This window comes from Lethenteron reissneri, chromosome 64 (assembly GCF_015708825.2).
Source record: "Lethenteron reissneri isolate LAM-NWPU_2019-01 chromosome 64, ASM1570882v1, whole genome shotgun sequence".
Classification (NCBI taxonomy): Eukaryota; Metazoa; Chordata; class Hyperoartia; order Petromyzontiformes; family Petromyzontidae; genus Lethenteron; species Lethenteron reissneri.
In genome coordinates this window covers 4538111-4679496 of record NC_083842.1, presented here as the reverse complement: position 1 = coordinate 4679496, position 141386 = coordinate 4538111, and the positions used below count along the sequence as shown (strand labels likewise).

The window sequence follows — 141386 nt, the reverse complement described above, 5'->3', positions numbered from 1 at the left end:
TCCGGGAACCCTGGCACCAGCGGGGCACAACCGGAGCGCCACGTCACAACCACGACACCAAGCGCCGGGGGATGCCCTTGCCCCAGCGGTCTACGAAGGCTACACGGGGGACCTTCGTCTTAGTGTCCGTGTGTGCGCGCTCGATCACCTTGCCGGTGCAGACGCAGCGCGTCCATGAGACGGGACGCCCGGAGCTGGGTGCGCAGGTGCGGGATGTCGCACGGCACCACCACGTCCTGTGCAGCAGAGCGCACGGGGTCACAACGCGCCCCACGCCAGCACCCCTCGCCCCCCGCGCCAGCCCACTCACGTGCCCGCTCACGTGCGTGCGTGCGTGCCCACACACCTGTGTGGCGGTGGCGTCGACGCTCGCCGACGGGGAGAGGCACAGGATGAAGTGGGAGCGCGCGCGGCGCAGCGTCTCCACCAGCGCTTCCTGCATGGACACGCGGACGCACGGACGCACGCGCCAGCAGAGATCACCAGACGAAAGACGCACGCACGCCCACGCAACGCGAACACCGCGTACGCGGTGCGGACGGGGGTCGGAGTTCGACGATCGTTCGAGAGGGCTCCATGCCGATGAAGACGACGACGTTCCGGCGAAGGTTGCGGTCGGTGTTGAGACTGCCCTTGTTAATCATAATAATAATACTACGACGTGTCGTCTGCTTCCACTCACAGCCGACATTAATTCGCAAGAGGAGGCCATTGGCCAGTTACACGTGACCAATATTATCCATAATCGCGGTTGTTGGGATAGATTTCGTAAATGTAAATGTGTCGTTAAACCCGCCACCCACCACTCAAAACAGCCAATTAGTAAGGTATCGAATTTCCATGTTTCATTTATGTGACAAACCTTACGAATTGGCTGTCTTGGGTGGTGGTGGCAAGTTTAACTCAAAAACCTCCATTAGGCCATTGGTGTGCAGCTGTCACGGTCCAAATTTGCCAAATTTGAAACTATTACACTGCAAACGACTCAAGTGGGATCAACAACAATAACAACAACAACCGCCATCCACCACCACGGCGCCTGTGCCAGGCCAGGTGCACTTTGAGGTCACGTGAAGCGTCGAAGGCTCGGGGCTGGCAGGAGGTCACGGGGGACAGACCCAGGTGGTGCCATGGGTTCACTGAGATGACTGGCAGATGAACACAGCCAACCATTAAAGCCAAACACACACACGTGGTGTTATTGACAAACGTGTAGTCTGTGCACACAGCTGTACCCCCCCCCCTACTGTGCCAACTCACGCGCACGGTAGCAACATGACGCTTCTCCTTCGGTACCGCCGCAGCCTGCACGCACGGCGGTGCGGTGCGCCACTCACCACCTGCAGCTTGACCTGGATGGGCGCCGATTTCTTGCGGGCGGCGCCGGGCCCCGTGCTGAACGCCTTGCGGACGCTGGTGGCGCGGCGCAACGCAGGCTGCGAGGCGCCGCCGAGGCCGGCGACGGAGCCCGACAGCACGGCCCCACCGGTGCGTCCGCCCAGGAGCACGCCGACGCTTTTCCTGCGCGCGCCGAGACGCGACACAACAATGGCGTCGTCTCCCGGCGTGGTGTGTGCGTGAAGTTGCGGACCTAGCAGGGCACTAAGTGCCGCGAGGACACCGTGGCTAACGGCGGTTGTTGTTGTGGTGGTGGTGGTGCGGTGCGTCACCTCGACGTGTGGGCGAGGAGGCTGCCTGCCCTCTGGCCGCACTGGCTGGCAGCGCGTGATTGGCTGATCCATCCCCTCGTGTCGTACGTGACCAGGTGAGCCCCGTCCGCGTGGGCCAGAGACACGAGCAGGGGGTGACCGGGCACCCGCCTCGCACACCCCCCTGTACACACACACACACAGCCAGCTATATACACACCCGCCTGTACACACACACAGCCAGCTATACACACACACCCGCCTGTACACACACACACCCGCCTGTACACACACACACAGCTATACACACACACAGCCAGCTATATACACACACACCCACCTGTACACACACACACACAGCCAGCTATATACACACACACACCCACCTGTACACACACACCCGCCTGTACACACACACACACACAGCCAGCTATATACACACACCCGCCTGTACACACACACACAGCACAGCCAGCTATACACAAAGACAAATAAATAAAGATCCCCCGTGTAGCCTTTGACAGACTGTTGGGGCAAGTGCTGTTAAGCGAGCACCTATGAAGGCCGGAACTGCACACAAGGGAGTGGGTGGCCAACACCACGCCCGGCCGCCTTTGTCTCTCTGGTGGCGATATGTACGCACCATACCAAGTACTAATTTGAGGCTGAGTCGTCTTAGGGGAGGCCCAGGACCGGTTCAGATAATCATCACCGGTGTTTGCCGTGAGCGGGAATCGAACTCAGGCCGCCAGGTTCGTAGCGCAGCGCGCTGATCACTACACACAAACACACACCCGCCTGTACACACACACAGAGCCAGCACGCACACACTATACACACGCACACCGAGTATGCACCCCTATGATAGTGAATCACCGCTATCGTCCTCACCTCTTTTCTCGCTGCCGAAGTTGGTGAAGAACCTCTCCATCATGGCGGCCTCGTCAGACGAGGTGTTCATCATCGCCTCCTCGTCCAGCAGCCACAGCAGCCCCTTGGCTTCCTCTGCCCGGCCTCCTCCACCCCCTCCTCCTCGTGCCTGCACAGCAAAAAAAAACCACGCACACACCATCACCACCACCACCACGTGTACACACCATCACGCACACACACCATCACCACCACCACCACGCGCACACACCATCACCACCACCACGTGTACACACCACCACCACGCGTACACACCGTCACCACCATCACCACCACCACCACTACTACGCGTACACCATCACCACCATCACCATCACCACCACCACGCACACACACCACCACCACGTGTACACACCATCATCACCACCACGTGTACACACCATCATCACCACGCGCACACCCCATCACCACCACGCGCACACACCACCACCACCACAAGCAGACACCATCACCACCACGCGCACACACCATCACCACCACGCGCACACACCATCACCACCAGTACCACCGCCGCATGTACACTCCATAACCACCACTGCGTGTACACACCATCCCCAACTCCACCATAGCCACCACCGCCGCGTGTACACTCCACCACCGTGTCTACACACTACTACCACGCACACCACACACAGCAACAGCACGCACCAGCACACGCACACCGTGCACACCGTACCTGCGTCTGGCTAGCCGGCTGGTCAATGGCAGCGATCACTGCTGGCGCAGACAAGTCCAGGTCCTCCATAGACACCTCCACACCCTCCTGTAACACACCACACACCGCAACTCCGCGTTACACTGACACACTCATCGCTGTCGCCGTATTCTCCGGGTTTCTGAGACCCTCCGGGGGGGTTAGACGCACCTCAAGGTTTGAGATGCACAGAGTTACCGGATTGCCACACGCGTCCCTTTAAAACACGGAGGGGATAAACTGCATTCGTTAAGATCGAAAACATCTTCATCTATAGAGAACCGCCTTAACCTACAGAGCTTGGACAGTTGTTGTGAAGCGCCGGCTCACCGCGTCGCCGCCGCTGCTGCTGCCGCTGCCTTTCCCGCGCCTCCGGGTCGTTCGGTCTCTCACTCGGAGAGCGAGCCAACGCCGCATGGCGGCGCTAGCGGCGGCGCAGCGTGAAAGACTTGGAACCGAACGAGCCGTACTGCACGTGCGTGCGGTGCGTGCGGAGCGTGCGGTGCGTGCGGTGCGGAGCGCTTGTTCTCACCTGCCGGTAGGTGCGGACCTGCGAGTCCACGGTGCGCTCGCGAAACAGCTCAAGCAGCCGCTCCTGCAGGTAGTTGACGCACAGCTCCTGGAAGGTGGCGGCCCGAGGCGCCAGCCGCGCCGCTTCCGCCGCGTGATTGGCGTGTCCCGGGGGGGCGCCGGCGGGGCCGGCGGACGAGCCGCCGGGCGTGGAAGGCGTCTGCCACCCCGGGGCGTCGACGAGCATCAAGGAGGACACGGTGTTCTGGGGGGCGCATCGCAGCGACCTGCGGGGGGCGCCACACGCTTTTGTAGCTCCGTCCACCGAGCACCACCCCCACTCCCATGCACGGCCGCGATGGGCGCGAAGAGATCTAACGATTTGTAGCTTTCGTGACTGCAGGGATTCATATTCTTGGCTCTTTCGGTGAAGTCACGTAGAAGGAAAATAATAAAATAATAAAAATAACACAAGGAGTGACTAATCCCATATCTGCATTTGTCATCAATATGCTAAACGCCTTTGTCAAGGCGCTCTCCTCCTCCCACCCAGCTTAAAATACGCTGCCAAGCTTAGCGGTGGTCATTAGGACGCTGTCTTTCCGACAGCTCTGTTGCTTCACCTGAGAACGGCTGCTTGAGTTGTGGCCGAAATTTATTTTACTATGTTTTATTTTTATTAAGTTATTATTTCTCTTCTACGTGACTTTACCGAAAAAACCAAGAATATGAGAACTAACGAGATGAGCCCGTCCTCAGCTGGTAGTCGACGGAGCGAACGAGGTCAGTGGAAGGAATTCCAGGGAGAAGTCGGCTTTGACATCTCAAGTGGAGCCCGACCTTCTTAGCTGAAGCCCGGCCCTGTGGTATAGTCTATTAATTTGAATGCGGCCCAACATTTATTCCTCTTTTTCCACTTGCACATGCGAGCCGTGCTGGGTCCGTGCCGAGCCAGCACGACGAGGTATCTTAACTTAACGGGCTTAAGTAGATGAAGGAGGCAAGTGGAGGAGGATAGGAGGGGGCCGTGGTGGGGGGGGGGGAGAGAGAATGGCCGTGTAGGCCGACTGACCGGTTGATGATGTTCACGACGATGTTGAAGAGCTCTCCGTAGAGGGCAGACGCAAGCCCGGCCACGCAGTCCTGCGGGGGCAGCCTCACCCCTACGCAACACGCACCGCGTAGCACAAAGACGACCCCCCCCCGTGTAGCCATCAACAGAGCGTTGGGGATAGTGAGCATCTATGAAGGCCCTGCATGGCGCGCGAGGGTGTGTGGGGTGGACAGCAGCCTGCCCCGGACAACAACGCTGATGTTGACACACTGCACTAGGCACTCATTTAAGGCTAACGTATGTACGTATGTTTAACTTCTTTCGCACCGCACGCGGCCAACCGTGCTCACCGGAGGTGCGGGAAAAGGACGAAACAAACTTAACACAACAAGCAGTTCTAAAGAAATGAGTCTTTAATCTAGATGACGATTTAGAAATGGCAAAGCTCCAGTTGGCTTCCTAATATCGGAAGGAAGAGCGTTCCAGACGGCCGCAGAAGCGCATCCGCAAAGCGCGCGAACGTGGGTGTGAACAGCGACGCGGGCGTCTAACGCGTGTAAGCGTACGCGCCGAGACGGTGCGGTCTGTGCGGTGTGAGGTTCTTGTTGGACGTGGTGTGTGCGGAGTGTGTGTAGACTGTGCGCGCGTGTGAGCAGTGTGGAGTGTGCATACGTGTTGGTCTGTTTTTTAAGTCGTGGACATGCTGTGTGCGTGTGTGTGTATTAAAGCGTGTTTTTGCACAGGTGCTGTGTGTACTGTAAATATCACTGTCGGCGTGCGCTGCAGGCTGCGTGTGCCGTGTGTGCCGTAAGACGGGGGTGTACCGCTGTGATCGAAGACGGCCTCCGTAAGCTGGTCAACTGCGCAGCCCAGAGCTGCAGCAGCACGGTGAGCGGACTCCGAGCTCGAGAACGCAGCCTCTGCACGCACAAAACGCAGCACACACACACACACCATGTGGCGCACACACAGACACCATGCGGCACACACACACACACCATGTGGCGCACACACAGACACCGTGCGGCACGCACACACACACCATGTGGCGCACGCACACACACACCATGTGGCGCACGCACGCACACACCATGCGGCACGCACACACAGACACCGTGCACGGCTGAGGGTGTGCGAGGTGAGGCGAGGCGAGGCCGAGGTGAGGCGGCGCACCGCTGAGGGTGTGCGAGGCGCCCAGGTGGTAGATGGTCGCCAGGACACGCCACACTCCGTTCTGCTCCTCGGCCGAGAAACCCAGCAGCTTCATGGCGGTGACGAGGCGCGACAGCTGCAGAGACAGCCTCGTCCGCTCGTCCTGCGCACCGCCACAACCGCCGCACCTCCGATTAGCGCGCGTTTGACATCGTACGGTGCGTGAAGAAGTTCAACACGCGCACGCATGCACGCGACGGCTCAATCACAACGACCCGCTTCAACGCTACCGCCCCAACCGCGCGGCAAAACGCGGTGGGGGGTGCTTCCCACTCCCGTGGGAGGGTGGCGCCGTGGTAACCCCACGTGCCTCGCAGCAAGGAGGGCCTGGGTTCAACGACCTCGGACTCGGAAGCCGTTCTGCACCTTGCTACCCGCTGTTGTCACCGGCCTCTCTGGTTTTCCCACCAGAGCTAAAACACACGCGCGGCTGCCACAGCCGTTTGGTTATCCTGGGTAAATAAGTAATTCTGAGGTGTTGGGGGGGCGGGAGGGCGGGGGTACCTTGTGTGGGGGATTGATGCCAAACGCGTGGTCTTCGCTCAGCGTGTGCAGGCTCAGCTCTGACCTGCAACACGCCATGACACGCACGCACACGGCACAGAGACAAAGGTCACCCGCAGCGCCTTGAACAGACCCCGTTGAGGGCGGGCGAGTGCTGTTGGCGAGTAACACCGACGCAGGCCGGCAAGGCACGTGAAGGGGGAAGGTGGCCGGTGCCACGCCCGGCCGCCTTTGTCTCTCCAGTGCTGATGTTCACACACCACCGCACTAGGTACTCGTTGAAGGCCGAGTCGACCTCGGGGAGGGCCGCTGTTTATTGGCCGTGAGCGGGAATTGAACTCGGGTCGCCGGGTTTCGTAGTGCAGCTCGCAAACCGCTACACTACCACTCACCATAGCATGCACACAAAGACACAGATCCCTCGTATATCCAGACTGGTGGGGCAAGTGCTGTTAGAGAGCTCCTATTAAGGCCGGCACAGTCAGTACACAAGAGGGTGATGCGGCCAGCACCATGCCCAGATGCCAGTCTCCACACCTAACCAGATTCTCATTTTGGGTCGAGTTGACCTAGATGAGGCCCAGGACAGGTTCAAATTCCATTTTCCAAACAGCGCTCACGCACAGTACTCACACACAGTACTCACTCACAGCACTCACTCACACACAGTACACACTCACACACAGTACTCACTCACACACAGTACACACTCACACACAGTACTCACTCACACACAGTACACACTCACACACAGTACACACTCACACACAGTACTCACTCACACACAGTACACACTCACACACAGTACTCACTCACACACAGTACTCACTCACACACAGTACACACTCACACACAGTGCTCACTCACACACAGTGCTCACTCACACACAGTGCTCACTCACACACAGTACACACTCACACACAGTACACACTCACACACAGTACACACTCACACACAGTACTCACTCACACACAGTACACACTCACACACAGTACTCACTCACACACAGTACACACTCACACACAGTACACACTCACACACAGTACACACTCACACACAGTACTCACTCACACACAGTACTCACTCACACACAGTGCTCACTCACACACAGTGCTCACTCACACACAGTACACACTCACACACAGTACACACTCACACACAGTACACACTCACACACAGTACTCACTCACACACAGTACTCACTCACACACAGTGCTCACACACAGTACTCACTCACACACAGTACACTCACACACAGTACACTCACTCACACACAGTACACTCACACACAGTACACTCACACACACACAGTGCTCACTCACACACAGTGCTCACTCACACACAGTACACACTCACACACAGTACACACTCACACACAGTACACACTCACACACAGTACTCACTCACACACAGTACACACTCACACACAGTACTCACTCACACACAGTACTCACTCACACACAGTACTCACTCACACACAGTACACACTCACACACAGTACTCACACACAGTACTCACACACAGTACACACTCACACACAGTACACACTCACACACAGTACTCACTCACACACAGTACTCACTCACACACAGTACTCACACACAGTACTCACTCACACACAGTACTCACTCACACACAGTACTCACTCACACACAGTACTCACTCACACACAGTGCTCACTCACACACAGTACACACTCACACACAGTGCTCACTCACACACAGTACACACTCACACACAGTACACACTCACACACAGTACTCACTCACACACAGTACACACTCACACACAGTACTCACTCACACACAGTACACACTCACACACAGTACACACTCACACACAGTACACACTCACACACAGTACTCACTCACACACAGTACACACTCACACACAGTACTCACACACAGTACACACTCACACACAGTACTCACACACAGTACTCACTCACACACAGTACTCACTCACGCACAGTGCTCATACGCACACAGTGCACACTCACTCACAGTACACACTCACTCACTCACACACAGTACTCACTCACACACAGTACTCACTCACACACAGTACTCACTCACACACAGTGCTCACTCACGCACAGTACTCACTCACACACAGTACACACTCACACACAGTACTCACTCACACACAGTACACACTCACACACAGTACACACTCACACACAGTACTCACTCACACACAGTACACACTCACACACAGTACTCACTCACACACAGTACTCACTCACACACAGTACACACTCACACACAGTACTCACTCACACACAGTACTCACTCACACACAGTACTCACTCACACACAGTACTCACTCACACACAGTACACACTCACACACAGTACACGCTCACACACAGTACTCACACACAGTGCTCACTCACACACAGTACTCACACACAGTACACACTCACACACAGTACACGCTCACACACAGTACTCACACACAGTACACACTCACACACAGTACACACTCACACACAGTACTCACTCACACACAGTACACACTCACACACAGTACTCGCTCACACACAGTACTCGCTCACACACAGTACACGCTCACACACAGTACACACTCACACACAGTACACACTCACACACAGTACACACTCACACACAGTACTCACACACAGTACTCACTCACACACAGTACTCACTCACACACAGTACACACTCACACACAGTACACGCTCACACACAGTACTCACACACAGTGCTCACTCACACACAGTACTCACTCACACACAGTACACACTCACACACAGTACACACTCACACACAGTACACACTCACACACAGTACTCACTCACACACAGTACTCACTCACACACAGTACACACTCACACACAGTACACACTCACACACAGTACACACTCACACACAGTACTCACTCACACACAGCACTCACTCACACACAGTACACGCTCACACACAGTACACGCTCACACACAGTGCGCACTCACACACAGTACACGCTCACACACAGTACACACTCACACACAGTACACGCTCACACACAGTACACACTCACACACACTCACACAGTACACGCTCACACACAGTGCGCACTCACACAGTACACGCTCACACACAGTGCGCACTCACACACAGTACACGCTCACACACAGTACACACTCACACACAGTACACGCTCACACACAGTGCGCACTCACACACAGTACTCACTCACACACAGTACACACAGTGCGCACTCACACACAGTACACACTAACACACTCACACACAGTACACACTCACACACAGTACACACTAACACACTCACACACAGTACACACTCACACACAGTACACACAGTACACACTCACACACAGTACACGCTCACACACAGTACACGCTCACACACACTCACACACAGTACACGCTCACACACACACAGTACACGCTCACACACAGTGCGCACTCACACACAGCGTATGAACGCAGCAGCTAAAACTAGACCAACAGCAGTGGGAAGGCCCAGCTCCCATCATGCCTTGCGTGCATGTCACGTGACCACCACATTGCATGTATGTGCATCCCAACCCGCACTTCCAACGGTTTCTCATCGATTCCATTTCTAATTTTCTGGATTTGAATGAAACAACACCGGCCCAAGTCGTGCCGGCGCACGAGTGCGAGCGAGCGTGAACGAGCGCGAACGAGCGCGAACGAGCGCGAACGAGCGCGAACGAGCGTGAACGAGCGTGAACGAGCGCGAACGAGCGTGAACGAGCGTGAACGAGTGTGAACGAGTGCGAACGAGCGTGAACGAGTGCGAGCGAGCGTGAACGAGCGTGAACGAGTGTGAACGAGCGTGAACGAGTGTGAACGAGTGCGAGCGAGTGTGAACAAGTGTGAACGAGTGCGAGCGAGCGTGAACGAGTGTGAACGAGTGCGAGCGAGCGTGAACGAGTGTGAACGAGCGTGAACGAGTGCGAACGAGTGTGAACGAGCGTGAACGAGTGTGAACGAGCGTGAACGAGTGCGAGCGAGCGTGAACGAGCGTGAACGAGTGTGAACGAGCGTGAACGAGTGTGAACGAGCGCGAACGAGTGTCAACGAGTGTGAACGAGCGTGAACGAGCGCGAACGAGCGTGAACGAGCGTGAACGAGTGTGAACGAGCGTGAACGAGCGTGAACGAGTGTGAACGAGCGTGAACGAGTGTGAACGAGCGTGAACGAGCGTGAACGATTGTGAACGAGCGTGAACGAGCGTGAACGAGCGTGAACGAGTGTGAACGAGCGTGAACGAGTGTGAACGAGCGCGAACGAGTGTGAACGAGCGTGAACGAGTGCGAACGAGCGTGAACGAGTGCGAGCGAGCGTGAACGAGCGTGAACGAGTGTGAACGAGCGTGAACGAGTGCGAACGAGCGCGAACGAGTGTGAACGAGTGCGAACGAGCGTGAACGAGTGTGAGCGAGCGTGAACGAGCGTGAACGAGTGTGAACGAGCGCGAACGAGTGTGAACGAGCGCGAACGAGCGTGAACGAGCGCGAACGAGTGCGAACGAGCGTGAACGAGCGTGAACGAGCGCGAACGAGTGCGAACGAGTGTGAACGAGCGCGAACGAGTGCGAACGAGTGCGAACGAGCGCGAACGAGCGCGAACGAGCGTGAACGAGCGCGAACGAATGCGAACGAGTGTGAACGAGTGCGAACGAGTGTGAACGAGTGTGAACGAGTGCGAACGAGTGCGAACGAGCGTGATCGAGCGTGAACGAGTGTGAACGAGTGCGAACGAGTGCGAACGAGCGTGAACGAGCGTGCGCCCACCGCAGTGCCGAGTCAGCGCCGGCCAGCAACTGGTGGAACACGTTGAAGGTTTCCTCTCCCGCGGGCCACCGCGTGACGCGTGACCGCTCCAGCAGCATGGCCTGTGCGGGCGACACGCGGAACAACGCACGGCGTGGAGAGACGCGCGGCGCACAGCGCACGACACCGCGACAACAACAACCGCAATTCGCCACTAAGCTGCGCTTGTGCCAGGGCAAGGGGCCACTTTCAGGTCCCGTGAAGTGGCGACGCATCACGGCGGTATTGGCTAAACCGACAGAGATGGCTGGCTGATGGACCCCAAGCACAACCCCACTGCCTGACCACAAAGACAAAGGATCCCCTGTGTAGCCTTTCACAGAATGTTGGGGCAAGTGCTGTTGGCGAGGACTGAACACGCCGGCACGGCACACGAAGGTGCGAGTGGCTGGCACCACACCCTAGCCGCCTTTGTCTTTATAGTGCCGACGTTTATACACAGAGCTAGAGGAGGCACCAGGACCTGTCAAGACATTCGCCACTTTTATCGGTCGTGAAGGGAAATCGGACTCGGGTCACTGGCTTCGTAGCGCAGCGCGCTAACCACTCCCCAAACGCACACATGTGGTGCGTGCGTGCACATGCGGTGCGTGGATGCACACGCGGTGCGTGCGTGCACACGCGACCCGTCTGTGAGACCTGGATGCTTGCGCTGGCCAGGGCGCCCGTAGCGTCGAAGTCCAAGGAGAGGATGTTGCAGTGGCGTGACGAGTTGGGGCTGCCGCTGACAGCCGCGTGGCCAAAGCTCTCCAGCAGCGTGAAGGCCGCCTGCAGACGCTCCGCTGCACTCACACACAGAGAGAGACACGTGGAGACACACAGACATAAACACACAACAACCGCCATTCACCACTAAGTGGCGGTGACGTCACCACGGCACTTGTGCCAGGCCATGTGCACCTTGAGGCCACGTGAAGTGTCGAACGCCCGCCGGCAGGAGGTCAAGGGCAGACCCAGGTGCCATGAGCCGACTGACTGAGATGACTGGCTGACGCACCACCTGTGCCCCCTACCGTGCCAACTATACAAAGACAAAGATCCCCCGTATAGCCTTTACAGACTGTAGGGGCAAGTGCTGTTAGCGAGCACCTATGAAGGCCGGAACGGTACACGAGGGGGTGGGTGGCCAGCACCACGCCCGACCGCCTTTGTCTCCCCAGTGGCGATGTTTACACACCGCACCAGGTACTCATTTAAGGCTGAGTCGACCTAGGGGAGGCCCAGGACCGGTTCAGATAATCGTTACTGGTGTTGGCCGTGAGCGGGAATCAAACCCGGGTCGCCAGGTTCACAGCGCGGCGCACTACCGCTACACCACCGCTCCCCTCCACACACACCCAGACACACACATCCAGACACATGCACGCACGCACCCCCAACGCATGGCGGCCGGCGCCCCCACCTGTGATGCTGCTGTGGCCGCTGGCCAGCACGATGGTGCAGAGCGCCGCGTGCTGCAGCGCCGTCGTCTTGCCCGACCCCACCGGCCCCATGCAGACGATGGACTGGTCCCGGCGCGAGGCCAGCATGGTGCGGTAGGCGGACCGTACCACCGCAAAGAGGTGCGGCGGGGGGTCCTCGCTGCCCAGGCTGCGGAACAGGTGCATGACCTACACCGTGGGGTTGAGCGGCAGGGGGGGCGAGGGGTGGGGAGGGGGTCGGGGGGTCACAGAGGCAGTGGATTAGACGGCCGTAGGCCCCGCTAACAGCACCGCCGTCGCCAACGCACGCCGAGGGGTGCGAGCGGCCACGCGGAGTGTGGGTGAGTGTGGGTGAGTGTGGGATGAGTGTGGGGTGAGTATGGGTGAGTGTATAGTGAGTATGGGTGAGTAGTTTGTTTCGGTCACCCTTGTAAAAGAGCTGTTAAGCTCAATGGCCCTCATCTGTCCTCAATAAAGCCTGAGTCTGAGTCACTGTGGGTGTTGGTGAAGTGAGGTGTGTGTGGATGATGTGTGTTCTGTGTGTGCGTGTCCTGTGAGGTGTGTTTGTGTCCGGTGGGGTGTGTGTGTGTATATTAGGGTGTGTGTGTGTGTGTATCCGGTGGGGTGTGTGTGTGTGTGTATATCCGGTGGGGTTGTTTAAGTGTTCCGGGCGAAGCAGGGCTCCAAGCTCACCTTGTCGGAGTAGGTGTGCGTGAGGGAGCCCGGGTGCACGCACACCAGATGCTCGCCGGCGCGCGTGTGGAGGAGGCCGTTGCCATGGCGCTGCCGCAGCGTGTGCAGCACCGAGCTCTCGTTGAGGAAATGGAGGCCCGACACGTCCTGAGCGTGGTCCCAGTTCTCCGGCGACGCCTGCATCACCGCGACAACCACAATAGTTTCCACGCAGCCACAACAACAACAACCGCCATTCGCCACTAAGTATTCGCGGTGACGTTCTCCACGACGCTTGTGCCAGGCACAAACACACACACACAGTCGCACACAGCCACAGCCGTCACACAGTAACAAAGCCATAATCGTTACAAACACACGGCGAGAGCCACGCGAACACACGCACCATCACAGCAGCTGCACGGTCCACGTTGCTCCTGTAATCCCATGTTCCCGTGTCCCCACGTCCCCATGCTTCCCAAGTGTCCCGGTGCTCCTATGTTCGCATGTCCCACTGCCTACCACCCCGTGTCACCGTGTCCCCTTAATATGGCGACGCTAGGAAGCCGCGTCATTGCCGCCCCCCGTGTGTGTGCCCGTCACCTTCTCCAGATCATCTTCGTCCACCTCCACGGTGCAGCCGTCGTGATCGAGACGCACGCGGACCCGGCCCTCGCCCGCAGGGCCCAGCATGCGCGCTGCTCAAGCGCACGCAGCAAAAAGAAAAATACAAAGATCCCCCGTGTAGCCTGTGACGGACTGTTGGGACAAGTGCTGTTAGCGAGCACCTATGAAGGCCGGCACGGCACACGAGGGGGTGAGTGGACAACACCACGCCCGGCCGCCTTGTCTCCTGAGTGGTGATGTTTACACACAACACCAGGTACTTATTTGAGGCCGAGTCAACCTAGGGGAGGCCCAGAACTGGTTCAGTTAATCGTCACCGGTGTTGGCCGTGAACTCGGGTCACCGGGTCGGTAGTGTGTATGTGTATATGTCATATACACACACACACGCACAGCCAAAGGACCCCCGAATAGCATTTAACGGACCTCTGGGACAAAGTTCTTGTTACAGAGCATCCACGAATGCCAGGAAGACTCACCCAGTGTGAAGCCTTGCTGATGAACAACCCAGACGCGGTCCCCTCCCCCAGAGGCGGGCTCCCCCCCAGCCTGCGCGCACACACACACACACGGCCACCGACACGCGTCAACGTACACACAACAACGTACACACAACAACGTACACACAACAAAGACCCCTCCCCGTGTAGCCTTTTTCAGGCTGTTGGGGCAAGTGCTGTTAGCAAGCACCTATGAAAGCCGGCACGGTGCACGTGGGGGTGGTGTGGCCAGAACCACACCTGGCCGCCTTTGTCTCCCCAGTGCTGATGTTTTACACCGCACCGGGTACTCAATTTAGGCTGAGGCTCGCCCTAGGCCGAGGCCCAGGACTGGATCAGACATTCGCGACCGATAGAGCGGGGATCACTCTCGGGCCTGCGGTTTCGTAGCGCAGTGTGCAGACCACTGCACCACCGCTCCCCCCTATTAAAAAACACACACACGCACATGCACGTACGCACGGATATGCATGCATGCATGCACGCACGGACACACGGAAATCTTGACGGTGAAATGGCAGCGACATCATTACACGCCTTCACACACACACACTTACAAGCCAGGAAGTGACGCGCGCACACACGGCAGAGAGCCGACAGAAGCCCGTCTGCGCAGCCTCCGTGTTATGAGAGGGAGTGCAGGAAAGAGATGGGGAGGCAAGAGGGAGAGAGAGGAAGCGATTTCAAAGCACTGCTTGCGGTCCGTGCGGGGCGTGTTTTTTCCACCCGCAGCCCCGGGGGGAACTCGGTCGCGGTAGGAGCCAGGCTACGTCCGCTCGCGCTCGTCAAGCAGAGATGACAACCAGTGGCCGATCGGCTTCAGCGCTTGATAGATTTGTGCCCGAGATAGGAGGTGTTAAAATGCCAAGCGCTGCAGTTTGACTTACAGGCACCACCGTGTGATCTTTACACATGCAGGTTTTAGCAGCCGATATTATTCTTATTATTACAGACGGATTTTTGGGTCGGGCCACACAATGGTCCGGGTAAATTTGTGTCGTTATCAACCCTGCACCACCCGACACACAGCCAAACAAATTGTCTGAAGTTGCGCAAACAAGAGTTTAACGACGCGCCAATTGTTACCGTTTCGGCTGACTCACCGGCGAGTTGACGAAAAAATGCTCACAACCAAATTAAGCTAGCGTTACTGTGAACACAAACAGGAAGTGAATTAGTGAAGCAGAACAAGGATGAATCCTGGCTAAGGAAAAACAGCCAGGGATTTTCGAAGGCTGGCCAGCAATGGGTTATGGGTGAGACCACACAACATCAAGCGTCCCATAATGCACCTGGCACTGGCTTCCTCGTGTGTGAGAGCTCACACACGCACACACACATGGAAGAGTGTGAGCTCACACACACACACACACACATGGAAGAGTGTGTGAACTCACACACACGCACAAGAGCACGTGAACTCGCACACACGCACAAGAGCACGTGAACTCGCACAGAGGAAAGCTTGCCAACTCGTACACACATGGGCAGCACCGTCCAACGCAGCACCACAGCCGCCCCCCCCGCACCCTCGCAGCGTTCACCTCGTCCGCCCTGCGAGCGCTGGCGCTGTCGGGGATGTCGAGGCAGCAGCGCGCGATCTCACACAGCTCCGGCGCCGGCTGCACGCGCAGCGTGATGAGGGTCCCGGCCGCGCGGATCACGGCCACCAGGTCCTCGCGCGACCGCCCCTCCACGCTCACCTCGTCGATCGCCAGCAGCCGATCCCCGGGCAGCAACGCCTGCCACGCGCCACCTGCAACCCCGGCGGTGGTGGCGGCGGTGGTGGCGGTGTTAGCTACCGATTCTTGATTCGTATTTTTGTTGTTGTCGTCACTATTCCCAAACGTTATCCCGGTTGGGCTACCGGCGTCGTGTCACCAAGTATTATCTCTCGGACATCTCGCAGAGATGGTAAGAACCTTCGTGCTGCAGAACAAATGGCGCACAGAAGCGGATATCGTACCTCTGAGATCCCTTCAAATGACACTGGTCCATACAGACACATGCAGCAGAGGGCAACACTTCACACTCGCTCTGCATGTCTTCAAAGATTATTTGGTGACAGTCAAACCGAGACCGTCAAATCACTGCACTTCGGTAACTGGTTTAATCACAGGTGGCCGAAACCTGGATTCAAACCCAGGATCTCGGCAGGGTTGGCTCAGCGTCTCTCCGACCTCTCCAGCCACCCGGCAGTTCCTGGCGAATCTGAACCGCAAGGGGCGAACGCAGGGCGAAGGTCGCGGCGAGGCCAGCGGTCACCTTCGGGGGCAGAGTTCGCCGTGGAAGCGGGGGCGGCCGGGTGCGCGGTGGTGGAGACGGGAGGGTCGCGCGCGCCGGGCTCGGCGTAGTGCACGGTGCTGCGCTCCCCGTTGGCCGCCACGAGGTACGCGCGCCGCAGCGAGAAGCCAAAGTCTCCTGCCGGGCGGCGGTGCAGGGTGATGTCCCGGGGAGGCAGCAGCGCCGGGGTAATGCGCACGTCCGGCACGGGCAGCGCCAGCTCCTTCTCCCGGCACGCGGGCACCGGAAAACTCACCTGCGAGGCGGACACACCATCGTCGCCCACCGTCACAGAACCGTCGGCCGCTGCCACTGCCCTCCAAAAGTGACGTCGCTATCGTTATTATTATTATTTTCAGAGATACGTTTGCCATTGGTACACATGTACACGATCTGAAATCCCTCAAAAATCAAATTGCCCTTTGGGGGGGGAGTGGAGGAGTTCCGGAAAGCAGTACCGTTGCGTGCGCTAGCGAACGTGTCACCTCCACTGGAGCGCTGGGCCGGGCCGCTCCATCTCCTGCTCTCGGCGCAGGAGTCGGGCCTTCCTTCCGAGCCGGCACCGGCTTCGTCGCCATCGGCGGGACGTCCGTCCTGGTCACCGCCCCCTGCGCGGCGTCGCCTGCGCCGCTAGCACCCGCCGCCGGGGGCGGCGCCGCGTCGGCCCGGGCTGCGTCGACCGAGTCCGGCCGCCGGAGGCTCGGCCGAGCTTTACCGATCGAGGGCTGAGCAGCGGCAGCCTCCTCCTTTCGAGTCCAAGATGCCCGCTTGGGCGCCAGCACGCCAAACACCGACGCTCTCTGCAGGACGTGGCTGGGGCAACAGTGGTGGTAGCAGTGATGGCGACAGTGGTAGGAACGGTGGTCGTGGCGGTGACGGTGGCGGTGACGGTCACAGTGATGGTGGCAGTGATGGTCATGATGGCGGCGATGGTAATAGTGATTGTGATAGCAGCGGTGGCTTGTGATGGTGATAGTGACGGGGATTATAATGATGGTGGGTTATCGTATAGATAGCAACGGGGCTTGTTGCAGTAGTAGGGATATAGTAATGCTAGTCAGGGCGGTTGTTGCTGTTGTTGTAGTGGTGGTGGTGCTTGTGGTGTGCATGGAAAGGTGGGACATGTACCTGCCAGATCCCTCGTTGGAATCCTCGAACCCCTGCAAGCGTGACGGGTGAACGGAGCAGAGGTGCGGAGAGCGGCGGAGATGGGGAAAGGCACAGCGATGACAAGAGGCGGCGGACGTCAAGGGCGGAAATAGTTGAACAAACGGCAACGAGTGAAAAAAATTCAAGCGGAAACGAAAATTCACGGGCGCGACGATATTTCACACCAACAAACAATACGACGGCCGTGGACACATTTGGCTGCCGCTATAAATGTCCACATGATTAGCCACTTCGAAAAAGAGTTATCGTAAAATAAAATAGTTTAGTTTATTGTCATATCGCAGCACCGCCGCATCGTGGCAACTCTCGCAGGCGCCGAGCCCCTCCTGGACCATCTGTGAAGAAGAGCTTCATAGCTCATCGGATTCCTCCAGGATCAATAAATATTCAGATTCCGATCTCACCTTGGAATCGCGATTATTCTGCGGCGGCTGCTGCTGCGAGGAGATGGAGGACGACGACGAGGAGGTGGAGGAGGAGTTCTCCCCTCGGCGCGACGACCTCGTCAGATTAAAGAAGCCCCTCTTCAGTCCGGCTTCCTCAAGCCTGCGAGGTGGGGCAGGGAGCAGGCACGGCACGCAGACCGAGAAATAAACACGCAGCAGCAAGGCCGCCAACTCTCCGCGTGTGAAGCGAAGAGCCTCCCCCCTCCACAGATCTCATCCCGGCATGGACGTCCACGGCAAACTCTTCCAAGCCCTTTGGCAGCGGACGCGGTGTCGGTCGTCACGGCGTCGGTCGTCACGGCACCGCCCTCCCCGCGAAGGAGGGAGGGGGAGACCGGACGTCGATGCAGGCAACGGCAGTTTGGGCCACAACTTCCCCCGACACAATGACCACGCAAACTTGTCAAATGCGCAAGCGCGCACGCAAACACAAACACACACGTCCAAACACAAACTCAATCCCCGTAGCATGTGCCAACTGCTGGGGAAGGTCTCTCTCGTGGCAATGTTTACAGATCTCACCAGGTACTCTGTTGATGCCGAGTCGACTTCGGGGAGGCCCGGGACCGGTTCGGATCATCGCCACCGGCTCTTGGTGGCCGCGACCAGGAATTGAACTCGGCCGCCGGGTGCATAGCGCGGCGTTGCTAACCACTGGGCCACCGCGAACCTCACTTTTTTTTGCGTGTTTAGTTTGTCCTTCCCCACACATCCGATAAGCACGGTTGGCTACATACCGTGCGTATAGAGTTCAACACACACACATACAACAACAACCGCCATTCGTCACTAAGTGGCTTGTGCCAATCTATTCGCACGTTAAGGCCAGGTGAAGTGTCGACTGCCCGCTGGCAGGACACGGGACAGACCCAGCAGGTGCCATGGGTCGGCTGAGACGACTCATGGCACGACTGGCACCGCCTGTGCCCCCTACATACGCACTCGCGTGCGCACACGTACGCGCACGTGCGCGCACGTACGCTCGGCCTCACCTCTGCAGGTCCTGCTGGCTCATGGCAGGTGCTGCCGCCTGGGATTCTCCCCGCTTGCGCCGCTCCTTCTCTCCCTTCTCTCCCTTCTCCTTCTTGTCCTTGCGGAAGCTCGGAAACATCTTCGGCTCGTCCTAAGCTCCCGGGAACGCCGAAGCTGTCGTCTCTGAACGCGTCCTCGCCGAGTCTCGACTGGAATGCCGAGAGAGCAGCCAACGGGCGAGGCAGGGCAGGGCGGCCGCCGCGTCAGCTGATCCAGCAAAAACCTCGTCGGGTTACCATGACGACCGGGGGGCTCTCTCTCTCTCTCCTCCGCACGGAGCTGGAGACATGGGGGATACCATCACCGTCGCTATGGTCAACATCGTCACCAACACCATCACCGCCATAACACCTTCGTCAATATCAACACCATTACCATCAAGATAACTATAACCATCATCACCATAACACTCATCACATTGCCAAGTGAAATCGTAGGACATTACAGATCACGACCTTCATTATCACCATCCACTGACAAACCTCTCACCATGACCATCACTGCCACCACCATCAATCGTCAGTAACATCACCGCACAGTGCCACCTTGGATCACAATTGAAAGGTCGCGAGCCAATGGGGCGGTTGACTCATCCCATCATCCGTCCGGGGTCGATAAAACAAGTACCGATTTGTTTTTTTCAGGGGGGGAAATCAACAGTGGTTGTTGGCGAGACTCGCCCCTGCCGTAGGAGAATGCGGAATTTCCACCACTGGCCCAGGAGAGAAGCACCAGTGCCTCAATGGGCAGAAAATTACTTTGGTTTGACTTTTGTGGCGATGGCTCACGGGACGCCACGGGGGTTACTGGCGATCACGATGCCTCCTCCATCTGCGATGGAGCCGCCGCTGCTCAAAGATGTCTCTGCCAGAGCCCATCCCGCACGCGCCATGTGCAGCGGGACACGGGGGGATATGGGGATCGGCATGTGGGGGAGTGGCCCGGGAGCGGGAGGCATTGTGGGCTTCCGCATACCAGATGCCTAAACGCACGCCAGAATTCCGTCGGGGATTATACATGCCGGGTCATGCAGGGCCTACGGGAGCCTTGCCCGCCGGAGACGAGATCGCCTGACGTAACTGACGGGAGGGGAGCGGCGCTCACGACCTCATCGCTGAGGGAGGGCGGGCGGGCGGGCGGGCGGGACGACCTCTGTGGGGTCACAGAGTTGCGAGCACGCTCCTCTCCAAGTTTGCAGCGGGGTCGGGGATGGGGGGGGGGCTGTGAACAGCAGAGATTGACGAGGTGATGCCTTGCAAAGGGGAACCAGAGATGCGTGGGTTGCAGCAACAACAGCCAAGACCGAACGCTACATCCCTATCTAACCGGATCAAGATGCCGCCGCGGCTGAAACTGCTGGTGCCGGTTAGACAAACCGAGAGCTTGCCCTACTCGGAAAAAAACAGCTACTTGTACACACGGCCTCTCACGGACCAAACCAGACAACAACAGACCAAGCCCTCACGTTAAACATTAAAACCGCTTCTTGTTGTTGTGATCGATGGGTCGTCCGATTGGCACGGTTGGCTTCGTGCAGCGCAAATTGAAGTTCAACACAAACATCAGAAACGGGTCCCGCATTCGATTTTTACCCCCCCCCACCAAACCAATGAGCCAAAGGAGCCACCAGCCACCCCCAGAGTCCTCTCGCTAACCCCCACCAGCAGCCGCACAGCACCAGCCCGCCGCGCACTCGCCCTGACCCCCCAAACCACACGCCCTGACCCCCCAAACCACACGTCCGTGGCGCTTTGCGAGCCCTCTTCTCATTTTGCGTTTCGCTTTCAAGTTCTGCACCGTGCAAGCCGCACTCACAGCCCACTGCTAAGGAGTCAGACGCGGCGTGCGGTGCGCAGGAGTTGTATGGAGTGCGATGGGGGGGTTGGTGGGGGGGTGAGCATTGATGAACCTCTTTCGTGCCCGTACGTGGCTGATCGCAGCTGCGGGGTTAAGGACAACAAACGAAAAACGCACGCACACAACAAGAGCAGCTGCGTGTAGGGCGAGTGTAGCGAGGTGCGAGGGATGTGGGGTGTGCAGTGTGTGAGTGGTGAGTGTGGTGAGTGTGTGAGTGGTGAGTGTGTTAGTGTGGTGAGTGTGTTAGTGGTGAGTGTGTGAGTGGTGAGTGTGTTAGTGTGGTGAGTGTGTTAGTGGTGAGTGTGTGAGTACAGTGTGGTGAGTGTGTGGGTACAGTGTGGTGAGTGTGTGAGTGGTGAGTGTAATGAGTGTGTGAGTGGTGAGTGGTGAGTGTGGTGAGTGGTTAGTGTGTGAAGGTGAGAATAGTGTGGTGAGTGTGAGTACAGTGTGATGAGTGTGTGAGTGGTGAATGTGTTAGTGGTGAGTGGATGAGTGTGGTGAGTGTGTGAGTGGTGAGTGTGTGAGTGGTGAGTGTGTGAGTGTGGTGAGTGTGTGAGTAGTGTGTGAGTGGTGAGTGTGTTAGTGTGGTGAGTACAGTGTGGTGATTGTGAGAGTGGTGAGTGTGTGAGTGGTGAGTGTGGTGAGTGTGGTGAGTGTGTGAGTAGTGTGTGAGTGGTGAGTGTGTTAGTGTGGTGAGTACAGTGTGGTGAGTGTGTGAGTGGTGAGTGTGGTGAGTGTGGTGTGTGAGTAGTGTGTGAGTGGTGAGTGTGTTAGTGTGGTGAGTACAGTGTGGTGAGTGTGTGAGTGGTGAGTGTGGTGAGTGTAGGGGAATGTGGAATGTCGGCGATGGAGCGCGTGGGGGGGGAGTGGTGCCGAGCGAGGAGCGGCCAGGGGCGTGGATGAGGTCAGGAGGGAGGCTCAGGCCCGCGTCCCTCACTCCCGCGGGGCCGCAACTCTCCTCGGCCTCCCCCCCCCCCCACCTCTCTCTCTCTCTCGCGGCCCAGGGCCTTCCTCACGAGGCCCTCTCGTCGGAGGGCCGAGGTGGTGGCAGGGAGTGCCCCCCCCCCTCGTAGCCCCCCCCCCACCTCTGTAGCGCATCCATCCATGATGACGGTGACGGGGCGAAGGGGAGAGAGGGGGGAGCGGGCAGAGGGGGGGGTGCAGGGGGGGAGCAGAGGGGGGAGCAGAGGGGGGGGTGCAGGATTGCGAGCGGCAGAGGGGGGAGCAAGGGGAACTGGACATGCGGTTCAGGGGAGGGGGCGGTGAGGGGGCGGTGAGGGAGGGAGAAAGGGGAGGGAGGGAGGTGAGGGAGGGGAGGGGAGGGGGCGGTGAGGGGGGGAGGAAAGGGAGGGGGCGGTGAGGGGGCGGTGAGGGAGGGAGAAAGGGGAGGGGAGGGAGGTGAGGGAGGGGAGGGGAGGGGGCGGTGAGGGGGGGGAGGAGAGGGAGGGGGCGGTGAGGGAGGGAGAAAGGGGAGGGGAGGGAGGGAGGTGAGGGAGGGGAGGGGGCGGTGAGGGGGGGAGGAGAGGGAGGGGGCGGTGAGGGGGCGGTGAGGGAGGGAGAAGGGGAGGGGAGGGGAGGGAGGGAGGGAGGAGAGGGAGGGGGCGGTGAGGGGGCGGTGAGGGAGGGAGAAAGGGGAGGGGAGGGAGGTGAGGGAGGGGAGGGGGGCGGTGAGGGGGGGAGGAGAGGGAGGGGGCGGTGAGGGGGCGGTGAGGGAGGGAGAAAGGGGAGGGGAGGGGAGGGAGGGAGGTGAGGGAGGGGAGGGGAGGGGGCGGTGAGGGGGGGAGGAGAGGGAGGGGCGGTGAGGGAGGGAGAAAGGGGAGGGGAGGGGAGGGGAGGAGAGGGGAGGGAGGGGAGGTGAGGGAGGGGAGGGGGCGGTGAGGGGGGGAGGAGAGGGAGGGGAGGTGAGGGAGGGGAGGTGAGGGAGGGGAGGGGGGGAGAGGGAGGGGGGGAGAGGGAGGGGGGGAGAGGGAGGGAGGGAGGGGAGTGAGGGGAGGGGAGGTGAGGAGAGGAGAGTGAGGGGAGTGAGGGGAGGGGAGGTGAGGGAGGGGAGGGGAGGGAGGAGAGGTGAGGGAGGGGAGAGGAGGGGGGGGAGGGGAGGGGAGGGGGGGGAGGGGAGGGGAGGGGGGGGAGGTGAGGGGAGTGAGGGGAGGGGAGGTGAGGGAGGGGATGTGAGGGGAGTGAGGGGAGGTGAGGAAGGGGAGGGGAATGGGGGGGGTGGGTGAGGGGGGAGGGGAGGTGAGGGACGAATGAGCAACAGAATCGGATCGTGGCATCAGGGCGGATCAGAGAGGGATCGGGGGCCTTGAGAGATACCGGGTGGGAAAACGGAGGGATCAAGGAATCGGGACATGGGATCGGAGGGGGGCGGTATCAATGGGGAAGGATCAAGAGGGGATCAGGACCTAGGATCATGTTGGGGGGGTGATCAGGGGGAGGTGATCAGAGGGAATGGGGATCAAGGGGGTGGGGATCAAGGGTGGGTGGGGGATCAGGACCTGGGATCAAGGGGTGGGGATCAGGGGGGTGGGGGATCAGGGGGGTGGGGGATCAGGACCTGGGATCAGGGGGGTGGGGGATCAGGGGGGTGGGGGATCAGGGGGGAGGGGATCAGGGGGTGGGGGATCAGGACCTGGGATCAGGGGCTGGTTGTTGCTGCTCGCCGCCGCCGCCGCCGCCGCCTCCGCCGCTGTCTCCGAACGGAAGCGAGGCCCGGGGCCGAGGCCGCGACAACTTCCGCCACTCGAGGGGGGCGCGCGGATGGCCCCGCCCCGCCACGCCCCGCGTGACGTCATCGCTCGCGCATCCAATTCAAGGGACGACGGAACCGACTTTATGACGTCATCGGCGCGTAGCGGAGATCATGACGATGACGCAAGGGTACCGCCGTGACGTCATCGCGCCATAGACGGCGAATTCTTCAGTTTTCAGTTAATTTCGTTTTTCAGTTTTCATTTCATTTATTTTGTATAGCCCTGTGAGCCATTCTGCTCACGTGACGTGCACATTTTCGGGCGTGTGAGCAAATTAAACATTTTCCTGCTGTGGTTTTCCCACCTGATAATGATGGTGGTTTGTGTTGCAATCGAAACGTCGTGATTCATTTTATTTCACACCTACGTGACTTTACCGAAAGAACCAAAGAGTCGAGTGTAGAGGGTTTGATTTCCCGCTGCGTGACGTCGAAAGCGACGTGACGCGCGATGGCAACGCGCGTGACGTCACACGGTATTTGAAACCGGCACGCGCTGGCGGCCACGTGCTATCTTAAAAAAAAGGCTCACTGCCCGAAACGTCGCCTATTATAGTTTTCCTTTCAAGGCCAAGACTCGCCATTGGCCCACTAAGTGACGGTGACGTCACCACGGCGCCTGTGCCAGGCCAGGTGCACTTTGAGGCCACAGCGAAGCGTCGAAGGCTCGCTGCTGGCAAGAGGTCACGTAGGACAGACCCAGGTGGTACCATGGGTTGACTGAGATGACTGGCAGATGAACAGAGCTGTTACCCCCCTACTGTGCCAACCATTAAAGCCACAGACACACACACACACGTGGTGTATTGTTTGTGCGTCAGTGCCAACGCAGCAGCAGCATCAGAAACAGGGAAACTTCTCTTTGGTTATTTCGGTAAAGTCACGTGGGTATAAAATAAAATGAAGCACGACGTTTCGGGCACAACACAAGCGTCCGTCACCAGGTGGGAAAGCGTGGCCTGCTGCTGAGGCAGACTGTTGTAAAAGGTTTGAAATGGGTGTAGCTCAAGGGTTATAAAGAAGTGGCCGGGGCTAGTGATGTTAATGTGAGAAATTACCATGTAACTGTAAGATATGACCCTTGGGCTACACCCATTTCAAACCTTTTACTGGTAGTAACCTCCTGGTTACACCAGCCCACAGGGGATTATTGTATCCGTCCGTCGTGCAGGGAGGGGCTGGGATACAGTAAATTTAGCTGTGACGATCCCACCTGATGACGGAGACTTGTGTTGCCTCCGAAACGTCGTGAATTATTTTTTTTTATCATTTTTATTATTTATTTTTATTTTTACCTACGTGACTTTACCGAAAAAACCTAAGAGCTTGCCATAACGTCAGGGACCATGGCCAATTACAGCCAACGTCAGTTGACCGTGGACAATTAGACCCAAGCCGAAACATAACATATAAAAAAGAATGTTTAAAAATATTTTTACAAATATTTTTAATGATAGAATATAGTATTGTCATCAGTATGTTGATGCCACATTGGGAAGTGTGTTAAAATTGAGTTACAAGATTTGAGGATACAACGACAACAACAGACAGTGAGTTAAATAAAAGCGTGTCAAAAATAGTCATTGTGGGTTCCGACTCAAATGAGCATTGAGGCTTTACTGGTGCACATCCGTTTACAGTCCTTACAGAACAGGTGAAGGTAATTCCACATTCCTATGGCAGAGGCGGGGGGGGGGTTAATAGGACAAGCGCTTTTGACTTTCCAACAAAGCGGTACCTATTTTATCGACCGCAGAGGACGGTCACTGCATTGCGTGCTTTCGGATGCGCTTCTGCGGCCGTCTGGAACGCTCTCCTTTCTATATGAGAAAACCACTGAAGCTGTGAACTTTTCAATCAATATTGGAAACTCATTGCTTTAGAACTGCCTTTAGTCTTTAGTTTGTTGTCCTTCCCCCGCGCCTCCGATTAGCACGGTTGTCTACGTACGGTGGCGCAAAAGAAGCTCAACACGCGTACATACAAGCTTTGAACTCTCGAGATTCAACTTGGGGGGTCAGCCCACCTGGATGAATACGTGACGACGACACCGTTACGTGCTGGAGACGAAGTGTTTAATGAATGGCGTGCATCCAACCAAGCCGCGACGACACATTTACACGTGTGCTTTGCACACACAATGTGGGTTGGTAGGCACTGCCCCAAAACCCTGCCTGGCACGGAAATTAAAGTTGCATTACCATTGAACCCCCGCTGGTCCGCACGCCTGAACGATGGGTTTGCGTGCAAAATATATTCCAAAACTAGCTGACCATTGTCTAAATTACACTTATTTGTGATTGAGAGGTGATTTCTTTAAACAAAAGGAAGGAGCAGCAATAGGCTCTCCTTTGTATCCTGCTGTTGCGAATCTGTACATGGGAAACTTTGAATCAAGAGCAGATGCTTCAAGTATATTGAAACCATATTTTTTGTTTACTTGTGTGGATGACATTTTGTTTGTGTGGCCACATGGTAAAGATGCACTTAATGAATTGCTCAATCATCTCAATTCGCAAAACCCGGCCATCCAGTTCACCATGGAAATGGAGATGAATAACATGCTCCCATTCCTGGATATTTTGCTCGGACGCGGCCTAAATGGTAAAATAACAGACAGCGTTTACCGAAAGGGAACGCACACTGATGCCTATCTGAATGCAGATTCGCATCATCACCCCGCACAGAAATCCTCTCTCATCAAGACGCTCATACATCGGGCTAAACAGTGTCAGATGGTGAAAGTCTAAGGAGAGAGATGAAACATGTTAAAGAAGCACTACGAGGAAATGGCTAAAATAACGCTCAAATTAACAGAGCATTGGATGCTAAACCAAGATCGAACAGCAATACTGCTGAAAGCGATCACGTTATTAAAAAAAATACATCGGGCTAAACAGTGTCAGATGGTGAAAGTCTAAGGAGAGAGATGAAACATGTTAAAGAAGCACTACGAGGAAATGGCTAAAATAACGCTCAAATTAACAGAGCATTGGATGCCAAGATCGAACAGCAATACTGCTGAAAGCGATCACGTTATTAAAAAAAAAATACCAGAGACTGTGGGAGTAACTGACAAATTCGTTTTGGAAAAACCAAAAAAATCTAAGTAAGGTTTGGAACGCTACACTAAATAAATAAATAAACTTGTATCTTGTGTTAAAGCTTTCGTGACTGCAAGAATTAATATTCTTTGAGTCTTTCGGTAAAGTCATGTAGATAGGTAAAAAAAAAAACACTACGACGTTTTTAAAACCTATCTACGTAACTTTACTCAAAGACCCAAATAATATAGTATCTTGTGCTAAAGATGAATTGCCTAAGTTATCACCAGAAGATGTGTATCAGATTAATTGCGTATGTGGCAGATGCTATATTGGTCAGACAGGACGTACCATTAGCATAAGACTAAAAGAACAAAGAAATATTAAATACTCTCAAACACAACTGTCGGCATTTGCAGAATATACTTTCCAACAAGGACACTCAATTGATGTTGATACCGTTGAAGTGTTGTGTAAAACTAATTATTACTGGCCGAGACTAATTCTAGAATCCATTGAAATTGAGAGAAATACAAATAACTTTAACCGCTCTGACAACTGCAGGCTTAGTGCAGCCTGGAAGCGTTTTATTAAGCAATACATCTTACAACTGCACTCCTTATAGAGGAAACACATGTTAATTAACTGATTACTAATCTATTATATAATTGTAATACCCCCCTCCCTCCGCCTCTGATCTCTGCACCGGATGGGTTCAGTGATGACGTCGTCCTGCTGCTGCTGCTCCATTTAAGACCGGAAGCAGGTGGATTGCTTCACTATTCTGGCAAATCGCCCGATGATGCTGAATGTAATTACCAGCGAAAGGTATTGTACATGTTGTCGATTTACTCTCCAACACACCGGTTTGCTGAAGTAGTAACTAATTGGCGCGTTGTTTACGTGACAAACCTTCCTTGCTGTGTCGGGTGGTGGAGGGCTTACGACACATTTATACTTAAGCGATCTAACCCAAAAACCTTTATTATGCATGCAACCTTCTCGCGCGCAACTAAATCGATCAATCGCGCAGCTTGACAGCCTGATTGCTTCCAAACGAATCACACGGACTCTCGCCCGTGCCGTTCAGTGGCCGATCCAGCCTTCGTTTCCCCCCTCCCCACTCTCCATTGGTCGCGATTGCTCATTATGACAGCAGACGGCCATCAGCCCCCACCCCCGGCCCTCAACTCCCACAGTGGCCGTGCGTGTGCGGGTTTTGTTTCATTTACTGGGTCCCGCGTGGTGCTGTGGAGCGGTCGAGCAAATGCACTGCTCTATGTTACAAGCCGGCCACGCTGACAACAACAAAAAGTAGAACTTTAAAGTGGAAGCCATAATAAAGGGGTTTTTTTGGGGTTAGATCGCATAAATATGAATCTGTTAAACCCGCCACCACCCGTCACGTAGAACAGAACGTGGCCAATCCATTTCTAGTACAGCACACCGGTCTGTCGAAGAGCAAATCCACAACATTTACAATCTTGAGTAAGACGTTTCGCCAGTAATTACAACCAGCATCATCAGGCGGACAGCTTGATTGCTGTATAGGCACCGAAGTGGCATGTTCTGTATCCGTTTGTTCTTTCGGTAAAGTCACGTAGGTATAAAATAAAATTAATTAAATCACGACATTTCAATTGCAACACAAGCAATCATCATCAGGTGAGAAAACCACAGGGCCTGCAATCGCCCTCCCTCTACCCCACACCCCCACCCCCACCCCTCCCTCTCCCCCTTGCTCCTCCCCCTTCCTTGCCTATGTAATGTGAGGTTATATCCGGGTCGTTGACGGATTACAACTCGTCACGACGATTGGCTCTGCCGGTCCTGGTTCATAGCCAATGGGGGGAAGCCTAGGGGCGTGGCCCTGACGTAATGGAAAGGTGACAGCTGGTTGTAGAGGATTGGTTCTGCTGGCTTTAGCCACAGCCAATGGGGAGACGAGTCAGGGGCGTGGTCCCGGGAGCCTCTGGAATATTCCATAGAGACTAACCAGGATTGGTGGAAACGTACCACGTGACCCGGGTATTAAATAGGGGTGGAGACGGACGACACGTGGTCAGAACGGGAACGAACGGAGGAAAGGGGCCACGCGAGAGCGGGGCTCCGGGTTGCCACGTGGCAGTGCGTCTCTATCTATCCCTCTCACGCTGCCTGTCAGCAGCGTGAAGGAAAGCTGTAATACAAGTTGAATAAAATACCAGATTCCATAAGTCGCCTCAACGACCTTTATTACACCTATATAAGCTCTTAGCACGGCAACCAACTCTTCCACTTCAGCAAAAAAGCATTCTTGCTGTGGTTTTCCCACCTGATGATGGTTGCTTGTGTTGCAATCGAAACGTCGTGATTTAACTCATTTTATTTTCTACCTACGTGACTTTACCGAAAGAACTAACGAGTATGGATCCCTGCGGTCACGAAAACTTCAAATCTAGATTGGCACGTTCTGTTTATGTGACAAACCTTACTAATTGGCCGTGTCACATGGTGGCGGGTTTAACGACACATTTATTTTCGCGATCTAACCCAAAAAAAACTGCATTGTGGATGATTTTGGTCGTGAAAGCCTACTCCGTGTTAAAAGTAGAACTTAAAATGTTTCTATAAGAATTTTGCCTTCCAGTGAACAACGCGCTGCTTTCTGCAGGGAAATCCCTTTCAGCGGCGCAAACACTGCATTGTACTCTTACAGTATATTTCTTACAATCCCGTAACGCCGTAAAAAAACACAGCTTCTCACGTAACAATACAAGGCATCCCGTGCATCACACACGACGTATACTGCTTGTGATCCACCAATGTGGAGGCAGCAGCGAGGGTTGTGGATTACCGCACACACAGATGTTGTTGTTGTGAAACTCCCTTCTAACCGAGGGTGTTGGGGAGGTGCCATTCCGTGGCTCACCAGCAGAAGGCGGTACAGCAAAGTGTGGACGAATCTCCATCTGTTCCCATCTGTATGGGGATACAGCGTTGCCCCCTCGCCGCGCAAGGCATGCGCTTTTTCTCCAGGGGCTCCGGTTTCTTGCCATGCACTGTATAATAAACACATTCATTGGCTGCAAACATCTTAAAGACCCAATCAAGCATTGCTTTTCCTGAGACTGAGATCCTACGACTCAGCGTGGCTTTCCAGGATAAAAAAGAAAATAACAATATATATAAAACTGGGGGGGACTTTTCCTTTGATCGGTCATCGCACAAACACTTGACGTGTCCCAGGCCAAGCCTCCGATGCCTCCACGGCAGGCGGCGACGGTTCGGCTCCAGCGGCCACCCGTCGATGAACAGCGCGGTGTGCGAATGAACCTGAACCATCCCACGCGCGGTCACCGCTCCGCTCACAGTGGTGGAAGATCCCCCCGACGCCATTTGCAAGAAGTCGGGCTGCCATTGCCAAATTCGAAAATAACACCACACATTACACAATTGGCGATGAAACACACACACACAGCAACAACAGCAGCGATCATTGCCACCCCCGACTACCGGCAGCAGACCGATGCCCCAGTTCTCTGAGACTCATGTATCATGATATCTCTAGATCCCACCTGATTCAAACAAACCAAAATCAACTTGAACTTGACAACTCTTCGCGGAGGCAAAGGCCTGGGTGACAGGGGAGAACGTAGGTCTGGTGGTGGTGCTGATGGTGTTGATGATGATGATGACGCTGTACGTCTGTGGGAAGGTTACTTCGTGCCGATGCTGCAGGCCCAGGTGGTGTGGCCGCCATCCGGCGGTGGCGGTGATGACGATGCTGTACGTCTCACGGTGAGGACGTAGGTCTGGTGGTGAGGTCGCTTCGTGGCGATGCCACAGGCCCAACAATGAGGCCGCGCTCCGGCGGCGGCAGCGGTGACGATGATGATGACGCGGTACGTCTGGTGGTGAGGTTACTCCGTGGCGATGCTGCAAGCCCAGCGGTGAGGCCGCCCTCTGGCGGCGGTGACGATGGTGGTGATGACGACGATGACGCTGCAGGCCTGGTGGTGACGCTGCGGCTCACGGCAGCCAGGCTGCACATGCCGGGCTGTCTCACAGCTCCGTGGTGACGCTGAAGGCCTCGGCTGTGAGCACGGAGCTGAGCGTGTCGGTGGAGGCCGTGTCCTCGCGGGGACCGCCCAGCCCCGTGCCGGCACCCTTTTTGTTGTCGGCGGCGGCGGCGGCGGCGGCGGCGTCGCCCTCCTCCTCCGGCGGCGGTGGCGGCGGCGCCATCGCCTCGTCGCCGGCGCCCCCCGGCTTGCTCGCGATGAGGCTGACGGCGCAGTCCTCCGCCTGATCCCGCTTGCGGCTCTTCCGCGCGAACGTCACCAAGGATTGGAAGGACGAGCGCTTGCCGTTCGCGCCCCGACTCTGCTCCGCAATGTCCGACGCTTCCTCCGCGGGCGGCTCCTGTCGCCGACCAGCGGTACGGACGTGAGCGCGCGTGAGACTGTGAGCGTGACGATATCGCGCGTCTGCCGCTTGTTGCGGAGCTTCGCGGTTCAGGTCACGCGCACGTCCTGGTTAATACTATGGCGTGGGTGGGGGGGGTGTTATGTTTAATCACAGGTGGCATGCGCCGTCTGCTTCACGGTGGAAGGAATGATCCCGTGCCGGTGGTCCCCAGCCCCCCGGAATTTGAAAAATAACCCCCAAAGATTACTGGGTTGGAAATCCCACGGCAAGGCGGCCGCTGCCCTCGTACGCAGATCACAATCACACACAGCCACCACACACAGCCTGCCACACACAGCCTGCCACACACAGCCACCACACACAGCCACCACACAGCCACCCACACACAGCCACACACAGCCTGCCACACACAGCCACACACACACAGCCACACACACAGCCACACACACAGCCTGCCACACACAGCCTGCCACACACAGCCACACACACACAGCCACACACACAGCCACACACACACAGCCACACACACAGCCACCCACACACAGCCTGCCACACACAGCCACACACACAGCCTGCCACACACAGCCTGCCACACACAGCCTGCCACACACAGCCACCCACACACAGCCTGCCACACACAGCCACCACACACAGCCACCCACACACAGCCTCCCACACACAGCCACCACACACAGCCTGCCACACACAGCCTGCCACACACAGCCTGCCACACACAACCACCCACACACAGCCTGCCACACACAGCCACACGCACAGCCTGCCACACACAGCCACACACACAGCCTGCCACACACAGCCACACACACAGCCTGCCACACACAGCCACCACACACAGCCACCACACACACAGCCACCACACACAGCCACCCACACACAGCCACACACACACAGCCACACACAGCCTGCCACACACAGCCTGCCACACACAGCCTGCCACACACAGCCACACACACACAGCCACACACACACAGCCACCACACACAGCCACCCACACACAGCCACACACACACAGCCACACACACAGCCTGCCACACACAGCCACACACACATCCTGCTACACACAGCCACACACACACAGCCTGCCACACACAGCCTGCCACACACACAGCCTGCCACAAACAGCCACCACACACAGCCTGCCACACACAGCCACACACACACAGCCTGCCACACACAGCCTGCTACACACAGACACACACACATAGCCACACACACACAGCCACCCACACACAGCCAGCCACACACAGCCTGCCACACACAGCCTGCCACACACAGCCTTCCACACACAGCCACACACACACAGCCTGCCACACACAGCCACACACAGCCTGCCACACACAGCCACACACACAGCCACACACACACAGCCACACACACACACAGCCTGCCACACACAGCCACACACACAGCCTGCCACACACAGCCTGCCACACACAGCCACACACACACAGCCTGCCACACATAGCCACACACACACAGCTTGACACACAAAGCCACCACACACACAGCCTGCCACACACAGCCTTCCACACACAGCCACACACACACAGCTTGCCACACACAGCCACACACAGCCACACACAGCCTGCCACACACAGCCACACACACAGCCACACACACACAGCCACACACACACAGCCTGCCACACACAGCCACACACACAGCCTGCCACACACAGCCTGCCACACACAGCCACACACACACAGCCTGCCACACATAGCCACACACACACAGCTTGACACACAAAGCCACCACACACACAGCCACCACACACAGCCACACACACACAGCCACCCACACACAGCCAGCCACACACAGCCTGCCACACACAGCCTGCCACACACAGCCTTCCACACACAGCCACACACACACAGCCTGCCACACACAGCCACACACAGCCACACACACACAGCCTGTCACACACACAGCCACACACAGCCTGCCACACACAGCCTGCCACACACAGCCTGCCACACACAGCCTGCCACACACAGCCACACACAGCCACACACAGCCTGCCACACACAGCCCCTCCAACGCGGTGTCTCGGCACGGCGCGGGGGATCGTGTGCCCTTGGTGCTTTTCTAACGGTGCCTCACCGCTGCCGCTCCGGGCGCCGTTGCGTCTCCGTCCTGGTGGTTGACATCCTGACCACGGGCGCGCACCCAGACACAGAGATCGCACGCTTAGCAGACCGCCGGGGCGAGCGCCGTCAGCGAATAGCCCATGAAGGCTGCCGCGGATAAAACCCGAACTCGCTCGCCCTCACATTCTTGTCACGCGACCTCAAACTCCACTCGCTCACCCACTCGCTCGCGCATTCAACGACTCGCTCGCCGATCCATTCATTCACCCTTCTCCTTTCAGGAGGGTCTTCGCGGCATTGGGTTCCTGTTTAAATGTGTTTTCGGCCAATTCACGATCAACGTTTATTACACGGAACACCCGTAAGAAATTGCACGGGCGCTCGAGGGGGCAACGCTCTATCCCCGTACAGACGGAAACAGATGGCGATGAGTCCACGTGCCCTGCCTCCACAGTGCTGGATTACAGGCAGCTACGTCCAGCAGCAGCGTAGCCACCCCCCTGTGATGGGGGCAGGCTGTGGTTGGATCCGGCTCTAACTCCGATGAGCACGGGTTGGCTGCGTATGGTGCGAGAGAAGTTCGACACGCATACAACTACCCTGCTGAGCTGGTGATCTAGATAAGGCTGGGGAGCATTTGTGCGTGCAACCTGGACGCCGCGTAAGGATGTGCGCACGCGAGGCGACGAGCCGGGGGGACCTGCCCTGCCGTTATGGGGCTGTGGAAGACCCAACGCCGAAGATCCCTGCGGTATGATCGACCACGAAGCTCATGCTCTACCCTAAATCGCATCATCCACTGCACAAACCATGGCAGCAGCAGCAGCAGACGCGGATACCCGATGCACACATGGAAACTTAAAAACTCTGCGGCAGCGTGCCACCGCGGTCATCCAGAACAGAGCGTGCAACGTACATGACGACGCAACGCCCCGAGACCCACGAATACGGCGATGATGCATTACCCCGCTACGGCTCCCGCCGACGCGATTGTCTGGCTCAACCGCCTGATCTGCATCTACATCGCTCCCCCCCCGGCTCACCTGCGTGTCGGCCTGCAGCAGCAAGTCCGGGCCGAACTCGCCGTCCACCTGGACGTAGGTGTTGGGCCGCGGCGCGGGCCCTGCCCAGGCATTGTTGCCCTTCTCCCGCCCCATCCGTGGCATCTCGGCGCCGGACAGGTTGGCCGAGCCGCACTTCTGCCGATTGCGGCGGCGCACGTAGACGACGATGCAGACGATCGCCAGCAGCACGGCCATCACGATCACCACGACCTTCCACGTCTCCACCGTCGCCTGTGCCGTGACATGGACATGTGTCACTACGGAGCGTGGCGTGGGTTGCTGGCAGCGAAGGGGATCTGCAGTTGCAGCAGCCCTGTCTGTCAGCAGGTCACGTGACAAGTCAGAGAGAGGGATGTAGGGAAAAGTTGATGGGAGGATAAAAGGGCACCCCTAGCGAGTGGCATCCCGTCGTGCTGCTGGAAGTCTTCGTCCTACTCCTAGTGTCTCTGAGTCAGCCACTACACCTGCACCCAATCGCCTCGGTCACCTGCGGGGAGTGCGACGCTCCTCCGGCGGTGGCGGTGGCGGTGGTGGTCGCTGTCGGAGGAGGAGCGGCGGTGGCAGCGGGCGGAGGGACGGCGTGGGTCGTGGCTTCGGAGGAGGCCGCGCCCGCGGTTGTAATCGGGGCGGCCGTCGTTTGCTTGGCCGGGATCGGGGTGGCCGTGCCCGGCTCGGTTGCGGCTGTCGCTGCTGTGGTTTCATTGGCTATGGCCGGGGCAGCCAAGGTCCCACCACCGTTTGTAGCTGCAGATGTCACTGCTGGAGTGGTTGCTGTGGGAGCGGCTGTGGTTGTGGCGACTGTGGTTGACGCGACTGTGGTGGGGGCGACTGTGGTGGGGGCAACTTTGGTTGATGCGACTGTGGTGGGGGCGGCTGTGGTGGGGGCGACTGTGGTGGGGGCAACTTTGGTTGATGCAACTGTGGTTGGTGCGACTGTGGTTGATGCGACTGTGGTGGGGGCAACGTTGGTTGATGCCACTGTGGTGGGGGCGACTGCGGTTGGTGTTGCTACAATTGATGCGACTGTGGTGGGGGCAACTTGGTCCAGGATGGGCACAGGCAGCGACATTGTGGGCACTCGACTGCTGGGAATGGAGACCTGGAAAACAGGACAGGGAGCAACAGAAATGCTGACACGTCCGTCCACGAGCACAGGAGGCCTCCGGCCCTGCCATTAGTGATTATTGACAATGGTTCCAACAGAGCCACCCTCGTTACATTCGCTGACACTCACCGGCAGCTCCTAAGAACGTGCGGACACACGGCGCGATAGCGACGTCACTTGAGGACCGTGCCTGGGACACGTCTGTCGTGACCCTGCTGCGGTGTTCACTCAATCTGTCGGGGCCACGTGGAAGCTCCTGGACCTATAATACCCCCAGGACCTCGCACGCGCTCGGCATTTGTGCCCAACACTCGTTCGTTTTTGGGACGCGTGCCCTCGCCTGTCGTCACAGCCGGGAGGCTCCGGCCCTTCGGACATGTCGCCCGGCTAAGGCACGCTGGCGGTGATTGGAGGGGGGGGGGGGTGCATACCGAGGCCGTTACATAGACGCGTATGGTTGAGGCCCGATATTGGGCATCGTAAACTCGACGGCGGAGGACAGGCTTCTCCGGCGACGTGGGGACCGCTAGGCCTCCGGCCTAGGCCTGTTTTGACGACGAGGCGAAGGGTGACCCTTGACGTCCACATTTTCGCTAATTTGCAGAGGGGGGCCACTCTTGCCGATACGATATTATCAGTGTGAGGGCCGCCACACGTTTGAGACCACTGGGATTTGGTGGGACACGGTGGGGTGCGTCTGGGATTCGCGCGAGAGGCCACCAGAGGCCGCCAGTGGCCCGCGGGCCTTGCAATGAAGAACACTGCCCTAGACTGTGGTTTGTTTTATCGGATGAAGGTGTCGTCCTGTGACCCCCTCACAGAAAGAACAGTTTCTTCTCCGACTGCGTGCGGTTTCACCCGCAGTGACCCTCAAAGAAGGATGGACGCGTGACGACCCCCCCCCCCAACCCCGGCCAGGCGAGGGGGGCCACCCCAGTGGAGCGAGCCTCACCGGCACGGACGATGTCAAGGACGTCCCAGACGTGGACGCAAGGAGTGTGCAGATCACCACCACGTGGTACATGGCCATGGCAGCACCTGCACAGTACACGGGGGGGGGGGGGGTAAGCAACAGGCACAACAAACAAACTGTTTAACACGCAGGAGGCTGTCGCGACCAATATCATCCATAAGAGATTTTTTTGGGTTACATCGTGTAAATATATAAACGTGTCGTTAAATTCGCCAATTAGTAAGGTTTGTCACAGAAACAGAACGTGGCTATTTCGTCACTAGTACAGCACACCGGTGTGTTGGAGAGCCAAGCCACAACATTTACAAGTTTCGCCAGTAATTGCAACTAGCTGCATCAGGCGACAGCCAGATGAAACTAGCTGTAACTGTTGTGGATTTGCTCTCCAACACACCGGTGTGCTGTACCAGTAACGAAATGGCCACGTTCTGTTTACGTGACAAACCTTACTAATTGGCTGTGCCGGGTGGTGGCGGGCTTAACGACACATTTATATATTTACGTGATCTAACCCCAATAAAAATCCTGTATTTTGTAAGCGAACTATGACTTAAAGATGTTTTATTTCCCCACGTGGGGTCCCACTGAGCTCTTTAGCTGTGACGTGGCGATCAAAAATCAAGTTCAAGTCCATTTATTTATTTATTTCAAGTTCATTTATTAGGTATAGCCATGTGAGCCATTCGGCTCTTGAATCGGGTGCAACCGCAACAAACAAAAAACTAAAACATGAACAAAAAACATCTTAAAGTGAATCTGTGACTGAGTGCAAACAGAAAATCCAATAGATAAAACTTGAACACAAATGTCAGCCAAGACGCTGTTGGAATAGCCTTCCATTGCCTCTACCCATGTTACAACAACGTTGCATGCACCCTCAAGCATGAGTTATAACTGTGGTTTGGGCACTGTGGTCACCGGTGTCTTACAAATGGTGCTGCTACTCGCTAACGGCACTTGGCCCGACAGTCTGTTAAGGCTACACGGGGGATCTTTGTCTTGGTGGTGGAGCTGTGTGCGGTGTGGCTGTGTGCGGTGTGGCTGTGTGCGGTGTGGCTGTGTGCGGTGTGGCTGTGTGCGGGCTGCCTGTTGCGTGTGAGCGCGGTGCGAGCGCGTCACTCCGGAGGAAACGTCTGGAGCCCACGTCCCGTGTCCAAAGCCACAACTTCCAACTCGTGGGTTCCACTGAAGCCCCCCCACCACCACCACCCCCCCATCATCATCATCACTGTGGCTATGAGATGTTAACTACCTCGCCTGGTATACAGGAGGTCGTGGGTTCGATCTAGACCCTGACGCCTGCTGCTGCTGCTGTATATTTGGAGTTTGCGTCCCTCTCATCATCATGGTCTGGGACTGTTGTTATTGTCTTGGTGTGGTCAGGGACTGTTGTTGTTGTTGTCTTGGTGTGGTCTGGGACTGTTGTTGTTGTTTTGCTGCCTTGCCCCAAGCTCGCATTGAGTGTTGAAAGATCGGCAGGAAGTTGAGGCACTTGTGCAATTTGCACTTTTATATTTATTTTAATATAAAAAATAATATTACCCAGTGGCTTGTTTTACTTGCTTACCTTTTATTTACTTTGCACTCCCATCGGGTTTATTATTGCCACAATTATTGCATCACTTTTATGATTATATGTCATTGTAACCCGCTGACACCCCCCCCCCCCTTCTCCTGGACACGTGTGAACAAGAGCTTTATAGCTCATCGGATTCCTCCAGGACAAGATCGAGATTCTCATCGTGAACCACAGAAGGAGTGGAGTGTAGTGGCGGATCCACGAGGTGGGAGGGGGTGGGGGGAGAGGGTGGGAGGAGAGGGTGGGGGGTGGTGGGAGGGAGGGAGGTGGGGGGGAGGGACGGGGGGGAGGAACGTGGGGGGGGGAGGTGGGGGAAGATGGGGGGGAGGGAGATGGGGGGGTGGGGGGACGTGGGGGGGAGGGACGTGGGGGGAGGTGGGGGGAGGTGGGGGGGAGGGAGGTGGGGGGGAGGGACTCGGGGTAGGGACATGGGGGGGGAGGTGGGGGGTGGTGGGAGGGAGGGAGGTGGGGGAGGTGGGGGGGGGGAGGGACGGGGGGGAGGAACGTGGGGGGGGGAGGTGGGGGGAGGTGGGAGGGAGGGAGGTGGGGGGGAGGGACGGGGGGGAGGGACGTGGGGGGAAGTGGAGGGAGGGGTTGGGGGAGGTGGGGGGGAGAAGGGAGGTGGGGGGGGGAGGGACGGGGGGGAGGGACGTGGGGGGGGGAGGGACGTGGGGGGGAGGGAGGTGGGGGGAGTTGGGGGGGAGGGAGGTGGGGGGGTGGGGGGACGTGGGGGGGGAGGGACGTGGGGGGGGGGGCGTGGGGGGGGGGACGTGGGGGGGGGGGGGAGACGTGGGGGGGGAGGTGGGGGGCAGAGGGAAGATGTTGGGAGGCTGGGGGGGGGCATTGGGGCATAGACTCAGAATGTGTGTTTAGGCTGCAGGAGTGAATCTGGTGAGCTGTGAAGCTCTTTTGCACCGATGTCCAGTCCGGCCACGGGGTCGGCGGAGGTGCAACAGCAAACAACGTCAACAACAAATCGAGAAGAATGCAGGCAAGTGACTAAATATAAATGTACCAAAGAAAAAAACCGCATTCATTATAAATGTCCGATTTACAAAGGTTTGGGGCAAAGCAGCAAAACCAACAACATCAACAGATGCAGCCCACACCATCGTGGCAAATCGCTTGACACCCACCAACCCACCCACGTCCCCACTTGAGGCCACGACAATTTGTGTTTTTTTTCTCGATGTTCATTGATTGAGAGGGGTACCGGGGAACCCGACACGCGTATAAGGGAGGGTGGGTGAAACACGTGGATTTTTTTGTTGTCGTTTTTTGTTTCCTTTAAGGAAGGATCTTGAACCATTTCACGGAACGGACTCTGGACGTAGCGACGCGATGAACAGTCCGCGAGAAGACGAACGGCGCCAGCTGCGGAAACTCCGTGCGAATCGCGCGATGAGAAATCAAACAAAGAGAGAGAGTGGGAGGGAGAGGGGTGAGGTGAGCAGAGCGTGAAATCTTTCATTTAAAAAATGGGGGGAGGGTTTACATAAAGCAGAGCATTAAAAAAACAGAAATGATGAACGAAGCAAGGTGCCGACTACACCGAGAATCTTCTTGCTTCCTTTGATCAGAAAATAAAAAAAGAGAGAGACACGAATGTGGGCCTGAAACTTGGGGAGGCCGTCGTTCCAGGTCGCGCGGCAAAGAGGGGGGCACGGGTGGAGGAGTCGGCGAATGTTTTGAGTTTCCTGTGAGCGACGTGAACTCCTCGACGCGACTGGGAGGAGGATCTCACGCAAAACAAGTTCTGGAGTCGCCATCACGGAACAGGGCTAAGTTGAAGATGTCGTAGTTGGCAGGAGTTGGGCTTTCGCGACCAATATCATCCATAATAGAGGTGGGTTTTTGTTGGGTTAGATGTGTCGTCAAACCCGCCACCGCCCGACACGGTCAATTAGTAAACCATCTCCGCACAGATGGTTTCAGTGATTCGACTGCTGTACTTAACGTCCATCTCCTGGCTACATAGCAGCTACAGACCCCAAATCTCTGGCACCTAAAACTAAACTCAAAGATTTTTATTTTACCAGGTGAGGCCCACTGGGCCATCCTCTACAGCTCTTCTTCAGAAGCCACCTGGCTGCCACAAATGAGAGCCCAATGGCTTATCGACGTGTGGGAATGTATAGCAGGAGCCAAATACTCTCAACGCGTCATGTTGATTCTAAATGTGGAGGAGGACCCGGAGAGAGACACGCAAACTTCAAATATACAGCAGCAGGCGCCAGGGTCTGGATCGAACCCACAAACTCCTGCATACCAGGCGAGGAAGTTAACATCTCCAGGCCACCGTGATGATGATGAGAGAGACACGCAAACTCCACCTGCAGCAGCAGGCATTATCAGGGTCTGGATTGAACCCACGACCTCCTGCATACCAGGCGAGGTAGTTCACATCTGCTGGCCACCGTGGCGCGCTGGTAGCGTATTCGCCGCTCGCTAGAGAGGTGACATGGTTGAGACCTGGCAGGCCGCCCTGGTTAATACCGCGATGTGGGTGTATTCAACCTCGTCGCGACCACGTGGCGTCCGCTTCGCTCACAGCGGACGTTGAAGATTCCCCTCCCTCCCCCGCGACGTCGTTCGGGGAGACGAGGGTAGCGCCATCGTGTGCCTGGCGGTAACGGTCCGAATTTGTTTGCACAAATTTGAAATTCTCAAACCGCAAAGGAAGTCGCTTCTCAATCGGCATGACGCGCAGCAACGTCGCCACCACAACCCGCCGTAGCTGTGAAACCACTGCGATCCGTGTCTGCGAAACGCAGCGATAGCAGGAGCAGCAACAGCGTCAGCTCCTTCCGCCGCGACTGCTAAACGTGCCACGCCACGATTAGCATCACCACCACCACCAACCACCATTTACCCAGCGCCGGATGATCCTCGTAGGACAAGTAGCTACTAGTAGCTACTACTAGTAGCTACTAGTAGCTGCTACATGTGTGTAGTAGCTACGGGCCCCGCACTTTCAAGGGACCCGCGCTAAATGCTGCCAAGCTATCAATTCCGGTTCGGTGATTCTGCACTTGCTCTATTACTATAGTACTATACCGCCTTCAACTTTTACGAGCGAACCGGGTGTTTAAGGTTAGAGATTTGTCGTATTATCTGACTGTATGGCAAATGAAAAAATGCAATTACTTTACTGTGCAAGTAAAAAAAATATGTTTTAATATTTAAGCGTTTTTTTCTACATTTAGGGCCCCTTTATAACATAAAGCTGCAGGCCCCGCAGTAGCTTCATCGGGCACTGCCACCACCACCACCATCTCCACCACCACCACTATCACCACTATCACGATCATCACCACCACCACCATCTCCACTACCACCACTATCACGATCATCACCACCACCACCACCATCTCCAACATCACCACCATCACGATCATCACCACCACCACTATCACGATCATCACCACCACCATCACGATCATCACCACGACCACTATCACCATCACCACCACATCTCCACCATCACCACCATCACGATCATCACCACCACTATCACGATCATCACCACCACCACCGTCGTCAATTTTATGAAACGATTCTCGGCACGGGGCTGGTGTTTTGGCTCGGCGCGTTTGCAAACCGCGAACGTGAAGGTCGATCCCGATTAGCCTCTTTCCTCGCACGGCGTGGAGGCGTGAGGCTCCGTTCATTCATTTCTTGGGGAGCCAGGGGGGAGGGGAGGGTGGGGGTGGGGAGGGAGTGGAGGGAGTGGAGGGAGGGAGTGGAGGGAGTGGAGGGAGGGAGTGGAGGGAGTGGAGGGAGGGAGCGAGGGACGGAGTGGAGGGAGTGGAGGGAGGGAGCGAGGGACGGAGTGGAGGGAGTGGAGGGAGGAAGTGGAGGGAGGGAGTGGAGGGAGGGAGTGAGTGGAGGGAGTGGAGGGAGGGAGTGGAGGGAGTGGAGCGAGGGAGTGGAGGGAGTGGAGGAAGTGGAGGGAGTGAGTGGAGGGAGTGGAGGAAGTGGAGGGAGTGGAGGGAGTGGAGGGAGGGAGTGGAGGGAGTGGAGGGAGGGAGTGAGTGGAGGGAGTGGAGGGAGGGAGTGGAGGGAGTGGAGGGAGGGAGTGGAGGGAGTGGAGGGAGTGAGTGGAGGGAGTGGAGGGAGGGAGGGAGTGGAGGGAGTGGAGGGAGGGAGGGAGTGGAGGGAGTGGAGGGAGGGAGTGGAGGGAGTGGAGGGAGGGAGGGAGTGGAGGGAGTGGAGGGAGTGGAGGGAGGGAGTGGAGGGAGTGGAGGGAGGGAGTGGAGGGAGTGGAGGGAGGGAGGGAGTGGAGGGAGTGGAGGGAGGGAGTGGAGGGAGTGGAGGGAGGGAGTGAGTGGAGGGAGTGGAGGGAGGGAGTGAGTGGAGGGAGTGGAGGGAGGGAGTGAGTGGAGGGAGTGGAGGGAGGGAGTGGAGGGAGTGGAGGGAAGGAGTGGAGGGAGTGAGTGGAGGGAGGGAGTGGATGGAGTGGAGGGAGGGAGTGGAGGGAGTGGAGGGTGTAAACACGTGCGACGCCCAGCCAGGTGATTTCCATCGCTCCACACGCACGAAGTCGGCTTCCGACCTCAAATCTCGCCTGGTGGAAAATGCCGCGCGGCTCTATGGGTCCCCACATTGATCTCTATGGGTCTCTATGCATCTCTATGGGTCTCTATGTATCTCTATGGGTCTATATGCATCTCTATAGGTCTCTATGGGTCTCTATGCATCTCTATGGGTCTCTATGTATCTCTATGGATCTCTATGCATCTCTATGGGTCTCTATGCATCAGCTGAGTCGGGTTGCGCGCGTTCAAGAGGAGGGGGGCAGAAAGCGCTTCGATGTGGGGGGAAGGGGGGGGGGGTCCCCAGGGGAGGGTGGGTCCCCAAGGGGGGGGGGAAGTACCCAACGCCACCCACGCAAGGAGTTGCACCATCGACACAAACTCACGTGGAGAGTTTTGGAATCAGCCACCGGAGGCGAAGTGCCCAGACCCCAAGCACGGTGGGCTAGGAGATGTTAACTACCTCGCCTGGTGTGCAGGAGGTCGTGGATTCGATCCCAACACTGACGACGCCTGCTGCTGCTGCTGTATATGTGGAGACTCGCGTAGGCACATCGGGACACATCTAGACCCACAGAGATACAGCTGCAAAGAAGTGTCACTCTGACGATGCAACCCAACGTCGTGGGCCGTAGCTTTTCGTAATCCGTCAACGGTGAAGCAACGGCGACGCCGACTCTCTCCGTGTCTCTCTCTGTGCTGCTGCTACTGCAGCTGCTGCTGCTGCTACTGCAGCTGCTGCTGCTGCAGCTGCTGCTGCTGCAGCTACTGCTGCTGCAGCTACTACTGCTGCTGCTGCTGTTGCCATGATTGTGCACGAGGAGAAGGAGGGCGAACGAGGACAAGGAACGCGAAGGAGGCGAAGAAGAACGCGTCTCCTTACCTGTGCAGGAACGACACCGCGCAGGCGGGGAGGGGAGACGGGTCGTCTTCATGGCACACGGACAACGAGCGGGGCTCGTCTTCACTCCCCTCCTTCCTTGCGTCGTCCTTAGACTCGCTCGACAGCTCCCTCGCTCGATCGCTCGTTCGATTGATCGCCAAGAGGAGGAGCCGTCGCCGCCGCTGCCACGGAGGAAGGAGGTTCAGCGGTCTGGAGTCCTCCACTGGTCCCGCTCGGGACCCAAAAGGGCTCCAGGAAAACCACAACCACGCCCAGGCAGGCGCTCGCTAAAGGATCGATCCCCACCCCCCCTCTCCACCCTCGCCGTGTAGCCCATGAGAAACTCTTTTTTTCCTGGCCAACTTGGTCTCCCCAGTGCTGATATTCATGCAACGCATCAGGTGCTCATTTAAGGCTGAGTCGACCTGGGGGGGGCAGGATATTCGCCGCCGATGTTGGTGGCCGTGAGCCGGAATCGAACGCGGGTTGCCGGGGGTTCGTAGCGCATTGCGGCGCGAACCGCTGCGCCACCGCTCCCCGCGACTCACAACAACAACATTCGCCACGAAGTGTCGGTGACGTCACCACGACGCTTGTGCCAGGCCATGTGCACCTTGAGGCCACGTGAAACGCCCGCTGGCAGGAGGTCACGGGGCAGACCCAGCAGGTGCCACAGGTCGACTGACTGAGATGACCGAGATGACTGGCTGATGCACCACCTGTGCCCCCTACTGTGCCAACTTGCTGCGCTTTAGCCACCCGGCGCTCCGCTCGTTGTTGTGAGCGTCGCTCCTCCGTCCTCCGTTGTTGTTGGAGGGCGACTGCCTCCAACTGCCCAGTAGCGTCCTTCACGAGCCTCCTCCACAGAGGCCGATCTTGACACCACTGGTAACAGTCATCGGAAAGTCCACTCAGCTCCACGTCCTCCCGTACCACATCACTCCCTCGACTCACACACGCACACACCCTCCTTACTGTGGGAGTCTGACATTTGAGGACAGGACTCTGATAAAAACCATCGCTGGCGACCATCATTCAGGGAACCGACTCGCACACGGCGCATCGGCACCGGGCCGGCGATGGAAGAGGCGGCCGCCACTCGCGGGCAGCCTCAGCAGGCAACCAACAACAACAACAGCAACAGCAGAACTACGACAACAACAACAGCAGCAACAGCAGAACTACGACAACAACAACAACAGCAGAAGAAGAACAAGAAAGAACCACCACCAGGACCACCACAACGACGACACCCGCCGATTTCCCAACTCCCTTTCGCAACTGCACGAAGCGCTTAACCCGATTTGCACTTTCGCAAAATAAGAGGCGCGCGTCCGTGCGAGTGGGGGAGCGGTGGCGCAGCGGTTAGCACGCTGCACCCCCGATCCCGACGTCCCGAGTTCGATTCCCGCTCACGGCCACCGCAAACACCGGTGACGTTTATCTGAACCGATCCTGGGCCTCCCCCTGGGTCGACTCAAACCCGGTGGTGCCGTGGCAGCAAACATTGCCACGCGCGAGACGAAAGCGACACGGCGTGCCGTCGCTAACAGCACTTGCCCGACGGTCTATTAAGGCTACGATGGGGGGGGGGGCACCTTTGCCTTTGTGTCGACAGACGCGTGTGTTCCTGGAAGTGGCGACACGGGACGAGCTGCGTGGATTTCGGCGAAATTTGGCGGAGGAAAATCAAAGGGGGGAGGTTGAGACGCCACCGATCACAAACTGGGCAGTCACGGAGAGTTGGGATTGTCACTGGCGGTTGGGATTGACATGGACATCTGGGATTGTAACGGGCGGTTGGGATTGACGTGGTCATTTGGGATTGTAACGGATGGTTGGGATTGACGTGGACATTTGGGATTGTAACGGATGGTTGGGATTGACATGGACATCTGGGATTGTAACGGACGGTTGGGATTGACGTGGTCATTTGGGATTGTAACGGATGGTTGGGATTGACGTGGTCATTTGGGATTGTCACGGGCGGTTGGGATCGTCCCGACTGCCGAGACGCAACAGAACAGAACAGGGCCTGGACCGTCCCCACCGACCCCGACTCCTCCTCCCAAAGGGTCCTTCAAACCCCATCGCCCATCGAATTCCTGCCGTGGGGGGGTGGGGGGGGGGGGGCAGCTCCCCAAGGCGGCCTCTGCGGCTTGTGCCAGCCGCAAGGGTGCCCAGGTTCCAATCCGAATCAGGGGGCCCTGTCCGTCCGTCCAGGGGCCGAGCGACGGGAGGTCGCCAGCGGTTTGCCGCACGGACCGAGCGACCGAGCGACCGAGCGACCGAGCGACCGATCGACCGACCGAGCTCACCGCCGACCTCACCGCCGACCAACAGGCAACGTGGGGTTTGCGCGAGCGGGGAGCGGTGGCGCAGCGGTCATCCCTGGGCTCACGGCCAACGTCAGCGACGTGCATCTGAACTGGACCACGAACCTCCCTCTACATCGACTCGACCTTAAATGAGTACAGTACATGGCGCAGTAGCTGAAGAAGCAGCACCTGGTGCAGAGTAGAGACACTGGCGCTGGGGAGACAAAGGCGGCTGGGCGTGGTGCTGGCTACCCAAAAGATCCCCAGTCGAGCCTCAGCAGACTGTTGTGCAAGAGCAGTTCGCGCGAGTGCGTGTGAAACCTTGAGGCACAGTGCCCGAGCGCGCGTTGTGAAAGATGCCCGCGTGTGCGTGTGTGTGTGGGGAGCGGTGGTGCAGCAGTTAGCGTGCTGCGCTATGAACCCGGCGACACGAGTTCGTTTCCCATTCACGGCCAACACCCAGTGACGATTATCTCAACCGGTCCCGGGCCTCCCGTAGGTCGCAAATGAGTACCTGGTGCGGTGTGTAAACATTGCCACTAAGGAGACAAAGGCGGTCGGGCGTGGTGTTGGCCACCCACCCCCCCTCGTGTGCTGTACCGGCCCTTCATAGGTGCTCGCTAACAGCACTTGCCAACAGTCAAGGCGCCACGGGGGAACTCAGTTTTTTTTTGTGAGCGTGTGCTTGTGAAAGATGCCCGTGTGTGTGTGTGCATGTGCCTGCAGCTGTCAATCCCCGTTCCGCCTTTCAACCCAACCCAAAGCTTATCGCAAGCCAGCACGCGTTACCACACACACACAGAGTCAAGCCACACAATCCCCACCGTGGGAGGTGGGGTGGTGGTGGGAGCGCACTTTCGAGTGGGGACATTCAAACGAACGAAACCAAACTTGCAAAGTGTGGCAGGGCTCCACGGGCAGCTGCTTGCGCACGATGCGTTCTCCCGCCACGGGCGGGCAACGACCGCTCTCGTTCACCGCCCTCCCTCCGACTGGACAGCTCTGTGACAAAGGGAGCTTTATAGATCGTCGAATTCCTCCAGTATAAATGTTCAGATCCTTCCGATTATTATTTACGATGTCCACACGTTCACCTCGCCCAGAGTCTCATGTCCGTTTACTTGAGAGGGTAGATGGTGCGGAGGGGAAGGGGGGGTCATGATCGCAATGTCAAAGTCCAGATAATTACGGGGCCACAAAACGCCCAGAATCCCACGCGGTCCACGGAGCGGGCCCCGAATACCGCCTCCGGTGGGCCACCGAACTGTGTTCTATCCACCAGGCGAGGCCACCTCTTTTTCAGAAGCGGCCTTTTCTCGCGCCAATGATAGCTCAACAAAGAGGCTTATTATCATCATCAGGTAGAAATACGTAGCGGCACGCAAAATCCTCTGAAACGCGCGACGTTGTTCCTGAACGTGGAAGAGGTAAAAGCCGGAGGACCCGGAGAAAAAATCCTCGCGACCATGGGGAGAGAGAGACTCGAAAATTTGACGGGCCACTCACGATCCAGCTCCGCTCCATGGCAAACCGCCCCCTGCACTGGACAGCGACGCTGGCGAGACAGCAGAGGGAGGCGCGTGTGAACCTAGGCCGGTGGGTCGGCTAACTTTATTGAATGTTTTCCAGGAACAGAAACCGCGCAAAAAACACAACCCAACGAGAAACACGACGAAGTTTTCCCCCAAACCGTGGACCCATCATCCGCACAGAGGAGCTCGTGAGACGAGCGAGGGGCTTTGCTCGGTGGACGCTGGGAAATGCTGCCAGTGTCCACCACGGGGAGTGTCCACCACGGGCAGAGGGGAGCTTGGCGAACGCAACACGTCCGTTTGTTTATCGACGCGTTCACCATTTTATTTTCACAGACCGTTGGATGTTTGACATGGAACAGCCGTTTCAAACATTTCCCAAAAGGAAAAGTCTCCATGAAATGAAATGCCCCCCCTTCTTCGACGACTCATCTTACATTGATTTATTTGCTCGCCCTATTTTTCCCGAAACGTGGCCAACTATGTTTTCCTTTTAAGGCCGCGTACGCACGAACGCGTGCGCGCGCGTGCGGTTATTGACAAATGCGTTGTGTGCATTGTGCAGCATTGCCCGACGCACCAGCGGCACCACCCAATAACACTGGTCAACAAAAAAAAAAAAATTTCTGGCCTGGACTTTTGCAGCTGTTCTAGACTAATTTCAGGGTGCCGATTCCAAATCTGATCTCAGATTTGCTCTATCACATCTCATTTTTATGCTATCGTCATACCCCATTTTCATTGATTTTACCCGAAATTAACTCTGTCACTTATGATTGCAAGTTGTTGCGAGTCAGTGACTGCTTTAGTTTTAAAATATGGTGCTGTATTTTTAGGATAGTGTTTATAAAATCATTTTATGTAGATATCCACATTTATTTAATATTTTTCGTCTGCAGTTTTTATTGAAAATGCAATATTTGATATCTGAAAAACCTGATGTGATAGACAAAAACTGATGCCAGATTTGCAATCAGCACCCCAAAATTACCTTAAAACCGTTGGAATACCTTATGCCAGAAAAAGTGTGTTGACCAGTGTAATGTATAAATGTTTTTATTTACCTACAATGGTGTCCCCTGCCTCCCCCTTGCCATCAGGCACGTTTGTGATCTACGGATACAATTTTTTGTTGTAAATGTACCGCTTGCGCATGAGCCACCCTGGCTGACCACCGATAAGCCAGTTGATCGATGCGGCAGCAACCGCCGATGCTCACTTATGCGTTGTTCGGTGGAAGTTGCCGGGGGCCGTGCGGTCAAATCGCGCAATTCAGCCCATTCCGGCGAGCGGTGGAGTTTGCGGCGAGGCGTTTCTGACGCGTGGGGAGTCTTGTTGCTCCGTGCAGTTTCCGGGGAGCCCGTGGCAGATGGACCAAATTTGTGAGAATGTTAAAATTTGGGGGGGAATAAAGATAAAAAAAATCAGAACAGGAACAAGTATCAAGGCAGCTTCCACAACTTCCGAATCAACACCCCCCCGCTTTTTATTCTGGACCTTCCAGGATCTTGTCCTGGATGACGCTCGCCGCGGCTTCAAGCGAAACGTCCCACACATCCAAATCGCCGCTCGAATCCGGTCTACGAGAATCGGAGGCCTGTGCCGGGTGGCCCCCCCTGCCCCCCCTACCCCCCCCCCCCCCACCTCCGCCCACCTCCCCCCACTCCCGACACGCACGCGGCCTCACGGCTTCTTGGCCGCCTTGCGAGGCGCGCGCTGCAGCACGCTCCTGAGGCGGGCGTAGAGCCCCGTGGGCTGTCCGGACTCCTCCAGGTGGTGATTGAAATCCGTGATTCCCGCCGCAAACTTGGAGCTGTCCGGCACGCTGCGCTGCGCGTTCTTCACGCGCCACGGCACCGCCTCCGCCTCGTCGTCGTCGCTGCCCCCCCCGGCTCGAGCCTTCTCCTCCTCCGCCTCGTCGTCGTCGTCATCGGCGATGTCGAACACCATCCCCTCCATCTCCTCGTCGAGCGCGGGAGCTTTCGGCGGATCTCCGGCGGAGCTCGGCACGCCGCCGCCACCCTCGCCTCCCACCACCATCGGCGACGACTCCTCCGGCGTCTCCACCGGTGGCTCAGCCGACGGCTCAGCCGACGGCTCGGCCGACGGCTCGGCCGACGGTTCCCCCGTCGACGGCTCAGCCGACGGCTCTGCGTCCGCGGCCGAAGGCGAGCGTCCGCGTGGAGCTCGCCGACGTTCGGGACGGCCGCTCGGACCGCCCTCCCGCTCGACCTTGATCCGTGGACTTCTCCGCACACCCGCCGGCTCGTCGCGTTCCGCCGGGGCGGCCGGAGCGCTGGGAGCGGCGGGATGGATGCCGCCGGGCTCGGCGGTCCCCTCTGACTGCTCCAGCGCCGCCTGTATGAGGCGCTGCTGCTCCTCCAGGTCCTCCAGAGACAGCGCCTCCTCCTCCTCCTCCTGCTCCGGGGCGCCGGCCTCGACGCGCGAGCGCGCGCCTGCGAGGAGGCACGCACCGTCGCTCTCATCGCCGCTGCTCGGCACCGCCACGCGCCCACCAACAATCGCAACTGTCGATGCACGGAACTACGCGCAGACACCGCAGGCCCACGAGTGCTGTCCTCCCCACCACCGCCGCTCCCACCGAAAGTGATTTCCTGCTCAAACAATCACCGAGGAATCCGTGGCTCATCTTCCGTTCGAAACGGCTGGGGGGGGGGTAAATCTGCGAAGAACCAGCACGCCGCAAGAGGCGCGTGGGCGGCACCGCGCCCGGCCACCTTCGTCTCCCCGGCGCCAATACACACGCGCGTCCGCGTACGCGCGACGAGCGCCCAAAACCCACCTGGCGTGGCCGGCGAGGGGGGCGGCGTGTCCTTGGGCAGCGGGGGAGGCGTCACGTCGGGGGGCGGCGGCGGGGCCATGGGGGAACCGCCGTGGCCGCCCGTGCCGTGCGGCATGGGGGGCGTCGCCGGCGGGAGGGGGGCGCGGAACCCGGGAGAGGCCGGCAGCGGGGGCCACGCCGGCGCCTCGCGGGACGTCAGCTCTGCAAAGTCAACGACGACGTCAACGCCTTCGTGAGCGTCGCGAGTACCGATCCCAGCCGCCGCCGGCCGTCACCGCGTCGCACGACACACCGCCGCTTACCACACCGTGACCATAATCACCACACTATCAGCTTCATCTCCGCACCCCACACTAAAACTGCTCAGCACCGCACTGCCGCTTACCGCACTGCCGCTTACCGCACTATCAGCTTCAACAACCATCATCACCACACTGCCCCTTGCCACGTAATCAGCTTCATGACTGCACAACCGCTTTCGACACAATCACCATCACCCGCCACACCATCACCCGCCACACCAGCACCACCACCAGCACCACCAGCATCACCAGCACCACCAGCACCACTACCACCACCAGCATCACCAGCACCACCAGCACCACCAGCAGCACCAGCAGCACCAGCACCAGCAGCACCACCAGCACCAGCAGCAGCACCAGCACCACCAGCACCACCAGCACCACCCGCCACACCAGCACAACCAGCACCACCAGCACCACCAGCCCCACCACCACCACCAGCACCACCAGCACCACCAGCACCACCCGCCACACCAGCACAACCAGCACCACCAGCACCACCAGCACCACCAGCACCACCAGCACCACCCGCCACACCAGCACCACCAGCACCACCAGCACCAGCAGCACCACCACCAGCACCACCAGCACCACCACCACGAGGAGAAGGCGCAACACGTGCATCTCGTAATCCGGCAAGTCCTGCAGCAGCGGGATTCGGTACCGGAGTCCGTGTCCATGTCGCTGTTGTCGAAGGTGACGTCGTCGCTGGTGCGCGGGCGCGAGCGCTGTTTCTTCGTGGTGTGGGCGCCCTGTTCCGCTGGCGCTGTCCGCTTCATCTGCTGGAGGTGGGGGGGGGGGGGGACGACGACACGGAATGAGCGACGGATGAGCGGCGGTGGCGGCGGTTGCGGTGGGTTTGGCGATGGGTAAATGGTCGGGGTGTTTTCATTCGCTTTTGGCGATCGTGAGTTTTGGTCATGGGTCAAGTGTCCTTTGTTTAACGGTGGGATTACAGAACTCCGTTGAGAAGTGTGAAACACCACACGGCCCTCTCTTGCAGCTGTATCGAGATTTTAGCTCCACCATAATTTCTATCACTTTAAATAAAACAAAAACTACAAACGTTCATTCAATTTTGTTTTTACAATTTGAATAAACAAATGGCACAAGACCAAGGAGGCCAACGCTTGTGTCGTGAAACCCCCTCCCCCGCACCCCCCCCCCCCCAGCAGCTTCGTCGCAGCGCCTCCAGAAGGCAAACCCAAAAAGTCAGAACGAATCGACGACGACGAATCGCGTCACCGGAGGCCAAAACCGACGCGTTCATATCAACTGTGCGTTTGTGCCCGTGTGGGGAGCCGTAGCGCGACCAGTTAGCGCTCACGCTGCGCCACAAAGCCGGCGGCCCGAGTTCGATTCCCGCTCATGGCCAACACCAGTGATGATTATCTGAACCGGTCCTGGGCCTCCCCCTAGATCGACTCGGCCTCAAATGAGTACGCGGTGTGGAAACATCGCCACCGGGGAGAAAAAGGTTATCGGGCGTGGTGCTGGCCACCGACCCCCTCGTGTGCCGTGCCGGCCTTCATAGGTGCTCGCTCACACCACTTGCCCCTACAGTCTGAACAGGCTATATGGGGGGTCTTTGTGTGCGTGCATAGGGGAGGGTGTAGTGCGGCGGCGGTTAGTTCACAAAAGCGGCGAATATATCAACCGGTCCCAGCGCCTCCCCAGCGTTGAGTCAAGACTTCAAAACGAGGCACCTGCGGTGTGTGAAACATCACCCCCTGGAGAGACAAAGGCGACTTGGGCGTGCGTGGTGCCGGCCACACCATCCCCCCCCCCCCCCCCCCCCCGCTTCGTGTGCCATGCCGACCTTCGTAGGCGCTCGCTCACATCAACTTGACGCGACGGCCCAGGGTCGAGGGAATATTTAGTTTACCTTTGTGTGGGGGAGGAGTGTGTTGGGGGTGGGGGATGTGGGGGTGAATTCCCACCGCCGTTACCTTCTTGCTCGCCTCCTTCAAGCGGCGAATCATCGCCTCCTTCAACTGCTGCGGCTGCATGGGGCACGAATTGAACGTGCGCCAGTCCTGCACGCGGGGACACGGACGGCACGCACACGGACACGCGGGACGTTCGTGGTCTCCACGTGCTCACGGCGATGTGCCTCGTGTGTGTGTGCGCGCGCGCGATCACCGAACAGCACTTGCCCCAACGGTCTGTTAAGGCTATACGGGGGAGCTTTGTTTTGTATGCGAACACGTGGGGAGCGGTAGCGTAGCGGTTAACGCTACGAACCTGGCGAGCCGAATTATATTCCCGCTCAAGGCCAACACCAGTGACGATTATATGAACCGGTTCTGGGCCTCCCCTGGGTCGACTCAGCCTCAAATGAGTACCTGGTGTGGTGTGTCAAACATCACCACTCGGGAGACAAAGGCGGCCGGGCGTGGTGCCGGCCACCCACCCCCTCGTGTGCTGTGCCGGCCTTCATAGGTGCTCGCTAACAGCACTAGCCCAACAGTCTTAAGGCTACACGGGGGATCTTTGTCTCTTTGTTAGGGAGGAGCTGTGTGTGGTGAAGAGTATGTGTGTGTGTGTGGTGAGTGTGTGTGTGTGGTGAGTGTGTGTGATGAGTGTTTGTGTGTACAAATTCTGACACTGTTGACGGCTGGCGGTCCTTGTAGAAGAGCTCTTTAGCTCAACAGGTCTTACCAGTTGATGTTTACCCGTAGGTCCCGGTGTGTTTTTGTCCACGCGAGTGTGTATGCTCACGTCCAGCGTGTTTGCAGGCAGGGGCACGTTGAAGCCTGGGTAGGAGATCAGCTTCGTGGGGTTGAAGGCTTTCCGCTTCTGTTTCTCAATTTCCGCTTCCTCCGATTCGTCGATTTCTCCGTCGCTCAAGTCTGCACAAGGCACGGCGAGGGGCGACGCAGCGACTTACGCGACGGCGCTCGACAAGGTAGAGCGGTGGTGCAGCGGTCAGCGCCACGCCGCGCTACGAACCCGGCGACCCGCGTTCGATAATTCCCGCTCACGGCCAACACCGGTGACAATCATCCGAACAGGTCGTGGGGCTCCCTTAGGTCGACTCGGCCTCAAACGAGTACCGGGTGCGGTGTATGAACATCGCCACTGGGGTGACTTAAGGCGGCCGGGCGTAGTGCTGGCCACCCACCCCCTCGTGTGCCGTGCCGGCCTCCATAGGTGCAACTCGCTAACAGCGCTTGCCCCAACAGTCTGTTCAGGCTATACGGGGGATTTCACACGTAGGCTTTCGCGACCAATACTCTTCATGAGGTTTTTTTTTGCGTTAGATCGCGTATTTATAGAAATGTGTCGTTAAACCCACCACAGCCAACTAGTAAGGTTCGTCAAGTAAACAAAACGTGGCAATTCGTTACTAGTCCAGCACTACACCGGTGCGTTGGAGAGTGAATTGCAAAATGTTGCGGGTTTCCTCTCCAATGTAACTGTGTGCTGTACTAGTAACGCAGTGACCTAACCCCCTCTGGTGGATATACGAGGGATCTTTGTCTTTGTAAACGTCAGTAGTACGGGTGTCGGTGGCGGCGGTGGTGTCCTTGTGCCTGCGAGCATCGCGCCCCCACGTGCGATGTGGCAGGCGGTGGGGGCAGGTTTACCCCCGTGGATGGTGATGCCAGAGCCCTCCTGGCAGCTCTCGCGCAGCCAGCCCGGGGGGTAGTCCAGCTGGCGCATGCGGTAGATGTACGGGGGCAGCTGCCCAGGCGCCACCGCCAGGGCCAGACGGAGACCCTCACTTCACACGGGGCCACCCACGGACACGCAGACACCACAAAGACAAAGATCCTCCCTTCAGCATCGCCTTTGACAGACTGTTGGGGCAAGTGCTGCGAGTTGCGAGGGGGTGGGTGGCCAACGGCACATGCACAAAATACAAAGTGCTGTTAGCGAGCAGCAGCACCTATGAAGGCCGGCACTGTGGCACACGAGGGGGTGGGTGGCCAGCACCACGCCCGGCCGCCTTTGTCTCCCGAGTGACGATGTTTACACATCGCACCAGGTACTCATTTGAGGCCGAGTCGACCTAGGGGAGGCCCGGGACCGGTTCAGGTAATCGTCACCGGGTGTTGGCCATGAGCGGGAATCGAACCCGGGTGGCCAAGTTTATAGCGCAGCGTAGCGCTAACCGCTACACCACCGAGACACAGGCAGACACACACACACACCAGGGCTCGAACAGATCAGGACACACACAGGGGCAGACAGGCAGACACACACGACGGCTCACACAGACGGGCAGACGTGGGGCAGATGAGAGAGAGGCACTCTCAGGATCCAAATCAAGACAGTGGTGGTCACCTGATGACGCCGGGTTTGAAGTGCGCGAAACGCTCCTCCTGCTCGTTGTGATATCGCTGGGGATTCCTCGACTTCGGAGAATTGCTGAACGATTCGAACTGACGGCGCCGCAGATTTATCCCCGCCAAGTCTCGCTTCTGCAGACGCGCAGAGGGAAGCCAAGCGCACACGCAAAGACACAAAGTAGCATGTGGCGCGGTGTATAAAAACATCAAGCAAGGGGCATAAACCGACATCGTCACGCAAACTCCTCCGGTCATCCTTGCAGTGGCTTTTGGCGAACCGTTGAACAAACAAGGTCATCGCCTTGCACGCTTTCAGATGCGCGCAGAAGCCGTCTGGAACGCTCTTCACTCCGATATGAGGAATAGACTAGAGCATTGCACTTTTAAATCATCATCTAGATTTAAAGCTTTAGAACTGCTTTGTGCATTTGGTTGGTTGTCCTTCCCCCCGCATATCCTATTAGCGCGTACATAAAGGTGGCCTTACCCTCCTCCTTAAACTAATAACAAGTAAAAAAAACTCACGTTCTTCAAGAACAATGAGTGGCGTATCCAGAAGAATTACGTAATAGGCGATGTTTTGGGTAATGGGTCTACTTCATAGCACGCAGAGGCCCATGAAGAAGGGGTCGGAGAACTCCGGTTGATTAGAATCATCTTCCGGAAGACACTTCTCCGTCGCAGATAAATGACCACCCCAGAAGTGCCGACGACACTGCCAGCCGTTCATAAACCATCACCACCGGCAAGACATCTCTAACCAATCCAAAGCAGCGTCCACAATCTTGAAAGAATGAACAATTTTTTATTATTATACCAGGTAAAGCCCACTGATCAATGTAGCTCTTTTAATAAGTGAACTGTCAACAAATGATAGCTCAACGAAATGGCTGATTATGTGGACTGACACCCGCCAAATTCTCTAAACGCAAATTAATTCTAAACGGGTAGGGAAAAACTGGAGGACCCGGAGAAAAATCCACATGCCCACGGAGAGAGACACGCAAACTCCAAATATACAACAGGCGTCAGGGTCGGGATCGAACCCACGACCTCCTTGCATACCAGGCGAGGTAGTTAACATCTCCTAGCCACCGTGGCACCCTTGGAAGACGGTGGCTCCCCATAGCAAGACTATTCTTCCGACTATTAAATACCTTTTTTTTCTTTCAAAACGAACCCAGACTTTTGGGGGTATCCGTATCTCACTTTTCCAGAGTGTCGTAAAACAATCCGGAGAAAACCGTCAGGGGGACAACGAGAGTTCCCAAACGCACCTGGGGGCAGGTGCGCATGATGTGATCCTCAGAGCCGCAGTTAAAGCACATCCCCTTGGGCCTGCGGGGGCACAGGGCAGCAATTAGCAAGTGAGCACATGTGCAGTGGCCATTTGCATGCACGTGTGTGTGTGCAGGGAGCGGTAGTGAAGCGGTGAGGACGCTGCACTACGAACCCGGCGACCCGAGGTCGATTCCCGCTCATGGACAACACCGGTGACAATTATCTGAACCGGTCCTGGGCCTCCCCTAGGTCGACTCAGCCTCAAGCGAGTACCTGGCGATGCGGCGTGTAAACATCGCCATTGGGGAGACAAAGGCCTTCATAGGTGCTGCTCGCCAAAAGCACTCGCACCCGACAGTCTGTTAAGGCTGTACGGGGGATCTTTGTCTTTGTGCGACTTGTGTAACGTGTGTGCAGGACCGTCACCGTGCGATGAAACGGTCAGTGCCTGCTGGGCCAAGTCCTCATCACGTGACTTTCCCGAGAATGATAATGTACAGTGCGAAAGCAGTTCAATGTATGCACGTGCATACATAACCACGACAGTAGCGATGACAAGCAGAGGCAACGGATTGCCAGCGAGCGAGTGACGGGAATGAACACAAATGAGTGCCGAATCTTCAATCACCTTCACTGCCTTACTCTGAATCCTATCAAGTGCGGTGCGGTTGGAACTGGGTGCTTCACCCAGGCGCGTGTGTGCGTGCGTGCGAGCGTGGTGTGCATTGGTGAACACCGCCAGCGTCTGGCACTCACCTCTGAGGCTTTGCCTGCCCCTCGCTGATTTCGTTGGATAAGATTTGCTTGAAAATCGTCTGATACCTGCATATTCATGTGCGCACCACGTGTGTGTACACCACGTGCGTGCGTGAGTTTTGATGTTGATGTGGCAATGCGTCAGTGTGTGGGGAACCATAAAAAGAAACAAGTGTAACGATGACAAAATAAGTCTGATTGCTTGGTGCTGCTGCCGTTGAGTTGGAGTGGGTGTGCACACAAGCACGAATGACTACAAGCTCACGTTTGTCAAAGAACGCCGTGGCCTTCAAAATGAAAAGGTACAATCAGTGACATCTCAGGCAACGGCCCTTCGCAGCAAATTGGTAATTTCCTGCAGTTCCAACAGCCCTGAACCAGCGGTGCAAATTCCACAATACTTTGGCGGGGAGAGAGTCTACCCCTTATCAACTTCCCCACAAACGGTATAATAATTTTACCGAGCCCGCAGCATCTACAAGACACCACACCCTCACGATGACGTCAACGCGTTACGAGGCGGACCCCTTCCGTGCGTGAGAGTGTCCAAGCGGGCCATTCGGCACCAACCCGGTGTGAACCGAGTTTGACTCCCACTCACGGCCAATTTAAGTGATGAATACCTGAACCGGTCCTGGGCCTCCCCCCAAGTCAGCACTTGCCGCAGTGTCCTGCCTTCACAGATGCTACTCGCTCACAACACTTGACCCAGCAGTCTGGTAAAGAGATATTAGTGCGCGTGTGTGTGCGTGTGCGTGCGCACATACTGCGGGATGTTCCAGCCTTCCGTGATCGCGGGATTTCCACGCAGAAGCGGGCGGCCGATGCTGTCCAAGCAGAACGAGCGATAATAGCGCACGTTGCTCACCACCTGGCACACGGCGCATTGGGCACACGGCCACTCACGTCCGCGCGCAAAGTACGGTCGCAACACGAGGGTGGTGGTGTTGTTGTCGGCTCGATCCTCACGTGTGGGTCGATTGTGCATTTCACGTTTCGCGAAGCCTCCAGCGCAGCGGTGTCCCTTAAAGCCCAACGTTGTCTTGTAAATAACGGAGAGACCCCATTAAACCAGGAGAAAAGCTTCATGCAGGCGGGTAACTAAATGGAAAAGGCAGCAAAGGTGTGCTGCCGCTGCTCACACAGCAGGTGCTGGAATGTTTAAGGACTCCCCATCATGCCTTGCACGAAACACCATGTGACCACCACAGTGCACGTACACATTTCTCAGCCTTGTCAAGAACACCAGCTCAATGGAGCTGAACATGCACGTGGGCGTATTATTACAACAACTGCCAACTTACTTTTTTCTTTAATGTGGCCGTCCCTTCAGGCAGCAACAACATGGCCGCACATGCACTCTATCTAGTTGGTGGTCTAGAGAAGGCTGTGCTCGTGTGCCCGACCGCCCGACCGCCCGACCGCCCGCCCGCGCGCCCGCCCGCGTGCTCACCTTGATGCAGGCGTCTGCATCTTTCCCCTTGGTCCGATTCCCCAGGACCACGCTGGAGGGCTGGGAGAGAGGGCCCAGAGATCCGCATACACAGGCACAGATAAATCCACTCGCGATTAACGTAAACGATCTCTTCGGCGGCAATGAGATTATTGATTTTAGCAATTCATAAGAGATCGCTGGGTTAGGCGGCACAACGATTTGGCTAAATGTCTAACCTTAAGTTTGTCCACCAACCCACGTGGCCAAACAAATTAAATTGTCACGTGTGCAAGCGTTTAACAACGCATCAATTGTTATAGTTTCAACCAAATTTGGCACCAATTAGATACGCGGCACTCGGCTTGAAACTTCGGTGTCGAACTTCCTAAGGATAAGATCCACAAACTCCAGAAAGCTAGAATGACCATCTCACCTCACCCAACTTCTCATTGATTGCACGTGTGAGTATTAAAGGCATCGTGGCACATGCGGAAGCAGTGGCACTGGTACCACAAACACGGAGATGCCCCGTATCGCCTATAACAGACTGTTGGGACAAGTGCTGTTAGCGAGAACCTATGAAGGCCGACACGGCACAAGAGGGGGTGGATGGCCAGCACCACGCTCAGCCGCCTTTGTCTCCCGAATGGGTGCACCAGGTCCTCATTTTAGGCCGAGTCAATCTAGGGGAGTCCCAGGACCGGAGTTAAATTCCTGCTCACGGTGTTCGCCGTGAGCAGGAATCTAAATCGGGTTGCTGGGTTGGTACGGCGGCAGCACGCTAACCGCTACCCTACCGCGCTCCCCGCTGGTACCACACGCGCACCGAGACACAAACAACTCGTATTCCACAACGCCTAACCTGCGATGGAATGGGATCCCGCTCCCCTCCACTCTGATGCATCAGTTGCAGAAGGATCCCCTCCAGCTCAGCTTGGCAGTGCCTGAACACAGCCACCACCACCACACGAGAGAGAGAGAGCGCCCATCCATTAAAACGATCACCATCTCGCCAACCGCTCGACCCACCAACAAGTAGTTCAACATACGTACGTATCGGGAACTCCGCAATCGCCCTCTCACGAAGTCCTTAACACAATGCAGAGTTTGTGACGCCGTGCGGCAATGAGGTCACCACTCACGTGCTGCGCGCGCCGTCCATGTAGAGGACGTGCAGGAAAGGGCCATCCTTCACCGGATCTGGGATCAACAGATCGCTGGGAAAAACAAACGCACGCACGCATGCAGGCGACACACGTTACACACGCGCGCGTCAGTCACATCGCCACCAGCGGCCCTCGCCGGTCTTGCCGCGCGCAATTCGATCCTGAAGCGAGGTACCAGAGTGGCCCGAGTCCACGTCAGCTGCACCGCCAAACGACTCCATCTCTCGCGTCGGAACTAATTAACCGCAACATCTGACGTGTTCAACATAGGGCAACGTATTCTCCGGAAAGTCAGACACACCCAAACCTGCGTCCGGTTTCAATAAAGTTGTGGAAATCTGGTTGCACGCACGCACACACACTTATCGATTCATCAGATGCAACCCCGCCCCCCCCCCCCCCAACTTTCGCTTTAAAAATGCAGAGGGGAAAAGTGCATCTTAAACTCCAGAGAATACGGGAACGGATAAGAAGGTTGCACAAGTGAAGGTGCTTTCGTTTAAAAGGGTGAGAGCTCGACAGACCAGGATGAGGCTCATTGACAAGAGTGACCTTGCATCACCAACATTGCTAAATAACACAAATAAAAATCAGTTTTGTCCCGCGAGAATTTTAAAACTCTTAAGCATAAGTCGACCATCTTAGTGTAGTGGTGATACGCGCTGGGGTAGGGATCGTGTGCCAGCACGTAGTGGTTGGCTGTGTATGTGGTGACGCGCGCTGACGGTGAAGGATCAGGGGTCAGCGCGGGGTCGTGGGTTACGTGGTGCTGATTGGCTGTGTGCCGGTGACGCGCTGAGAGGGAGTGATCGGGTGGCAGCGCGGTGTGATTGGTTGAGTAGTGGTAACACGCGCTGGGGAAAACGGATCGTAGAGATAGCGCGTCGTCATTGGTTAACTAAGGAGCGATGCTCACGTCGACGTCCGCATCAGCTCCGTCTCCCGTGAGCAGGGGCTATAAAAGGGGATGCACACAGGCGTAAGGGCAGTATGTAACCAGCGAAGACTGAAGACGGAGACGAAGAGATAGGGCCCTGCGGTACCTAGTCCCGCTGTCCTAACGGGACCGGGACTCTGTGTAACCCAGAGGCGAATGCATTGTGTGTAGCCATAGGCATAGGGTCTACACGAGTCGAATGCATGGTGTGTAGCCAGAGGCATAGGGTCTACACGAGTCAAGTGAAGTATGTGTAGCCAGAGGCATAGGGTCTACACGAGTCAAGTGAAGTATGTGTAGCCAGAGGCATAGGGTCTACACGAGTCAAGTGAAGTGTGTGTAGCCAGAGGCATAGAGTCTACACGAGTTAAGTGGAGTGTATAGTAAGAAGGATAGAGACCACACGTTGTATTGTGACACGTCAAGATTTAATAAAAGTGTGTTACCCGTCAAGAAGTTCCTGCCGTCATTTCCAATACTTCATTAGTAATAATAATATGTAAACAGACAAGGATACATGTCAAATGGGTGGCACTTACCTGCTCTGTTGCAGAAGCTGCACCTGCCTCCGCAGCTGATCATTTGCGACTGGCGTCAAGGATTGTCGCGATACCAAAACATAAAAAACATAACAGACACACACAACATGAACCACAAACAGCAGCCGCCAGTGGCGGTGATGTCTCCGCAGCGCCCGTGTCAGGCTAGGTGCACTTTGAGGTCATCACACGAAGTGTCAAATATTAAGAGGCAGACCCATGTTCTGACAAATCACCTGACGAAGCTTGTTGTAATCACCAGCGAAACGTCGTACTAAACTTGCAAATGTTGTGGGTTTACTCTCCAACAGACCCGATGTGCCGAAGTAGTCACCAATTGACACGTTTTGTTTACGTAACAAACCTCACGAATTGGCTGTGTTGGGTGGTGGCGGGTTTAACGACACATTTATATTTACGCAATCTAACAAAAAAAAAACCTTAATTATCGGATGTTAAGTAAGGGGTATACGGACTGAGGGGGAGTGGGAGTTAAAATCCTGGTTGATGGCAAACTCAGCCCATCATCCCTAAGGGGTCAATAAAAGCAGTACTACTTTGTGGTCAAGTCAACAGCATATTCTCGTCCCTGCCGTAGGAATGTGGACTGCCTACCCCTCGGCTCAGAGCTGCAAAACCCTCATTAGTCAATGAGCACAGGCGAGATATTTCAACAGTGCTTTGGTACCACCTGAAGTGGAAGTTAACGTTACTGGTTTCGATTTCTTTGCGTGGCCAACAAGAACGAATTACGTGGCAGCCGCTGTACATGAGCGGTGTTGTCAAGTGATTGACTCCCTTGATTTTAAGCTTTCGTGACTGCACGAATCCACTCTTTGGTTCTTTCGGTAAAGTCACACGGTGGGATATTGCTGCAGTGTTTGCTACCTTAAGTGGTACCACTTTCGACTCTGGCCCAAGGACTACATGCCTCATGCGAGCCAGTTACGTGGTGATGATGATGCTACATGGCCAGTGGTGCACTAGTATTCTAGTATAGCAAAATATAGCGTAGAACATTTAACAAAAAAAAACTCTTTGGTTCTTTCGGTAAAGTCATGTAGAAAGAAAATAAATTAAATAGAATACAAATTTAGCAATCTTTGGAAGAACGTAATCAACCAGGTAAGGTGCTGTCGTGTTAGCCGACTGTGTGTTGGATTGCGGTGTATTTCTAAGTTCACTAGCTTTGTTTTCTATCTGATGACGATTGCTTGTGTTGCAATCGAAACGTCGTATTCTATTATTTAATTTATTTTCTTTCTACGTCACTTTACCGAAAGAACCAAAGAGTAATTCCCGCAGTCACGAAAGCTTCAAATAAAGTTTAAAATACAAAATGTTCATAAAAAATATCGTGGTCTTACATAGAAAAATATATTAGGCACCGTTTAGGAAAATTGCCCTCATTAATTGCACATTTTGTTTTAATTTCATAAGGCATCTTGCTCAAAACGTCACCTATGCACCCCCTACTGTGCCAGGCTAGGTGCAGGAGGTCTCAGGACAGACCCTGCAGGTCCCATGGGTCGGCTGAGATGACCGGTAGATACACCCCACCAGCTGTACCCCCTACTGTGCCAACTTGCTACATTTTCGCCGTCCGGCGCTCCGCTCGTTGTTGTGAGCATAAGGCCACACACACACAGTGTTGTTGTTATTGACGTACGTTAGAGTAAGTATTTGTTTTTGTTGTTGTTTGTCAATCCGAGCAGCAAATCACTGCGGACTTGAGCGAGTTTGACTAGGAGACGCACCGCCTGTGCCACACACCACGTGACAGCCGTTCAGCACTCAGTGGCGGCGACGTCACCACGGCGCTCGTGCCAGGCTACGTGCACTTTTGAGGCCACGTTAAAGTGACGAAGGTGGCAGCAGCAGCAAATACACAAAGATCCCCCGTGTAGCCTTAACAGATTGTGGGGGCAAGTGCTGTTAGCGAGCACCTATGAAGGCCGGCACGGTGGCACACGAGGGGGTGGGTGGCCAGCACCACGCCCGGCCGCCTTTGTCTCCCCAAGCACACACCGCACCAAGGCCAGGTGCACGTTGAGGAGCACAGCGAGGCGTCGAAGGCTCGCGGCTGGCAAGAGGTCACGGGGGACAAACCCAGGTGGTGCCATGGGTTGCCCGACTGAGATGGCTGGCAGATGCACCAGCTATGGGCCCCCCTACTTTGCCGACACACGACAAAGACCCCCCCCCCCCCTAGTCCTGTATAGCCTCGGCAGACTGCTGGGACAAGTGCTGTCAGCGAGCAGCGCTTGAGGCGGTGGGGCGGCGAGAAAGCACCACGCTACACACACAACCCACACAACACAACACCACACAACAACCCACAACACAACACCACACAACAACCCACAACACCACACACAACACAACACCACACACAACACAACACCACACACAACACAACACCACACACAACACAACACCACACACAACACAACACCACACAACAACCCACAACACCACACACAACACCACACACAACACCACACACAACACAACACCACACAACAACCCACAACACAACACAACCCACAACAACCCACAACACCACACAACACCATACAACACCACACACAACACCATACAACACCACACACAACACCACACACAACACCACACACAACACCACACACAACACCACACACACACAACCCACACAACACAACACCACACACTACACCACACACAACACCACACACCACAACACCACACACCACAACACCACACACACACACAACCCACCACACACAACCCCACACACAACACCACATACAACACCACATACAACACCACACACACAACCCACACAACACAACACCACTCACAACACATCACACAACAACCCACACACACCACACAAGACACACCACACAAGACACACCAACACACACACAACCCACACACAACACACCCAACACACCACCACCACACACAACACCACACACAACACCACACACACCACCACACCCAACACACCACACCACACCACACACAACACCAGGCCACACACAACCCACACACACAACAACACCACACACAACACCACACACAACACAACACCACACACAACACCACACAACACCACACACACCACCACACCACCACACACAACACCACACACAACACCACACACAACACCACACACAACACAACACACCACACCAGGCCACACACAACCCACACACACACAACACCACACACAACACCACACACAACACCACACACAACACCACACACAACACAACACACCACACCAGGCCACACACAACCCACACACACACAACACCACACACAACACCACACACAACACCACACACAACACCACACACAACCCACACACAACCCACAACCACACCACACAACACTCTGCGAACGTCACAGCCTTCGACGAGGATATTGTCGGCCTGCAGGCGGGCGAGCTGGGCTCGCAGCTGAACCTCGCCGCGCTCCGTCTCCTCGCTCGCCGTTCCCTTCTTCTCCTCCTGCTGCTTCTCCTCCTCCTCCTGCTGCTGATCTGCGTTCATCTTCCCACTGCCGGAAGCGGCCATTGTGGCGACCTTTGACCCCCCCGCCCTTCGGTCCCGCCCATCGCCAACATTATATAGGCGGCGATGTCGTCACTACACCCCCCACCACCGCATGACGTCATGTAGCCATCCTCTGCGTCGTCGTCAGACGAGCGCGATGACGTTTATAGATACCGACGTCATTCGCTATTGTTGCGACCTTTGACCCCCCATTACCCCCCCCCCCCCCCGTTTCGCGTGACGTCACCGCGGCGGGGCTCTACAAGAACCGGTGGGGACGTCGGGAACCGGGTCCGGGAGGAACCGGCGGAACCGCTCAGGGGGTCCATCAGCAGCAGCGGCAGTAGCAGCAGCAGCAGAGTCGGGGTGTCTGACCCCTTGTCGGGGTCCCTGGGGCGAGGTGTCTGACCCCCTTGTCGGGGTCCCTGGGTCCGGGGTCTCTGACCCCCTTGTCGGGGTCCCGGGGGCGAGGTGTCTGACCCCCTTGTCGGGGTCCCTGGGGCGAGGTCTCTGATCCCCTTGTCGGTGTCCCGGGGGCGAGGTGTCTGACCCCCTTGTCGGGGTCCCTGGGTCCGGGGTCTCTGACCCCCTTGTCGGGGTCCCTGGGTCGGGGGTCTCTGATCCCCTTGTCGGGGTCCCGGGGGCGAGGTGTCTGACCCCCCCTGTCGGGGGTTTCCCTGGGTCGGGGGTCTCTCTCTCGTCGCTGAGTTGGGTTGTGGTGTGTGTGGGTGTCTACGCCTGGGTCTCTCCCCCCGACGAATCCCCGTGTTGTGTGTGTGTTGTTGTGTGTGTGTGTTGGGGTGTGTGTGTGTAGTGTGTGTGTGTGTTGGGTGTGTTGGGTGTGTGTGTGTTGGGGTGTGTGTGTGTAGTGTGTGTGTGTAGTGTGTGTGTGTTGGGTGTGTGTGTGTTGTTGTGTGTGTGTGTGTTGGGGTGTGTGTGTGTAGTGTGTGTGTGTTGGGTGTGTGTGTGTTGTTGTGGTGTGTGGGTGGTGTGGTGTGTGTGGGTGGTGTGTGTGGGTGTCTCCCCCCGACGAACCCCCCCCCCCGCGTGTTGTTGGCGATGGAGGCGCGCGGCTGCCGCCAGACGGAGCTCCGTGCCCGCTACAAGCGCTGCCTCGCCCCCCCCGCCTGGAAGCAGCAGCTCCGCGAGGTACAGAGACAGACTCTGGGGGTGGTGTGGGGTGGTGGTGTGGTGGGGGGTGGTGGTGGGGGGTGGTGTGGTGGGGGGGTGGTGTGGTGGGGGGGTGGTGGTGGGGGGGGGGTGGTGTGGTGGGGGGGGGTGGTGTGGTGGGGGGGGGTGGTGTGGTGGGGGGGTGGTGGGGGGGTGGTGGTGGGGGGGGTGGTGGGGGGGTGGTGGTGTGGTGGGGGGGTGGTGGTGTGGTGGGGGGGGGGGGGTGGTGGGGGGGGGTTGTGTGGTGGGGGGGTGGTGGTGGGGGGGTGGGGGGGGTGGTGTGGTGGGGGGGGGTGGTGTGGTGGGGGGGGGTGGTGTGGTGGGGGGGGGTGGTGTGGTGGGGGGGGGTGGTGTGGTGGGGGGGGGTGGTGTGGTGGGGGGGGGTGGGGTGGTGGGGGGGGGTGGTGTGGTGGGGGGGGGTGGTGTGGTGGGGGGGGGTGGTGTGGTGGGGGGTGGTGGTGTGGTGGGGGGTGGTGGTGTGGTGGGGGGTGGTGGTGTGGTGGGGGGTGGTGGTGTGGTGGGGGGGGGGGTGTGGTGGGGGGGGGGGTGTGGTGGGGGGGGGGGGTGTGGTGGGGGGGGGGGTGTGGTGGGGGGGGGGGGTGTGGTGGGGGGGGGGGGTGTGGTGGGGGGGGGGGGTGTGGTGGGGGGGGGGGGGTGTGGTGGGGGGGGGGGGTGTGGTGGGGGGGGGGGGGTGTGGTGGGGGGGGGGGGTGTGGTGGGGGGGGGGGGGTGTGGTGGGGGGGGGGGGTGTGGTGGGGGGGGGGGTGGTGGGGGGTGGTGGTGTAGGGGGGGGGTGTCGCAGGAACCCAGTGGGGGCCGGAGAGCCCGAGACGAAGAGCAGCCCCCCCACCCCCCCCCACCACCACCCCCCCCACCCCCCCCCACCACCACCCCCCCACCCCCCCCACCACCACCCCCCCACCACCACCCCCCCACCACACCCACTCCCTTCCACCTCGTAACCACGTCCGTAATGAAGGGGGTTGTTTTTGTTATTTTGTTGTTGTTAGACGCTTTTCTTTAACTCACTCTGTTGTATCCTTAAAAAAATCTTGGAACTCAACTTTTACCAACTTCCCAATGTCGTATCGACTGCAAACTTGGTATACTTATGTCATACTGATGACAATACCATATTCTATCATGAAAAATATTTATTTTTTTACATTATTTTGTGTATGTTATGTTTCGGCTTGGGTCTAATTGTCCACGCTAAACTCACGTTGGCTGTAATTGGCCACGGTCCCTGCGTTATAGCAAGCTTCGGGGCCCCTTCCTGGAGTCGCGGAGTTCCTCCATTACCAGTACATTTCATAAAAGCGTGTTTTAAAAAAAGTTTATTTAAATATTACTTATGGTGTTATTGGGGTTGGGTCGCGTAAATGTGCCCCCCCTCCCCCCACACAGACAATTATGGGGGGGGGGGGTGGGGTTTGACACGGAGACATAACGCGGTCGATCGTGTTACTAGTTCAGGATGTACCGGTGGCGTTACAGCAAATGGACCCATCTCCCAAATGTTTCCATCTGTACGGGGATCGAGCGTTGCTCCCTCGTGCGTGTTGGGTTTCTCCGGGTCTTCCGGCTTTCTCCTGCACGTAGTGTATAATAATAATGCAGATAAATGATCGTTATTGTCTGGAAAGATCTTGAAATGTAAACTCGGTGTAGCATGACCCTCCTGAAAAAGTACTCGGGTGAGGCTTTCCCGGATAAATCCATAATTGCGAATTATTAGTATAATGCGACACTGACGAGCGTGTGTCCGTGTGTGTTTGTGGTCTGTGCAGCGCTGTGTTACTCGCTTCAGGGAGTCGCGCTACGACCTGTTGTCACGCTTCCGCCACCTCGCTCCACACCCCGAACAAGATCAACAACATCTCCCCACGTGCAGCGGCACAGGTCCCCCAGACGGCTCTGGCATCTTCCCCACCAACACCGGCTCTCACCGGCCCTCACCAGGCCCTCACTGACAACACAAGCTGACAAACTCGTGGGGCAAGTGCTCTTGGTTAGCGAGTAGCGGCTATGAAGGCTGGCACGGCACACGAGGGTGTGGGTGGCCACGTGTACGTTGAACTTCTTTTGCACCATAATCAACGTTTTTGGGTTTAGATCGCGTTATTTATAAATGTGTCGTAACCCTCCACCACCCGACACGGCCAGTCAGTAAAAATGTGTCACGTTGACAAAGACAAATAGTTCACTGCTTTAGCCCACCGGTGTGTTGAAGCCACAACATTTACAATTTGAGTACGACGTTTTGCTGGTAATTGCATCCAGCATCATCGGGTAATTCGCCAGAATGGTGAGGCTCTGCTGTGTCTCCCGTTCTTATATAGAGCAGCAGCAGAGTGACGTCATCATTAACTCATCAGGTGCAAAGATTCAAGGGGGGAGTGATTGTAATTATATACTAGATTAGTAATCAGGCTATTGTTACGATGCGAGTTGTAGATTAGTAATCATTTGGAATGTGTTTTATTGTGATTATGCTACATTAGTAATCAGTTAGTGGTTGTTTCCCTTATAAGGAATTGTAATGTATCTTATTTAATAATACGCTTCCAGGCTGCACTAAGCCTGTAGCTGTCTGAGCGATTAAAGTTATTTCTGTTTCTCTCAATTTCAATCGATTCTCTAATTAGTCTTTGCCAGTAGTAACTAGTTTTACACAACACTTCCACGTTGTCAAAATCAATTGAGTGTCCCTGTTGGCATGCATGTTCTGCTACTGCCGACAGTTGTGTTTGTGATAGTTTAATATTTCTCTGGTGTTCTTTTAGTCTTACACTAACGTTACGCCTTGTCTGTCCAATATAGCATCTGCCACATACACAATTAATCCGATATACACCTTCTGTTGATAATTTAGGTAATTCGTCTTTAGTGCACGTTACTAGTTGTTGAATTTTGTGTACTGTACCAAATCTTACTGTAATGTTTTGCTTTTGCAAAACACGGGCTAATTTATCAGTTACTCCTGAGATAAATGGTATTTTTATTGTTTTAATAATCTGATCGCTTTCAGCAGTGTTGCTTTGCGATCGTGATTTGGCTTTTAGTGCTCTGTTAATTTGAGCATTATTGTAGCCATTCTGTCTTAGTGCTTCTTTAACATGTTTAATCTCTCTCACTAGACTTTCACCATCTGACACTGTTTTAGCCCGATGTATGAGCGTCTTGATAAGAGAGGATTTCTGAGCTGGGTGATGATGCGAATCTGCATTCAGATAGGCATCAGTGTGCGTTTGCTTTCTGTAAACGCTGTGTTATTTTACCATTTAGGCCATGCCCAAGTAAAATATCCAGGAACGGGAGTGTGTTATTCACCTCCATTTCCATGGTGAACTGAATGGCCGGGTTTTGTGCATTGAGATGATTTAGAAAATCGTTAAGTGTATCTTTGCCATGTGGCCAGACAACCAAAGTGTCATCCACATATCTAAACCAAAAGCACATTAAAACCATCCTTTTGGTTTAGATATGTGGATGACACTTTGGTTGTCTGGCCACATGGTAAAGATACACTTAACGATTTTCTAAATCATCTCAATGCACAAAACCCGGCCATTCAGTTCACCATGGAAATGGAGGTGAATAACACACTCCCGTTCCTGGATATTTTACTTGGGCATGGCCTAAATGGTAAAATAACACACAGCGTTTACAGAAAGCAAACGCACACTGATGCCTATCTGAATGCAGATTCGCATCATCACCCAGCTCAGAAATCCTCTCTTATCAAGACGCTCATACATCGGGCTAAAATAGTGTCAGATGGTGAAAGTCTAGTGAGAGAGATTAAACATGTTAAAGAAGCACTAAGACAGAATGGCTACAATAATGCTCAAATTAACAGAGCACTAAAAGCCAAATCACGATCGCAAAGCAACACTGCTGAAAGCGATCAGATTATTAAAACAATAAAAATACCATTTATCTCAGGAGTAACTGATAAATTAGCCCGTGTTTTGCAAAAGCAAAACATTACAGTAAGATTTGGTACAGTACACAAAATTCAACAACTAGTAACGTGCACTAAAGACGAATTACCTAAATTATCAACAGAAGGTGTATATCGGATTAATTGTGTATGTGGTAGATGCTATATTGGACAGACAGGGCGTAACGTTAGTGTAAGACTAAAAGAACACCAGAGAAATATTAAACTATCACAAACACAACTGTCGGCAGTAGCAGAACATGCATGCCAACAGGGACACTCAATTGATTTTGACAACGTGGAAGTGTTGTGTAAAACTAGTTACTACTGGCAAAGACTAATTAGAGAATCGATTGAAATTGAGAGAAACAGAAATAACTTTAATCGCTCAGACAGCTACAGGCTTAATGCAGCCTGGAAGCGTATTATTAAATTAGATACATTACAATTCCTTATAAGGGAAACAACCACTAACTGATTACTAATGTAGCATAATCACAATAAAACACATTCGAAATGATTACTAATCTACAACTCGCATCGTAACAATAGCCTGATTACTAATCTAGTATATAATTACAATCACTCCCCCCTTGAATCTTTGCACCTGATGAGTTAATGATGACGTCACTCTGCTGCTGCTCTATATAAGAACGGGAGACTCAGCAGAGCCTCACCATTCTGGCGAATTGCCCGATGATGCTGGATGCAATTACCAGCGAAACGTCGTACTCAAATTGTAAATGTTGTGGCTTCAACACACCGGTGGGCTAAAGCAGTGAACTATTTGTCTTTGTCAACGTGACACATTTTTACTGATTGGCCGTGTCGGGTGGTGGAGGGTTACGACACATTTATAAATAACGCGATCTAAACCCAAAAACGTTGATTATGAATAACATTGGTCGCGAAAGCCTACGTGTTTAAACTTATTTTGCACCGTACGTAGCCAACCGTGCTAATCGGAGGTGCGGGGGAAGGACAAAAAACTAAACACAAGAAGCAGTTTTAAAGAGATGAGTTTTCAATTTAGATTTACAAGTGCACAGCTCCCAGTAGCTTCCTAATATCGTTCCAGACGGCACACCACGCGCGCCACATGCTAATTTACTCATGCCGAGTCGAATATTCGCCACCGTTGTTGGCTGCAAGTGGGAATCAGACTTGGGTCGCTGGGTTTGCAGTGTGGTGCGCTTACCGCTGCGCCACCGTTCCCCCACTTCACTGACAACAACAACAACTGCCGTTCGCCACACTGACCTGCGCGCACACGCCGCTCCTCGCCGACACAATTATGGCGACGTGTGTTCCTGCAGGGAGCCCGGTTAGCGTTGATGCTGCCCGAGATGGAGGAGTTGCTTTGGCGATGGTGAATGCCGTGCTGCAGGAAGAGTGGGATGCTCTGCAGAGCTCGTATAGCGACGTAAGTATCCGTTTGATGTGGTTTTAAGCCAAAAGACCAGGATAAAGTCTTGTTTGCAAGAGTGACCTGGGGCACGGGACTGAGGGTCACGGGACTGACCGAGTCGTTACGGGTCTCCTGACTGAGATAACTGGCAGATGCATCACCTGTACACTCCACTTTGGTTCTTTCGGTAAAGTCACGTAGGTGAAAAAATAAAAATAGAAATAAATTAAATCACGACATTTCGATTGAAACACAAGCAATCATCATCAGGTGTGACAACCACAGCAAGAAATGTTATTGAAGTGGGAGAGATGCCGGAGTCAAGGGGTTTATACTGGGCAGGGTGGGGGGGAAGTTTGAAAGATGGGTACAAATTGAGCAATCATTGGAAAGATGTTATTAACCAAGTAAAATGTAACAGTTCATAGTTCCATCTTATTTACTGGGTACTAGTCTATTTTACCGAGTTGATTACATCCTCAGCGTTCAGCAGCGTGGCTATTTTGTTGTGAGTGCCATCATCTGTTTTGGCGGCAATCGTTGTAGATGCGTCGCCCCCCCCCGCGCACCTCCTGGCACCGCATCATGTTACTTACAGCCCCACCCACTTACCCCCCACCATGCCCAGTATAAACCCCACTTCAGTAAAATGTATTGCTGTGGTTGTCACACCTGATGATGATTGCTTGTGTTGCAATCGAAACGTCGTGATTTAATTTATTTATTTCTATTTTTTTCACCTACGTGACTTTACCGAAAGAACCAAAGAGTATGGATCCTTGCAGTCACACAAACTTAAAATCTAGAATCACCTGTACACCCCACTTGCCAACACGTACGAACACGGGCGATACATTGAATGTCTGCGGTGATGACCGGACCCAACTCGTACTGACGCAATGACGATGGCTGCCCGTGTCTTTCGTTTACCCACCCCGGGTTCTCCGATCTTCAGGGCTTCCCGGAACCGGAGGATGCGCCGTTTGTGGAAGAACTTCGTCAAGAGCTGCTATCCGAAGGTGAAGAAACGATTTGGATGTTTTTTTTACAAACTATTTGGTGACGCTGCTGCTGCTGTAGTGTACGAGCACAAACAACAACAAACTCTACACATTCGTCGATGGCACTGCGGCCTTAAAAGGAAAAAAATAATATATAATCGGCGACCGACGTTTCCAGGAATTGCCGTTCTTCCTCACTAATTTCTGTAAACGTCATTGGCGTCGCTATCGGTGCGGGCAGGTGTGTAAAGACGTTTGCGTTGCGGTGTGTACGGCTGTGTTGTGAGTCCCCGCGGAGTTGTCCGTGTGCGGGTAGCGGCAGCGGTTAACGCACGCTGCACTACGAACAAACCTGCTGGACAGAGTTCAATTCCCACTCGCGGACAACATCCGTGACGAATATCTGACCGAAACATTCCTGGGCCTTCCCTTGGCTTGCTCGATCCGAGCACCTGGTGCTGCGTGTAAACGGCAGCACTTGGGAGACCAAGGCGGCTGGGCGTGGTGCTGGCCATCCACCCCCTTGCGCGCGGCTCCAACCTTCCTAGGTGCTCGTTAAGAGCGCTTTCCTCGCCAGCTTGTGCAGCCGTCACGGGAAATTTCGTCTCTGGTCCCTGCCTGGCAGCACTGTCGTACGAGCTGGAGGAGCTGCGCCGCCTGGATGAAGAGATGCTGCACGAGGCGGTGGGGCGGCTGCACGACCACGAGGGGGACCTCCTGTGCCCCGCGTGTCTCCGGTAACTCCCCGGCACCATCGGCACACCCGTGGCACCGCCGGTGCCGTGCCTGTGCCCGGTTCGTAATGCGAGGAATGCCCGACGCACGCAAGCGGAGAGGCTGCGGGCGGGAGCTCGGGCAAGTGACGTCGCCATGCGTCGATACCAAAACTTGACTCGCACACAAATGAGCACCTGGTGCGGTGTGTAAACACATCGGCACTGCGGAGAAAAAGGCGGACGAGGCGTGGTTCTGGCCACATGCCGGCCTTCGTAGGTGCTCGCTCGCAGCCCTTGCCTCAAGAGTGTGTTAAAGGCATACACGGGGTATTTTTGTCGTTTCAGGGGTTACGTGCTGCAGGGAGAAGCTCGCCTGACGTGTCCATGCGGCTTGGACCTCCGCACTCGGGTAATGTTTCACACTCGCCAACGTCGTTATATTTGACGCCGCTTGCGCGCCCTGTTGCCGCACCGAGTGGGTGTGAATCACAAGTATTTTGGATCTCATTCGTCAGCGCCAGAGTCGGGAAACGGGTACGATCAACAATTTGGAAAAACTCTGAATTCACCATTGGAGCCTCCTTTGCCAGTAGCAAAACATGATAATTGGCTTTTTACCCTTTTATCTGGAAACAAAACCGACACCTTTTTTACAAGGAGTCCTTGTAAAAAAAGGTGTCAGTTTTGTTGCCAGATAAAAGGGTAAAAAGCCAATTAACTCTGAATTCAATTGAACACGTAGGCTTTCGAGACTAATATTCATGATAAAGGTTTTTGGGTTGGATCGCGTAAGTATAAATGTGTCGTAACCCTCCAACGCCCGACACAGCCAGTAAGGTTTGTCACGTTAACAACGCGCCAATTATTCAAACTCGCACAATGTATGGGCCACAACTATCCCAGTGCTGCAAAATGACATTTAAAATTTCTCAATTTGGATCGAGCGCAGCAGCAGCAGCGACATAGCTCCCACGACTGTGAAACGCTTGGCAGGACCCTCCTGAAAAAAAGTCTTGGGCGAGGCTCTCCCGGCTAAACGAGCGTTAATAGAGATGAACATTTAAATACCTTTTTGAGGTGCACGCGTTTGGTGAAATGTCAAGAGTTTGACGAGGCCTCGGCGTCTCCTGCGGGTGGCGTTCTCGCGATGACTGAAAGCAGGAGTTGCCGCCCGATCTGCCCGCGCCTGAAATATTACGATGCAATAAATACAACGCTCTCCGAAGCTGATCTCAGTCGGTCTGTTTGTTTATATCGGGTAATCCCCATTCAGCTCATGAGCCCTTTTTTTGTTGTGTCGACCCAGCCAAAACAGCTGGTACGGTAGAAGTAACATGGGAAGAGGGAGGGGTTGCATGGAACTTGTGTTCTGAACACAGCAAATGTGGTTCCTGGTGTGTGTCCCCACCTCCAAATAGTCCCTGGCCTAAAGCTGACCTCATCACCACCCACGTTGGCAAAGCTTGCGTCGTTCCGATTTATCGACTCGGCCATTTGAGAGAGAACTTTGACAACCAGACTCGTTTCAAACGGGTCTCGCGTAAGCCACTGCCGTTGGGCTCAGTAAGAGAAAATTTGAACGGGCCAAGCGATGCCACTCCCCGGTGGTGCCGACAACTGCGGTGGATCTCAACTGCCAATACCAATGCCCGCCACTCGCCGCTCGCCAACGGTGACGTCACCGCGGCCCCTGTGCCAGGCCAGGTGCACTACTATCGTGGCAGCAGCAGCGGCGTCGCCACACGAGTGAAAAATCTGTTCTGGGCTCGTGGACTAAAAATCTTTCTCGTGTGTGCGTGATGCCGGTTTGTGTCGTACTGTGCCCGTGTTTCCGTGGGTTCAGGTCAGCGCGCCGGAACTGCGAGCCCGGCTGTGCGCCGTGATGCATGCGCACGGCCAGGTGTGCGCGTGTCGGCCCAGCTTCCAGCAGATGGACAACACGCTGATGGCGTTCTGCCAGGTACGCCCGTAAGACGCACGGGACACGCGCGATCAGCGGGGTGCGGGGGGTGGTGGTGGCAGAGCATCGGGCACGGGCGGCGTGGAGCGAGCGGCTCTTAGTCGGAAGGCCCGCCGCTTAAAATCTTGGTCGGGGGGTTGACTCGGCCTATCGTCTGTCCCAGGGTCGATGAAATGTGGAAACGCTTTGTGGGGAAGTCGGTGGCGGTTGTTTGTGTGGATAGACACTCGTCCCCGACACGGGAAGGCGCAAGCTGCACCACGGCCTCTGCAGGGCTGTCCGCGGCAGACGGGCACATTCAGAGCGGCAGCAGGAAATCACTTTGACTTTTCCATGCCCACAACTGTGTATATGTGCCCCAATCCTTGTTGTGGGCACCCATCGTTCACCCCCTGGGTCCACCACAAGCTCTCCCGCGGCCGTGGCGCGAAGAGGAAGATGAGCAACAGTATCCACGGAGCAACAGGGGTGGCAGAATTCACTTTATCGGTAGCGAGTCTCCCGCAAGGCCACGCGGGAGGGCGCGTGGCACGGTTTTTGGCGCCGGCTATGGCAGAGTGCGGCAGTAGTGTCGCTATGGTTCGCTGCGGTGTGAGTAACGACATCTGAACAGCGACGCTGCTGCGACGCCTCTCTAAACAACAATGACGCCGAGATTCGGCGGTGAAAGGGGAGACCCACCATCCCTGACAAACGTCTCGGAAATGGCTGAGGTCGCTCTGAAATCCAGGTAGTCCTCGACTTGCGATGGAGATGCGTTACGACGAAGATGGCCTCGCCTACCCAGGAGTCTTAAAGAATGGTGATAATGTAGCAAAACAGAGCAATTTACAGTAGCGTACTGTGTCAACTATATACTGTGTGTATTTATTAAGTACAATACTGTATTGCACAGTAAAATGTAAAGTAAAAACAAGGTAAATTCTGAGCCTACCTATATGAACTGCAATTTAATAGAAAGTTTTTTTCAGGAAACAATCCTATCTGCTATAAAAACTTTAACATGCAATTGAACGTATCGTATCGTGGTAACCTTAAAATGAAATCGCTAAAGCTACGTATCACACATGCATTGAACGTATCGTAACGTATCCTATTTTACTGTACTCGCCAAGATTCTGTCTGTCTGCACACTTGAACGATGTTAGTTTGTTGATGGCAATTTTGTCATCGCCATCATAAGATCGAAATATCGTATTTCGCCCGATTCAAGACGCACTGGTCTCTGCTCCCCCACGCCCCTCCCCTGGTTTAAAGCGAAAGGTTTTGGGTGCGAGTGCACATTTTCATCCGACAGCTGGTGGACGTGTTGTGTGCTAGACCCATACAGTAAAACCTTGGATTGCGAGCATAATTCGTTCCGGAAACGTGTTTGTAATCCAAAGCACTCGTATATCAGTTGTGATCACGTGACGCTGGGCAGACAAAGCGTATACACTATGTACTACTCGTATTGCAAGACCTCGCTCGTTTATCAAATTAATATTTATTTAAAAAAATTGCTCGTCTTGCAAAACACTCGCAGACCAAGTTACTCGCAATCCAACGTTTTACTGTACTTGTGAAACTTCATCGAAACCGCGCGTGCGTTTAGCTAGGGGGGGGGGGGCGGAAGGCTTCGTACTTTCTTACTCCGGATAATCTGGAGAACGCGGTGGCGCGGAAGATTCTCGCGCCGTTTTGTTGTTGTGGTTTTTTTTTCCCCTCCCCAGGTCTGCGACTCCCTTGAGGTTGTGCTGTAGAGGGCGGCTCGGCCCCGCAGAACGCCGTCCACTCTGCCCGGCACGTTCCAGCAACGGGGGGGCAAGAGGAAGTCGCCTGCCCCCCCCCCCACCACCAGCGTGCCCCCCCCACCCATCCTCTGTTATTTTTAGATGGTGGTTTGTCAATTTTTTTTTAGAGAATAAATAATGTTTCAATGAAGTTGAATGGGCTGCAGAGCAGGTTTCGTTCAGTTCGTTTGTATTTAAGGTCTGTAAATACTGTGGAGTGCTTTGAAATAATAAACGTGTATTTTTGAATTTGGTTCTGCAGAATTGGTGTGGTTTATGTTCACTCTGCACGCAAACCACAGGCGCAATCTGCCCTGTACACTACACACCACATGCCCTCCACACCACATCACACACACACCATGCCTTGCACATCACACCACATGCCCTGCACACCACACACACCACATGCCCTCCATCACACACACACCCCACATGCCCTCCACACCACATCACACACCACATGACACACACCACATGCCCTCCACATCACACACACACCACATGCCCTGCACAACAATTCACTCGCCAAACGGACCACCACACTTCCGACACAAACCACCACATTCCTTGCGCACACGGCACGCGAGCCATCGGCCGTGTGCCAACAACCACCCGCGGCCGCCTTTGTCTCCCCCGGCGCCTGTTTCTCGCCGCGCCAACGACACAAACGCGCACGTGGTGGTGGTGGTGGAGCAGCCGGACGCGGGGTGACGCCACGCGCGAGGCCCACCAAACATCGGTGTCGACCAATCAGGGACGGGGTGGGAAGAGGGGGGACGGGGTGGGTGGGGTGGGTGTTGACGGATTGGTTGGGGGGGTGGGCGGGGACTGGGTGGGGGCGGGGACAGTGGGGGCCCCCTCCTCCCCCGGGCTGATCCGCCAGTCACGTGGCCGGAAGCGGTCTGAGACGGGAGAAAGAGGCAGAGACGGAGAGAGTTAGAGAGACGGGGAGAGGTGGAGAGAGTCGGAGAAAGACGAGGAGAGTCGGGGGGGGGGGAGAGAGACCGAGAGAGAGACAGGGGGAGAGAGACGGGGAGAGACGGGGAGAGAGTCGGAGAGAGAGACGCAAGAGACAGGGAAGCTGCGCGACAGACGAGGAGACACGGAGGAGAGCAGCGAGAGAGCCGCGCAAGCCGACACGGAAGGTGCAGAGAGAGGCGCTGTGTGCCGATGGTGCCGTGTGGTTGCTCTCCGTGGTACCGGTAATGCTGGGTGGTTGCTGTCCGTGGTACCGGTAGTGCTGGGTGGTTGCTCTCCGTGGTACCGGTAATGCTGGGTGGTTGCTCTCCGTGGTACCGGTAGTGCTGGGTGGTTGCTCTCCGTGGTACCGGTAGTGCTGGGTGGTTGCTCTCCGTGGTACCGGTAGTGCTGGGTGGTTGCTCTCCGTGGTACCGGTAATGCTGGGTGGTTGCTGTCCGTGGTACCGGTAGTGCTGGGTGGTTGCTCTCCGTGGTACCGGTAGTGCTGGGTGGTTGCTCTCCGTGGTACCGGTAGTGCTGGGTGGTTGCTCTCCGTGGTACCGGTAGTGCTCTGTGGTTGCTCTCCGTGGTACCGGTAGTGCTGGGTGGTTGCTGTCTGTGGTACCGGTAGTGCTGGGTGGTTGCTCTCCGTGGTACCGGTAGTGATGGGTGGTTGCTCTCCGTGGTACCGGTAGTGCTGGGTGGTTGCTGTCTGTGGTACCGGTAGTGCTGGGTGGTTGCTGTCCGTGGTACCGGTAGTGCTGGGTGGTTGCTCTCCGTGGTACCGGTAGTGCTGGGTGGTTGCTCTCCGTGGTACCGGTAGTGCTGGGTGGTTGCTGTCTGTGGTACCGGTAGTGCTGGGTGGTTGCTCTCCGTGGTACCGGTAGTGATGGGTGGTTGCTCTCCGTGGTACCGGTAGTGCTGGGTGGTTGCTGTCTGTGGTACCGGTAGTGCTGGGTGGTTGCTGTCCGTGGTACCGGTAGTGCTGGGTGGTTGCTCTCCGTGGTACCGGTAGTGCTGGGTGGTTGCTCTCCGTGGTACCGGTAGTGCTGGGTGGTTGCTGTCTGTGGTACCGGTAGTGCTGGGTGGTTGCTGTCCGTGGTACCGGTAGTGCTGGGTGGTTGCTCTCCGTGGTACCGGTAGTGCTGGGTGGTTGCTCTCCGTGGTACCGGTAGTGCTGGGTGGTTGCTGTCTGTGGTACCGGTAGTGCTGGGTGGTTGCTCTCCGTGGTACCGGTAGTGATGGGTGGTTGCTCTCCGTGGTACCGGTAGTGCTGGGTGGTTGCTGTCTGTGGTACCGGTAGTGCTGGGTGGTTGCTGTCCGTGGTACCGGTAGTGCTGGGTGGTTGCTCTCCGTGGTACCGGTAGTGCTGGGTGGTTGCTCTCCGTGGTACCGGTAGTGCTGGGTGGTTGCTGTCTGTGGTACCGGTAGTGCTGGGTGGTTGCTGTCCGTGGTACCGGTAGTGCTGGGTGGTTGCTCTCCGTGGTACCGGTAGTGCTGGGTGGTTGCTCTCCGTGGTACCGGTAGTGCTGGGTGGTTGCTCTCCGTGGTACCGGTAGTGCTCTGTGGTTGCTCTCCGTGGTACCGGTAGTGCTGGGTGGTTGCTGTCTGTGGTACCGGTAGTGCTGGGTGGTTGCTCTCCGTGGTACCGGTAGTGATGGGTGGTTGCTCTCCGTGGTACCGGTAGTGCTGGGTGGTTGCTGTCTGTGGTACCGGTAGTGCTGGGTGGTTGCTCTCCGTGGTACCGGTAGTGCTGGGTGGTTGCTCTCCGTGGTACCGGTATTGCCGTGTGGTTGCTCTCCGTGGTACCGGTAGTGCCGGGTGGTTGCCTTACGTCCTGTGTCCTCAGTTGCGTCAAACGCAGCAAAATAGAATCTCCTGTTATTGACACTGAATTTAGCAGGGGCATCGGGGAATGTACTTGAGTTGGTTTGTGCAACTCACCGCATGATACCGGGCCATGCTGGGGGGGGGGGGGGGGGTGTGTTAGCTGGCACTTGTGAGCGTGTGTGCAGTCACTGCTGTGAACGCAAACACAGCGACCCCGTGGGCCCCACACAGCCACAGGTCGCCGCGCTCACCTCCTCATCACAGGTGGAGAATTAAGGACAACCCACGGCGTGACTGCGGCCACCCGAACCAGACCCACGAACCACGTTGCGAACAGCCGCGGGACTGAGCGGTATAAGTCGCGCTGCTCATGGAGCTGCGGCACGGCTCGCAGGCTTAAACTGGGACGCGTGATTCGCATGCACTTGCCATACGCTAGGGAGAGAGGTCGATCCTAATTCAGTGGCACTGGACGTGCTATTCAGGGAACTCTGAGCCTCCGAGCGCGAACGCTTCAACTTAATCGTCCTAAGGTGGCCGGCTTCCCCCGAAGCCTCCCGTGGCGTGGCGGGTACCGGCCTGGCGCCGTGACCGGACTGTGGCTGGGCACAGCACACGGCCGCGTCTCCAAGGGGTCCAAGGTGGCTTCACGGCTCCTCAAATGAACGTCTCCCCCGGCGCGTGGCCCCGCCCGCAGAGCCGGCGGTGGAAATTCCACGTTGCCGTGAGAAGGGAACTCCCCTCGATTTCGAGTCGGCAAGGCGGGGAGACGATCGTGGCAGGCCTCTGGCGCGGCGCATTTTAGCTCCGACCGATTTTCACTCGACGGAAACCGCTCTCACTGCACCGAACTAAACAGAACGGGGGTGCCGACTGCGGCCGTCACCTGCCGATCATCGTTCTGCGAGTGCGCGAACAATGGAGACGGGAGGGTGGAAGATGGGGGGTGGGCGGTAGTAGCGGGGAGGTGGGGGGGGGGATCGGCCACTGAACGGCACGGAGGGAGAGTTTCTCTGCCTCGGCTTGAGGACAGCGTGGCGGTGGTAGAAGTTGCGTTCCTGAAGAACGCCGCGTTATGGGAAAGAAAAAAAATCGCGTTCTAATAAATCATCAATAATATAGTGGGCGGAGCACAGTTGGCGATAACACGCGCGATGCATACACAGGCCGAACAGAGACCGAGGTTTGCGCGCGGGTAGCAGCATCTGTAAACCATCCAGCAGCATCCCGATGGCTCGTGTGACGACGATGCCGGGGCAGCCGTACAAGCCGCTAGTTCCCGCTCGCGCGATCGCGTTGTGTCCCAATCCGCATTCCGCGTCGTGAAAGCCACGCGCCGTCGTGCAGGAGAACTGACTGCGATTGCGAGAGACGCCTTGCGCTGGCAGCGCCACCCGCGCCGGGACACTGCTGCGGTGGTATTGCCAAGTCTGCCCAGGGAGCACACCGGTCGCAAAGCGCCGCTCTGGGGTTGAGTGTCAGATTCCGCAGAATGCTGATTCCTGGATTTTTCAGATCATTATTTTCATCGTTTTTTTTACTTAAGCAAAAAATTTCGGACGTTATTCTTTCCGTGACCTATCGGACGCTGGCAGCGCCGTCGCGACGGCTCGTTTTGTGATGTCGCTTTGCCACGTCGTTTCCGTATCCACAGCCCGGAGAATAATGACTGCATGCTGGGCAAGCCGCGTGTATCAATTCTATCGCCATCGTCGGAAATAATTAAGTATATTGACCGATTTACAATGATTTTTAGCCGTGGAGGAGTGAGAATGATGAGCTTTCGTAAAAGCATTCAAACTGATGTTTGGCAAAACACTTTCAGTTCATGGGTCCAGGGCCCCTTAAGCTACACGGACCTCTACGTTTAGGGTCACCGGTGTCGCTGAGACGCTGAAACCCTCCATGGTTAATGCGGCCCTCGGTTACCGTAACTCTCCTACGGATTGTCTAAATCCCTCAGCTCCCGATGTTGAAATGCTGTAATCCCCAATGCTGATACTGTACTAATCTCACCGGTGAATTCACGCACAATCTCCCGTTGCGGTACCAGCACGCCGCTCTTTAGCGCGTGTCCGTACGCGCCGTCACGAATCCCTGCTACTTGCGAGCCCTCCCACCGCCCGTTCGAATTCCTCAACCTGCTCGACAAATCCCTCCGTGGTCTCGCTCCGCTTGTGTCGTCCCAACGCGGGGCCTTGTCGCCCTCTGCGTTCCCAATCTTTTCCGTCTCGAGCAGCCCCTTCACTGGAACAGACTTCCCCCTCCACGTTAGGCGGTCGCCTTCGCCCGCTAAAGTTTCCGCTCCCCACTCAGAGCTCACTTCTTGTTCCTGAGCTCACCCCACGACCCCCACCCCTTAATCTCCCCCCTTGTAACCACCACCACCACTGTGACTGTTTCCTCTCCACATTCTCATGACGCGGCTGTCACTCATTAACCACGTTCGTTCAACCCACTCGTCATCATTCACTGTCATCAGCTTCGCCCTCACCGAATTGACGAGTCATCCCAGATTCGCCCGCATTGCTTCCTTTTATTTACTTTATTCACTTCATCCACCACCGTTACATTCATGCGTTGTGCCGTTGTTAATTCCGTGTAAAGCGCCTTAGACAAGGCGCTATATCTGCATTATATTAAGATGATAAGATTTCCACAAATTCCGGTTCTTATTGACGGTGGAAGTCATTTCTTATCTTCCATACGGAGCTCTCGCTGGAATTTTAAATTTTTCATAGCTGGCGGGGGCAAAAGCCTCCATAAAAAAGCCAACCACCACCGTTTTTTACCTCCGCACAAAGCGGAGAGAGGGATGATCGCCCGAGTCAACCGTTCCCGGACCGGGGTTCGAACTCGCCACCTTGCCATTCGCGATCCGCTCGCACCACCGTTGATCCACGCGACTCTAAACGGCAAGGGAGAGCACGCGGGCATGCTGAGCCGCGCACGCTGAGCCACGCGTGCGCGCATGCAGCAGCGTCCGCTGCTGAATACAAATGAGTGCCCCGCGCGTCTCCTGCGAGCCCGCCGTGAGCTCGACAGGGAGAGATGCACGCAGACGTTCCCGACGTTCCTGTTGTGTCGCTCCAGCGAACGTGTCAGAGGGGTGTCTGCTCAGCGGCCGAGCGAGCGGAAACCCCCGGGTCGACCCGGGCCCCAATCGTCGCCTCCGCTCGGAGGTTCGATGAAACGAGCGCCGCTTTAACGGGGATGTCAACAGCTTTTTTGTTCTGCGGTGAAACTCGCCCCGCCACCTCGCCACCCGCCACGTGAACGTGGAATTTCCCAGCGCCGGCTCTGCGGGGCTGCAGACGGGGATACGAGCAACGATGCGTCGGCGCTCGTTTGAGCTGCATCAGCAGCAGCAGAAAATGAAAATTCACTGTGGATGCGTCGTGTTTGTAGGCGCAAGATCGAGCACCGACGGGAACCCCCCGAGGGAAGCTCGCCCTCGAGCGCCGTGGCTTTCACGTCCCCCACGGCGTCCCCCCGGGCCTCCCCGCACAATGCGGCATCAATATTGGATGGCGGGTTTTGTTTTTTCTCTCTCTCTCGAGACGATTGCCAGGGGGGATCCGCGTAGAGAACCGTCGCTGCAGGCAAAACCCCAAAGCAGCCGGCACTGCGGCCGCATCATCATCATCATCACGGTGGCTAGGAGATGTTAACTACCTCGCCTGGTGTACAGGAGGTCGTGGGTTCGATCCCGACCCTGACGATGCCGGCTGCTGTATATTTGGAGTCTGCGTCTCTCATCAACATCACGGTGGCCAGGAGATGTTAACTACCTCGCCTGGTATACAGGAGGTCGTTGGTTTGATCCCCGACTCTGACGATGCCTGCTGCTGCTGTATATTTGGAGTTTGCGTGTCTTTCCGCGTCATGGTCGCCGCTTTTTCCCTCCACATTTAGAATCCACGTCACGCATTCAGAGTATTTGACTGCTGTAAGTGTCCACGTGATAATTAGCCACTTTGTTGGGCTATCATTTGTGGTGGCCGGCTCGCTTCTGAACATGAGCTGCGTGGCTTAGTGGGCCCTTACCTGGTGACGTAAAAAATAATTTTGTAGTTTCGTTTTCGTTTGCCGCCTCAGTCACCGACGCAGGTGGAGGTGCGGCCCGTCCTCCCGTAACGCGAGGGTTTTCACGACGCGAATTTGAAATATATATTTCACGCGACGAATCTACGTGGGAACACAGTTTTGTCGTGACGCGGATTGCGGATTTGGACACAACACGATCGCGCGAGCGGGAACGAGCGGCTTGTATGGCTGCCCCGGCGTAGCATTGTCGTCGTCGTCGCACGAGGCATCGGGATGCTGCTGGATGCTTTACAGATGCTGCTACCCGCGCGCAAACCTCGGTCTCTGTTCGGCCTGTGAACGCATTGCAGCGTGTTATCGCCGACTGTGCTCTGCCCACTATATTATTGATTATTTATTATCACGCGATGTTTTTTTTTCCTATTACGCCGCGTTCATCAGGAAGGCAACTACTACCACCGCGTCGCGATATGAGACCCTCACTTTAACACGTTGGAGGCTTTCGCGATCAATATCATCCATAGTAGAGGGTTTTTTTGGTTAGATCGCGTGAATATATAAATGTGTCGTTTAAACCCGCCACCACCCAACACGGCCAACTAGTGAGGGGGTTGTCACGTAAACAGAACGTGGCCAATTCGTCACGAGTACAGCGCTAGTGTGTAGTGTCGCCCTGACGCCTCGCTCACCACGCGCCCTCTCACGCCTCGCTCGCCCTGACGCTCGCCCTGACGCTCGCCCTGACGCTCGCCCTGACGCTCGCCCTGATGCCTCGCTCGCCCTCTCATGCCGTGCAGGCAGCCGGCGCCATGGAAGCGCCACAGCCTGGGGCCAGCGCGGGAGCCAGCGCGGGAGCCAGCGCGGGAGCCAGCGCGGGAGCCAGCGCGGGAGCCAGCGCGGGAGTGGGGGAGCTCGCGGAGCCCCTGGCGGCGTTGGCGCTCCGGGGCGGAACGGCGCCCGCCGACAAGGCGTGCGCCGGCGGGAGCGCCGACGGCGCGGCCTGCTCCTCCTCGGCGCCCGTCGCGTCTCCCGCTCCGTCTCCCAGCCCCTCGTCCCGTCGCCCGGGGCTCGGCCGCTCCGCGGGTGGCCCCGCAGCCGGCGTCTCGCCCGGTGGCTCCTCGCGGCCGGGCCGCCGGCACACGGTGCAGTCTCACCGCGTGTCCGTCACGGACCTGCAGGTGAGAGAGAGAGAGACGGTCAACCCCCCCCCCCACCCCCCAATCGCCTCCGCGACCGGGTTCGTGAGTGGGACGAGGTCTCGAATTTCGCGCTGTCGGCCGGCAGCGATGCTCCTCCGCCGAATTGCTCGACGGCGATTCTGTTGCGTGCCGGAATCGCCCGGGTGTGGACCGGGCCAGAGAGGCTCCGGAAAGGAAAGATGCACCCCGAAGGTTGGGGTCATTAAAACAAAAATCTCTAAAATCTATTTAATTCGAAATCGGCGAAATTTAAACTTCACGGGACGTAGCGTGGACACTGGGGGGGGGGGGGGGGGTGTGGGGGAGAGCCCAGCTTCTGACCCAGAGAATACGAATGATCAGACGCACACGCAGGCACCTGTCCGAATGATCAGACGCACACGCACGTCCCTGTCCGAATGCGTGGAATGCGAGTGACAATCCGTGTGGATGTGGTTCCGACAGCAGCGAGCGTGCGATTAGTCCGAAGCGACTGCGGAGGGCGGTTAGCCTCGTGGTCGACGCCACCGCCACCTACACACCCGGCGGACCCGAGTTCAGTTCCCGCTCGTCGCGACGAATATCAGTGGCGAGTCTCCACACCGGCCCTGGGCCTCCCCTAAGTCCACTCAGCCTCAAATGAGTACCTGGCGCGGTGTGTAAAAACATCGGCACTGGGGAGACAAAGGCGGCCGGGCGTGGTGTTGGCCACCCATCCCCTCGTGTGCCGTGTCGGCCTCCACAGGCGCTGCCGCTCGCTAACAACGCTCGCCCCATGAGTCTGTGAAAGGCTACACGGGGGATCTTTCTGTGTGCGTGTGTGCGTGCAGGACTGCATTCAGCTAAACCAGTACAAGGTGCTGGGCGAGATTGGAAAGGTAAGTTCACGCCGCCCGTGACTTTACCCTCGCCTCGAGGTCGACGCGATGTCCGACGTTTTGCCGTGCGTGTCACGGGCTTCGTCAGAAATTCATTTTTTTTTTCAGAAGCTCACGGTTTCCCTCTTTCACGGAGCGTCGCTGGAAACCCGTGCTGCTGCTGCTTCTGCGGGTTGCCACAGCCCAATAAATGAGTTCCGGATTTGATCTGAAGCTTTCGTGACTGCAGGAATCACTCTTTGGTTCTTTCGGTAAAGTCACGTAGGATTACTACACAAGCAACTGTCATCAGGTAGAACTAAATTTGAGAGAGAGACACAACACAGACACGGAGACACACAGACAGACACACAAGCAGAGAGAGACAACACAGAGACACAGAGAGAGACACACAGCACTGACACACAGAGAGAGACACACAACACAGACACACAGAGAGAGACACACAACACAGACACACAGAGAGAGACACACAACACAGACACACAGAGAGACACACAACACAGACACACAGAGAGAGACACACAACACAGACACACAGAGAGAGACACACAACACAAAGACACACAAAGAGAGACACACAACACAGACACACAGAGAGAGACACACAGAGACACACAGAGAGAGACAAAACACAGACACACAGAGAGAGACAACACAGAGACACACAGAGAGACACACAACACAGACACACAGAGAGAGACACACAACACAGACACACAGAGAGACACACAGAGAAAGACACGACACAGAGACACACAACACAGAGACACACAACACAGAGACACACAGAGAGAGACACACACAGAGAGCGACACACAGAGGAGTCACGAAAGCTTCAAATCAGGTTTGAGCTCCGGATTATTTCGCATCAGTGGCCAACGTGGTGGCTGGCTACGCTGCTGCTGCTGCACGTGCCGTGGCCTGCAGCGATCCAGGGGCTGTTGTGGAACTCCCTTCTAACGGGATCGAGCGTGGCCCCCTCGCACGCGTGCGGCTGTCTCCAGGCGCTCGGGTTTCCCGCCGCGCGCACGATAAACACTCGTTCGTTGCGGCCGGAGAAAACATCTTGACGTGTAGAGGACCGCCAATCTCGGGCAATGTTTCGGTAGCTCCCCGGCGTGTCGCCCGCGTGGCTGCTGCTGCTGCCTTCACGCTTGTCGCCTGTGGCTCCCCCGGCGATTGTGGGAGACGCGGTTTGCACAAAGGACGCTCACGCGGCGAGTATGTCAAACGACACGCCGCTATGCGTCACGGTTCCGACTCTATACATCATAGTGATGGCCGGGTCCGAATTCACGCCCTCCACTCCCTCGGGGGTCTGCGTGCGTGGCGGTGACGGAGTGTTTGTCTGCAGGGGTCCTACGGAGTGGTCCGGCTGGCGTACAACCAGGAGGACAACGTCCACTACGTACGTGACGTCAACACCACGACGGTCGTCGTCGTCGTTATTGTTGTCGTTGTTGTCGTCATCGTTGTTGTCGTCGTGGTCGTTGTTGTTGTCGCCATTGTTGTTGTTGTCTTCATCGTTGTTGTTGTCGCCATTGTTGTTGTCGTTGTTGTTGTCGCCATTGTTGTTGTCTTCATCGTTGTTGTTGTCGCCATTGTTGTCGTTGTTGTTGTCACCATTGTTGTTGTCGTTGTTATTGTTATTGTCATCGTTGTTGTTGTTGTCATCATTTGTTATTGTCGTCGCCATCGTTGTTGTTGTCGTCGTTGTCGTCGTCGTTTGCCCGGCAGTGAATTACGTGAATGACGCGAGACCCATTTGAAACTATTCTCTCTCAATGGCCGTACGATTGAATCGGCATCATACTCTTTGGTTCTTTCGCTAAAGTCACGTAGATAGAAAAATAATAATAAAGTGAATAAAAAATAAATAAATAAAAGCCACGACGCTTCGATCACTACACAAGCGGCCGCCATCAGTTTCTGCGATCGAAACGTCGTGGTTTTGATTCTTTCAATATGTTTGCATTCTGTTTTTTATTCACTTCATTCGCATTTTTCCATACACGTGACTTCACCGAAGGAAACCAAAGGACACGAATTCCCGCAGCCGCGAAAGTTTTCAGTCAAAATTGAATCGTTATCACTCAAATGTTCGCTACGTGGAACTCAACGACGATTTGGTCCGTTGGACGCGGCAGGGTTGTCAACAAGTTTCATCCAACCCTGGTACACCGTTCCCACGTAGCTTGCCTGCTACCGTACCGGCCGTTTTGTCTGGGTCACCTTCACAGGAGACAGCGAGATTCATCTTCTTGGTTCTTTCGGTAAAGTCACATAGAAGGGAAATAATAAAATAATAAAAATAAAACATAATAAAATAGAATTCTCACGACGTTTCGGCCACAACGCAAGCAGCCGTCCTCAGGTGAAGAACAGGTCTGTCGGAAAGACGCTGTCTTTTCTCACGTCGTGAGAATTGCATTTTATTATGTTTTATTCTTATTATTTTATTATTTCCCTTCTACGTGACTTTACCGAAAGAAGTCACGAAAGCTTTAAATCGAAATTTAGCGGGATTATTGTGAGCCTCGTGACATTTCACAAACCGTGCGCACCACAAGAGAGCCTCGGACGAGTCTCAAGACGTTTTTGGTGTTGCTCAGGAGGGTCCTGCCGAGTAACTGGGTACATTTTCCCGTCTCGGAATTTTTCACGCTCGGCAAAAGCCGCTCGCTCGCCGGGTTGCCGACATCCGCCGCGGCGCGTGGGTATTAACCAGGGTGGCCACTGGGCTCGAAGCCACACCGCTCGGGGGGCCGTGTCGTCGCCACGAGGAAATCTCTGCGACGACGATTTGGTCTGTTGGACGCTGCGGGCGTTACCCACACTTTGACCCCCTCCCCCCCCCGTGGACTGACTGTGAAGGACCCATTCCTGCCGTTGCCGCTGCTGCTGCCAGAGGAGGCGGCGGTGGCGGTGGTGGTTGGGCGGGCGGGCGGGCTTAGGAATCCGCTGACACCGAGGGTCGGTCTTTTCCAGGCCATGAAGGTGATGTCCAAGAAGCGCCTGGTGAAGCAAGCCGGCTTCCCGCGTGAGTTGCGTTTGCTGCGATCGCGCGCACACTGCGCAAACACGCGCTAACAAAGACACAGATTCCCCGTGTAGCCTTCACAGACTGTTGGGGCAAGTGCCGTTAGCGAGTAGCAGCGATGAAGGCAGGAACGGCACACGAGGGGGCGGGTGGCCAGCACCACGCCCGGCCGCCTTTGTCTCCCTAGCAGCGATGTTTATACACCGCACGAGGCTGAGTCGACCCGAGTTCGATTTCCGCTCGCGGCCGATTATCTGAACTTGTCCTGCACCTCCCCTAGGTCGATTCAGCCTCAAATGAGTACCTCGCTAATCTCTACACCACCGCTCCCCACGCACACACACGCACATCGTTCGGATTATACCATCGGTCGCGTCACCTAGCGATTTACCCTGTGCGCTCGCCACCTCGATGCCGCATCACGCCACCGGTGGTGGCGGGAACATTGCGAACCCGATGACGTCGAAGGGACGTCACTTTCCCGGCGTCGTCATATCCCCGTGCAGCTCCCGAAAGATCCCACTGTTCGGACGATCTCACGTGTTGCGTGTGGGCCAAAGCTTCCAACCCCCAGGAGCACCGCGTCCGTGCGTGGGCCTTCGTGCGGCAGCGCGGGGAGCGGCGGCGGTTAGCACCCAGCAGTGCTGCGAACCCGGCGGCCCGAGTTCACTGATGTGTTGCCGCTCGAATATCTCTGACCCCCGCCCCCCGTTCGCTGAGGCTTGTCCATAAAAACAGCGGAACTGCGGATGATGGGAGACAAAGTGCTGCCGGCCACCCCCGCCGGCAGCACTTGCCCCGTGCTGCCGGCGAGGCTGTACGGCGGCGGGGGGAATCTTTGTCTTTGTGCCCCACGTGTCGTTTCCCCACAAGGTCGGCCTCCCCCACGCGGCAGGGCGGCCGGAGCGGCGGCGGCGGCGACGACGGCGACGACGGCCCGGAGCCCCCTGGACCGGGTCTACCAGGAGATCGCCATCCTGAGAAAGCTGGACCATCCCAACGTGGTGCGGCTAGTCGAGGTAACGCACGCACACACGCGCACACACACACGCACACACACGCACGCACACACACACGCACACACACACACGCACGCACACATACACGCACACACACACACGCGCGCACACGCACACACACACGCACACACACGCACACACACGTGCACGCACACACACACGCACACACACGCGCGCACACACACACGCACACACACGCACAGATGCACACGCATGCACACACGCACACACACGCACACACACACACACGCACACACACACACACGCACACACACACGTGCACGCACACACACACGTGCACGCACACACACACGCACGCATACACGCACACACACACACACGCACACACACGTGCACACGCACACACACACGCACACACACACGCACACACACACACGTACACACACACACACACGCACACATACGTGCACGCACACACGTGCACGCACACACGTGCACGCACACACGTGCACACACACGCATGCACACACGCGCACACACACACACGTGCGCACACACACACGCACGCACGCACACATGCACACACACGCACGTGTATGTACGTGTATTTAACACGTAGGCTCTGGCCGTCGCCTGATGCTGGTTGTTGTAATCGCCGGCGAGGCGTCACGGTAAATGTTGCAGTGGCTTTACTCTCCAACACACAACCGGTGTGGTGCTGAACTAGTAACGTTTTGTTTACGTGGCAAACTTGACTAAATTGGCTGTGTCGGGTGGTAGTGGTGGCGGCGGGATTAACGGCACATTTATACGATCCAAACCAACAAAAACACCTCTATTATGGATATATCTACGTATGTTGAACTTATTTCGCACCATACGTAGCCAACAACAAACTAAACGCGCATGTCTTGTGCGCGCACACTCACGGTCGCACTTACTACGCCGCTCGTTCACTCAGCCAGGCCTCGCCGAGTCTCATGGCACTTTTTCAGCGAGGTCCTCTTAAGTTTTCGCTGTAGGCCGGGGGTGGGGGGGGGGGGCGATGGGGAGCACGCGATGATTGCCATGTGTGACGCTTGATGTAACAACTCATTGATTGGCCGATAATCGATGCGATCGCCACTCCCAGCCGGAGAATTGTTGCGCCGCACGGAAACGATCATTGGCTCTCGTACCCGCGGAGGAAACGATCGGCATTCCGATATATGTGTAGTAGGTTCAATGAGACGTAGACGACGTAGTCGGAGGCACACTTATTTATTATAACGTTCACTTCTGCACAGGCCAATGTATACAATACTCGAAGGGGTAACGGCCCCTTCACCCGTCTAACAGGGAGACCCCAGTAACTCTAACCGGCTAGCCTACTCCCAGGTCCTCCACTCGAGAGCTAGGGGAGGTTAGCTGATCCAGCTCTGGCCAAGCTAGGATCACGGCACCCTGAGTCACCAGACCGGCTCTTACATGAACATCGGCTCTGGGCTCTCGGGGCCACGCCACTGGCTTGCCCTGGTCGGTCCTTAGAAGGACAGCGATCCAGGGGAGTCCCAGGGCCTATCTAGCCGGTCTTCTCTCTTCACTGGTTTAAGCTGAACCCTGAGCCCACCGGCTCACCGCCTTATATAGCAACTCCCCCCCGAGAGGTGGGGCCGTGGGGGATCACAGCGCCGTTACAGCCCCCCAGGGCTAACCGATGTGGACGTGGATGTAAGCATCCTTCCGCGTGCGGGCATAACCACCTCTTGTGTGTTTGTTCGCCCTCCCGTAACACCCCTACATATGTAGCACCGGGTAATCGTCCACACTGTGGGTGTCAGGGGAGCGGTAGTGTCATGGTTAGCGCGCTGCGCTACGAACCCGGTGACCCGGGTTCAATTCCCTCTCACGGCCAACACCCGGTGACGATTATCTGCACCGGTTTCTGGGCCTCCCCTAAGTCCACTCGGCCTCAAATGAGTACCTGGTACGGTGTGTAATAACATCGCCACTGGGGGAGACAAAGGCGGCCGAGCGTGGTGCTGGCCATCCACCCCGTCGTGTGCCGAGTCGGCCTTTGTAGGTGCTCGCTAACAGCACTTGCCCAACAGCCTTTGAAGGCTATACGGGGGATCTTTGTCTTTTTTTGTGTGCGTGCGCAGGTGATGGATGACGCCGGCGAAGACAACTTGTACATGGGTAAGCGGCCCCGATTACCCGCGTCGTGGGTTTACTTCCACGCGAACATAAAAAACGCCCGTTAATTCGCGGCTGAAAGCATCTTCAACGTGCGGAGGAGCGCAGGGCCCCACCGAGTCTCACGATTGCGATCCAGGAGGGTCCTGCCAAGGCTTCAGTCGAGCAATACGTGGGAGCGTTTTCAGAAATTGGGATGTTTAAGACCGGAACAGGGGGAAGAGGAAGACAGGTAGTCCCCATGTTACGATGGTGCGACTTACGATATTTCGATCTTACGGTGGTGATAGCGATAAGACAAAATTGTAAAATATTAAAAATTTCGCGCGGCAGGCAAACGCAGCGGCATACGAGGTACAAATCTTGGTGAGTACAGTACAATATGATACGTTACGATACGTTCAATCAGGGGCGGTTTCTTCATTAGGGCGATTGGGCGACGCACCACCAATGTCATTCAACCACAGTCACGCTAGCCGTCACTGTGCAGCCTCTGGATATAGTCCAATCAGCGTCATGTCACGTTCTGTGGAGTACCGCCTCTTTTGGGGCGATTTCACTCCGGCTGAGAATCGCCCCGAGTGGCCCCATAGACTTACATTGAAAGATGTTTTTTTTCGAACGGGGGCGCTCCAATGCATTCTCTATGGCTTCCGGAAGGGCAAGCCCTAACGTGCTTACGTCATCATACGTGCTAACGTCATCATACGTAAGCACGTTTCATCCAACAATATAATTTATCGCTACCTAGTGGAATCTTTAATAAAATAAACTTGAGTGGTTTGTTTTAATAGTGAGTATATAAACAAACAAGATGTATTGTAAGAGTCACTTTATTTTGCATTAATATTAAAGAAGTGAAGTTGCCTTTACATGCTTAAGCTGTTAATTTATTCATTGCATGGGTGGACCTTATCCTTATCAATCATCCAGACATTTGCCCCCCCTGAGAGATTTTGCAGGAGCCGCCACTGCGTTCAATGCATGTATGATACGTAGCTTTAGCGATTTAATTTTAGGGTTACCACGATACGATACGTTCAATGCATGTTAAAGTTTTTATAGCAGATAGGATTGTTTCCTGAAAAAACTTTCTATTAAATTGCAGTTCATATAGGTAGGCTAAAAATTACCCTGGTTTTTACTTGACATTTTACTGTGCAATACAGTATTGTAATTACCAAATACACACAGTAAATAGTTTATACAGTACGGTACTGTAAATTGCTCTGTTTTGCTAAATTGTCACCATTCTTTAAGACTCCTGGGCAGGCTAGGCCATCTTCGACTTGCGATATTTTTGACTTGCGATGATGGGGTCGTCGTAACGCATCTCCATCTTAAGTCGAGGACTGCCTGTACTCCACAACTCTGGCCGTCGCCTGACGATGCTGGTTGTAATTACTGGCGAAATGTTTGTGCTCATGACGAATTGGCGCGGTTTGTTTTACGAGACATGAACCTCACCGACTGGTTTAACACGTCGGCTTCGTCACCGCCCGGCGTCGCCACCGCTGTATTAGTAGGCCCAGCTATCCAGGCAGTTAGCGACGTCGAGCTTGAAGGTCAGCGTTGCCGTTATGTGCTCGGTGAGTCGTGCAGTGTGAAGTTATTGTTTCCGGAGTCCGACATTACACTCGTAACGAATTGGCACGTTTTGGTTACGTGTCAAATGTTTCGGGTCGGCCGTGTCGGATGGCGGTGGGTTTAACGTCACATTATTATTGTGATAGGTTTTTACCCTTTAAACTGGTACAAAAACCAGTTTAAAGGGTAAAAACTATCACTATATTTTGCCACTGGTAAAGGAGGTCTCATAGTGACACATTATTATGTTCACGCGATCTAACCCGACAGAAACCTCCATATTGGTGGCGAAAGCCTCTGTGGCCACCTCCCTTCCCTTCCCTCGCCCCTCCACTCCTCCCCGTCCCTCCCCCTACCCCGTTCGTGATCCCCAAACCCCTCTCCTTCGCTGTCGCTCACTCCTCAATCCCCGTAGCATCGCCCCTGCCATCCCAAACCACTCCCCTGTCTCCGTCACCGTCTTGAAAGCGGCGCCATCAGGGAGCCTTGAGCGAAGGAGCTCTGCGTATAACTTCGTACATTCGATTAGAATCGGATCGTGTTGTGTTGCGTGCCGGCACATGTCCACGCACGGGTGTTGGACGAGGGAGTTGAAGGGACGGGACGAGCGGGGGGGGGAGTTTCACTCCGGTCCCCTCCACGTGTCCCCGCTAGACTCTGACGTCGTGATTCTTGTGTCTCTCTCCCCCCCCCCCTCTTGCCGCAGTATTCGAGCTGGTGCGCAGGGGGTGAGTGTCCACCACTTCTTGCAACGCCCCGTCGTTCGTGTGTCTGTGTGTGAGTGTCAGTGTGTCTGTGCGTGTGTGGGGAGCGGTGATGTTGCGGTTATCGCTACGCTGCGCTACGAACCCGGCGACCCGAGTTCGATTCCCGCTCACGACCAACACCACCAGTGACGATTATCTGAACCGGTCCTGGGCCTCCGCTAGGTCGACTCAGCCTCAAATGAGTATCTGGTGTGGTGTGTGAGCATTACCATTCGGGAGACAAAGGCGGCCGGGCGTGGTGTTGGCCACCCACCCCATCGTGTACCGTTCCAGCCTTCATAGGTGCTCGCTAAAAGCACTTGCCCCTACAGTCTGCTTAGGCTTTGTCTTTGTGTGTGTGTGTGTATCTCTGCGTGGGGAGCGGTGGTGTAGTGGTTAGCGCGCTGCGCTACGAACCCGGCGATCCAAGTTCGATTCCCGCTCACGGCCAACACCACAGTGACGTTTATCTTAACTAGTCCTGGGCCTCCCCTAGGTCGACTCAGCATCAATCGAATGAGTATCTCGTGCAGTGTGTAAACATCAGCACTGGGGAGACAAAGGCGGTCGGGCATGGTGCTGGCCACCCACCACCTCGTGCACCGCCTTGTCGGCCTTCGTAGGTGCTGCTCGCTAACAGCACTTGCCCCAACAGTCTGTTACAGGCTACACGGGGGATCTTTGCGTCTGTGTGTCTGTGCGTGTCTGTGTGTCTGTGCGTGCGCTCAGGCCCGTGATGGAGGTTCCCTCTGAGTGCCCCTTCTCGGAGGAGCAGTCTCGCCAGTACTTCCGCGACATCCTCATGGGGATCGAATACCGTACGCACGCACACACACGCACACACACGCACACACACGCACACACACGCACGCACGCACACCCCGCGTCGCGCTCGCGCGTGATTGGCCAAAATCGTGCGTTGACTAATGTGATCTAACCGAAAGAAAAAAACAAAAACCACCTCTATTGTGGCTTCGTAATGTCGGAGCGTGTGCGTCGCTAGCTGTGCTGCTGCTTGCTGTGGCCACGCTGGTCCGGCCACTATGTTAGTCTGATAACTTTAATCTACATTGTCTTACGGTTGTTATTGTTCGACTTGCATCCCACTGGGATTTGTGCACGCAGCGTTGAAACGCGGTGGCTTTTGTCTGGAAGACTTTGCTGCTATTTCCTGGATGTTTCTGTTTGCGCGTCGTCACTTTGAGATGTTTTCTTGTTCACGTTTTTGTTTGTTGCGGTTGCACCCAAGTCAAGAGCCGCATGGCTCACAGGGTTACACCTTCTGGGTTCTTTCGGTAAAGTCACGTAGAAGGGAAATAATAAAATAATAAAAATAAAACATAATAAAATAATTATCACGACGTTTCGGCCACAACGCAAGCAGCCGTCCTCAGGTGAAGAACAGGTCTGTCGGAAAGACAGCGTCTGATGACGCTGTCTTTCGTAGCGTTGTGGCCGAAACGTCGTGACAATTATTTTATTGTTTTATTTTTATTATTTTATAATTTACCTTCTACGTGACTTTACCGAAAGAACCAAGAAGATGAATCCCTGCAGTCACGAAAGCTTTAAATCGAGGGTTACACCTCACACATGAAACTGAAACACGGCGTTCACCGCCCAACGCCCGGCCCCCCCAGTGCACCACCAGGGCATCGTGCACCGTGACGTGAAGCCGTCCAACCTCCTGCTGGGCGACGACGACCACATCAAGATCTCGGACTTCGGCGTGAGCGACCGCTTCCACGGCGACGACGCCGTCCTCTGCGGCTCGGCCGGCACGCCGGCGTTCTGCGCCCCCGAGACGCTGACGCACGCGCGCACGCGCTTCACCGGGAAGGTGCGCGTCACGCACCACCCCCCCCCCTCACCACCACCCCCTCACCACCCCCTCACCACTTGGAAGACTGACCACTTCCCCCCCCTGTGCAGGCACTGGACGTGTGGGCCATGGGAGTGACTTTGCACTGCTTCGTGTTCGGAATCGTGAGTGCGCACGCGGGGACGAGCGCACGCACAGACGCACCCGTCCACGCACGCTCCACCACTTGCCCCCCGAACAGCCCGTTGCAGGCGGCGGGGGAGATAGTTGTCTCTGTGGCGTCACCGGACGTGTTCCTCTCACCGCTCGCTCCGTGCGCGTGCCCCCCCCTCTCTGCGTCCCCCCCTCTCTGCGTCCCCCCCTCTCTGCGTCCCCCCCTCTCTGCATCCCCCCCTCTCTGCGTCCCCCCCTCTCTGCGTCCTCCCCAGTGCCCGTTCAGGGACGAGCACATCCTCGCCCTGCACAACCAGATCAAGACGCAAGCCGTCACCTTCCCCGAGCAGTGAGTTTTGTTGTTGTCGTTTTGAATCGCCCAGCTGCACGGGGGGGGGGGGGGTGGCAGAAGAGAAGACCCCCCCGAGAGGAGGTCGCGTGTCCGCGTTGAAGGTCGGCGCGACGAGACGGAGAGACGTTGGGGTCGGGCGATGTTGCCGTGGTGTTTCCCCGCCGGGGGGCTCTGCGACATCCCTCGCCCCGCCCCCCAACCACCCCCAGCGCCGCCAGGCCACTTGCGCAAACGAACCGAGGGTCGGCGGATCGCCGCCGCGCTAAAAACAAAACCTCGGGAAACTGCCCTCGTCCCAACGTGAGCGGGAGTCGAGTGGCTGCGACCGTAGGCCCCCGGCTCGCCAGGGGCGGGCGGTGCAGTCGGCGCGGACGATCGCCGTCCTTGTCCGTCCGCGGACCTGATGGTGAGACCGGCGAGGTGCCACCGGTGCCACCGAAGTTCATTCGCGGCGGGCACTTTGAGTGCGACCTCACCACGTGGCATTCGTTTACCGGAAAAGCGGAAAAGCCGGAGGGCGACGCCGGCTTGGCTCGCTTCTTAACATTTGATTATTGACTGCCTGGTCCGCTGTGCCCCGGCAGGCCCGCAATCGGTGAGCCGCTCAAGGTGCTGCTGCTGGCCATGCTGGACAAGCGGCCGGAGAGCCGCATCACGGTGCCCCAGATGAAGGTGCGACGGCGCGGCAACGTTCCCCCGCCGCATTTCTCAATAAATAAACAAACCAGTCGCCGTGACGTAGAAGGTGCGGCAGGAGGGCGTGGGGCCCGGGCCGTTGCGTAGGCCTGGAGGGTGGCGCGTGGAACTTGTTTCGCACCGTACGTAGCTCAGCGCGCGCCAATCGGAGGCGCAGACTCGTCGGCCCGCTAGGGCTGCCGCACGGGCGACCATTGTTTGCCCCCGCAGTGTCACGGCTGGGTGACCCAGGGCGGCACGGACCCGCTGCCCCCACTGCACTGCGCCCCCGTGGAGGTGACGTGCGACGAGGTGCGGGACTCGGTGCGTCACGTCGTCAGCCTGGCGACGCTGGTAAGCCACGCCGGGCGTTCTGAGCACAACGCTCGCTGCTTCTGCCGCCCCCCCGGCTCCCACCGTCGCCGCTGCGTCGGCGAGGATTCTCTCGAGCGAAACGGCGGCGACCGGTGACCCAGAAACTCGGCCCGGTCGGCCGGTCGCCTCCGTTTGTCTCGCCCCCTCTTCCGCGCAGATCATGGCCAAGCAGATGCTGCGCAAGCGCTCCTTCAGCAACCCCTTCGAGTCGAGCAGCCGCAAGGAGGAGCGCAGCATGTCGGCTCCGGGAAACCTGCTCATGTGAGTCGGGGGTAACCCCCCCCCACCACCCCGCCCCCCCCCCCCCCCCGCGCCAACGACGCCCCCTGTAGACTTGAAACGCACACGGGAACCTACTGCAAACTGTCGGGGCTGTTTGCGAGCACCTATTAGGGGCGGGCGCGACGCTCGAAGGGTCGGCGTGGCTAGCGCCACATCCCGGCACGGCCCGGCCGCCTTCGTGACGGGTAGCCGTTTCACGGCCGGAGCCGGCCCAGGACTCGGGCCTAGCGTTGCAAGTCCCGGCAGCCACACTCACACCTTCCCCTCTTCGCCTGCCTGTGCTCCTCCGGTCGCTTTCAGCCACATTTCATGCATCGGCGCTTTTGCTGTTTGTCCATTTTTGCAGCCTGCTCCCCTTCCGCTGTTGTGGATCAGCACGAGGCCACGCTCCGAGTCAAAAACCTAACCGTTTAGAGTTTGCTCCGCGTTTTTCGCAGGCAGAGAGAGAGAGAGACAGAGAATGATTCAGATTGTCAACTTGTTATTGAGGAGGGGTCCTGCCAAGTCTTTCGCACGAGGTAGGGGGGCGATGTTGCCGCTCTGCGGTCATCCTCGCAGCAGCAGCAGCAGCAGCAGCAGCAGCAGCAGCTGCTGCTGCTGCTGCTGCTGCTGCTGCTGCTGGCTGCTGCTGCTGCTGGCTGCTGCTGCTGCTGCTGCTGCAGCGGCTTTTGGCTGCCAGCCATCTAACAAAGACGGTGGTCGCCGCATCACGGCGCTTTCGGATGTCCCTCTGCGGCCGTCTGGAATGCTGTGCCTTCCGATATTAGGAAGCCACTTTGACATCACCATCGAGATTGACGAACTCATTTCTTTAGAACTCATTTTTGTGCCTAGTTAGTTGTCCTTCCCCCCGCATCTCCGATTAGCACGGTTGGGTACGTACGGTGCGAAATAAGCTCATCATGCACACATGCGTACAATCCCAACGGAGTGATTTGCGGGTCAGTATTCAGCATTGGGATGTTTGTTCGGATGCCAGAACGGGCGGAGAGAGAGAGTGGGGGGGGGGGGGGGGGGGCACAAACTCCACACAGAGTCGGGAATCGAACCCGGGCAGGGGCCAACAGAGATACGGTGACAGCCGAGAGAAGAGCGATGGTTGCGGTGCGGGCAGCCGACCCCGCTGGTGATGGTGGGAAGCCAACGGAGGAGGGGTTGGCGGAGGAAGGCGAGGGGCCATAGCTTCAGATGTCACGACCTCGCGCTCTGCCGCCACCGGCGCCATCTTCCCCGTTGTGTTATAACTCCGCCACGTGTACACTCTCTCCCTTTCCTCTTCCTTGCTCTGCATCTCTTGTCTGCATGCCGACAGGGACCGCCAACTATCATTTCACAAACTGCACCCATCTCTAAGGTAACCGTGGCGGGCGACAGAGCGGCGCACGCCGTTGAGCCGTGCGTCCAACTCGCGGTTTACAGCCCTCTCCCCCCCGCCCCCCCTCCTTTGCTCCGGCTGCGATGCACACGCGTGCGCAACAAAGACAAAGATCCCCCGTATAGCCTTAATGGGCTTTTCGGGCAAGTGCTGTTCGCGAGCACCTACGAAGGCACACAAGGGGGTGGGGCGGCGATGTCGACGCACCGCACCAGGTACTCATTTGAGGCTGTGTCGACCTAGGGGAGGCCCAGGACCGGTTCAGATAATCGTCACTGTGGTGTTGGTGGCCGTGCGTGGGAATCGAACTCGGGTCGCCAGGTTCGTAGCGCTATCCGCTACTTACCACTCCACACACAACTTGGAAGATTTGGGTCCTGGTCCCCGAGATTGAAAACGAATTTCTTTAGAACCGCTTGTTGTGTTTAGTTTGTTGTCCTTCCCCCGCACCTCCGATAAGCACGTTTGGCTACATACGGTGCGAAAGAAGTTCAACATACCGTACATACACAGAGACCCATAGACTCATACAGAAACCCATAGACTCGTCACACGGAGACCCATAGACTCACACAGAAACCCATAGACTCGTCACACGGAGACCCATAGACTCATACAGAAACCCATAGACTCGTCACACGGAGACCCATGGACTCACACAGAAACCCATAGACTCGTCACACGGAGACCCATGGACTCACACAGAAACCCATAGACTCGTCACACGGAGACCCATGGACTCACACAGAAACCCATAGACTCGTCACACGGAGACCCATGGACTCACACAGAAACCCATAGACTCGTCACATGGAGACCCATGGACTCACACAGAAACCCATAGACTCGTCACACGGAGACCCATGGACTCACACAGAAACCCATAGACTCGTCACACGGAGACCCATGGACTCACACAGAAACCCATAGACTCGTCACACGGAGACCCATGGACTCACACAGAAACCCATAGACTCGTCACACGGAGACCCATGGACTCATACACTGCATCCGCGTGCTTTCAGATGCGCTTCTGCAGCCGTCTGGAACGTTCTTCCTTCCAACTTGGAGCTATACACACTTTTAAATCGTCTCGGTTGAAAACTCCGATAAGCACGGTTTGCTACGTACAATAATAATTGTATTTTATAGAACGTCATTCATGCAATTGCATCCCACAACGCCGCACGTCAATTATACAGTTCTGTGCACAGATAATATAACCACAAAATCCCACTGCCCAGCAAGTAAATAAAAATGAACAGATAAACAACGAGAAAAAAAATGCGCGCAAGAATGAAGTTCAAAAACGCCATACGTACAAACACACGTGACAGTTCTGTCCGGCTGCCAACGCCCACGGAGCCGCGGTCGGTGGCCACTCCGCTTCAGCCTCGGCCGTCAACGTCGCACGCAGCGGCTTCTCTTCAGACGCCGCGTCAGCGCCGCCGCTACCGGGCGGTGCGTAGGCTGTGTCACTGACGCTCGTGCGTCCGCTCGTGCGTCCGCGCGCAGGAAGCAGAACAGCGGAGATGCCATCGCGGTGGCCCCCGACCTGCCGGAGGTACAAGAAGGCGAAAATTCGTCGTGAAGCCGGAGAGTCGCCCTGCAGCGAACTTGGGCCGCGCCTGGAGGGAGAAGCGTCCGTACGTCCGTACGTCCGCCCACTGCCGCCGCCGCAGCAGCAGTGGCAGCGTTGAGCGGCGGCGGTGCGACGTGTCAGCCGCCGTCGAGGGGGAAGCGTCCAAGGGCCGTTGCCGCCGCCGTCGACCCTGCCGCGTACGGGGCTCCACGGTTCTTTTTGTTTTAAAAGAAAATGTTTCGAGTGACGCTCACAAGCTGAGATGTTTTTATTTTTGTTAACCCCGGGCGAGAACCGGATGAGTCTCGTTCGCGAGAGCGCCGTCTAGGGGGGGCGGGGAGGCGTGAGCCTGCCGCCAGCAGCCGGTGGCGATAATCGCCGCGCTGCGTGTGTGTGTGTAACGCATGCGCGATCTCAATCGAGCAATTTGCGCTGCGATTTTTTTTCTTCCCAATTTGGCAAATTTGCACCGTGACGCCGACACACGGCGGCCCTGCTCTTGCACGTGACGTCAAGGGATCATTACACACACCGCAGTAATAACCAGGGGCGGCCGCTGGATTCGAACCGCGAACTTCTCTGCCACGATGGGCGGTCGCGCGACCGCTTAAGCCGCGTCGTCGCGAACGCCACCCACCATCTCGCCGGGAGGAATCATGGAAGATATGCACTTTGTAACCGATGTCATTCCCTCTGCGCGTCTCGAGTAAGACTTCGCAGAAGCGGGAGCGGTCAATCGCTCCCCCCTCCCTCCCGACCGAGGTTCACGAAACGCGTGCGGCACGAAGCTGTGTGTCTACGTCGAACTTCTTTCGCACCGTACGTAGCCAACCGCGCCAATCGGAGGTGAGAATGCGTGGATCACCCACGCTCGGCGCGGGGGTGACTATTTTTCGAGTTAAAATTCACATCACTTTTTTTCAAGGAGCGTTCCTTACGCGCACGAGTCGCACCGTCAATGGCCACGGATCGCGGAGTTTCTACGAGGCAATATTCGCGCGTTCCCCCCCCCCACACCCACACACCGGCAGCAAAAAAATGATATCAGTCGGGTCACGAAGCATGAACTTTTGGGACGCCAAGGCCGCTGCAATGCACCATGGGAGCGGGTCGTTGGGGGGGGAAGGCACCCCCCCCCCCCCCCACCGCCGCTGCGCGCTGAGTCAGACGTAGACGATACCGCGGCCTGGTCCCGGAGGAAAACTGAGCGGAGGGGGGAGCGGAGACGGTGGCGAGAGGGGAGATGGACAGGGTGCTTCAAAAAGATGTTAACCACCTTCGAGAATTTGAAACAACGCCGCGAGAAATGTGCTGCCTCCGGGCTCTGGAGACCACCCGGAGAAGATTCCAGGCAACGTGTTGACAACGATGGGAGACGCTTTGACTTTTTGAAGCTACTGACATGCATTAATTATCACGTTAAGGCCCATTATCCGTTATTTTCCCATTAAAAAAACGATAGTCCAATGTCAGTGTTAACGTTTCTTTTGCAGCACCCTGGACACTGTGATAACCTCCTCAAGGCGACATTGAATCCTGGGCCTCACTTCATGCTGAGCCAGTGGGGAGCTAGCAGGGAAGGCTCAGCCTTGCTCTCACCTCAGTCCTCCTAGCGCGGTGTTTTCAGAGGCGGCGGGCGGGGGGGGCCACTTTCGCCGATAAGACATCACCGGTGTGGTGAGGGCCGCCACACATTTGAACCCATCGGGCTGGGTTTGACAGCAGCACGATGATGATGATGGGGGGCTGTTTTCACTCTTTGTGTATTGCTGGGGGGGCCGCACTAAAGGTCCACCAGCGGCCACCCAGTGGCCCGCGAGCCTTGGACGTGAAGGACAGTGGCCTAGCAAGATGACCTCTGGTCATCCGTGAGTGTAAGCACGCTGCTTATGATGATGATGATGCTAATGCTGCCTGCAAGGCTTGAGGTGTGGGGCCTGCAGGCGCCGACTGCTGCAGCCGCTACAGGCGTCGGTGTGTCAAGATGTAACCATGCACGTGTCTCTATGAGCAATGTTATATGCATGCGTGTAATTTGTATGTTACCGTATTATTTTATTAAAATGCCCTCAATGGAGCGGGAGTGGCTGCTGTCTGGCTGTGTGGACTGAAAGGAAGACACGTTTCATATTCGAAATTAAACTTTTTCTTTTACCAGGTAAGGCCCACTGAGCTAGAGAGCTTTTTTTTCAGAGTGACTTTGCCACATATGATAGCTCAACAAAGTGTGGAAATTCATAGCGGCAGCCAAATATACTGTAAAAGCATGTTTCTAAAACATTTAGAAAGACCCAGAGAAAAATCCACACGACCACGGGGAGAGAGACACGCAAACTCCAAATCTACAGCAGCAGCAGGCGTCAGGGTTGGGATCAAGCCCACGACCTTCTGTATACCAGGCGAGGTAGTTAACATCTCCTAGCCACCGTGATGATGATGAGAGAGAGCGAGAGAGACACACAAACTCCAAATATACAGCAGCAGGCATCGTCAGAGTCGAGATGGAACCCACGACCTCCTGTAGACCAGGCGAGGTAGTCAACATCTCCTGGCCACCGTGATGATGATGAGAGAGAGCGAGAGACACACAAACTCCAAATATACAGCAGCAGGCATCGTCAGAGTCGAGATGGAACCCACGACCTCCTGTAGACCAGGCGAGGTAGTCAACATCTCCTGGCCACCGTGATGATGATGAGAGAGAGCGAGAGACACACAAACTCCAAATATACAGCAGCAGGCATCGTCAGAGTCGAGATGGAACCCACGACCTCCTGTAGACCAGGCGAGGTAGTCAACATCTCCTGGCCACCGTGATGATGATGAGAGAGAGCGAGAGACACACAAACTCCAAATATACAGCAGCAGGCATCGTCAGAGTCGAGATCGAACCCACGACCTCCTGTACACCAGGCGAGGTAGTTAACATCTCCTGGCCACCGTGGCGAGGCAAGGGCCGCTGCTCTGCTCATCTGGACGCTTGGGGCTTAACGCCATTGGGGCTCCGTGAGAAGCCACAATAAAAAAAAAATGTTTCTCCCATTAATAACAGTGTAACAATACCCTTAGGTTTTATCGGTAAAGTCACGTAGGGAAAAATATAAATAAATAATAAAAATTATAGAAATAATAATAGTGATATTTTTGTGTAATTCCTTCACGTAAAGTCCTGGTCACAAAAGAAAAGTTTGTGGGGAGTAATAGCCACTTTCTGCACTTTAGAGGCACAACCAATTAGGAAATAACACTTCCTACCCAGGAACAAACAATCGTGTTACATCGTGTAATGTTCTTACATAATCCCTCTTAGTGAGGCGTCACGCCAAATTGTATCACAAGAACATTACGACTTCATCTGCAGTTTAATAAGAGATTTTCATTTGCACTATTGCTGTTGGGCAGTGTGTCAAAGCACAAGACGATGACGTCACAAGAAATGTCGTTGGGGTATCAGATATCGCGATAATCGAAGTATCGCGATACTTCCACCGTAAATCGCGATAATCGTATCGCGATATACGGTGGGAGAGGGAGGCGGAGGAAAGACGGAGCACGTGACCGCGCGCCGACCAATAGGAGAGCAGGTGCGCCGGGCCGCCCGCTCCGAGACCCGCTGCGTGGGCCCTGGTCGCGATGGCCGACTTCGCTGATGATCTCTTCGCCGTCTTCGAGGCGGCGGAGTCCCCGCAGCGGCTCCCGGGAGCCGCAGGAGGAGCCACAGCAGGAGGAGGAGGCAGAGGAGGAGGCGGCGGCGGCCGAGCAGAGTTGAGTGGCGACTGCAGCTTCTCTCACTCACACGCGGGCACGCGTACAGTAATAACCGTGTGTACAGTGCGTACACGTGACCACGTGGGTGGGTAACGTCGCTCGCACTGCGCTTGCCACGCATGGTCGGCGGCGTGCACCTAGCCTGGCACGGAGAGGGGGGGTAAACCCGCTCGCGCCGGTTCAAGTGTGCACCTAGCCTGGTACCGGCGGCGTGGTGACGATCCGGCCTCGCGTGAGCCCACGTTCACCGGATTATAAGACGCAAACAATTTGCTTGAAACTACAGGGGGGCTGTGGGGGGGGGGGTCTTACAGTCCGAAATGATGACGGCAATGGATGTGATCCTTCGTGTTCCTCATCATCATCACGGTGGCTAGGAGATGTTAACTACCTCGCCAGGTGTACAGGAGGTCGTGGGTTCGATCCCGACCTTGACGCCTGCTGTATATTTGGAGTTTGCATCTCTCATCATCACGATGGCTAGGAGATGTTAACTACCTCGCCAGGTGTACAGGAGGTCGTGGGTTCGATCCCGACCCTGACGCCTGCTGTATATTTGGAGTTTGCATCTCTCATCATCATCATCACGGTGGCTAGGAGATGTTGACTACCTCGCCAGGTGTACAGGAGGTCGTGGGTTCGATCCCGACCCTGAACGCCTGCTGTATATTTGGAGTTTGTGTCTCTCTCATCATTATCACGGTGGCTATGAGATGTTAACTACCTCGCCCGGTATACAGGAGGTGGTGGGTTCGATCCTGACCCTGACGCCTGCTGCTGCTGTATATTTGGAGTTTGCGTCTCTCATCTCTCCCCGTGGTCGCGTGGATTTTTTTCCTCCACATTTAGAATCAACATCGCGCGTTTTAGAGTATATTTGGCTGCTATAAATGTCCACATGACGATAAGCCGCTTCGCTGAGGAATCATTTGTGGCCAGGTCGCTTCTGAAAAAGAGCTATGTAGCTCGGTGTGCCTTACCTGGTAAAGTAAGAAGTTTGGTTTTTAGTTGAGTTGTTGCTCGCCCGAGATGGAAGTTACTGCAAGCGGGTATCAACCAGACCTTTGTCCAGTATTAATTACACAGCAGGCGTCACGGTCGGGATCGAACCCACGACCTCCTGTATACCAGGCGAGGTAGTTAACATCTCCTAGCCACCGTGATGATGATGATGATGAGAGAGACGCAGACTCCAAATATGCAGCAGGTCTTTACGGTCTGGATCGAACCCACGACCTCCTCTATACCAGGCGAGGTAGTTAACATCGCCTCGCCACCGTGATGATACGGGAGAGAGAGACGCAGACTCCAAATTTCCAGCAGGTCTTCACGGTCTGGATCGAACCCACGACCTCCTGTATACCAGGCGAGGTAGTTAACATCTCCTCGCCACCGTGATGATGATGATGAGAGCGACACAAACTCTAAATATACAGCAGGCCTTCAGGGTCTGGATTGAACCCACGACCTCCTGTATACCAGGCGAGGTAGTTAACATCTCCTCGCCACCGTGATGATGATGATGAGAGAGACGCAAACTCTAAATATACAGCAGGCCTTTAGGGTCTGGATTGAACCCACGACCTCCTGTATACCAGGCGAGGTAGTTCTAACATCTCCTCGCCACCATGGCGTCCAGCCTCGGGGGGTTTGGCCTCCAGATGGATCGGCGATCACCAACCTTGGCCCGCGTTTTCTCCCCTGCCAGGAGGAATGTCCGCGGCTCGAAAGCCGGGACGAGCGGCAGAGGGGAGCGAGGCAAGCGAGAGGTTGAGGAGGCCGAGCCGACGGCGGTGGTGGACAATGCCCCGCTCAGCAAGAAGATCAAGCTCTCGGAGGATTCCAAGTGAGCGCACCGTGGGGCCTGGTGGGCCCCACCCTGAGGGTCTCGGGTGGAGAGATTTGATTAACGTTGCGGGGAAGGATTGATGTGGATGGATGGATTGGAATGATTCTGATTCTGAATGCGTGTGGTGTTGTGAAGGTGAACTGTGCGAGTCCATGGGTCTCTGTGTGACGAGTCTTTGAGTTTATGTGTGAGTCTATGGGTCTCTGTGTATGTACTGTATGTTGAACTTCTTTCGCACCGCCGTACGTAGCTGACCGTGCTCATCGGAGGTGCGGGGGAAGGACAAGAAACTGAACGCAGCAAAAAGCAGTTTTAAATAAATTAGTTTTCAACCCATCCCTCTATCCACCATCGAAAAGATAGATGGTGGATAGAGGGATGGGACGGATGGATTGGATGGATGGGAGGGGGGGTGGGAGGGGAGGGAGGGAGGGATTCCACGTGAATTATAGCAGAATCAGAATAAATTTCGATTTAAAAATAATAGCTTACAACGTTTCGATTGCAACACAAGCAATCGTTGTCAGGAGTACAACGTATATCAAAGGTAAATAAATTAATTAACTTTTAACTCAACTTTTTATTTTGCCAGGGCAGGCCCACTGAGCTATTTAACACACTTTTATTTAACTCACTCTGTCTGTTGTCATATCCTCAAATCTTGTCACTACATTTTTAGCCACTTCCCAATGTCGTATCGACTGCAAACTTGGTATACTTATGTCATACTGATGACAATACTGGAAGGATCTGTGGGCCATGGAAGCGAGGCGGTTGAGCTTTTCCATCAGAGCAACATATGACGTCCTTCCAACACCAGTTAATCTTCACCAATAGTATGGTGAAGATCCGGACTGTGCACTCTGTTCCATGCCAGCCAACCTCAGGCACATTCTCACAGGGTGTAAAACAAGCCTCACCCAAGGACGCTACACTTGGCGTCACAACCAAGTCCTTAAAAACCTTGCGTCCGCCCTGGAGGACAAGCGAGCTGCCACCAACTCCCTACCACCACCCCCAGCAGCATCACACCCCTTACGGACGACCTTTGTCCGCGAATGGACTAAACCACCGAAGAGCGGCTCTACACCATTAGAGCGAGACCAGCTGCGCTTGGCCCGCGACTGGAAAATGCTAGCTGACATTGGCCGGCAACTTGTGTTTCCTCCGGAGATCACAACCACCACCCTAAGACCTGACATGGTGCTCTGGTCCCGTTCTCTCAAGAAGGTCTTCATCATTGAGCTCACAGTACCCTGGGAGGACTCAGTAGATGAGGCTTATGAGCGAAAACATCTGCGCTATGCCGATCTAGCTGCCGAAGTACGGCATCATGGCTGGAACACAGAAGTCCGACCAGTGGAGGTAGGCTGCAGAGGTTTTGTGGCAACATCTACAACCAGACTGCTTAGAGACCTGGGAATTAAGGGCCAGAGCCAGCGTTCGGCAATCAGAGCTGTATCGGAGGCGGCAGAAGGCAGCAGTCAGTGGCTCTGGATGAAGAGGAATAACCCCAGCTGGGCCCCAAAGTGAGAGGGCCAGGAGGTATGCAGTCAACAATGCTTGACTCTGGGAGGAGGATGCCCTTGCCATGCATAGTCCCATGGGATGTTGGCTATCAACAACAAGGCAACTCCTATGACTAATTGGGAATGGGACGCAAGCGTAGGATTGATCACCCTGTCGCTGGCCGCCTTTGGGGAGGGTGTATAGTATAAAAGGCCGAAACACCCTAGGAACCAAAGGTTCACTACTGACGATGTGCTCCCCAAATTTCACCAGGCTCACTGTTCATGAACTCTTGGAAGTGCTTGCACAAAGGATAGTAACATCTCATCCTGTGTTCTTGGAATCTATCATTAAAAATACAAATTATATATTTATAAACAATCTTTTTTATGGGTCTAATTGTCCACGCTCAACTAACGTTGGCTGTAAATCACCACGGTCCCTTACGTTATGGCAAGCTTCGAGGCCACTTCCTGGAGTCGTGGAGTTCTGCCATTACTAGTACGGTACATTTCATTAAAGCGTGTTTAAAAAAAGTATTTTTAAATATTCATTATTTTTATTCGGGAGTAACTTGGCCACTAATGATAGCTCAACGAAGTGCCTTGTCATCACGTGGAAATAGTCAAATAATCTAGATGGATGGGTGGGTGGATTGTGCTTGAGATGGCGAGCCGTTTGGGGAGAGAAGATATATTCTGTCGCATGTTGCAGAGGTTTGAATCCACTGGCCACTTGTATTATTACCGCGGCTGGCGTCGTGTTAACCGTAATATTGCTACGTGCCAACTTGTTTCACTCAATGTACGTGTCGTGGACTTGTTTAGCACCGTACGTAGCATGGCTGGCGACTCAAAGTGGACGTTAAAGATCCCTTGACGTCACGTGCAAGAGTAACGCCAACGTGTGCCATGCCTTGACGTCTCCTTGTCTTGCTAACTTTATCTGTCTCCACGTCTCCCGTCTTTCTGTATTTTCACACACCCCCCTTGGTGTTCCGAGTCACTGCGTCCGTGTGTCTGTGTCTCCTCGCCTCTCTTAAATTATCTTGGCTTCTCTGCATTGCTCGGCTTGTTTTTGCTATTGTCATCTTGGCCACCCGGGTCGGTCGCTCTCGCCAATCGAGGCTCTTTCCCCCGGTCCCTCGAGGCACACGCGTGACCTTTGAACCCCCTGTGCCGCAGCATGTCGGACCTCATGCCGAAGGTGAAGACGGTGCAAGTGGAGACGCTGGAGGGCTGCTTGCACGAGGTGCGTAGATCGTGCGGGCCGATGCCTGGGTGCTTGGGCCGGCATTGTGGTTGCGCAGGCCAATCGTTTCGCTTCGTACGTTCGTCTCTGCAGTTGCTTGCGATTGCCTTCGAAATGGATTCGATTTCGAACGCAATCGCAACTGCAGTTCCGATGACGTGGACGACTCGGAACGGAATCGGAAGAAAAACTGATGACGTAAACGTACGTCGGCGGAGCCGGGAAAGGGTGAATTGGTCACGCTCGATGACCTCGTGATGTTCCACTGGCTGGTTTCATTGGTGACACTTAAAGCCTGTTTGCCGACATGATGTTCAAGTCTGTTGTAATTTTGTCCCGTAGAAGCAGTTTGTTTCTGGCATGATGCGTTACTATTTTTGCTAACTCTGCGATAAATACATTTTGATCATCCAGGTTCTCCTTAATCTGAAACAAACTCCCTCTCACACGGTCGTAATGAAACGCTCATTCACGGAATTGACCAAACGTCCCAGTAATTGACCACGGAGTTTGGGCCAATTGTTTTGGCACCGGTTCTGGCTGCCTTTCCCACGTGTCTGGAGTGTGTCCCGCGCTTCTGAATCCCCATCCCTGCGAGAGTGAACGGTGACCGTGATCAACCGATTCGTTTATGAAAATAAACGAGTGGCGAATCGCAGCGATCACAAACACAAGTGTCTCGGTGCTCAAGCCACCACGTGATGGTCCCTCGTCACCACTGGCAGTCCGGAGCCAGTGGCGGAAATTCCACGTTCCCATGGCGGAGGTTCATCTGTCCACAGGGATGGCTTCACGCGGTAGTCGTAGTAGTCAATGCATTCCAAACAAAAACAGACTCATTCTAGATTTGAAGTTTCCGTGACTGCAAGAATCCATATTCTTTGGTTCTTTCGGTAAAGTCACATAGGTGAAAAAAGAGAAGAAAAAGAAATAAATTCAATCACGACGTTTCGATTGCAACACAAGCAATCATCATCAGGTGTGACAACCACAGCAAGAAAAAAATAGCTGTGGAAACGTCGTGGTTTAATTTATTAATTTTATTTTTTCACCTACGTGACTTTACCGAAAGAACCAAAAAGAGACTCGCAGAGCGAGACCGAGTAGCTCGTAGAGTAGTACACACACAATGTTGTCCCCACGCCCAACCGCGTGGCCGCGCAGCATCGCGAAGTTTGGCTCGAAGTAGATTAGCTCCGTTCGCGCACAATTGCACAAACCGCAAAGCGAGGGGAGCCTCGTGAACGCCGGATTCCGTCGGCGGATTTGACGGAGGGCGTGCGACGAACTTGAAACGCAACTCTTTCCGCTGCCCGACGCAGGTCGCCCTTCCGGCCAGCGAGGAGTACACGCCCCTGAAGCCCCGCGTGGGTCCTCCTGCCAAGGTGAGCCCTCGCCCCCACCCCCACCTGCGGTAGCCTCGTGGTTAGCCGCACTAAAAAATTATATTTTCTTTTTTCCATGTAAGACCCACTGAGCTATGTAGTTTTTTTTGCGGAAGCGACCTGGCCTGCAAATGATAGCTCAACGAAAGTGGCTTCTCATCGTCACGTGGAAATTCATAGCAGGAGCCAAATAATCTAAACGTCAGGGAGAGAGAATCGCACGCAAACTCCACTTAATAACGCAGCAGGCGTCAGTGTTGGGATCGAACCCACAGCCTCCGGTATACCAGGCGAGGTCGTTAACATCTCCTAGCCACCGTGGCGCTCTACAAGCGTTGCTCCGAGCTACTTCCCCCCGGTGGCCCCGAGTGAGATTTGCCCGACCAACGTCAGCGGCGATTATTATCGGAAGCCGTACCGGACCTCTCCTCTAGGACAACTCGGCCTTTTAAAATTGGGGGGGGGGGCCCGGTGTAAATCGGCTCTGGAGAGACAAAGGTGGCCGGGCGTGGTGGGTCAGCCAACATCGACCGACACAGATACCGCACCTGCCGTGCTCGCCCCCACCAGGGCGTGACATATTACGAAGTGCTGCTGCTGCTGCTGCGGCTGCACTAATGACATAAACGCTCGATACGTTCGTACAAATCAATGTAATAGACGACGTTTCGGGCGATGGCCCTTCTTCATGACGCCTTCTTCGCGGTGGTGCCGGCCACCTGTTTGCGCGCCGTGCCGGCCCTAACCGGTGCTCGCCGTAGAGGATGGACGGGGTGGGGGGGGGGATACAACAAACACCCTCGTCACTTGCGCTTGTTACCATCTCACCCCCCACTTTTGCCCCCCCCCCCCGACCTCACCCCCCTTCCCCCGCGTGCAGGAGTATCCCTTCGTGTTGGACCCGTTCCAGCGCGAGGCCATCGCGTGTCTCGACAACGGACACTCGGTGCTCGTGTCGGCGCACACGTCGGCCGGCAAGACCGTGTGTGCCGAGTACGTCTCCCCACCCCCCCCTCGGCACACGCCCCACGCAGATCGGCTCGGTCGAGCACGCCAATCCAATTGCCTCCCGGGTCCTCTGGTTTTTTCTTTTCTTTTCTTTCTCCCCCCCTCCGCGTTTTAGAATCGACCTGCGTTCGTAGAGTATTTGGCTGCTACTCTTTGGTTCTTTCGGTAAAGTCACGTATAAAGAGAAAATAATAAATTAAATACTTGCATACGACGTTTCGATTGCAACACAAGCAATCGTCATCAGGTATAAATTAAATAGAATCACAAATCTAGTATACTTAGAAATGTAATGTAGAAGGGAAATAATAAAAATAAAACATAATTATTATTTTATTATTTCCCTTCTACGTGACTTTACCGAAAGAACCAAAAAGATAAATCCCTGCAGTCACGAAAGCTTGAAATCGAAATTTAAATGTAATGTAATACAACAGAGAGTCGGATAACATAACAGTCATAACCCTACCTGGTTGATTACGTTCTTCCTGAGAATGCATTCTAGATTTGTGTTTCTATTTCATTTATACCTGATGATGATTGCTTGTGTTGCAATCGAAACGGCGTATGCTAGTATTTAATTTATTATTTTCTCTTTATACGTCACTTTACCGAAAGAACCAAAGAGTAATTCCTGCAGTCACAAAAGCTCCAAATTAAGTATTTGGCTGCTGCTTCAGTTTTCCACGTTATGACGGTTAGCCCCACTTCCTTGGGTATACAGGAGGTCGTGGGTTCGATCCCCTGACGCCTGCTGTATATTTTGAGTTTGCGGTGTCTCTCTCTCTCCACGTGGTCGCGTGGATTTCTCTCCGGGACCTCCGGTTTTCCCCTCCACATTTAGAATCAACGTCGCCATGCGTTTAGAGCATTGCTGCTATAAATTTCCACGTGATAAGCCAACTTCGTTGAGTTATCATTTTCCATAGCCAGGCCGCTTCTGAATAATGAGCTGTACAGTTCAGTGGGCCTTACCTAGTTTTGTAAATTACAAAAGTAAATTCGACACGTTGGTCAGCAAGCACCTCCTCTGTGTGTGTGGATCTCGACGCACAACGACGAGTGTGTCGGCAAACGGCGAGTCCTCGTTTAAAGCGGCAGATGCATTCCTGAAAAGATGGCAGGACAAATAACTGTGGGTACGCCCCCAGCGTTACCGTATCATTCCGCGCTTCGCCGCGCGGCTCAAGAAAGTAACAGAATCGGAATGTTTCTACTGGAGGAATCCGATGAGCTGTGAAGCTCTTTATTTTCCCCCCACACTCGAAGCCGGGGCACGGGCGATCGGAACGTTACGACGACAACAAACGATACAAAAACAACGCGAGGAGAGCATTCCGCGTCGAGCGGAAAGCGTTCCCGGGTGGCAGGAACACCGCCACGCTCTCGGCAAGGACTTGCCATAAAGTAGAAATGTCTAACAAGCGCCGTCCTCCTACACCCCCCCGCCCCGCCGCTCCCCGGCGCAGGTACGCGATTGCGCTGGCGCTGCGCGAGAAGCAGCGCGTGATCTTCACGAGCCCCATCAAGGCGCTGAGCAACCAGAAGTACCGTGAGATGTCCGAGGAGTTCCGTGACGTGGGCCTCATGACCGGTGACGTCACCATCAACCCCACGGCCTCCTGCCTCATCATGACCACCGAGGTGAGCCCGGCACCCAAATCCTTCCACCAGCTCTCTGGCCTCGTCATAAGCGGCCACGGGCGACGCTAGTGGCTGGACATAAGCTTACCCGGCTGAGCCTAGCTCTAACACTAACTCTTGCAACGAGCAGTAACGCTTGAACTACCTCTAACCCCGAGCCCGACGTTATCTCGCTCCGCTCCACCTCCCCGTGTCCCCCGCCGTCTCTCCGCAGATTCTGCGAAGCATGCTCTACAGGGGGTCGGAGGTCATGCGAGAGGTGGCCTGGGTCATCTTTGACGAAATCCACTACATGAGAGACGCAGGTACGGCCGGTGACCCGTGAGTCCGGAGGTCGCTCGCTTGTGTCTGTGTTGACCCAGAGGCCACGAGCGTGCGGCCTCATGAGCCTAGGAGCTGTGCCGCAGATAGGACTTGCCCCAGCAGCCTGTGCGTAGGCCGCATGGGGGAATCGTTGTGCTGTGTACACGGGGTGTGGCGTTGACCACCCGCCCGCTCGCGAAGGCCAACACGGTACGCAGGAGCTCGCTGACGGCCCTTGCCCCAACAGTGTGCTTGAGGTTCTGTGGGGGATCTTTGTGCGGGTGTAGAGCGCGGCGTGGTGTGGGAGGAGACGATCATCCTGCTGCCGAACAATGTGCACTACGTGTTCCTGTCCGCCACCATCCCCAACGCTCGCCAGTTCGCCGAGTGGATCTGTCATCTCCACGTCCAGGTGAGTGACACTCACCTGGCTGACCTCTCCTCTCCGCTCCCCCCTCCTCCTCCTCGCCCTCCTCTGCTGCTCCCCACGCACACACACACACGTGCTCCCACATGCACAATCACACACGCACAACAGCAGCCACCATTCATCACTAGGTCGGCGTTACATCACCGTCTCTCTGTCCTCCTCCACCACCACGTGCTTCCACCTCCACGTGTGTCTCTCCTCCCCGTGTGTGTTTCTCTCACTCTCCTCATCCTCCTGCTCCCCGTGTCTCTCTCCTCCTCCTCCCCCCGCTCCCCCATGCAGCCGTGCCACGTGGTCTACACGGACTACCGCCCCACCCCGCTGCAGCACTACATCTTCCCGGCGGGCGGGGACGGCCTCCACCTCGTCTTGGACGAGAACGTGAGCGAGCGCTGTAAACTCCGGCCACGGCCACGCGTGACGGCGGCGACGACGCCGCTGGACTGCGTGGGCGGCTCGGTGGTGATGGGGTGGCACCGGATCCGGATTTGCGGGGATTTTCGGGTCCCTGATTGGGGCGGGGAGTTCCCGGAGAAAGGTTCACGCGAGCAAGGCGGTGGGGGCGGGGGGAGGCTAACGCTTTTCCGTAGAGATGGAAATCAATGGATGTAATTGGCCTTCATCGGAATAAATGTATTTATAACTGCAGGAGGAATCCAATGAGCTGTCAAGATCTTTTATATAAGATATATCACAGATGTCCAGTCGGAGCACGGGGTAAGAACGTTACGACAACAAACGGTTACAAAACCACGATAGCAGTGCTAAGTACAAGAAAGTTAAACAAATCACCCAGACCCAGACAAACACAACTAAACCATCCCCATCCTGCCAGGCAAAGCCCACTGAGTTATTAGCATATTTTTCAGAAGCGACCTCGCCACAAATGATAGCTCACCGAGGTGGCCCATCATTTATCCAGGCCGTGTTGGTTTTTCCGGGACGGATCGTAAATATCTTGGGTCTGAACTGAAATGAATCCTTGCTCCAAGCTACACGGAATCTGATCCTGGATCCAGACTGCTTGCCAGTCCGCTCCTGGACGGGGGGCCGTCCATCCCACGCCGATGGCGAACGTTGTACGGATTGGACAAAGTGGATTGGTTAAAGCGGAGAGCAAAAGGCGCGGGAGCACGGGAGTACAGTACAACGACACGCCCCCGCAGCCTTGTTAACGGCCGTAACTCGTGATGGGTGCCCATTCGCGCACGATCCAGACTCAGCCCTGCTCCACTTCCGAGCCCCGACGATGTGTGCTGCATTGTGGGAGATTTCGACGTAGGCCTCAACGCCTGAGTTAAGATTCGGTCCGTGTCGTCCTCTGGCTCCCCCCGCCCCCCCCCCCCCGCTCCCACCCCACCCCCACCCCCCCCGCCGTAGGGATGTAGAATTTCCACCGGCGGCGGGGCTGTCGTGCGAGTGACGATTCACTCTCACCCCGACTTGTGTCTTTGTGCCTGCCGCCTCTCCCCCCCCACCCACCGTCCCCAAGGGCGAATTCCGCGAGGACAACTTCAGCTCGGCCATGCAGGTTCTGCGGGACATGGGGGACCTGGCCAAGGGCGACCAGAAGGGGCGGAAGGGGGGCACCAAGGGTGAGTCCGCTTGCGTACGGGAAGGGGGGGGGGCGGTGGCGTAGCGCTTCGCGAGCCGCGCTACGAACCCGGCGGACCGAGTTCGATTTCGCGGCCGCCTGAGTGCGGAAACGTCGTTTTTATTTTCTGAAACGTCGCGGTTTCGTCGCATTCCGTGCTTCCGCCGCAAGCAACGACGCCACCACGCGCCGTCGTCATCCCCCCCCCCCCGTCGTTCCTCCCCCGCCCCCCCCCCCCCACACCGAGAGCAGGCCCCTGCAACGTGTTCAAGATCGTCAAGATGATCATGGAGAGGAACTTCCAGCCGGTCATCATCTTCAGCTTCAGCAAGAAAGATTGCGAGGCCTACGCCATGCAGATGACCAAGCTGGACTTCAACACAGGTGCGGCCGCGTTTAAATCCACACACAGGCACAGGCAAAGATCCCCCGCGTAGCCTTAAGAGACTGTTGGGGCAAGTGCTGCTTTGAGCGAGTTGCTCCTATGAAGGCCGGAACGGCACGCGAGGGGGGTGGGTGGCAAGCCTTTGTCTCCCCAGTGCCGATGTTTTTGACACACCGCACCGGGTATTCAATTGAGGCCGAGTCGACCTAGGGGAGGCCCAGAACCGGTTCAAATGATCGTCACTGGGTGTTGGCCGTGAGCGAGAATTGAACTCGTGTCGCCGGGTTTGAAACGCAGCTTGCTAACCGCTACGCTACCGCTCTCCCCGCACACGCACACACGGCGTTATTGACTGAACGAGAACACGTTCCTTCGGAGTGGGCAGGTAGGAACTTGGTTGGACGGCGCATTCGTGCGATCCGTGTCACGCGGCACAAGCTGCGTGGGGCGGCGCGTCACGTGGTGCTGAGCCCGCCCGAAGCGTTCTATGAAATACAAATCGAGGGCGTGGCTATGCACGACAGACAGACAAATAATCCCTGGTGGGCAGTGTGGAACTGTTCCTACCTGTATTAATGGTCGGCTGTGCTTGTGCCGCCACTGCCAACGCAGCAGCAGCAGTAGTAGCAGCAGCAGCACCGCCAGGTGCTTTGTAACAAGGATCTCGGGGCTTCGTGCCTTTTTGTTCCGTGCCACGGGGACGTGGGGTAGAATCGAGGTGGAGAGAAAGGGGACGGCAGAGAGGGAAGAGAGAAGCGACGGAGTGGGGGAAGTGAGATGGAAAAGTGCGGAGAAGGAACGGAGAGACCGGGAGCGCAGCTGTCAAGGAGAGTTGAGACTGCGGACGTAGAGACCCGCACGAGGGCCTCGCCGCCGCCGCTGCTGCTGCACGGGGCGGCGTCTGTCCTCACAGTGGGCGGGGGAAGGAGAGGGGGTGGCCACACACAGACAGACAGAATGTCACGTGGTTCACGGGGGCAGCCCGAGCCGATTGGGATCCGTAGACGGACGTGGCTGCGGGTCGTCTCGCCGTGTTTCTCGCCGTTGCTTGTGAAACCGCCGCTCAGCCGTTGCTCACCGCCAACATCCTCCCCCCACCGTGTCGGGTGCAGACGATGAGAAGAAGCTGGTGGATGAGGTGTTCACCAACGCCATCGACTGCTTGTCCGACGAGGACAAGAAACTGCCGCAGGTGAGAGACAGAGAGGGAGCGAGGGAGTTCCGTGGGTTTCACTTCCTCAAACTTTTTTATTGGCACGCTTGCTGCGAGTACAGGCCACGAGCAGCACTCTGATTACCACTGTTGGCTACGTACGGTGCGAAAGAAGTTCTACATCCGTACAAACATCCGTGCGCCCCGTCGCAGGTGGAGCACGTGCTGCCCCTGCTCAGGAGAGGCATCGGCATCCACCACGGGGGCCTGCTGCCCATCCTCAAGGAGACCATCGAGATCCTCTTCTCGGAGGGCCTCATCAAGGTGAGACGAGGCCGCGGCGAGCTCACGGTGAATTTGTTGAACCTGAGTGAGAGCTCCAAGGGACCGGGATGTAGGAGTCTGCATGTACGTGTGTACGTGCATGTTTGAGCTCGTTTCACACCGTACGTAGCCAACCGTGCTGATCGGAGGTGCGAGGCTCATTCGCAAGTGTTGGGTGGGTGAATGGGTGAGTGAGTGGTGTGGGTGGGTGGGTGAGTGCATGAATGGGTGAATGGGTGAGTGAGTGAGTGGGTGGTTGGGTGAGTGGATGAGTGGGTGGGTGGGTGAGTGCGTGGGTGGGTGAGTGAGTGGGTGAGTGAGTGAGTGGGTGGTTGGGTGAGTGGATGAGTGGGTGGGTGGGTGAGTGCGTGGGTGGGTGAGTGAGTGCGTGAATGGGTGGGTGGGTGGGTAAGTGAGTGGGTGAGTGAGTGGGTGGATGAGTGGGTGGGTGGGTGGGTGAGTGGGTGGGTGGGTGAGTGAGTGGGTGAGTGAGTGAGTGGGTGGTTGGGTGAGTGGGTGGGTGGGTGAGTGGGTGGGTGGGTGGGTGGGTGGGTGGGTGGGTGGGTGGGTGAGTGAGTGGGTGAGTGAGTGAGTGGGTGAGTGAGTGAGTGAGTGGGTGGGTGAGTGAGTGAGTGGATGAATGGGTGAGTGGGTGGGTGAGTGGATGAGTGGATGAATGGGTGGGTGGGTGGATAGGTGGGTGGGTGAGTGAGTGGATGAGTGGAGGAATGGGTGGGTGGGTGAGTGCATGAATGGGTGGGTGGATAAGTGGATGAATGGGTGGGCAAGATGGTGGGTGAGTGGGTGAATGATTGAGTTAGAAGTTGTGATTGAGCGAGTGAGTTCAAGTTTATTTTATTTAACCTGCAGGTGGGAACTCTAGAGCCCAGGATGTTGGAGTCTCATTCGCAGGAGTTGACCTCTGGCTCACTGAAAATCAAAAGAAAGCGATGCAATGAAGCAAACCGCAATTGGAACAAAAATTAATAACAAAAAACGCGGTCACAATAACAAACAAATCCCCTGGCCACCCACCCCCTCGTGTGAGCCGTGGCGGTCTTCATAGGTGCCCCAACAGACTGTTAAAGCTTTCTCTTTCCGTGCGTGTGTGTGCGTGCGTGTATGTGTGTGCGTGCGTGCATGCGTGTGTGTGTGCGTGTGTGCGTGCGTGCATGCGTGTGTGTGTGTGTGTGCGTGCGTGCGCGTGTGTGTGTGCGTGCGTGCGGCGCGTGTGTGTGTGCGTGTGTGTGTGTGTGTGCGTACGTGCATGCGTGTGTGTGCGTGTGTGTGTGTGTGTGCGTGCGTGCGTGTGCGTGTGTGCGTGCAGGCGCTGTTTGCCACGGAGACGTTCGCCATGGGCATCAACATGCCGGCGCGCACCGTGCTCTTCACCAACGCGCGCAAGTTCGACGGCAAGGACTTCCGCTGGGTAGGTCGGGCTGTGGCGGTGGGTGCCACATTGGCGAGATGTGAACGACCTCGCCTGGTCGCGTGGATTTTTCTCCGGGCCCCCTCCGCTTTCCCCCCCCCACATTTAGAATCGACATCGCCACGCGTTTTAGAGCAATGTACATTTACACGCGATAAGCCACTTAGTTGATTTCTCATTTGTGTTGGGTGGGTCGCTTCTGAAAAAAAAGAGCCTCTATACAGCTCAGTGGGCCTCAACCTGGTAAAATAAAAAATAGTTTTAAGTTTGTGGTCGTTGTGCTGTCTAGCGGGGAGAGTAGGACGGCCTCCACCACCACCGCAATCGCCGCAGCTCCCTACACCGCACCTCTGCGCTCTGGAATTCGTCTCAATTTTAAAACGGCGGTGGCGTGGGGGGGGGGGGCGGTGGCGGCGAGGGAGACGACCTCGCGAGAGAGGTCGGAGCGTGCGGCCGTGGAAGGGGAACTGCGAGGCCGCCGCGGGTGAAGGATATTTTCCGCGCGGACTGTTTGCGTTTGATTAACACCTTTCGGAGGGAGGGAGAGAGAGTGGTGGGTGGGGGGGGGTTTAGAGCGTTAGTTCCTCACTTGTTTAACAAGATAATATTTTCACGTTGTGCCGGGGGGGGTTACGGCCGCCGAGATCTCGGTCACGCGACCCACAATGATGATGAATCGGTGCTTCTCGTGTTGGCGGTCCGCGGATTGTTCGCGAGCGAAACCCCCGCGCGGCAACGGCGGCGTCGCGAGTTGACAATTGTCGGGAGAGAGAAAGGCCCTCGCTGCCCGATGCTAACCGTGTCCAGCTGAATGGCCGTTTAGTCGTCTTGCCTTATCGACGGTTAGTTTAAAACAAAAAATGAAGGCGTGCGTGGGGCAATTGCCCCCTACCCTCCCCCCACCTATCCCCTTCCCGAGTCGAAACGATCAATTTCCTCCCCAACCACTCCCCCCCCCCCCCCGCCTCTAATGAGTAAACGAGCGGTTTCCTCGTCGCGTGGGGGCTTTAACTCGATTTGAGGAGCGAGGCAGCGCCCATCGGCGGGTGGCAGGCGGCTCGCGTTCTCGCTCGCCCGCCCGCTCTTGTCGACGCTGCGGAAGGGGGGGTCGAAACCCTCCGCTGATGGTGAGTCAATGGGCTTCCCGGAGCGTTGGCTTCCCGGATGCATAGGCCGCCGATGTTCCCGTCGCGCTATGATGGTGCATCTCGTGCTTCCTGATTTGAGGCGGGGGAAGCGTTTTATGCATCGGCTCTGCCCCGTCAGCCCCCTCGCGTGTTGATCCGTGGGGGGAGGTGGGCCGTGACTCTACGTGCGTACGTATGGTGAACTTCTTTCGCACCGTACGTAGCCAACCGTGCTGATCGGGGAGGTGCGCACGATAGGACGGCTCTCGTAGAGATGCCATCGGTACGACGAAGAGGGAAATTTGAGCGTCAAGTTGCCGTCGCGTTGAACTCGTACACTCACCACTAGTACACTCACCACTAGTACACTCACCACTACAGATCAGTCAACCCCTTATCAGTACCCTACCTTATTACTGACCAATGCAGACCTCATTGGTCACCCCGTGCCCTTATAAATCCCAACGTTCATCCTCTAAACTCTCATCACAAGGGAGAAACACACAAACACAGACACATTTTGTATGCCCGATTGAAACGGCTGTACGCCGTATGGACCTGAAAACTCAATTTCTTTCCTTATAAGAATACGTGGAAACCCATATGGGTTGACAGGTACGCTACTATACACTACACTGCTCTACACTACACTATACACTACACTACTATACATCACTACAAACCTGTCAACTCCTTACCAGAGCCCTACCTTATGACAGACCAATTCAGACCTTATTGGTCACCCCGTGCCCCTTATCCGACAAAGTTCCATCACCGGGGAGAAACGCAAACAAATTGACGCAATTGGTGATGTTTGCCGCCTGTATTAAAACGGCTGGACCCGGACAACTCAATTTCCCTGTTCAAGAAATGTCGGTGTGGCCGTGCGGGCTGGCACGGCGTGTCAGCAGGCTACGCCGCGCTCTCTGCTACCCACCGAGCCACCCTGCCCGTTTTTTAAATCCTTTATATTAAGTTCACTTGCTTGCTTGCTTACGACCGTGCAAATCTTTCGGTCGTTTTTTAACCCACTTCCCGTGATCCAATCGAGCTGACATTTTTTACACAGACTCGTTGTGCGTGACAATTAATAAAATTGGTTCCAAAATTCTACACGTTTTAGGACAAAAATATTATATTTAATTACCAATTGCTTAATGCTGCCATGCAATCATCTGACCCATAGGTGGCAGCCATCTCAAGCCAGAGGACGAGAGGACTCTAGCCGCCACGCATATAAAGGATTTATAGTGAAAAACTTTCTTTTACGGGTTATCTTATTACCTCCTCCCCCAACATTCGGTAAACGTGTGCTTTGAGATGATGTCGATAATTTTGCTCCTGTTAATGTGAAAACGATGGGGGCCCGATTTGTTTAGCGGCCATCATCGTTTGTGGTGGTGGGCAGGTTTCTTCGGGAAAACAAGTTAACAACCTCGGTGACGGGGCTTTGCCTGGTAGGGCAGCGATGGTTTAGTTGGTGTATTTGTATGTGTCTGGGTGATTGGTTTACCTTTCTGGTACTTTGCACTGCTCCTGTGGTTTGTGTCTTGTTTGTTGTTTGGAACGTTCTGACCCCGTGCCCCTAAAGCTTTTGTGATTGCAGGAATTCATGTTCTTTTGGTCTTTTGGTAAAGTCATGCCGATAGGTCGAAAGAAAATAACAAAACGTTCGTCATCATTTGACGACGAACATTTGACGACGAACGCGCGCGTTGTGATCGGAACGCCGCAGTTACGGGACTTGACCGAAAGACCCAAAGAATATTCCTCCCGCAGTTACAAAAACATTTATTCTGACTCCGATAGCCCCCACAGCTTCCGGTCGTCGTCATCCGGAACGTGCCGTGATTTTTCCCGAACGTGCGTTTGTGCGCGCGTGCCTCGCTAACCCCCCCCCCACCTCCCCCCCCCCACCCCTCCCCCCACCTTCCCCCCCCACCCCTCCCCCCACCATCTTCTCGCGGCAGATATCTTCGGGCGAGTATATCCAGATGTCGGGGCGAGCGGGACGCCGCGGGATGGACGATCGCGGCATCGTCATCCTCATGGTGGACGAGAAACTCAACCCGGCCATCGGCAAGGCCTTGCTCAAGGTGGGACAAAGTGGTGGCGGTGGCGGGGGTTGTGATGATGATGGTGGTGGTGGCGGGGGTGGTGGTAGTGATGGTGATGGCGGTGGTAGTGACGATGGTGGTGGTGGCTGCGGTGATGGCGGGGCTTGTGGTAGTGATGGTGGTGATGGCAGGGGTGGTGGTGGTGGTGGTGGTGGTGGCGGTGATGGTGGTTGCGGGGGTGGTGGTAGTGATGGTGGTGATGGCGGGGGTGGTGGTAGTGATGGTGGTGGTGATGGGGGTGGTGGTAGTAATGGTGGTGATGGTCATGGTGGTGATGGTGGTGGGTGGTGGTGGTGATGGTCATGGTGGTGATGGTGGGGGGTGGTGGTGGTGGTGGTGGTAATGACGGTGGCCGTGATGGTGGCGATGCACGGCAGTCTGTGACTTGCCATTTTTAGGGGGCGCGCGATTGGCAGATCGCACGAAGATTCATAAGATCTCTGGATCCCCCCCTCCCCCCCGTGAGACCCAAAGAATCCATTTGCCTCTCTGGTCGAGTGCTGCGCCACCCTTGGTGTTTGCGAACAGTCCCCAGAAGCGGACATCACAGAGCTACCCGTGACATCCCAGCAGAGCGGGGGGGGCAGCACTCCCCCACCCGCTCTGCCATGCGGCTGGAGTTGAGCCGAATGAAGCTTCTCGCTGGTGTCAGCGCCGCTCTCTGACCACCTCCATTCCACGCCGGGTCATCGTCGGTGTAGGCCGTGTGGGTCCAAATTCACCGAAATGAAATACATTGAAAAAAAAAATACCTGCAAATTTGTTCCGGTGGTGGATCTCTGAGCAGGCATCGCCTCCCGATTGCAAAACTACCGCCGCTTGCCGCGTCTGTGAACTCCGCCGCTTGTGCAGCAGCGACAGGCACCCTCCTTAAAAGGAACCCTGACCGACTCAGCGTGGTTCTCCTGGAGAAGTAAAATCTTTAAAATCACGGTTTGTCTCTTGACGGACCGGCTTTTCTTGCCGCCCCCCACCCCCCCCGATCATCTGTGCCCCCGCTCCCCCAGGGGCTGCCGGACCCCCTGAACAGCGCCTTCCACCTGACGTACAACATGGTGCTGAACCTGCTGCGCGTCGAGGAGATCAACCCCGAGTACATGCTGGAGAAGTCGTTCTGCCAGTTCCAGCAGTACAAGGCCCTGCCCGACATGATTACCAGTGAGTTCGCTCGCTCACCCTCCACCCCCCCCTCTTCCTCCATCCCCCTCCTCTTCCACCCCATCCTCCTCCCGCTCCACCCCCCCTCCTCCTCCACCCCCCCCTCCCCCCTCCTCCTCTACCCCCCCCTCCTCCTCCAACCCCGCTCCTCTTCCACCCCACCCTCCACCCGCTCTACCCCCCCTCTTCCTCCACGCCCCCCTCCTCTTCAACCCCACCCTCCTCCTCTACCCCCCCTCCTCCTCCAACCCCCCTTCCTCCTCCAATCCTCCTACTCCACCCCCACCTCCTCCCCCCCCTCCTCTTCCACCCCATCCTCCTCCTCCACCCCTCCTCCTCCCGCTCTACCCCCCTATTCCTCCACCCCCCCCCTCCTCCCCCCCCCCCTTCCTCCCCCCCCTCCTCCTCCTCTACCCCCCCTCCTCCCCTGCTCCTCCCCTCATCCTCTACGCCCCCTCCTCCGCCTCTACCCCCCCCTCCTCCCCCCTGCGCGTGCAGCATCGGCCAGGGAGATGAGATGGCCGATGCTTTGTGATCTCTGGGCATCCAGAGAAGGCCACACGGCTGTAGCCACCACCGCTACCCCCACAACCGCTAACCCCACAACCGCTGACCAAAACTCTTTCCTATTTTACCGGGTAAGAGCCCCTTGAGCTCCGTGGCACCTTTGTTTGTTTGTTTGGAAGTGACCAGCGACCTGCCCGTCGCAGATGATAGCTCAACGAAGTGGGCTCATCGTCGTCATCGTCGTCCGGGCTGTGGGCGGGAGGCGGTGGTGGGGGGGGTCTCTGCGAGGTGCGGCAAGCGACCGCAGCGACTCGGTGTCTCCGCCCAGCAGGGGGCACCGCTCGCCAACATCGCCAACGTCGCTCGGTGCCGCCCCCCCCCTCGCTACGGGGAGGGGGGGGGCGCGAGTCGTTTCCGTTTCTCGGTTTCGGCAGAAAAAGTTCCGGTTGCAGCGGCAACAACAACAACATCCCCCTCCCACCCACCAACCACCCACCACCCACCCCCTCCACCACGCTCCCCCCAAACTCTCGCTTCTCCAAGGGCAAGTTGACTTCGCCCACGCGGACTGAAGCAGCCGCCGTCATGATCATCATCATCATCGCCGTTCACTTGGCCTGGAGTTCTGTGTGTGTGTGCGAGTGTGTCTTTGGAGTGTATGTCTAGTTGAGCGTCTGAGCGTGTGAGTGTGTAGTGTGTGTGTATTCGCTGCACTACTGCACTGCGAAACCGGCGACCTGAGTTTGATTCCCACTCACGGCCAACACCGGTGACGATTATCTGAACTGGCCTTGGGCCTCCCCTAGGTTGACTCGGCCTCAAATGAGTACCCGGTGCAGCGTGTAAACATCGCCACTGGGGAGACAAAGGCGGTCGGGCGTGGTGCTGGCCACCCACCCCTTCGTGTACCGTGCCGGCCTTTGTAGGTGCTCGCTAACAGCACTTGCCCCTACAGCCTGTTACAGGCTACACGGGGGATCTTTGCCTTTGTGTAGGAGGGTGCAGGAACATTGCACACTCGTGAGAGCCTAGGTGACAAGATTTACGCGTTTATTAATGAATAATTAGAAGTACTTGAGTCTGTGTGTCTAGTGTGTGCATATGGTGTGGGTTTGAGGGTTTGTGTGTGTTTATATTTTGACTTAAAGCTTTCGTGACTGCAGGAATTCACATTCTTTGGGTCTTCGGTAAAGTTACGTGGATAGGTTCAAATAAAATAAACGATGACGTTTCGATCGCAACACAAGCAGTCGTCTTCAGGAAAAAGGGGACGTCGTAGTTTTTTGTTATTTTCTTTGAACCTATCGACGTAAATTTAGGAAAGCTTTAAGTCATTGTCTGTGTGAGTTGATGTGTATCTTTGTGTGTGTGTGCGCATAGAAAGTGTGTGTGCAGTGATGAACAAAGACAAAGATCCCCCATGTAGCCTGTAACAGGCTGTAGGGGCAAGTGCTGTTAGCGAGCACCTACTAAGGCCAGCACGGCACACGAGGGGGTGGGTGGCCAGCACCACGCCCGGCCTCCTTTGTCTCCCCAGTGGCGATGTTTACACACCGTGCCGGGTCCTCATTTGTCGACCTAGGGGAGGCCCAAGACCGGTTTAGATAATCATCACCTTGCGTTGGCCGTGAGCGGGAATCGAACCCGGGCTGCCGGGTTCGTAGCGCGGCGTAGCGCGGCGTAGCGCTACCCGCCACGCACCCAGCAACTTTACAGCTCGCACGTGAACACGCCGTGACCGCCCCCACCCCCCAGCAAGACGCTCAAAACATTCGGGGAGATGCTTGTCAAACGCACTTGTTTAGGCCCCTGTTTATTTTCCTTCCTGCTGCTGTTTAAAGTCGCCTCGTGTTTATTAACCGCCGGGGAAATGCTGACTGCGGGGTTTTTATACCCCCCCCCCCACCACCCTCGCAACAAGATTTCCACCAAAGGGTCTGGTGGCCCACGGCAACGCCTGGCCCCTCCCCCCTCTCACCTGGCCCCACCCCCCCTCACCTGGCCCCACCCCCCCCTCACCTGGCCCCTCCTCCCTCTCACCTGGCCCCTCTCACGTGGCCCCTCCCCCCCCTCACCTGGCCCCTCCCCCCTCTCACCTGGCCCCTCCCCCCCTCACCTGGCCCCTCCCCCCTCTCACCTCGCTCCACTCATTCCTAGCCACAGCGGCCTCTCGTGCACCGCGCCGTCGAAGCACTTGCCCCCAGCAGCGGTGCGTGAGCGGCTACCTGGGGGATCTTTGTCCGCGTGGCTCTGCGTGGGTCTTGGGGCCGCCGTGCGAACGCGGGGGTCGTGGTGGTGTGACCCCTCCGCGTGCGGGCGGGCGAGCGGGCGGGCGAGCGGGCGGGCGAGCGGGCGGGGGTCGTGGTGGGGGTCGTGGTGGGGGTCGTGGTGGGGGTCGTGGCGGGGGTCGTGGTGGATCCCAGAGCGTGCGGGCGAGCGCGTTCTGTTTATCCTCAAAACCAACTTGGCACTGGCGCAAAGAGAGCCGCTCCTTTCAATCATGATGGGGGGGGGGGACGGCAGGGGTTGTCACGACTTTTTTTCCCCCTCGCTCTTCCCCCCCCCCCCCCCCGCCGCTCTTCGTTACCACCGAACGTGCTGCGTGCTGGAGGAGCAGCCGTGACTCGTTGGGTCTCGTGCGGTAACAACAACAACCCCGGCCGCCCCCCCCGCGGGGTCACGAGGTTGAAGGGCACGTGGGGTGACACGGGGGGGGGGGGGGGGGGGCGCGGTGTCGTTGGAAGTGACAATTGGAGACAGACGCGCGGCGATCTTCCATTGTTGTCGAACACAAAGCGGCACATTGACAGCAGCGGGCGGTGAGACTGGGGGGGGGGTGGGGGGTCGGCTGGGGTCACGTGGAGCTGCCCCTGCCCCCTAAGTGACCACCGCTGGGTGGTTGACGATGGCGATGGTTGCCCGTTGCGTTGCCCGCGCCAATCGCCGTGCCCGCCGTGGCCGGACGCGTCACCCGAGCGGCGGTTCAAGCTCAAGTTCATGTATTAGGTGTAGAGCCCTGTGAGCCATTCGGCTCTTGAATCGGGTGCAACCGCAACAAACAAAAAACATGAACAAAAAACATCTTGAAGTGAATATGTAACTGAGTGCAAACAGAAAATCTAAGAAAAGACGGCAAAATATTGCAGAAAAAAACACCGTACGCCAACGCTGTGTGCAAAAATCCCAGTGGGATGCAAGTCAAACAACCAACAACAACCACAAGACAACTTAGATTAAGGCCATTAGTCTAACTCTGTACTACACCAAACAAACATGGCTAAACCAATACACTTTTCGAAATCACCAAAATAAAGCCATGAAACCAATGAAACAGTGGTCATAGGAACTGTGACGGTGGATTATCCCTCGCTGCGGGCTGTTGCCGACGCGAGCGGGATTTGGAAGGTCCCACTTGTGACGCTGACGGCACTAGGCAACTGCTGTTGACATTCCTTCCCTTTATTAATGCTACCCCTATCCCCTCCCTTTGATACTGCTATAATCCTGCATAATGCACGGGCATAATATGACTTTGAAACCCCCCCGCCCACCTCCTACGCATCTCACAAGTAGTACTAATCACATACCTGCATTTCCCATAAATATGCTAAATTCCTCTTGATATGCAAATTATTTTGTCAAGGCGCACCTTCCCACCTTCCAACCCAGCTTAAATATATGCTCCAAGCGTGGTGTTGTTTCATTCAGACGCTGTCTCCCCGACAGACCTGGTCTTCACCTGAGGGACTGCTGCTTGCGTTGTGGCCGAAACGTCGTGAGAATTATTTTATTATGTTTTATTTTTATTATGTTATTATTTCCATTCTACGTGACTTTACCGAAAGAACCAAGAAGATGCTGTTGATGCTCTCGCAGTGTTGACCAGGGCTGTCGACGGGCTCGAACCACAAGTGGCGAGCGCGCCACCGCCAGGCCGAGTAAAATCCTGTGCCACGTTTGTAATGCTGCTGCTGCTGATCATGATGATCGCCACGGTAGCGGGAAGTTGACCACCTCGCCCGGTATACAGGAGGGCGTGGGTTCGATCCTGACCCTGACGATGTCTGCTGCTGAATATTTTTAGTCTGCGTCTCTCATCATCGTCATCATCAGGGTGGCTAGGAGATGTTAACCACCTCGCCCAGTATACAGGAGGACGTGGGTTCGATCCTGACCCTGACGATGTCTGCTGCTGAATATTTTGAGTCTGCGTCTCTCATCATCGTCATCATCAGGGTGGCTAGGAGATGTTAACCACCTCGCCTGGTGTACAGGAGGTCGTGGGTTCGATCCCGACCCTGACGCTTGCTGTATATTTGGAGTTTGCGTGGTCGCGTGGATTTTCCTGCGGGTCCTCCGGTTTTTCCTGCGCATCAAGGAACGTGCTTTTAAAGCATTTTGCTGCTCTACATTTCCACATGACGAGCCCCACTTGATTGAGCTGTGATTTGTGGCCGGGTCGCTTCCGAAACAGAGCTACGTAGCTCAGTGGGCCTTCCCTGGTATATTAAAAGATAGTCGTTTGATGATGATGATGCTGCTACTGCTAACCACGATGCTGGTGACGCTGATGGTGAACCGTCGTGACGCTGAGCTTCTCGTGGAGCCCGGTTGGGGGGGGGGGGGCAGGGGGCTTCTCCCCCCAGCGGCAGCCGTCCCCGTGCGGCACAAGGCGACTCGGGAATTAGTCTGCCGGCGGGCGATGGCGCGGTTTGCCCTTGCTCCGATTTCTCTCGGTTTGCGTTCGGCGCCGTGGCGGTCACCTCCGGTCGCTCGTGCGAACGAGGCTCGTCCCGGCCTCGCCCGCCTGCGTGCGTGGAACTGTGGCCGTCCGTGACGTAGAACGCCCCCCCCCCCCCCCTGCCCCCTCCCGCCGCAGAGCTGAAGATGTTGGAGCAGATGTACAACGGCACGCAGGTGCCCGAGGAGGAGAGCGTCTGCGCCTACTTCAAGATCCGGCAGCAGCTGGCGCGCCTCGCCCGCGACGTCGAGGAGTTTGTCCGCCGCCCCAAGTACTGCATCCCCTTCCTGCAGCCGGGCCGCATGGTCAAGGTGCGCGCCGGTGGGGGAGGGCGAGAGGGCGAGCGAGTGAGAGGGCGAGCGAGTGAGAGGGCGAGTGAGATGAGCAAGTGAGATGAGCAAGTGAGATGGCGAGCGAGCGACCGAGTGAGTGAGAGGGCAAGCGAGCGACCGAGTGAGAGGGTGAGCAAGTGAGCGAGAGTGAGTGAGGGAGAGGGTGAGCGAGCGACCGTGAGTGAGTGAGAGGGTGAGCGAGCGACCGAGTGAGTGAGAGGGTGAGTGAGAGGGTGAGCAAGTGAAGGAGAGTGAGCGAGCGAGGGGGGAAGCGAGTGAGCGGGCGAGTGAGAGGGTGAGTGGGTGAGCGGGCGAGTGAGAGGCGAGAGGGAGCGGGCGAGTGAGAGGGTGAGCGAGAGGGAGCGGGCGAGTGAGAGGGTGAGTGTGTGTCCTAGTGTCTGTATGTGGAAAGTGATAGTGTAGGGGTTAGCGCACCGCGCTACGAACCCAGCAGAGTTCCCCGAGTACCCGGCGCGGCGTGTAAACATCGTCACAGGGAGAGACAAAGGCAGTCGGGCGTGGTGCTGGCCTCCCACCCGCTCGTGTGCCGTGCCGGCCTTCACAGGTGCTACTCGCTAACGGCACTTGCCCCAACAGTCCGTGAAGGCTGCACTCGTTTGACTACGATCCAGGCTGGGTTTCACCCAAGCTGGATTGTGCCGAGGAGCTCGTGAATCCTTCGAAAGATCTGGACGCACTCGCGTCACTGGGCTGTTGTTGTGTTGCGAGTCCGAGCGGGTGCGCGCACATCTGCTTGAGTGTGCGTGTGTGTGTATCTGCGTGTACCAGCGTGTGCGTGAGCACTTAGTCAATTCGATTCTCCCCCCACCCCCCCGCTACTCCTCGTCGCCCTCCGTGTTCCCCGGGAATCTGCCTTCCATTAGCGCCGTGATATTGACCACATAACTCACACGATGGCCGCTGCCCGCTGGGCGAGGGGGGGGTGGGGCTCCCAGGGGACACGAGCCAGCCTCAATAGGCGCTTGCTAACAGCACCTTGGAGATCCGTCTTTGCCGCGCCGACGCCGGATTGATGCGGTGGCTCGGAGCGGGGCGGGGGGGGCCGGCTGAGCGATGTGTTTTGCCGTTAACCGTAGCCACATTGGCCACGACCGTCCGCGCTCGCTCGTTCCCTTTGAGCTCGTCGCTTTGGCGAATTCCCCCGCTGGTTCGCGTTCGTTTTGGCACAGGGCACGGCCTCTCCGCAGAGCGGCAGGCATCCGTGCACGCGCGGCGATATTAGGGTACAAACAAAGAGAAAGATACCGCCCCCCCCCTCCACAACCTTTAACAGACGCTTGAGGCAACTGCGGGTTCGCGAGTAGCACCGATGAAGGCCGGCACGGCGCACGAGCAGTGGTGGAGCGGTTAGCGCGCCGCGAGTCCCGCTCGACGGCCACAGACACCGGCGACGATTATCTGAACTGGTCGTGGGCCTTTCCACGGGAGACTCGGCCTCAAATGAGTTACCTGATGGTGCGGTTGTGTAAGAAATGGCGCGGTGCTGACCACCCATCCACCAGCCTGCTTTGCATGCCACGGTGCCGGGCCTTCGTACGTTCTTACTCTCTTAGCAGCGCTTGCTCCATGCGTCTGTTAAAGGCCAAGCGGGGTGGGCAAGGGGGCCGGGGGGAAGCTCTTCGATGGACTTGATGACGCTCTGCCGGTTGTATGCACGCACGTATGCGCATGCATCTCTGGCGGCGGCAACGGTAGCGGTGAATGTGGTATTTGTGGGGTAATCGTGAATGTGACATTCAGGGGGATGTGCGATGCGGTGGCCACTGAGCTCCCCTTTGTTCGCTGCGCACGTGCGTGGGCTCGCGATGGGGCCACGAGCCTCCCCTTAAGCCCCCGCGGGCAAGGAAACGAGAAATGTCACCGGTGCCCCGGCATCGTTCGGATCAGAGAAATCCACCCAGAATTTGTAGCGTTTATTGCGTTTTTGGCGAAACCGGATGATTCCAGCCAGCGTTGTCGTTTTTTTTTTCTTTCTCAACAATGCGTTTGATACGGGGGGTGGGCAGAGAGAGAGATAGGGGAGCGTTTCATGAAATGGCAAAGGCTAAGAAAAAATGTAACGGCCGCTTTTATTTTGAGATGCGAGCGAAGGGCCCTGCCGTGGAATCAACCAAAGGATGAATTTATTTATTTTTCCCACCGAAGCGTCGAGGCCTCTGCCTCTCGTGCCACCCCCCCCCCCCCCAACCCCGCTCAGTCCATTGGACAACCTCCCCCCCGACGAAGCGGTGCGCCTGCTTTATCCACCGCGGAAGGGAGGGGGATGATGGGCCGAGTCGACCCCCACAACGACCCCGATTTTAACATCGCCACCTTTCCGAGCGCGGAGCCGCCCCTTGGCGTGCCGCTGTCGTCGTTGTGGTGGTGGTGGTGCCGTGGGACCTTTTTTGTTGTTGTTGTGGCCAGTATCAAAGTGTGAAAAATAAGAATCGTTTTACCCTTTATGGAGATCAAACACCAAGTATATGATAGCGAGGGTGGTGGTGATGGGTGGTGATGGGTGGTTGTGAGTGATGGTGGTGGTGGTGAGGGTGGCGAGGGTGGTGGTGGGTGGTGGGGATGGGTGGTGGTGGGGTTGGGTGGTGGTGGTGGTGGGTGGTGGTGGTGGGTGGCGAGGGTGGTGGTGGGTGGTGGGGATGGGTGGTGGTGGTGGTGGGTGGCGAGGGTGGTGGTGGGTGGTGGTGATGGGTGGTGATGGGTGGTTGTGAGTGATGGTGGTGGTGGCGTGGGTGGTGGTGGGTGGTGGTGGGTGGTGGTGGTGGTGGTGGGGTTGGGTGGTGGTGGTGGTGGGTGGTGGTGATGGGTGGCGAGGGTGGTGGTGGGTGGTGGGGATGGGTGGTGGTGGTGGGGGTGGGTGGTGGTGGTGGTGGCGGTGGGTGGTGGTGGTGGGTGGCGAGGGCGGTGGGTGGTGGTGGTGGGTGGCGAGGGTGGTGGTGGGTGGTGGGGGTGGGTGGGGGTGGGTGGTGGTGGGTGGTGGGGGTGGGTGGGGGTGGGTGGTGGTGGTGGGTGGCGGTGGGTGGTGGTGGGTGGCGATGGGTGGCGGTGGGTGGTGGTGGTGGGTGGTGGTGGTGGGTGGTGGTGGTGGTGGGTGGTGGTGGTGGGTGGTGGTGGTGGGTGGCGATGGGTGGTGGTGGGTGGCGATGGGTGGTGGTGGTGGGTGGGTGGTGGTGGTGGGTGGTTGTGGTGGTGGGTGGTGGCGATGGGTGGTGGTGGTGGTGTCGTGGTGGTGGTGGTGGTGGTGGTGGTGGTGGTGTCGTGGTGGTGGGTGGTGGTGGTGGTGGTGGCAAGGGTGGTGGTGGTGGTCATTGTCTGCCGCTTTGCCAGCAGGTTAGGAACGAAGACGACGACTTTGGTTGGGGCGTCGTCGTCAACTTTCACAAGAAGACCAACACGAAGGTGACGACGCACGCACACACAGAGATCCATAGAGTTACACAGAGATCCATAGAGTTACATAGAGATCCATAGACACCCAGAGACCCACAGAGTTACACAGAGTTACACAGAGACCCACAGAGTTACACAGAGACCCACAGAGTTACACAGAGACCCACAGAGTTACACAGAGACCCACAGAGTTACACAGAGACCCACAGAGTTACACAGAGAACCACAGAGTTACACAGAGACCCACAGAGTTACACAGAGATCCACAGAGTTACACAGAGATCCACAGAGTTACACAGAGACCCACAGAGTTACACAGAGACCCACAGAGTTACACAGAGACCCACAGAGTTACACAGAGACCCACAGAGTTACACAGATACCCACAGAGTTACACAGAGACCCACAGAGTTACACAGATACCCACAGAGTTACACAGAGATCCACAGAGTTACACAGAGACCCACAGAGTTACACAGATACCCACAGAGTTACACAGATACCCACAGAGTTACACAGAGACCCACAGAGTTACACAGATACCCACAGAGTTACACAGAGACCCACAGAGTTACACAGAGACCCACAGAGTTACACAGATACCCACAGAGTTACACAGAGACCCACAGAGTTACACAGAGACCCACAGAGTTACACAGAGACCCAAGGAGTTACACAGAGACCCACAGAGTTACACAGAGACCCACAGAGTTACACAGAGACCCACAGAGTTACACAGAGACCCACAGAGTTACACAGAGACCCACAGAGTTACACAGATACCCACAGAGTTACACAGAGACCCACAGAGTTACACAGAGATCCACAGAGTTACACAGATACCCACAGAGTTACACAGAGTTACACAGAGACCCACAGAGTTACACAGAGACCCACAGAGTTACACAGAGACCCACAGAGTTACACAGAGACCCACAGAGTTACACAGAGACCCACAGAGTTACACAGAGACCCACAGAGTTACACAGAGACCCACAGAGTTACACAGAGACCCACAGAGTTACACAGAGACCCACAGAGTTACACAGAGAACCACAGAGTTACACAGAGACCCACAGAGTTACACAGAGATCCACAGAGTTACACAGAGATCCACAGAGTTACACAGAGACCCACAGAGTTACACAGAGACCCACAGAGTTACACAGAGACCCACAGAGTTACACAGAGACCCACAGAGTTACACAGATACCCACAGAGTTACACAGAGACCCACAGAGTTACACAGATACCCACAGAGTTACACAGAGATCCACAGAGTTACACAGAGACCCACAGAGTTACACAGATACCCACAGAGTTACACAGATACCCACAGAGTTACACAGAGACCCACAGAGTTACACAGATACCCACAGAGTTACACAGAGACCCACAGAGTTACACAGAGACCCACAGAGTTACACAGATACCCACAGAGTTACACAGAGACCCACAGAGTTACACAGAGACCCACAGAGTTACACAGAGACCCAAGGAGTTACACAGAGACCCACAGAGTTACACAGAGACCCACAGAGTTACACAGAGACCCACAGAGTTACACAGAGACCCACAGAGTTACACAGAGACCCACAGAGTTACACAGATACCCACAGAGTTACACAGAGACCCACAGAGTTACACAGAGATCCACAGAGTTACACAGATACCCACAGAGTTACACAGAGTTACATAGAGACCCACAGAGTTACACAGAGACCCACAGAGTTACACAGATACCCACAGAGTTACACAGAGACCCACAGAGTTACACAGATACCCACAGAGTTACACAGAGATCCACAGAGTTACACAGAGACCCACAGAGTTACACAGAGACCCACAGAGTTACACAGAGACCCACAGAGTTACACAGAGACCCACAGAGTTACACAGAGACCCACAGAGTTACACAGAGACCCACAGAGTTACACAGATACCCACAGAGTTACACAGATACCCACAGAGTTACACAGAGACCCACAGAGTTACACAGATACCCACAGAGTTACACAGAGATCCACAGAGTTACACAGAGACCCACAGAGACCCACAGAGTTACACAGACAATCTCGTGGAGTGACTTTGCGTGTTCCCCGTGCCAACGATGGTGCCACGCAGATCGTCGCCAGTGCGGAGCCGGAGGCGCTGTACGTGGTGGAGGCGCTGCTGCGCTGCTCGCGGGAGAGCGCACGGCTCCCCCACACCGAGGCCTCCAAGCCCCCGCGGCCCGGGGACAAGGGGGAGATGCAGGTGAGAGGGGCGGGAGATGCGGAGAGGGGAGAGAGGGGAGAGGCAGAGAGACTTACCCAAACTATTTTTATTTTACCAGGTAAGTGGCTCATCATCACGTGGCAATTCACAGCAGCCGGAGAAACATTCCACGTGACCACGGGGAGAGAGGAGAGCCAGACCTCCTGCGTACCAGGCGAGGTAGTCAACATCTCCTAGCCACCGTGATGATGATGATGAGAGAGAGACGCAGAATCCAAATATACAGCAGCAGGCGTCGGGGTCAGGATCTAACCCACGACCTCCTCCGCCGTGGCGAGATGCGTTTTTAAATGCGGGTGACAGGGATGTGAGAGGGAGTCTTGAGAGAGACAAGGGGGCTTATCGGTCACCGCGTGTTGCGTTCCACCAAATCGCCGGTCACACAATCCCGGTGTGACGGCGTGACGAGCCGACGATCGGTATCCACGTTTTTATTTTAGAGACGCGCCCTCGGTTCAGCCGGTTACCGCGACGAAAATCCCCGGCGCGATCCACGCCGACTGGCGAGTAGTGCGCTTCTCGGCCACGTGGCCCCCCCCACCACCCCTCCCCCCCCCGTCTGGGCAGGAACTACCGGGCTCTGGATTCCTCTCCGCAGGCTCCGTAGCGTAGAACAAACAAACAGGGCCCAGCAAAAACAAACGGCGCATGGCGAGGGCCCCGCACGGCGGCCCGCAGGCCTCGCCACCCCGCGGTGCCGTGCCAGAACGGTCGTCTGTGCGGCGCGTCCCCGTGTGTCTCGGTGTGTCTCGGTGTCTCCCAGTGTCCCCCAGTGTCTCTCAGTGTCTCCCAGTGTAAGTGTCTCACAGTTTCTCCCAGTGTCTCTCCCCCAGTGTCTCTCCCCGTGTCTCTCCCCGTGTCTCTCCCCGCGTCTCTCCCCGTGTCTCTTCCAGTGTCTCTCCCCGTGTCTCTCTCAGTGTCTCTCAGTGTCTCCCAGTGTCTCTCCCAGTGTCTCTCCCCGTGTCTCTCCCCGTGTCTCTCCCCGTGTCTCTCCCCGTGTCTCTCCCCGTAACTCTCCCAGTGTCTCTCCCAGTGTCTATCCCAGCGTCTCTCCCCGTGTCTCTCCCCGTGTCTCTCCCAGTGTCTCTCCCAGTGTCTCTCAGTGTCTCCCAGTGTCTATCCCAGTGTCTCTCCCCGTGTCTCTCCCCGTGACTCTCCCCGTGTCTCTCCCCGTGTCTCTCCCCGTGTCTCTCCCCGTGTCTCTCCCCGTGTCTCTCCCAGTGTCTCTCCCCGTGTCTCTCCCCGTGTCTCTCCCAGTGTCTCTCCCCGTGTCTCTCCCAGTGTCTCTCCCCGTGTCTCTCCCCGTGTCTCTCCCCGTGTCTCTCCCCGTGTCTCTCCCCGTGTCTCCCGGTGTCCCTCCGTATCTCTCAGTCTCTTCCGGTGTGTCCCCGCATCTCCCGTCTCCCCCACCTCTCTCCTCGCCCGTGGACCACCTCCTTCTCTTGCCCCGGCCTCCGCTGCCAGGAGGGGGTGGGGGCAGCCCCCAACGCCACCCACCCCCCCTCCTACTCACCCCCCAAGCAGCCCTTTGTTCAGTGTCATCCTTTGTTTTGTTCAAACTTTCCTTCCCTGACCCCCCACCCCCTATCTCCTCAGCCCCCCCCCCCCCCCACCATCTACTCAGCTCCCCCCCCCGCGTCCCGGTGCCTCCCGCAGCGGCGAGCTCCGCTCTCGCTTCCCATTCGCAGCGCCGGTCCGGAGCGCGCTGCTCCGTGCGGTGTCGGGTTTCTCTGCATCTGTGGTGCCGGATGAAGCGAGCGCGCGGGGCCTGTAGCATTACGTTATCAAGGGGCCCTGAATAAAAAAAAACGCATAAATGTGAAAACACATGATCCCTCGTATAAAGGTGTCAGTTTTGGTGCCAGCTAAAAGGGTAAAAACCTATTACTATATTTTACCACTGGTAAAGGAGGTGTAAATGCTTACCCCAAGCTCTCAATACTCTTGATAGTGCACCGTTTTTGAGTTGTACGCCTTTTGGCGTCATCTGGTCCAACACCAGTGGAGACTCGGCTCTAAGAAAAGAAAGCGTGGTGGGAGATCCCCGCGCGCTTTGAATTGCGTCGCGAGCCGTCACCTCGACAGAACGTGGGATTGGGGAACCCACGGCAGGTTCACGACGTCGAGGGGGGGGGGAGGGTGAAAGGCCGCTCACTAAAAAGCGAGTGGCGGCTGCGGCACGCGGCACGCGGCATGGCCAGACAGAACGGTGACGGCCGACGATCGACGCTAATAACGGAGCGAACAGACGCAGAGCGGAATGCGTCCAGAGAGAATACATCCGTCGCGAAGGTGGAGCGATGATTATTTGACTACTGTTTGCTATTTTTACTTTACCGGGTAACTGCCCACTGAGCCATAGAGCTCTTTTTGGTGACCTGGTTGTCACAAATGATAGCTCAACGGAAGTGGATTATCATCAAGTGGAAATGTATAGCAGTAGTCAAATGCTGTTAACGCACAGGTTGATTCTAAATGTGGAAGGAAAAACCGGAGGACCCGAAGAAAAATCCACGTGCCCACAGGGAGAGAGAGAGAGATGCAAACTCCAAATATACAGCAGCAGGCGTCGTCACGGTCGGCATCGAACCCACTGACCTCTTGTAAACCAGGCGAGGTAGTTAACATCTCCTGGCCACCGTGGCGCCCGATGAAATTCATTTCGCGTGCAGGCGGTGCCGTGCGGAGCGTCACATCGCCGGATCGCGGGAGGTCGCTGCGGCAGCTGCTTGGCGAGGGTCTTCATCCAGCAGTGGATCGACCGTGGCCGACGATGACGGCGGCTGATGATTCCGTTGTTTTTGTCGCCGGCGATGGCAGGTGGTGCCGATCACGCTGGGCCTCATCACGGCACTGAGCAGCGTGCGTCTCTACCTCCCCAAGGACCTGCGCTCCCACGACAACCGGCAGAGCGTCATCAAGTCCATCGAGGTACGAAGGCAACAGGTCCCCCCCGTGTGGCCTGCCACACACCGCGGGGGCAAGTCCTGCACGGGGAGACACGGAGAGACACGGAGAGACACGGGGAGACTCGGGGGAGACACGGGGAGACACGGGGAGACACGGGGGAGACTCGGGGGAGACTCGGGGGAGACACGGGGAGACACGGGGAGACTCGGGGAGACTCGGGGCAGACACGGGGAGACTCAGGGGAGACACGGGAGAGACACGGGGGAGACTCGGGGGAGACACGGGGAGACTCGGGGGAGACACGGGGGAGACATGGGGGAGACACGGGGGAGACACTGGGAGACACGGGGAGACACGGAGAGACACGGAGAGACACGGGGGAGACACGGGGGAGACACTGGGAGACACGGAGAGACACGGAGAGACACGGGGGAGACACTGGGAGACACGGGGAGACTCGGGGAGACACGGGGAGACTCGGGGAGACACGGGGAGACTCGGGGAGACGCGGGGAGACAAGGGGAGAGTAGCTGCCCCCGAGTGGCTGATGTTTTGTTCACACCGCACCTGGGTTCGCGTTTGAGGCCTAGTTGGCCCAGTGTAGCGGTCGGCGCTGCCCTGCGCCGTGACCCCAGCGTCCCGAGTTGGATTCCCGCTCACGGCCAACACCAGCGACGGATTACCCTGAACGTGTACCTGGCCCTCCGCTAGGTCAACTCGGCACGTACAAAGGCAAAGATCCCCCGTATAGCCTTAACAGACTGTTGGGGGCAAGTGCGCCAACCGCTGCACTACCGCCACACACAACGACCGCCATTCGCCACTAAGTGGCGGTGACGTCACCACGATGCTTGTGCCAGGCCATGTGCACCTTGAGGCCACGTGAAGTGTCGAACGCTCGCTGGCAGGAGATCACTGGGCAGACCCAGCAGGTGCCACGGGTCGACCGACCGAGATAACCGAGATGACTGGCTGATGCACCACCTCTGCCCCCTATTGTACCAACTTGCTGCGCTTTAGCCACCCGGCGCTCCGCTCATTGTTGTGAGCGTCGCTCCTCCGCCCTCCGTTGTTGCTGGAGGGCGACTGCCTCCAACTGCCCAGTAGCGTCCTTCACGAGCCTCCTCCACAGAGGCCGATCTTGACACCGCTGGTACCAGTCATCGACAAGTCCACTCAGCTCCACGTCCTTCTGTACCACGTCACTCCATCTCTTCTCTAGCCCGTGCCGCGCCCGTTTAGCCCCCTCGATCCGGCCAAACAGACACACGCACGCGCACACACACGCACACGCACGCACACGCCCCCTGAGTGGCAGAGTCGTGAAACTGGGGTTCATATTCTTTAAAGTAAAAAGCAAACATTGTATTTTTCTATTCTATCTCTCCGTGACTTTACCGAAAGAACCAAGAATATGAATCCCTGCAGTCACGAAGGTTTCAAGTCAAAATTAAACCGGACTTTGTTTGGGGTGGATGGGCTGCAAGGGGTCCTGGTGTTGAGGTGGAGGTCACTCGGTGGAGATTTTTTTGTTCTGTGTCGTGGCTGTGTGCGCGGCGGTTTCTCTGTGTGTGCGCGCGTTGTGCTTGTAATGTATGTAATGTATGTGATGTATGTGATGTGTGTGTGTGATGTGTGTTTACGCATCGCTGGGCGAACCGCGGGGCGCTCTCCGCTTGGTAAACACACGGCGCCCGTCCGTCCGTCCGTGCCGACTCGCTATCGTGAGGTCAGGGGTTCAAATCCCGCTCGGCGGTGGACTCGACACGTCGCCATTCGTTGTGGTCGACGTTATTGTGGTCGTGACTTGCAGCGATCGCCTTTCCCACTCCACTTGAACTCCGTTCGTTAACTCGTTCTCTCCCCGTTTCGCGCCGGGCAAACCGAGCGGAACGTGGCCGCAGTCACCGCCACCGTGGTTGTTGTCGTTGTTGTTGTTGTTGTGGTCGTTATTGTTGTTGTCATCGTTGTTGTCGTTGTTGTGGTCGTTATTGTTGTTGTCATCGTTGTTGTTGTTCGGGCATCGAAATCGACTCCTTCCGCGCAGCGGCGGCGTGCTGCCATCACGACGCAGTCCCAGAGACCCGGCTAGAGGCCATCTCAGCTGGTCACCCCGCTCTCAACGCCAGCTGCAATCACCCCTCCACTCACTCCTCCACCCTCCACTCTCTGCTCCACTCTCTCCTCCACTCTCCCTTCACTCTCTCTCCACTCTCCCTTCTCCACTCTCTGCCACCGCAACCACCACCACAACCGCCGCCACCACCACCACCGATCAAACGACCGGCCCTGGGAGAGATGGGGGGTGGGGGGGGCGAGAGGCGAGCGAGGGGGATCTTTAGCCGAGTGTGGGGGGTAGAGGGAAGCGGGTGGGTGGGTGGGTGGGGGGAGGGGGGGGGTTGTCGACTGACGGATTGAGCGGGGCGAGATGAGAGGGGAGGGGCGGGAGAGTGCGTGGAGGGGGGGTGAGAGGGGAGGGGCGGGAGAGTGCGTGGAGGGGGGTGAGAGGGGAGGGGCGGGAGAGTGCGTGGAGGGGGGTGAGAGGGGAGGGGCTGGAGAGTGTGTGGAGGGGGGGTGAGAGGGGAGGGGCGGGAGAGTGTGTGGAGGGGGGTGAGAGGGGAGGGGCGGGAGAGTGCGTGGAGGGGGGGGAGAGGGGAGGGGCGGGAGAGTGCGTGGAGGGGGGTGAGAGGGGAGGGGCGGGAGAGGGCGTGGAGGGGGGGTGAGAGGGGAGGGGTGGGAGAGTGCGTGGAGGGGGGTGAGAGGGGAGGGGCGGGAGAGTGCGTGGAGGGGGGTGAGAGGGGAGGGGCTGGAGAGTGTGTGGAGGGGGGGTGAGAGGGGAGGGGCGGGAGAGTGTGTGGAGGGGGGTGAGAGGGGAGGGGCGGGAGAGTGCGTGGAGGGGGGTGAGAGGGGAGGGGCGGGAGAGTGCGTGGAGGGGGGTGAGAGGGGAGGGGCGGGAGAGTGCGTGGAGGGGGGTGAGAGGGGAGGGGCGGGAGAGTGCGTGGAGGGGGGTGAGAGGGGAGGGGCGGGAGAGTGCGTGGAGGGGGGTGAGAGGGGAGGGGCGGGGAGAGTGCGTGGAGGGGGGTGAGAGGGGAGGGGCGGGGAGAGTGCGTGGAGGGGGGGTGAGAGGGGAGGGGCGGGAGAGTGCGTGGAGGGGGGTGAGAGGGAGGGGCGGGAGAGTGCGTGGGGGGGGTGAGAGGGGAGGGCGGGAGAGTGTGTGGAGGTGGGTGAGAGGGGAGGGGCGAGAGAGTGCGTGGAGGGGGGTGAGAGGGGAGGGGCGGGAGAGTGCGTGGAGGGGGGTGAGAGGGGAGGGGCGGGAGAGTGCGTGGAGGGGGGGTGAGAGGGGAGGGGCGGGAGAGTGCGTGGAGGGGGGTGAGAGGGGAGGGGCGGGAGAGTGCGTGGGGGGGGTGAGAGGGGAAGGGGCGGGAGACGCTGTCAGGAGTGCGTGGAGGGGGGTGAGAGGGGAGGGCGGGCGAGTGCGTTGGGGGGGTGATGTGATAGAGGGGAGGGGCGGGAGATGTGCGTGGAGCGGGGGGTGAGCGGGGCGAGGGGCGGGCGAGTGCGCTGAGGGGGGTGAGAGGGGAGGGGCGCGGATGAGTGCGTTGGAGGGGGGTGAGAGGGAGGGGGCTGGAGAGTGCGTGGAGGGGGGTTGGAGAGGGGAGGGGCGGGAGAAGTGCGTGGAGGGGGGGTGAGACGGGGAGGGGCGGGGGCGAGTGCGTGGAGGGGGGGAGAGGGGAGTGGGGGGGGAGAGTGCGTGGGGGGGGTGAGAGGGGAGGGGCGGGGAGAGTGCGTGGAGGGGGGTGAGAGGGGAGGGCGGGGAGAGTGCGTGGACTGGAGGGGTGTAGAGGGTGAGGGGCGGGGAAGATGTGCGTGGAGGGGGGGTGAGAGGGAGGGAGCGGCGAGGAGGGATATGTGCGTGGCGGGGGGAGTGAAGAGGGGAGGGCGGGAGGAGTGCGCTGGAGGGGGTGAGATGGGAAGGGGCGGGAGAGCCGTGCGTGGGGGGGTGAGAGGGGAGGGGCGGGAGAGTGCG

At 56.4% G+C, this 141386-nt stretch overlaps 5 protein-coding genes across 11 annotated transcripts in view; 3 read left to right on the top strand and 2 right to left on the bottom strand.

The window, feature by feature from the left end:
* Positions 1-25630: 25630 nt before the first annotated feature.
* Positions 25631-45859, bottom strand: LOC133359090 (mucin-2-like). 2 transcript variants are annotated; one of them, XM_061577476.1, is made up of 7 exons: positions 45429-45859; positions 43831-44715; positions 36813-36898; positions 35243-35854; positions 34735-34986; positions 33705-33752; positions 25631-31577 (listed from the first exon to the last, which is right to left on the bottom strand). In XM_061577476.1, the coding sequence occupies exons 2-7, from the start codon at positions 43880-43882 to the stop codon at positions 31221-31223; spliced, it is 1407 nt and encodes a 468-aa protein (XP_061433460.1). In that variant the 5' UTR covers positions 43883-44715; positions 45429-45859; the 3' UTR covers positions 25631-31220. The 2 variants fall into 2 exon arrangements, with proteins under 2 accessions (XP_061433460.1, XP_061433459.1); XM_061577475.1 differs by lacking the exon at positions 45429-45859 and having other exon boundaries at positions 43831-45048.
* Positions 45860-47731: 1872 nt separating this feature from the next.
* On the bottom strand, positions 47732-64775 carry ZCCHC8 (zinc finger CCHC-type containing 8). Of its 2 annotated transcripts, XM_061577375.1 has the most exons (15): positions 64599-64775; positions 61195-61229; positions 59695-59769; positions 59415-59496; positions 58571-58630; positions 57885-57988; positions 57118-57183; positions 56358-56418; positions 55076-55212; positions 54376-54512; positions 53507-53637; positions 52735-52821; positions 51450-51567; positions 50484-50684; positions 47732-50136 (listed from the first exon to the last, which is right to left on the bottom strand). In XM_061577375.1, exons 1-15 carry the CDS (start codon positions 64755-64757, stop codon positions 49364-49366), a joined length of 2226 nt encoding a protein of 741 aa, XP_061433359.1. In that variant the 5' UTR covers positions 64758-64775; the 3' UTR covers positions 47732-49363. The 2 variants fall into 2 exon arrangements, with proteins under 2 accessions (XP_061433359.1, XP_061433358.1); XM_061577374.1 differs by lacking the exon at positions 64599-64775 and having other exon boundaries at positions 51450-51564; positions 61195-63243.
* A 254-nt stretch (positions 64776-65029) lies between these two features.
* Positions 65030-76957, top strand: RPAIN (RPA interacting protein). 2 transcript variants are annotated; one of them, XM_061577547.1, is made up of 9 exons: positions 65030-65277; positions 65385-65885; positions 67696-67807; positions 71168-71274; positions 72215-72278; positions 72886-72997; positions 73322-73385; positions 74820-74936; positions 76649-76957. In XM_061577547.1, the coding sequence occupies exons 2-9, from the start codon at positions 65796-65798 to the stop codon at positions 76676-76678; spliced, it is 696 nt and encodes a 231-aa protein (XP_061433531.1). In that variant the 5' UTR covers positions 65030-65277; positions 65385-65795; the 3' UTR covers positions 76679-76957. The 2 variants fall into 2 exon arrangements, with proteins under 2 accessions (XP_061433531.1, XP_061433530.1); XM_061577546.1 differs by having other exon boundaries at positions 65030-65885.
* Positions 76958-77706: 749 nt separating this feature from the next.
* Positions 77707-102821, top strand: LOC133359074 (calcium/calmodulin-dependent protein kinase kinase 1-like). 4 transcript variants are annotated; one of them, XM_061577455.1, is made up of 17 exons: positions 77707-77856; positions 84345-84725; positions 85556-85603; positions 86961-87014; positions 88595-88646; positions 89520-89665; positions 91768-91804; positions 94095-94116; positions 94864-94952; positions 95775-95974; positions 96067-96120; positions 96385-96458; positions 97046-97133; positions 97368-97490; positions 97669-97772; positions 99106-99147; positions 100684-102821. In XM_061577455.1, exons 2-17 carry the CDS (start codon positions 84357-84359, stop codon positions 100757-100759), a joined length of 1578 nt encoding a protein of 525 aa, XP_061433439.1. In that variant the 5' UTR covers positions 77707-77856; positions 84345-84356; the 3' UTR covers positions 100760-102821. The 4 variants fall into 4 exon arrangements, with proteins under 4 accessions (XP_061433439.1, XP_061433442.1, XP_061433441.1 ...); XM_061577457.1 differs by having other exon boundaries at positions 77727-77856; positions 84349-84725; XM_061577456.1 differs by lacking the exon at positions 77707-77856 and adding an exon at positions 82564-82682.
* A 1516-nt stretch (positions 102822-104337) lies between these two features.
* The window catches only part of MTREX (Mtr4 exosome RNA helicase), a 98199-nt gene continuing 61150 nt past the window's right edge, over positions 104338-141386 (top strand). Inside the window, exons 1-20 of the mRNA XM_061577354.1 lie at positions 104338-104514; positions 106227-106364; positions 109061-109127; positions 110450-110512; positions 111393-111505; positions 112990-113164; positions 113379-113469; positions 113755-113879; positions 114180-114278; positions 115390-115492; positions 115744-115875; positions 116989-117068; positions 117243-117353; positions 118681-118782; positions 121880-122005; positions 123034-123184; positions 128571-128743; positions 132113-132181; positions 134297-134428; positions 137270-137380. Coding sequence (XP_061433338.1) covers positions 104384-104514; positions 106227-106364; positions 109061-109127; positions 110450-110512; positions 111393-111505; positions 112990-113164; positions 113379-113469; positions 113755-113879; positions 114180-114278; positions 115390-115492; positions 115744-115875; positions 116989-117068; positions 117243-117353; positions 118681-118782; positions 121880-122005; positions 123034-123184; positions 128571-128743; positions 132113-132181; positions 134297-134428; positions 137270-137380 — 2292 coding nt within the window. The 5' untranslated portion in view covers positions 104338-104383. The remainder of the gene's footprint in view (positions 104515-106226; positions 106365-109060; positions 109128-110449; positions 110513-111392; positions 111506-112989; positions 113165-113378; positions 113470-113754; positions 113880-114179; positions 114279-115389; positions 115493-115743; positions 115876-116988; positions 117069-117242; positions 117354-118680; positions 118783-121879; positions 122006-123033; positions 123185-128570; positions 128744-132112; positions 132182-134296; positions 134429-137269; positions 137381-141386) is intronic.

Excerpts from the sequence above, each read along its gene's own strand:
- LOC133359090 (XM_061577476.1), bottom strand. The coding sequence starts at position 43,882 with ATGAAGACGACCCGTCTCCCCTCCCCGCCTGCGCGGTGTCGTTCCTGC. Across the intron at positions 36,899-43,830 it reads GCGGTGTCGTTCCTGCACAG|GTGCTGCCATGGCCATGTAC; the intron begins GTAAGGAGACGC and ends TGTACTGTGCAG. Across the intron at positions 33,753-34,734 it reads TGCTGCAGGCCGACACGCAG|GATGTCAACCACCAGGACGG; the intron begins GTGAGCCGGGGG and ends GCCCGTGGTCAG.
- LOC133359074 (XM_061577455.1), top strand. The coding sequence starts at position 84,357 with ATGGAAGCGCCACAGCCTGGGGCCAGCGCGGGAGCCAGCGCGGGAGCC. Across the intron at positions 91,805-94,094 it reads CGAAGACAACTTGTACATGG|TATTCGAGCTGGTGCGCAGG; the intron begins GTAAGCGGCCCC and ends CTCTTGCCGCAG. Across the intron at positions 97,134-97,367 it reads TCACGGTGCCCCAGATGAAG|TGTCACGGCTGGGTGACCCA; the intron begins GTGCGACGGCGC and ends TTGCCCCCGCAG.
- RPAIN (XM_061577547.1), top strand. The coding sequence starts at position 65,796 with ATGGAGGCGCGCGGCTGCCGCCAGACGGAGCTCCGTGCCCGCTACAAG. Across the intron at positions 73,386-74,819 it reads GCTTGGACCTCCGCACTCGG|GTCAGCGCGCCGGAACTGCG; the intron begins GTAATGTTTCAC and ends CCGTGGGTTCAG. Across the intron at positions 74,937-76,648 it reads CGCTGATGGCGTTCTGCCAG|GTCTGCGACTCCCTTGAGGT; the intron begins GTACGCCCGTAA and ends TCCCCTCCCCAG.
- ZCCHC8 (XM_061577375.1), bottom strand. The coding sequence starts at position 64,757 with ATGGCCGCTTCCGGCAGTGGGAAGATGAACGCAGATCAGCAGCAGGAG. Across the intron at positions 61,230-64,598 it reads TGCAGGCCGACAATATCCTC|CTGCGGAGGCAGGTGCAGCT; the intron begins GTCGAAGGCTGT and ends GCAAATGATCAG. Across the intron at positions 58,631-59,414 it reads GGGATCCCATTCCATCGCAG|CCCTCCAGCGTGGTCCTGGG; the intron begins GTTAGGCGTTGT and ends CCTCTCTCCCAG.